General features: G+C 43.7%; 7 protein-coding genes across 8 annotated transcripts; 4 read left to right on the forward strand and 3 right to left on the reverse strand.

Annotated features, from left to right (window-relative positions):
- Nucleotides 1-22,359: 22,359 nt before the first annotated feature.
- wdr45 (WD repeat domain 45) lies at nt 22,360-27,504 on the forward strand. Its single transcript, XM_041850104.1, has 11 exons — nt 22,360-22,507; nt 22,764-22,906; nt 23,031-23,105; nt 23,184-23,288; nt 23,605-23,710; nt 23,901-23,995; nt 24,081-24,160; nt 24,439-24,647; nt 24,752-24,853; nt 26,766-26,911; nt 27,115-27,504. Exons 2-11 carry the CDS (start codon nt 22,858-22,860, stop codon nt 27,222-27,224), a joined length of 1,077 nt encoding a protein of 358 aa, XP_041706038.1. The 5' UTR covers nt 22,360-22,507; nt 22,764-22,857; the 3' UTR covers nt 27,225-27,504.
- Nucleotides 27,505-27,663: 159 nt separating this feature from the next.
- Nucleotides 27,664-38,714, forward strand: zgc:100918 (Ras-related protein rab7-like). Of its 2 annotated transcripts, none has more exons than XM_041850611.2 (6): nt 27,664-27,853; nt 34,076-34,143; nt 34,350-34,476; nt 34,903-35,121; nt 36,668-36,796; nt 37,086-38,714. In XM_041850611.2, exons 2-6 carry the CDS (start codon nt 34,091-34,093, stop codon nt 37,173-37,175), a joined length of 618 nt encoding a protein of 205 aa, XP_041706545.1. In that variant the 5' UTR covers nt 27,664-27,853; nt 34,076-34,090; the 3' UTR covers nt 37,176-38,714. The 2 variants fall into 2 exon arrangements, with proteins under 2 accessions (XP_041706545.1, XP_041706544.1); XM_041850610.2 differs by having other exon boundaries at nt 27,665-27,853; nt 34,071-34,143.
- Nucleotides 38,715-39,508: 794 nt separating this feature from the next.
- On the reverse strand, nt 39,509-42,584 carry LOC121541127 (EKC/KEOPS complex subunit LAGE3). Its single transcript, XM_041850105.2, has 3 exons — nt 42,523-42,584; nt 42,249-42,377; nt 39,509-39,924 (listed from the first exon to the last, which is right to left on the reverse strand). The coding sequence occupies exons 1-3, from the start codon at nt 42,570-42,572 to the stop codon at nt 39,810-39,812; spliced, it is 294 nt and encodes a 97-aa protein (XP_041706039.1). The 5' UTR covers nt 42,573-42,584; the 3' UTR covers nt 39,509-39,809.
- Nucleotides 42,585-42,988: 404 nt separating this feature from the next.
- Nucleotides 42,989-56,683, forward strand: LOC121541537 (cGMP-dependent protein kinase 1). Its single transcript, XM_041850612.2, has 21 exons — nt 42,989-43,240; nt 43,545-43,744; nt 44,019-44,151; nt 44,229-44,295; nt 44,509-44,608; nt 45,891-46,004; nt 47,975-48,080; nt 50,867-50,930; nt 51,472-51,549; nt 51,754-51,848; nt 52,094-52,159; nt 52,470-52,544; nt 52,716-52,812; nt 52,886-53,025; nt 53,110-53,199; nt 53,671-53,812; nt 53,983-54,146; nt 54,236-54,358; nt 56,072-56,134; nt 56,374-56,440; nt 56,521-56,683. The coding sequence occupies exons 2-21, from the start codon at nt 43,549-43,551 to the stop codon at nt 56,617-56,619; spliced, it is 2,079 nt and encodes a 692-aa protein (XP_041706546.1). The 5' UTR covers nt 42,989-43,240; nt 43,545-43,548; the 3' UTR covers nt 56,620-56,683.
- Nucleotides 56,684-59,661: 2,978 nt separating this feature from the next.
- Nucleotides 59,662-62,523, forward strand: stc1l (stanniocalcin 1, like). The gene is made up of 5 exons (XM_041850613.1): nt 59,662-59,872; nt 60,130-60,272; nt 60,404-60,511; nt 60,658-60,761; nt 62,104-62,523. The coding sequence occupies exons 1-5, from the start codon at nt 59,758-59,760 to the stop codon at nt 62,393-62,395; spliced, it is 762 nt and encodes a 253-aa protein (XP_041706547.1). The 5' UTR covers nt 59,662-59,757; the 3' UTR covers nt 62,396-62,523.
- A 3,925-nt stretch (nt 62,524-66,448) lies between these two features.
- Nucleotides 66,449-94,596, reverse strand: LOC121541540 (fibroblast growth factor receptor 1-A-like). Its single transcript, XM_041850615.1, has 17 exons — nt 94,045-94,596; nt 75,439-75,678; nt 73,329-73,418; nt 72,997-73,169; nt 72,574-72,697; nt 72,283-72,473; nt 72,041-72,185; nt 71,666-71,856; nt 71,364-71,509; nt 71,057-71,178; nt 70,807-70,917; nt 68,936-69,126; nt 68,656-68,778; nt 68,500-68,570; nt 68,198-68,335; nt 67,969-68,074; nt 66,449-67,688 (listed from the first exon to the last, which is right to left on the reverse strand). Exons 2-17 carry the CDS (start codon nt 75,554-75,556, stop codon nt 67,407-67,409), a joined length of 2,322 nt encoding a protein of 773 aa, XP_041706549.1. The 5' UTR covers nt 75,557-75,678; nt 94,045-94,596; the 3' UTR covers nt 66,449-67,406.
- A 36,076-nt stretch (nt 94,597-130,672) lies between these two features.
- LOC121541542 (E3 ubiquitin-protein ligase MARCHF5) lies at nt 130,673-138,687 on the reverse strand. The gene is made up of 7 exons (XM_041850617.2): nt 138,550-138,687; nt 138,028-138,114; nt 136,112-136,314; nt 135,831-135,961; nt 135,486-135,660; nt 132,120-132,286; nt 130,673-131,985 (listed from the first exon to the last, which is right to left on the reverse strand). Exons 2-7 carry the CDS (start codon nt 138,054-138,056, stop codon nt 131,809-131,811), a joined length of 882 nt encoding a protein of 293 aa, XP_041706551.1. The 5' UTR covers nt 138,057-138,114; nt 138,550-138,687; the 3' UTR covers nt 130,673-131,808.
- Nucleotides 138,688-143,472: the final 4,785 nt, after the last annotated feature.

Here is a 143,472-nt window from a genome sequence, read left to right on the forward strand (position 1 = left end):
GTAAACAACAGCTGGTGCACGATATCTAAGGAAGTCTCAAGGTTTTGCTCGCCTGAGGTAAAGTATCTCATGATAAGCTGTAGACCACACTATCTACCAAGAGAGTTTTCATCTATATTCTTCGTAGCTGTCTATTTACCACCACAAACCGATGCTGGCACTAAGACCGCACTCAATTAACTGTATACGGCCGTAAGCAAACAGGAAAAAGCTCATCCAGTGGCGGTGCTCCTAGTGGCCGGGGACTTTAATATAGGGAAACGTACATCCGTTTTATCTAATTTCTACCAGGATGTTAAATGTGCAACCAGAGGGAAAGAAACTCTAGACCACCTTTACTCCACACACAGACATGTGTAAAAAGCTCTCCCTCGCCCTCCATTGGGCAAATCTGACCATAATTATATCCTCCTGATTCCTGCTTAAAAGCAAAAACTATTATTTCGTATTACTTGATATTGTATTTTATATGTACTTTTTTTTGGTATTCTTTCTTAAAACTGCATTGTTGGTTAAGGGCTTGTAAATATTTCACTGTAAGGTCTACACCTGTTGTATTCGGCGCATGTGACAAACACAATTTGATTTGATTTGATCAGTCCCAGACACAGGAGGTTGGGGGTACCTTAATTGAGGAGGACGGGCTTGTGGTAATAGCTGGAGCGGAATTAGTGGAATGGTATCAAATACATCAAACACATGCCATGTGTTCATGCCATTCCATTTGCTCCGTTCTAGACATTATTATGAGCCGTCCTCCCCTCAGCAGCCTCCACTGGTCCCAGAGCACCATCAGCCTGTAGCCAAAAGCCGGCAGATGGCGATATTGAGTCCTTCAATCTTACCGTCCAAAGGGAATGCATGCAGCCGGCTATAAACTTGTATCCCCCGTGGACCGGTTTGTACATTCAGGCTGCAAAGAAGTCAATTTCCTCCTTAACTCGATTTAATGGTGAGAAGGCGGAAAAAAACAGAATGCTAGTCCCGGATGTTGCGTATCGCGTTCAGCGAATCAGGTTGCAGCAGTCTGTTGTTTACCCATGGCTTAACGTGGGGCGCAACATCACAAAGTAGCGTTAGCCACTCTAGCATGGTGATAGGAAATGGTGTTTCCTATGCATATTTTCCCTGTTTTTTCCCACGCCTTCTCACCATTAAATACAGTTAAGGAGGAAATTGATGACTTTGCAGCCTGAATGGACACTGTTTTATTTATGAACCGGTCCAGGGGGGATACGGGTGTATAGCCAGCTGCATACATTCCCTTTGGACGGTGAGATGAAAAGACTCAATGTGGCCATCTGCCGGCCTTTGGGCTACACCAGCCTGCTAGCGGCAGAGTGCTAATTAGCCGTTAGCGCTGGCTAATCACTAGATGACTAAAGATGACCACAACAGCTGTGTGTGTGTGTGTGCATGCATGCATGTGTGCGTGTGTGTGCGGCACGAAGTGAGTTAGTGTATCCCAGCTTATTGTCATGTATGAATTATTGTAGATAAAGTTTTATCATTACTATATTATCCTCTGAAGCTGTGAAGGAGTTTAGTAGGCGAAGCAGTTTAATGCAGTTTAATGCACACACACGCACGTCTGGAAACCAGGGGAGGAAGGAGAGATTGGGAAGAGGGGAGGCGGCATGATGGAAATAGATTTGATCATTTAAGTGTTGCAGAGACAGATTGCGCCTGTGTTTTTCTGTGTATAGAGAGATAGAGAGGCAGTGTTAGAGAGGGATAGTGACTCAGTGAGGGCTACCGAGTGGTTGTTATGTGGAAAGAGGAGCCGAGGTTTGGCCTTTTTTAGATGTGCTGGCTGAGGCAGGCTGGCGTTTCTCTCTCTCTCCTCTTGTGGACTGCCCTCTCGCTCCCTCTTTATAAATGGGTAATTTGATAGCATGATATAATCCAATTTATTATTATGATGTGATGTAATCTCCCAGTCTCCTACCTACCTGTCCCTCCAGGGCAGCTCACCACATGAGTCTACAGCGCCCTCTACAGAATGGCTATGGCAACACATACGCACGTGTCACGGCTCTATTTAGTCATTTTTCTTTATTCCCTCATGTGTGCTTTATTTTGAATGTATTCACTTAGAAGTGCATTAAATATTTATTTATTCCTATCGTGTGCTGTGTTTTGGTTTATTTCTTCTTTACTTATTTGAGTGACTTCCTTTACTTTGAATTGGTTAACTGCCTTTTGAGTGTTTGTCTCATTTAGTGAATGAGGGAACGAGTGTGTTAATCAGGGACCTGAGCCACGCCTCCCCTCTGCGACTACCGCATTGGAACGCTATGATGCCAACACCAAGGCGACGAACGTTCCATGCCAAACAATTATGGACTCTAGCGTGTATGTGGTGTGAGTTTGCCCGGGCCTGTCCTTGTTCTGTGTTGCTTTTATCTTATCTGCCTCCTGCCTGTTTGTGGTTCCGGGATTCTAAAGAACCTTGGATGTTGAGACCCCCACACACACAGTAGAGCAGTAGATGTGGCTCCATTAACTAGATATTGAGTCCCAGACAGCTCCAGAACAACAGTAATGACATCTCATTTTATATTGCCGATATAAAAACCTGTTTTCATTCTCATAATGAGCAACATGAACACCTGCTCTTCTCTTATTCTCTCCCGAGGGGGTAACACAGCCTCGGACCGGTAGGGGAGAATACAAGAGAACTTGCAAAAGGATACATTAAACTAGGTAAGATTCAAACTGGCCTGATCCCAGATATGTCTGTCTCGTATCTTCTAAATTCATTACCTACAGCTGTTGGAATTGCAAGTACATCTTTCCAAAGTTTCTCTCCTATAATGTGTGAGGAGGTACAGCAGATTAGCCAACAGTGTGGGATATTAGCAAAATGGTACAGTAGAGCTATTTGGCACAATGCACTGGAACTGAAGAACATTTATACTAGGCAGAGAGGAGGAAAGCAGTTAATTTACATACCGCCCACCTGATATTCCTTGTACTGTGGGCACAGCTGGGGAACAGAAGGGACTGCATATGACACACACTTGGCTGGGTGTAGTGTTCCTGAGGCTTTGCTTTGTCATCTAATTAGCTGTAATTACTAGACTGTACAGTATATTCTCCCAGATCTAGGAGCGCTGCCTGCCAATGTTATTTTCACCTTTTAATATGGTAACTGCTGCCTGTGGTGCTGTTTATGGGGCTTACTGTAAACACCTCACACACTGACACACACCGCAACAGTCAACTTTTCATTGCCGCATTGGTTGAGACTGTTTTAAAAAACAAGACAGAACAACAGCAATAAAACTATAATCTCATTTCGATTGGATTCCGTCAATGCCTTCAATGTCTTCTAGTGCTTTATGAATGTCACAAACGTTGACTGATGACTCCTGGAACCAAGGCGCAGCGTGATAAGCGTACATTTTATTTAGTACACAACACACAAACAAAACGAACGATACGTGAAGTCCTGAGGTTACAACAACACAAACCTTTACGGAACAAGATCCCACAAACTAACTGGTGCCAACAGGCTGCCTAAGTATGGTCCCCAATCAGAGACAACGAGCTACAGCTGCCTCCGATTGGGAACCACCCTGGCCAACATAGATCTAAACGATCTAGAACAAAAAACATTGAAAACTAAATATAGAAAAATCCACACCCTGGCTCAACATTTAAGAGTCCCCAGAGCCAGGGCGTGAAAATGAAAGCCTCATTTGATTTGATGCCAGCCACAAAGACAGAGGGTGAGTGATCTACAGGCTTTGTGAAACGAGGAGATAAGCAGCAGCTATTTGGCCATAACTCGTTTAGTGATTTGTTAATTTATTAATTCACCATGACAGACCATGTTGCACTGATGTGGATTTGGTGGAATGAGAAGCTATAACAGAGATTAATATCAACTTTGGGCCTATGGGTGATTCCTCGCAAAACTAGAACAGGAACATAATTTGGGGGAATTTCACAAAATGTAATCTAAAGATGGGTCCTTTGTTGGCATATTTGACAAGCATAATTGAAGTTGGAACATTTGTGACATTTCGACCTTACCCAGGCCTCCTTTAAGACCATCATGTTTCATCTGTATGTGCTCTGTAGTATTTTGATTTCAATAAACATTTTCTTACACTAATATATGAATATTGAAAATATATAAAAAAATATTTGGGTAATATTTCAATATATTGGCACAAATGTTCCAACTTCAATTAATTATTTCTGAATTATGCTTTAAGACAACAATCCTTCCTCCAAAGGACCCTTCTATGGATTCAATTTTGTGAAAATCGAAAACATTATAGCTTCTGAGGAAACAACCCTATCTAAGGCTATAGCTCCCTGCAGACACTTCCCTAATTCATAAGTGTGTGTGTGTGTGTGTGTGTGTGTGTGTGTGTGTGTGTGTGTGTGTGTGTACAGTTGTGGTCAAAGGTTTTGAGAATGACAAGTATTGGTCGTCACAAAGTTTGCTGCTTCAGTGTTTTTAGATATTTTTGTCAGATGTTACTATGGTATACTGAAGTATAATTACAAGCATTCCATAAGTGTCAAAGGCTTTCATTGACAATTACATTAAGTTTATGCAAAGAGTCAATATTTGCAGTGTTGACCCTTCTTTTTTAAGACCTCTGCAATCCGCCCTGGCATGCTGTCAATTAACTTCTGGGCCACATCCTGACTGATGGCAGCCCATTCTTGCATAATCAATGCTTGGAGTTTGTCAGAATTTGTGGGTTTTTGTTTGTCTACCCGCCTCTTGAGGATTGACCACAAGTTCTCAATGGGATTAAGGTCTGGGGAGTTTCCTGGCCATGGACCCAAAATGTCGATGTTTTGTTCCCCGAGCCACTTAGTTATCACTTTTGCCTTATGGCAAGGTGCTCCATCATGCTGGAAAAGGCATTGTTCGTCACCAAACTGTTCTTGGATGGTTGTTACCATTCTTTATTCATGGCTGTGTTCTTAGGCAAAATTGTGAGTGAGCCCACTCCCTTGGCTGAGAAGCAACACCACACATGAATGGTCTCAGGATGCTTTACTGTTGGCATGACACAGGACTGATGGTAGCGCTCACCTTGTCTTGTCCGGACAAGCTTTTTTCCGGATTCCCCAAACAATCGGAAAGGAGATTCATCAGAGAAAATGACTTTACCCCAGTCCTCAGCAGTCCAATCCCTGTACCTTTTGCAGAATATCAGTCTGTCAGTGATGTTTTTCCTGGAGAGAAGTGGCTTCCTCGCTGCCCTTCTTGACACCAGGCCATCCTCCAAAAGTCTTCGCCTCACTGTGCATGCAGATGCACTCACACCTGCCTGCTGCTATTCCTGAGCAAGCTCTGCACTGGTGGTGCTCCGATCCCGCAGCTGAATCAACTTTAGGAGACGGTCCTGGCGCTTGCTGGACTTTCTTGGGCGCCCTGAAGCCTTCTTCACAACAATTGAACCTCTCTCCTTGAAGTTCTTTATGATCCGATAAATGGTTGATTAAGGTGCAATCTTACTAGCAGCAATATCATTGCCTGTGAAGCCCTTTTTGTGCAAAGCAATGACGACGGCACGTGTTTCCTTGCAGGTAACCATGGTTAACAGAGGAAGAACAATGATTTCAGGCACCACCCTCCTTTTAAAGCTTCCAGTCTGTTATTCTAACTCAATCAGCATGACAGAGTGATCTCCAGCCTTGTCCTCGTCAACACACTCACCTGTGTAAACGAGAGAATCACTGACATGATGGCAGCTGGTCCTTTTGTGGCAGGGCTGAAATGCAGTGGAAATGTTTTTGGGGGATTAAGTTCATTTTCAAGGCAAAGAGGGACTTTGCAATGAATTGCAATTCATCTGATCACTCTTCATAACATTCTGGAGTATATGCAAATTGCCATCATAAAAACTGAGGCAGCAGACTTTGTGAAAATTAATATTTGTGTAATTCTCAAAACTTTTGACCTCGATTGTATGTGTGCAATATGATCTCACGGTTTGACCAATTTGACTTCAGATTCCGACGTTTGTCTACGTTTCTCCAAACTTCAAATTTAAGAAGTTGCTCCAAATGTTACATTTTGACGTGTTTTGGACACCCTGGGTTGCTCCTCCTGCTGCAGCTGCACCCTGGGTTGCACCGCTGGTTAAGTTTCGGTAATAATTCAGAATAGTTAAGGGTCAAGGTTTGGGAGAGGGTTAAAACAACAAAAACTAGTGCCTATCAATGGGATTGAATACAAGACCCTTGGAGCTGCCCCCGTCCACAACACACTAGCAAAACCCGAGCCTACTTGATGGTAATAGCGCTCACTTTTGCCCCTAGTGGCCAGGTTTGAAGGCACCTCCTGATGTCTTGTGTATCTGGACAGACAGCGGATTTCGAAGTGGATCTTGAGCTACCTGACTGGTGTGTGTGTGTGTCTTTGATCTGTGTGGTCTATTGCTGCCCTTTCTCAGTGGGTCATCATAACAGGAGAGAATGAGGGAGTGAAGGATGGGAAGGGAACTTCAAGGGATACGTGACTATTTCTTTCCTCCTCCTCTTCTCAGACACACTGATTGGTTTTGCTCTTCTCCTTTCCTCCGTCCTCTCCTTGCCTCTTTTTGAAAAAGGTCAAAGGTAAAATGCGCTTGAAATGAGACTCTCCTTCACTCACGCGTCATAAAACAAATTACGTTTACAGGGGTGGAATCCCAAAATAAATGTGTAAAATGATCAAAACAAATGTAGCTAGTTGTGCAATACATTGTATAGATAAAAGGATAAACAGCATTTGTTTTTAAATGTGTGCGTGCCTTTCTCCTTTGAGAAAACAACAGCTGATTGATTGAAAGGGGGTGTGGCGTATTTTAAAACATTTCCACGCTAACTGCCGCGAGAATAGTCTTGCGCATGCTCTGTTGAAGTAGGTAATCGAGGAGGGGATCAGACTCCTTCGCTCGCCTACTGACGAATTGACACTCTCCTCGACCACTTATCAGTTTCCGGGTGAAGGAGGAGAGAGGAGTCGAGGAGAGAACAGACTTTTGCCCAATTTTGCCCAAATCTCCACAGGATCAGGCAGGAACTACCTGCAGGCATATCTCATTTAACTCTTTAAAACACACATTTTAGTCATTTAGCACAAGGGTTCCCAAAGTTTTTAACTCGGGGCCCCCCTTCCAGCATTGGGGAACATCCCCCCCTTGCATGCACACGCCACGTCTATTTCTATGGGCACTAGCACTGTTCATGACACAAACTGTTCACACCCCTCTTGTTGGTGGAGAGAATTTTGCAGGTTTAAAACTTATTTCCTGCAATTCTACACATTTTGTCATGGGGTGCAAAGAAAATGGTGCTTTTGAAGCTAATTTTATTGCAATTCTATATGTTTTGCCATGTCTAATGTTTATTAATGTGATATTTGAGTGACAAAAAAATTACAACAATATCTATGGGCTAAAAAAAACATTTCAAAAACGTTAGCTGACATGGGCTAGCTGATCTGGACATTTCTGACATGTTATAAATAGCTATCTAAGGTAAGCAATAACTAAAATGACAAGAGGAACTGATGATGCACTTCCCAATCCGACGTCTGCATTGGCCATGCAGCCTTTACTGTGATACGGTCTCTGCAGAAGACAGGGCATTCATACTTCTTGCGCTTCGCAGAGCAGCACAGAGCTGTTGAGCAGAGCTGTTGTCAAGGAAGTGAGTTTGTGTTTATACAGGACCTCCTGCCCTATCATCACACAATCATGTCATTGCGGAGTTACATTTACATTTTAGTCATTTAGCAGACGCTCTTATCTAGAGCGACTTACAGTTAGTGAATGCATACATTTTTCATACCAAGTCTCTTCCTAGAGCTGGCCGCCCGGCCATACTGAGCAATCGGGGGAGAAAGGCCTTGGTCAGGGAGGAGACCAATAACCTAATGGACACTCTGACAGAGCTCCAGAGTTCCTCTGTGGAGATGGGAGAACCTTCCAGAAGGACAACCATCTCTGCAGCACTCCACCAATCAGGCCTGTATGGTAGAGTGGCCAGATGGAAGCCACTCCTCAGTAAAGGGCACATAACAGCCCGCTTGGAGTTTGCCAAAAGGAACCTAAAGATTCTCATACCGTGAGAAACAAGATTCTCTGGTCTGATGAAACCAAGATTGAACTCTTTGGCCTGAATGCCAAGCGTCGCGTCTGGAGAAAACCTGGTACCATCCCTATGGTAAAGTATGGTGGTGGCAGCAACATGCTGTGGGGATGGTTTTCAGCGGCAGGGATTGGGAGACTAGTCAGGATTGAGGGAAAGATGAATGGAGCAAAGTACAGAGAGATCCTTGATGAAAACCTGCTCCAGAGCGCTCAGGACCTCAGACTGGGTGCGAATGATCACCTTCCAACAGGACAACGACCCTAAGCACACAGCCAAGACAACGCAGTTGTTACTTCGGGACAAGTCTCTGAATGTCCTTGAGTGGCCCAGCCAGAGCCCGGACTTGAACCCGATCGAACATCACTGGAAAGACCTGAAAATAGCTGTGCAATGAAGCTCCCCATCCAACCTGATAGAGCTTGAGAGGATCTGCAGAGAAGGATGGGAGAAACTCCCCAAATACAGGTGTGCCAAGCTTGTAGCATCATACCCAAGACAACTCGAGGCTGTAATCACTGCCAATGGTGCTTCAACAAAGTACTGAGTAAAGGGTCTGAATACTTATGTAAATGACATATTTTCATTCTAATAACCTGTTTTGGCTTTGTCATTATGGGATATTGTGTGTAGATTGATGAGGGAAAAAAAACAATTTTAATAAATTTTAAAATAAGGCTGTAACATAACAAAATGTGGAAAAGTCAAGGGGTCTGAATACTTTCTGAATGAACTGTAAGCCAGTATTGAAATCTGACATGTATGATAGATGTGTCGCTATCTAAAAGTCATCATCCTATTAACTTCCAGTGTAGTGAGAGTGGCTTTATCATAATGCTACATCACCGGCTATATTTATGCCTGTGTGAATTGGAAGAGCTCAAATTCACATGAAAACATGAAATGACCCAAATCAGGGGCGGACTGGGACCAGAAATCAGCCCTGGCATTTCTAACACACCGGACCATTTTCTTCCTTGAGGCCCCCACACTTGCCCATTTTCCCCCTTGAGGCCCCCATTATTAGCCAGATAGTGATCATTTTGCGTGAAAAACCTAAGTTAGACAGGCCCACTGGGCAAAACATTTACCAGCCCATCTGGCATTTGCCCGAAATGCCAGATGGCTAGTCTGCCCCTGCTGGGAATTAAAAGAACATTGCTCAGAGATGCCCAAAAACAATATAACATCAAAAATGGGTGAATCTTTCCTTTTAACTTGTCGATAAGTTAATAGGCTATTTATTGTATTTCTAAAGTGATATTGAATTGTGTTTGGTTGTCAACTTATGTGACTTGTTAAGCAAATTTGTACTTCTGAATTTATTTAGGCTTGCCATAACTAAGGGGTTGAATACTTATTGGCTCAAGACATTTCAGCTTTTCATTTTTTATTAATTTATAAAACATTCTAAAAACATAATTCCACTTTGACATTATGGGGTATTGTGTGTAGGCCAATGACACAAAATCTCAATTTAAACCATTTTAAATTCAGGCTGCAACACAACAAAATATGGAAAAAGTCAAGGAGTGTGAATACTTTCTGAAGGCACTGCAGATTCCATGTCACAATACGTTGACAAATTACGTTGAAACAACGTTGATCAACCAGTTTGTGGCCAGTGGGTCCCTCCCGTCCAAATCCATCTCTAGTTTGATCATCAGGGCAAGGCTTGGAAGTCTCCGCCACACCTGTCGCCACAGGTACCTCATCCTGGTCAGGCTCAACTTCAGAGCAATCACTACTGCCAACCGACTCCATTTTGAAATTGTCAAGGTTCTCAAGAGAGCAAGTAGATTTATAATTAAGTTTACTTGGTTTGTACTCAGGAGACAATGGTTTGTAGTTAGTGCCATTGTTTCGCCAACCCCTGTCAAACAGAGCTTCTTCTTCTTCTATAGTATATTGGCGATTGACAATTTAATGTGCATCCCGCTACCTACTGTGCGGAATGGAAACAGGATTTCCCCCCAAAACAGAACAAACGAAATAAACTAAATCAAACAACTTTACTGTTAAAAAATTAACAGATCTGATCCCTATAAAGGCTCAAGGGGAGCATGGGACGGCGGGCCGTCTTCCGGCGCCAGTACCACTTTCAAGTCTTCAGATTTAAAATCCTTAAGTTTCAAAGACTTTTCTGCCGCAGCCACAATAATGTCCAGTTTCTTAGACTTCTTTGAGACTTGAGCCATACAGTTTATAACTGTGGCAATGAATGCCACAAAATCTACCTTTTTAACACACAGGGTATCTTTTGACTGGCAGCAAACATTTACTACAGGCTGTGGTGCATCCACTATCATATCTTCACTAGCATCACTTGTTTTCTCAATTATTTTAATCGCCTCCACACAGGAGATTTGATTGGTCGCTCTAACTTTTGCCACCTCAATCTCGTTCACCCTTACAGTGTCATGAGCCTCTCACTCCACCGGGTTACCACCTTAATTTTCTTCCACTCTGCTCACCACTCTCTCTACTCAGCCTAACTAGCTCCACCTGTCCCTGCTCTGCTCGGCTCTAATTACTCTGCCAGCTGCGCTGCATTACCCACTAACCTCTCCCAGTATTTATAGCCCTGTCTTTCAGCTCTCCTTTGTCAGATCGTCTGCAAAGCTCACACCCGGAACCTGTTTGCTCGCGCTTCTGGCTCACCCTGGTTTTGTGACCCCGGACCTGCCTGTTTTTTGGATACTCTTCTGCCTCAGGAGATCCAGACCTGCTTCTGCCATTACGACTCCTGACTACTCTTCAATCCCGGTAACTCTGACCAGCCTTCTGCCTTGCTACTACGTATTTTGGATTTCCCTTGAACTGTACTGCTGCCTGGTTTCATTCCGCCCCGTTGTGTCTGTGTTTCCTCCCCCCAGGACTTCTGGACCACCAACCACCGGCGTCATCGGACGCATCGCTGCCACTGGGGGAGGCACAGACCCAGCACATCGGACGGGATAACCCCTGGAGCCTTCACTCACTCCCTACATCCCTTTCCCCTTAAGTTTAAATAAACTTTCTGGTGTGACGCAATTGTGGTCCTCTTGTCGTCTGTCTGAACCGTGACAGTACGATCTGACCATCATGGACTCAGCGCACACTTCCCCCGACATGGAAACCGAAGAACCTGAGCAACCCACCGCCATGCTACGCCTGGAACACACTGAGAGAGAGCTAGGGCCGCATGAGCGGCGACATCACCTCTCTGCTTCAGGTCGGCCACCAACAGCATCAGCAGTTCCAGCAGCACCAGCAGCAGTCCCAGCAGCAGCAACAACAACTCGCCATGATCATTCAACTCCTCACCAACCTGACCCCAGCCAGTCTGCCCACCAGCCCTGCCCCCCGAGTTACCTGCCCCGGTCATTGCAGCCGCTGCTCCGAACCCAAGATTGGAAACCCCGAGCGGTTCAACGGCGATTCAACCCAGGTCCGGCCATTCCTGACTAGCTGCCGACTTCAGTTCTCCTTGCAGCCAAGGACCTTCGCCACGGAGGGGGCTAAAGTTGGGTATGCCATCACTCACCTGACGGGCCGAGCTCGACTCTGGGGAACAGCAGAGTTCGAACGTCAAACCCCCGCATGTGCAACCTTCGACCGGTTTGCCGAGGAGATGCTGAAGGTGTTTGACCTGGATTCACCAACCGCAGAGGCGTCTCCGTGAACTGTTCAGTATTCGACAAGGCAGACGTACAGTCGCAGACCATTCCATCGACTTCCGAACCCTGGCTAGACGAAGTTCTTGGAACACACCATCGTTGGTGGACGCGTTTCTTCCATAGTTTGGCTGACTATATCAAGGACGAAGTTGGTCTCCCATGAACTGCCTTCCACTCTTGATGAAGCCATCGCACTGACTGTCAGGATCGACAGAAGGATACAGACCCGTCGCCGTGAGAGGGGGCGCCAAGGTCCACCTACTACCGGCATTCGGAGAGATCCGACTGGGCTCCTGTCATCTACTGCCACTCACCCAGTTCAGCTTGATCAGTCTGAGCCTATGGAGATTGGGCGAGCCTCTCTCACTCCTGCAGAGCGCCAGCGACGCTTCACCTCAAACCTCTGCCTCTATTGTGGAGGTGATGGACATCGTGTGGTAACCTGCCCTTTAAAGGGCCGAAGCTCACCGGGCATAGGGGGAGTCCGGTTGAGTTCAATGACCATCCAGTCCTCCGACCGCAAACCCCTGCTGCAAGTTCACCTCCGCCTCCCTGACTCAACTCACACCCTGGCTGCTCTGGTGGATTCTGGCGCCGAAGCCAACATAATGGACATCAAGCTGGCACGCCAACTGGGACTGGAGAACCTCCGTTTGACACCTCCTATTCCTGCCCGGGCACTGGACGGACACTTACTCGGATCGGTCACTCATGTCACGGCCCCGGTCTCGATGGGTCTGTCCGAAACCATCAAGAAACTATCCAGTTTCACCTGCTCCCCTCTCCAGGCCAACCCCTCATCCTGGGTTACCCATGGCTCCGCCCGGCACAACCCTCAGCTCGACTGGGTGACCGGGGTGATCAGGGAGTGGGGAGAGGACTGCCACCGAACCTGCCTGCTTCCGCCGCACTACCCCCCTCGGCCAGTACCTACTAACTCCGCTCCTGACCCCTCCAAGGACCCTGTGTCGATTCTGCCAAGTCCCTGCATCGTTGCAGCTCTGACCTGGGCTGTTGAGGAACAGGTGCTGGAGGCTCTCCGTAACCAGCCAGGTCCCAGCACTTGCCCAGCTGACCGCCTTTTTGTCCCCAAGACCTGAGGTCCCAGGTCGTTCAGTGGGGACATGACTCCCGCCTAGCTTGTCACCCTGGCTCCACCCGCACTTACAACCTGCTCGCCCAGAGGTTCTGGTGGCCCTCTCTGAGGAAGGATGTACGGGAATTCGTCCAAGACTGCCCCATCTGCAACCAACACAAGTCGTCCTGCCAGCCCCCAGCCGGATTGCTGCAGCCCCTGCCTGTGCCCAGGAGTCCGCTGGTCCCTGCTGCGCCTTGTCCTCCTCCTCCACGGCTCGTCGATGGTGGTCTGGTTTACACCGTCCGCCGCCTGCTTCGGTCCAGACGGAGGGGTAGGGGTCTCCAGTACCTCATTGACTGGGAGGGCTATGGACCTGAGGAAAGGACCTGGGTGCCAGCTAGTCGGATTGTGGATAGGACTCTCATCACCGCTTTCCACCAACGGCATCCTGATCAACCTGCAATCCGTAGGGGCCGCCCCAGAGGGGGTCTCTAACCGTCCTGCCCGCTCGGCTTCCTGTCCTGTGCCTGATCCGGTCTCGGACCTGTCCCATCTCCCGACCACGGCCCTCCGGCTTCCTCCGAGGATGAGGACGTTCACTCGGACCGTTCGGAGGAGTTCTAGCCCTCCTCCGGCTCCCCTCCTCCCGCCCGGCGTGGTGTTGCTCTTTGGGACTTCTGGGGCCGTCCCTTGGGGGGTTCTGTCATGAGCCTCTCACTCCACCGGGTTACCACCTTAATTTTCTTCCACTCTGCTCACCACTCTCTCTACTCAGCCTAACTAGCTCCACCTGTCCCTGCTCTGCTCGGCTCTAATTACTCTGCCAGCTGCGCTGCATTACCCACTAACCTCTCCCAGTATTTATAGCCCTGTCTTTCAGCTCTCCTTTGTCAGATCGTCTGCAAAGCTCACACCCGAACCTGTTTGCTCGCGCTCTGGCTCACCCTGGTTTTGTGACCCCCGGACCTGCCTGTTTTTTGATACTCTTCTGCCTCAGGAGATCCAGACCTGCTTCTGCCATTACGACTCCTGACTACTCTTCAATCCCGGTAACTCTGACCAGCCTTCTGCCTTGCTACTACGTATTTCATGGATTTCCCTTGAACTGCTAGGCACTCCAGGAACTCGGGATCATGATCCCCACCACAATTGCAACACTGTCGTCCTTCTACACACCGTTCTTCAGTATACTCTGTCCGTCTGAACACACATGAAACATGGCCAAATCCTTTACAATTCTTACACTGCAGTGGTTTGGTAATGAAAGCTCTTACAGCATATCTTACATAACCAAGCTTCACATGCGTAGGTAGATGCTCCTTATCAAAAAACCACAGGACCGACAGACTTTCTTATTTTTCTCCATTCACCCAGCAGGTCAGATGCCGGTCACCAACCACACCAGGATTTCTCTTCAAGTATTCAACCTGAACATCTGTAGTCACCCCTGAGATGACTCCTTTGACGGGTGCTCTACTCCGATGTTCAAAGCACGAAACTTCTGTTGTCCGGATTCTTTTGAGGCCCACTACAATCTTCCTCTGTTCTACATAAATACAATGAATCAAAATACTCTGACAGATTCCACTTTTCCCAGCGCATACTTCATCATTTTCGACACCTTAAACGGGTTTCCCACATATGCATCCTTACTCAACAAACACATCCCAACAAGAAGCGGATCATTATCATTCATAGACGTATCCTCCACTCCAATTTTAGACAATTTCCTTTTTGTTCCAGTTTTCGACACTACTGTAGTCCATTCAGGACATTCATCTTCAACAACTTTGCTCGACACGCTGCTTGATTCGAACTCAGCATCCACTTACGCCATTTTACCAGGGCCGTCAACCAGAGCTGAGTTCGGGAGCGTTAATTATCCTGTGTGTTTGGGTAATGGAATGTTGCTAAATCCCAAGAGGGAGAGAAATCATGTGTTTATGTTCATTTCTTGTGATCATTTAATGCCATTGATATTTGATTGGTGCTAATAGTATATTCCAAGGTGAGGCCATGATGAAATGGTATTTAGGCTCAATCAGACAGGTGACAGGGTCATGTCTAGATGCGGGGGTCATCTTAGCTCAGGGTTTTCCTGGACTGAGTTTGGGTAACCCTGTTTAAGCTAACCCTAACCCTTTTCCTGACCTTAACCTAATTCTCCTAACCTGCCACATTAATTATCCTAACCTGCTGCGCAAGTTCTCCGATACCTGCTACGAAAAGTTCCATTGTGACAAAAGCTGGATCCCTAGCCATGATTAGGGGACATGTTGCTATTGAGGCCTGGGTTTTAGTCTTGGTATAACACTTTAGTTTAATATTATTAAATTTTTTGGCCAGTTTGAGTTCCTGTCTGTTCATCATCCTGTAAATTTTTTTGTAAATACTTTGTACATTTATACAGTACCAGTCAAAAGTTTGGACATACCTACTCATTCAAGGGTTTTTCTTTATTTTTACTATTTTCTACATTGTAGAATAATAGTGAAGACATCAAAACTATGAAATAACACATATGGAATCATGTAGTAACCAAAAAAGTGTTCAACAAATCAAAATATATTTTAGATTCTTCAAAGCAGCCACCCTTTGCCTTTATGACAGCTTCAAATCAAATCAAATCAAGTTTTATTTGCCAAATGCGTCAAATACAACAGGTGTAGACCTTACAATCAAATGCTTACTTACAAGCCCTTAACCACAATGCAGTTTTAAGAAAATAAAAATAAAAGTGTTAAGTAAAAAATAGATAAGTTAAAAATAAAAATAGCAAATAATTAAAGAACAGCAGTAAAATACAATAACAGTAGGGAGGCTATATACAGGGGGTACTGGTACAGAGTCAATGTGCGGGGGCACCGGTTAGTGGAGGTAATTGAGGTAATATGTACATGTGGGTAGAGTTAAAGTGACTATGCATAGATAATAAACAGAGTAGCAGCAGCGCCAAAGAGGGGGTGGGGGGGCAATGCAAATAGTCCGGGTAGCCATGATTAGCTGTTCAGGAGTCTTATGGCTTGGGGGTAGAAGCTGTTAAGAAGCCTTTTGGACCTAGACTTGGCGCTCCGGTACCGCTTGCTGTGCGGTAGCAGAGAGAACAGTCTATGACTAGGGTGGCTAGAGTCTTTGGCAATTTTTAGGGCCTTCCTCTGACACCGCCTGGTATAGAGGTCCTGGATGGCAGGAAGCTTGGCCCCAGTGATGTACTGGGCAGTAAGCACTACACTCTATAGTGCCTTGCGGTCTGAGGCCGAGCAGTTGCCATACCAGGCAGGGATTCAACCAGTCAGGATGCTCTCGATGCTGCAGCTGTATAACTTTTGAGGATCTGAGGACCCATGCCAAATCTTTTCAGTCTCCTGAAGGGGAATATGCTTTGTCGTGCCCTCTTCACGACTGTCTTGGTATGTTTATACCATGATAGTTTGTTGGTGATGTAGACACCAAGGAACTTGAAGCTCTCAACCTGTTCCACTACAGACCCGTCTATGAGAATGGGGGTGGCTCAGTCCTCTTTTTTCCCTGTAGTCCACAATCATCTCCTTTGTCTTGATCACATTGAGGGAGAGGTTGTTATCCTGGCACCACACGGCCAGGTCTCTGACCTCCTCCCTATAGGCTGTCTCGTCATTCTCGGTGATCAGGCCTACGTAGCACTGTTGTGTCGTCAGCAAACTTAATGATGGTGTTGGAGTCGTGCCTGGCCATGCAGTCATGGGTGAACAGGGAGTACAGGAGGGGACTGAGCAAGCACACCTGAGGGGCCCCCGTGTTGAGTATCAGCGTCAGGAAGTCCAGGATCCAGTTGCAGAGGGAGGTGTTTAGTCCCAGGGTCCTTAGATTAGTGATGAGCTTTGAAGGCAGTATGGTGTTGAACGCTGAGCAGTATGGTGCTGAACGTAGGTGTTCCTCTTGTCCAAGTGGGAAATGGCAGTGTGGAGAGCAGTAGAGATTGCATCATATGTGGAGCTGTTGGGGCGGTATGCAAATTGGAGTGGATTTCTGGGATAATGGTGTTGATGTGAGCCATGACCAGCCTTTCAAAGCACTTCATGGCTACAGACGTGAGTGCTACGGGTCGGTAATCATTTAGGCAGGTTATCTTAGTGTTCTTGGGCACAGGGACTATGGTGGTCTGCTTGAAACATGTTGGTATTACAGACTCAGTCAGAGACATGTTGAAAATGTCAGTGAAGACACTTGCCAGTTGGTCAGCGCATGCTCAGAGTACACGTCCTGGTAATCCGTCTGGCCCTGAGGCCTTGTGAATGTTGACCTGCTTAAAAGTCTTACTCACATCGGCTACGGAGAGCGTGATCACATAGTCATCTGGAACAGCTGATGCTCTCAGTGTTGCTTGACTTGAAGTGAGCATAGAAGTGATTTAGCTCGTCTGATAGGCTTGTGTCACTGGGCAGCTCATGGCTGTGCTTTGTAGTCTGTAATAATTTTCAAGCCCTGCCACATCCTACGAGCGTTGGAGCCGGTGTAGTACGATTCAATCTTAGTCCTGTATCGACTCTTTGCCTGTTTGATGGTTCGTCGGAGGGCATAGTGGGATTTCTTATAGGTGTCCGGGTTAGAGTCCCGCTCCTTGAATGCGGCAGCTCTACCCTTTAGCTCAGTGCATATGTTGCCTGTAATCCATGGCTTCTGGTTGGGGTTTGTACGTGCAGTCACTGATGAAGCCAGTGACTGATGTGGTGTACTCCTCAATGCTATTGGAACATATTTCAGTCTGTGCTAGCAAAACAGTCCTGTAGCTTAGCATCTGCATCATCTGACCACTTCCTTATTAACCGAGTCACTGGTGCTTCCTGCTTTAGTTTTTGCTTATAAGCAGGAATCAGGAGGATAGAGTTATGGTCAGATTTGCCAAATGGAGGACGAGGGAGAGCTTTTTACGCGTCTCTGTGTGTGGAGTAAAGGTGGTCTAGAGTTTTTTTTCCCTCTGGTTGCACATTTAACATGTTGGTAGAAATTAGGTAGAAAGGATTTAAGTTTTCCTGCATTAAAGTCCCGGGCCACTAGGAGCGCTGTCTCTGGATGAGCGTTTTCCTGTTTACTTATGGCCTTATACAGCTATTTGAGTGCAATCTTAGTGCCAGCATCGGTTTGTGGTGGTAAATAGACAGCTACGAAAAATATAGATGAAAACTCTCTTGGTAAATAGTGTGGTCTACAGCTTATCATAACATTTGCAACATTGTTTCAATATTCAAATTCAATATCCAGCTGTTGCATAGTAATGAACATGATGGAGTGTTTCACCGGCTTCTCTGGCATTATCAGTTAATTATCGACCCTCTGCAGAGCAACATTGATGGCATTTAAGTGATAATGCCCGAGAAGCCTGTGTTTGGAGGATATATTGGCATGGGTGTTGTTAGGCTAGAGGGTTGCTACCCAAACAGTCTGGTCGTTTGATATATAATTTCAGTTGCCAGAGACGCGACCCAGTCGTTAAGTCTTTTTGTTCTGTATCTATGGACAGTTGTTCGTTCTAAATGTTCTATTGCCATACTGGCTGGCAACGTTCTTATTCTTGCTTGCTAGCTAGCCAACTGTGGCTAACTTACAGTCACATCAAAAACAGTGCAGCCAGAATAACAACAAAGTAGCTGCATTTGCATTTGTTTAAACTGTTTTAAGCTTATCGTGAGATACTCTACCTCAGGCGAGCAAAACCTTGAGACTTCCTTAGTATTAGATTTTATGCACCAGCTGTTGTTTACAAATATACACAGACTGCCACCCCTTGTCTTACCGGAGTCAGCCGTTCTATCCTGCCAATGTAGCGTATATCCCGCCAGCTGTATGTTATCCATGTCGTTGTTCAGCCATGAATCGGTGAAACATAAGATATTACAGTTTTTAAAGTCCCATTGGTAGGATAACCTTAATTGTAGTTCGTCCAATTTATTTTCAAATGATTGAACATTGGCTAATAGGATTGATGGAAGAAGCAGTTTACTCGCTACGATATCTCTGTCTCTTCCTCATGTGAATGACGGGGGATTTGGGCCTTGTCGGGTGTCTGTAGAATATCCTTCACATCCGACTCGTTGAAGAAAACATCTTCGTCCAATACGAGGTGAGTAATCACTGTCCTGATATCCACGGTGGCAGAAACATTATGTACAGAATTAATTACACATTTTTACATTTACATTTCAGTCATTTAGCAGACGCTCTTATCCAGAGCGACTTACAGTTAGTGAGTGCATACATTATTTTTTTTAATTTTCATACTGGCCCCCTGTGGGAATCGAACCCACAACCCTGGCGTTGCAAACGCCATGCTCTACCAACTGGCAGGGAATCCCTGCCGGCCATTCCCTCCCCTACCCTGGACGACGCTGGGCCAATTGTACGCCGCCCCATGGGTCTCCCGGTCGTGGCCGGCTACGACAGAGCCTGGATTCGAACCAGGATCTCTAGTGGCACAGCTAGCACTGCAATGCAGAGCCTTAGACCACTGCGCCACTCGGGAGCTAACACAACTGATTGTCTCAAATGCATTAAGAAGGAAAGAATGTCCACAAATAACGTGAAAAAACACATAATAGTACAATGGGTTAGAGGGCTGTAAAACTGCAGCCATCTTCTCTAGCGCCATTGCACACTCTTGGCATTCTCTCAACCAGCTTCATGATGAATGCTTTTCCAACTGTTCTTGAAGGAGTTCCCACATATGCTGAGCACTTGTTTGGCTGCTTTTCCTTCACTCTGCGGTCCAACTCATCCCAAACCATCTCTATTGGGTTGAGGTCGGGTGATTGCGGAGGCCAGGTCATCTGATGCAGCACTCCATCACTCTCCTTGGTCAAATAGCCCTTACACAGCCTGGAGGTGTGTTTTGGGTCATTGTCCTGTTGAAAAACAAATGATAGGCCCACAAAGCGCAAACCAGATGGGATGGCGTATTGCTGCAGAATGCAGTGGTAGCCATGCTTTTTAAGTGTGCCTTGAATTCTAAATAATTCACAGACAGTGTCACCAGCAAAGCACCCCCACACCATCACACCTCCTCTTCCATGCTTCACGGTGGGAACCACACATACAGAGATCATCCGTTCACTTACTCTGCGTCTCACAAAGACACTTTGGATGGAACCAAAAATCTCAAATTTGGACTCATCAGACCAAAGGACAGATTTCCACCAGTCTATTGTCCATTGCTCATGTTTCTTGGCCCAAGCAAGTCTCTTCTTATTATTGGTGTCCTTAGTAGTGGTTTCTTTGCAGCAATTCGACCATGAAGGCCTGATTCACACAGTCTCCTCTGAACAGTTGATGTTGAGATGTGTTTGTTACTTGAACTCTGTGAAGCATTTATATGGGCTGCAATCTGAGGTGCAGTTAACTCTAATGAACTTATTCTCTGCAGCAGAGGTAACTCTGGGGTCTTCCTTTCCTGTGGCGGTGTCACGATCGTCGAAGGAGTGAGTAGACCAAGGCGCAGCGTGTGAAACAAACATGACTTTAATTAGTTCAAGTATACCAAACAAAACACGACTCGTGAAGTCCACGGTAAACAAATACCGACACGGAACAAAAACCCACAAACACAAAGTGAAACACAGACAGTTAAATATGGCTCCCAATCAGAGACAACCAGCCGACAGCTGACACTCGTTGCCTCTGATTGGGAGTCACACAGGCAAACATAGAAACAGACAACCTAGAACCCCCAACATAGACATATCACACATAGAATAAACACACCCTGGCTCAACAAATAGAGTCCCAGAGCCAGGGTGTGACAGTACCCCCTAAAGGCGCGGACTGCGACCGCGCCTAAATACGAGCAAAACAGGGGAGGGCTGGGTGGGCATTCCTCCTCGGCGGCGGCTCCGGCTCCGGTCTTTCCCACCACCCTCCAACAAACCCCCCATAGCGCCCCTGGTCCGGTCTGGCCCCGCTGGCTGGAGCTGGACTGGACGTAGCAGGAGCGGTAGGCTTCAGCTCCTTAGTGGAGCAGTTGAGCGGTACCTGAATTGGCACCGATGACCCAGGCACGGGTTGTGCCGGACTGACGACTCGCACCCCTGGCTTGGTGCGAGTGGCAGGAACGGGCCGGGCCGGGCTGGCGACGCGCACCGTAGACTTGGTGCGAGTGGCAGGAACAGGCCGGACCGGGCTGGCGACGCGCACCGTAGACTTGGTGCGTGGAGCAGGGACAGGCCGGGCCGGGCTGGCGACGCACCCGTAGGCTTGGTGCGTGGAGCAGGGACAGGCCGGGCTGGGCTGACGACGCACACCGTAGGCTTGGTGCGTGGAGCAGGGACAGGCCGGACAGGGCTGGCGACGCACACCGTAGGCTTGGTGCGTGGAGCAGGGACAGGCCGGACAGGGCTGGCGACGCACACCGTAGGCTTGGTGCGTGGAGCAGGGACAGGCCGGGCAGGGCTGGCGACGCACACCGTAGGCTTGGTGCGTGGAGCAGGAACAGGCCGGGCTGGGCTGGCGACGCACACCGTAGGTTTGGTGCGTGGAGCAGGGACAGGCCGGGCTGGGCTGTCGACGCACACCGTAGGCTTGGTGTGTGGAGCAGGAACAGGCCGGGCAGGGCTGGCGACGCACACCGTAGGCTTGGTGCGTAGAGCAGGAACAGGCCGGGCTGGGCTGGCGACGCACACCGTAGGCTCGGTGCGTGGAGCAGGAACAGGCCGGGCTGGGCTGGCGACGCACACCGTAGGCTTGGTGCGTGGAGCAGGAACAGGCCGGACCGTACTGGGAACACACACCACTGGCCTTAAACGGGGATCAGGAACGGGCCGGACCGGACTGGCAATACACCTCAGTACCTCTCGCCGTGCCTCTACAACTTCCTTCCCTCCTCTCGCCAATGGCTCCCGTAACCCGGTGGCCTTCTCTCCTCGTCTCCCATTTCGCCCTGTGGCAGCCTCCTGCTGCCCAGTCGCCCATGCCGTGTGCCCCCCCCTAAAAAATTATTGGGGTTGCCTCTCGCCTGTCCGACGTTGACCCGTTTGGCGCCGCTGCTCCTCTCCTGCCTGGGTCTCCCCCTTTATCGCCTTCCGGTACCGGACGGCCTCCTCCTCAGTAATCTGCCCCCAACCGAGGAGGACATCCACAAGAGTCACCTCCTGCGTGTGTTCCTGGACACGCTGCTTGGTCCTGGTATGGTGGGTTTTTCTGTCACGATCGTCGTAGGAGTGAGTAGACCAAGGCGCAGCGTGTGAAACAAACATGACTTTAATTAGTTAAAGTATACCAAACAAAACACGACTCGTGAAGTCCACGGTATTTGTTTACTTGTCAAGTCCACGGTATTTGTTTACAAAATTTCCCCACTTGTCCGAATTGTCCTTGTTTTATTATCGTTGTGAGGACTTCTGGTACCCACAAGGATAGTTAAACATTAGCAAAAACACACAGACACATACACAGATCAAATCTTTCGTGCTGCAACCATTTATCCACAGTTCGATTTTACTTCAGCACGCTAGATGGCGGTATAATTCGTTTGTGGCCTGGAGACACGAAGCCAGAAACCGGAAACACGCGCCATCGTCATCTGCAGGAGAAATAACAACAAAACATTATGTCACTGTGTAGCTTTGTTGTTGAGACATTTTAAGTGTCAATCGCTTTTAATCTTTAACTCGTGTTCTGTCCTCGCTTCATGGTAAGCTTTTAAACATCATATTCATGGTTCAAAATTAGCTAGCTACCGTTAGCTAGTTGACGCTAGTTTAAGTTTTTCACTACCTGGGTTTGTTTACCAGGCTAGCTAACTTATTTTCGCTTGGGGAAAAAACACTTTGACGTTGCCCCTTCGAAACCGTGGTCGTTTAGGTTTCCTTTCTCAAAACACTTTGACGTTGCCCCTTCCAAACCGTGGTCGTTGATGTTTCCTTTCTCTTTTATTTTGTGTCAATCAGGATGCCTCGCCCTGTCCATACGGCAGAAACAAGCCTGGGTTTTCTTCTGAGCTGTAACTAGCTGGTAACATCAGCCTAACGTCACTCCTTCAACATGGCCCAACCGAGAGGAGTCAACAGCCTGCAGTTCAACCAGGACCAGAGTAAGACAAGAGTAGCCTACTTTGTGAAGCCAGACAGAGATCTGTAGGAGAGTACGTTACTTTAGTCAGTCTTACTCTTGTTTCAGACAGTGTACATTTATCAGTGTACCTCCCCCCTCCCCAGGTTGTTTCTGTTGTGCCATGGAAACTGGTGTCAGGATCTACAATGTGGAGCCTCTTATGGAGAAGGGACACCTTGGTGAGTGGAATTCAGACCTGTGGTATCAGCTGTTTGTGTGTCTGTATACTGTGTGTGTGATCATACTGTGCTTGTCAGACCATGAGCAGGTGGGTAGTGTGGCCCAGTGTTCAATGCTGCATCGCTCCAACCTGCTGGCTGTAGTAGGAGGAGGAGTCAACCCCAAGTTCTCTGAGATCTCAGGTGAGTGGATGAGCGGACCACATTTTTTTTTAATTACTGATTACACTTGATTTTCCAAACAACTAAGGGTGTTGAAACGCGGGGATAAACTTTACACATGCGCAGATACTCTGTATGACTGTGAGAGCAAAATCTTGCATCGCGCTCATCTCAATGTCTGCGGTGCTGGTCATGGCAATGTCGTATTGCTGAGTCTCAGTTTAAATTGTGTCAGTGACTTGGACTGATTGCATTTTGATTTTAGAACATTTTTGATAATGATTCTCATGTATTGTTTTCATGTAATTCAAAACCTAATGCATTGTTTTAATCCTAGTGTTGATCTGGGATGATGCTCGGGAGGGGAGGGACCCCAAGGACAAGCTGGTGCTGGAGTTTACCTTCACCAAGCCTGTTCTGGCCGTACACATGAGACACGACAAGTGAGTGACTATCTGAATGTTTAGTAACATTCTCCTGAACAAGCCTCAACTCCCCATAGAGCACCCTGTAGTGTGCTGTTTGTAGTTGTTTTACTAACCCTTCTCTCCCTCTGCTTTCTTTCACTCCAACCTCTCCCCTCACTTACTCTATCTCTATCTCCTTTCTCTCTCTACCCCTTCTCTCTCTCAGGATCATCATTGTGTTAAAGAACAGGATCTATGTCTACAGTTTCCCTGACAACCCTATGAAACTGTTTGAGTTTGACACCAGAGACAACCCTAAAGGTACAATCACACAAATACACACACATGGATATGTTTATCTGATAGATGTATGGATTTCGCCCCCCTCTCACTCTCTCTCTGTCAGGACTGTGTGACCTGTGCCCCAGTCTGGAGAAACAGCTGCTGGTCTTCCCTGGACATAAGTGTGGAAGTCTACAGCTTGTGGTAATTCATCCATTTCATTTAAAAGTTCATTGCATGGTACTATACTAACTATGTTGGATTATAAACTGTTCATAAGCACACCTTCACATGTCATTTCATTGACTTATGGATTCCTAGTGTTGAAGACTATCTGCCCTCCCATATCAAATACATTAAATCACAACTTTAGAGACTCTTTCGAAACTGCGCTGTGTGTGTTGATAATTCTTCACATTACCAATGAGGTCCCAGTCAGTGTTGAACTCTCTCTCTCCTCTGTGTCCCTCTATCCACTCCAGGACCTGTCCAACACCAAGCCTGGCACATCGTCTGCCCCCTTCACCATCAACGCCCACCAGAGTGAGATCGCCTGCCTGGCGCTCAACCAGCCTGGCAGCGTGGCAGCCTCGGCCTCCCGCAAGGGCACCCTCATCAGACTGTTTGATACTACCACCAGAGACAAACTAGTGGAGCTACGCAGAGGAACGGACCCTGCTACACTCTACTGGTACTGGGGGAGAGAGAGAGGAAGGAAGTAGGGGGAGATGGAAGTGATGCTGAGTGTGTCAACGCTTCTCTTTCTCTCTCTGTCTGTCTCGCTCTCTCTTCCAGCATCAACTTCAGTCATGACTCTTCGTTCCTGTGTGCCTCCAGTGACAAAGGCACTGTTCACATCTTCGCTCTCAAAGATACTAAACTCAACAGACGCTCCGCGTAAGATGCACGCATGTGTGTGTTTGCGTGTGTTTGAGAGAGAGTTTCTCAGTGTATTAATTTGTGCATGTACAGTGGGGAGAACAAGTATTTGATACACTGCCGATTTTGCAGGTTTTCCTACTTACAAAGCATGTAGAGGTCTGTAATTTTTATCATAGGTACACTTCAACTGTGAGAGACAGAATCTAAAACAAAAATCCAGAAATCACATTGTATGATTTTTAAGTAATTCATTTGCATTTTATTGCATGACATACGTATTTGATACATCAGAAAAGAAGAACTTAATATTTGGTACAGAAACCTTTGTTTGCAATTACAGAGATCATACGTTTCCTGTAGGTCTTGACCAGGTTTGCACACACTGCAGCAGGGATTTTGGCCCACTCCTCTATACAGACCTTCTCCAGATCCTTCAGGTTTCGGGGCTGTCGCTGGGCAATACGGACTTTCAGCTCCCTCCAAAGATGTTCTATTGGTTTCAGGTCTGGAGACTGGCTAGGCCACTCCAGGACCTTGAGATGCTTCTTACGGAGCCACTCCTTAGTTGCCCTGGCTGTGTGTTTCGGGTCGTTGTCATGCTGGAAGACCCAGCCACGACCGATCTTCAATGCTCTTACTGAGGGAAGGAGGTTGTTGGCCAAGATCTCGGGATACATGTCCCCATCCATCCTCCCCTCAATACGGTGCAGTCGTCCTGTCCCCTTTGCAGAAAAGCATCCCCAAAGAATGATGTTTCCACCTCCATGCTTCATGGTTGGGATGGTGTTCTTGGGGTTGTACTCATCCTTCTTATTCCTCCAAACACGGCGAGTGGAGTTTAGTCCAAAAAGCTCTATTTTTGTCTCATCAGACCACATGACCTTCTCCCATTCCTCCTCTGGATCATCCAGATGGTCATTGGCAAACTTCAGACGGGCCTGGACATGCGCTGGCTTGAGCAGGGGGACCTTGCGTGCGCTGCAGGATTTTAATCCATGACGGCGTAGTGTGTTACTAATGGTTTTCTATGAGACTGTGGTCCCAGCTCTCTTCAGGTCATTGACCAGGTTCTGCCGTGTAGTTCTGGGCTGATCCCTCACCTTCCTCATGATCATTGATGCCCCACGAGGTGAGATCTTGCATGGAGCCCCAGACCGAGGGTGAGTGACCGTCATCTTGAACTTCTTCCATTTTCTAATAATTGCGCCAACAGTTGTTGCCTTCTCACCAAGCTGGTTGCCTATTGTCCTGTAGCCCATCACAGCCTTGTGCAGGTCTACAATTTTATCCCTGATGTGTTTACACAGCTCTCTGGTCTTGGCCATTGTGGAGAGGTTGGAGTCTGTTTGATTGAGTGTGTGGACAGGTGTCTTTTATACAGGTAACCTGTTCAAACAGGTGCAGTTAATACAGGTAATGAGTGGAGAACAGGAGGGCTTCTTAAAGAAAAACTAACAGGTCTGTGAGAGCCGGAATTCTTACTGGTTGGTAGGTGATCAAATACTTATGTCATGCAATAAAATGCAAATGAATTACTTAAAAATCATACAATGTGATTTTCTGGATTTTTGTTTTAGATTCCGTCTCTCACAGTTGAAGTGTACCTATAATAAAAATTACAGACCTCTACATGCTTTGTAAGTAGGAAAACCTGCAAAATCGGCAGTGTATCAAATACTTGTTCTCCCCACTGTATGTGTGTTTGTGTAGCCTGGTTGAAAGTCTTTTTAGCTAACGTTCCATTTTAGCTAATATTCCAATCCTTGTACTCCGTGTCATATGCCAATGACAGATGACACAGAATACAAGGAGTGGAATTTTAGCTAAAAAGACTGGCAGCCAGGCTAGTGTTTGTGCGTACCTCGAATCCAAATTGGACAATTTACTGTTCATAGCTTGTTCATGCCACTATTTCCCCTCTCTACAGATTGGCTCGTGTGGGGAAGGTGGGCCCAGTGATTGGTCAGTATGTGGACAGCCAGTGGTCATTGGCCAGTTTCACCGTTCCAGCAGAGTGTGCCTGTATCTGTGCGTTTGGGAAGAACACCTCCAAAAACGTCAACTCTGTCATCGGTCAGTCCTCTAAGCAACTAGACAGCAATGTCTCATATCTACCAATCAATATAGTTATCGTCCTACATGTAGCTAGAAAATTAATTGTACTGTGGGAATGAACGATATACAACATATTTAATTTATACAATAAAGCCGTGCAGTGTAAAATTGTAATAATAGTTTTAAACGTGTCCTTTTCTCTGCATTCCTCCCTTTTCTAGCTATCTGTGTTGACGGGACGTTCCATAAATACGTGTTCACCCCTGATGGCAACTGTAACCGAGAAGCCTTTGACGTTTACCTGGACATCTGTGATGATGACGACTTCTAAGAGGATGGAGAGAGGGAAGAAGGGAGGGAGGAGAGAGAGAGAGGGGGAGGGTAGGGGAGAAGAGACCTGGTGATAATGTAAATGAGGATGGTGATGATAATAGAGGGACATGGTAGGTTGGATCTAGAATCAGACAGAGGTGAAGCCAATGAAGCAGAGATGTTGTACAGAACAAAATACAGGTGGTCTGAAAAGGTCTGTTTTACATGATTGTCTCGTGTTTTTATTGTAACCAAGTGTATTTTAAAATGTATGAAGATTAAAAACATTTTTACTATGACTACTGGCTTGTCTGTGGTCCCTTTGAGTTAACTGTGAATAAATCCGACCTGTCAAATACAGAGTGCAATTCATATTATAGGAAAATAATAAACAAGTGATGCGAATATTGAAAGGGCGTTCATTGGTTTCGATCTGGGGACACGTCAACCCCTCGTGACTGCCATATTGAGCAACAGCGGATGTTCTTGGTTAGGACAAGATTGTATCAAGCTAGTTAACGTTAGCTGGTGAGGCTTTTCACTTTCACTTCTTGAAAAATAACAAGTGATCCCGGCAAACTGAAATCAAGGGACTAAATTGTTCAATTTGTCCTTGTGCCGTATTATCGCCGTTTGACTATTGAACAGGTAACGTTAACTGGTCCACACATTTTTTCTTACACTAGCTAGCTCGCTAACGTTAGAACAGTGTTTGTTGGTTCTCTGTGACAGTCCATATAGCTAGCTAGCTAGTATTTCGATGACGAATAAGTAAAGTTAGCAAAATATTAGTCGTATATCGGCGTACTTGGTTGACATCAATCAACATGAGCCGTTAGCCTAGCTGTTTGACAGTTCTTGATAGTCGGCAGTGCAGCGTGACCAGTCAGCAGATGGCTAGTTAGCATACGCTACACTGCCTGCTAGCCAGAATAGATTACGACCCTATGCTTGCTACACTCGCACTGGGGTCGGACAGGCTTCCTGTTTAGATTAAGACACCGCGGAGCCGGTGCGAGATATGGCTCAGAAAACGTACCTCAATCCAGGGCTGAGAATGCGTTATACTCCGAATTGTCTCATTATCCCAACTATTACACTGAGAAGATTGAACGACTAATAGTTTTCTCGGATAACTGTCCTTGTCATGCTAGGTAGCAGAAGCCATTTAGGGGAACATCCGTGTAAGCCAATCAGCTCCTTTGTTGTTCAACGCAACATGCCATTTCGTAATGGCTGCTGTGGCTACTGCTAGTTAGCATGAGGAAAAACTGCAGTTTACTTAAAAACTAGCAGTTGTTACGGTGTAAGTTGGGATAATGGGACAATTTGGAGTAAAACGCATTTCTCATCCCCGTACGTTTTCGGAGCCATATATTACGCGGGCTCCGCTGTGTCTTAATCTAAACTGGAAGTCTGTCTGACCCTAGCCCAATTGTGGACTAAAAGAGGATTATGTTACTCCTTACAGTCCAAAGACTTTACAATTTCTGTTTAGAGGTGAATTGGCATTGGCAGCCAAATACTCCAGCTAAATGTGAATCAGTTCTCAATTGCGGTATGGTTCTGGAAACATAAAGCCCTCTACTTTCATATCACAGCAAAATAATTTCACTAATGCAAAATATACACTTACTGTACACTGTTTTAAGCGGATTTAACACAGTTGCCGCCAACAGTATTTTTCAGTGACAACATGTCAGTCTTTCATTTAAACACAGGTGTTTGGAGACGCAGATGCCAAATTAGCACAGGTATGCCTCTGTCTAAAGGCTGTTTTCCGTAAACAAACGCTTTAACCTCTACGGGATCGGTGTCCCGTATACGGGACGGTTGAGCTAAAGTGTGCTAATGTGATTAGCATTACTGTTGTAAGTAACAGCAAACCTTCCAGGACATAGACATGTCTTATATGGGCAGAAAGCTTAAATTATTGTTAATCTAACTGCACTGTTCAATTTACAGTAGCTATTACAGTGATAAAATACCATGCTATTGTTTGAGGAGAGTGCACAACAACAAAAAACTTAACACCGCAACTGGTTTGATACATTCACCTCTGAAGGTAAATAATGTACTTACATTCAGTAATCTTGCTCTGATTTGTCATCCTGAGGGTCCCAGAGATAAAATGTAGCATCGTTTTGTTTGATAAAATCAATTTTATATTCAAATGTAGGAACTGGGTTCTACAGTTTGAACCCTTTCTGTCTCTGGCTCCACACCCACCCCGCCCGGCCATCTAGATGTGTGAAAGTTGGTGTATAAGCTAATGATCCATCATGTATGACATTCCTGGGAGTGTGTAAACTTACATTTTGTATTACCATATCAGTTTTGTATGTTCTCTACATAGTTATGTACTTGAAAATGTATAAATTGACCAATACGGCACATTTGAGCAAACTTAATAGTCCAGTATTGCAATGCTTCACTGGATCAATCTGAAACTTTCAACACACATTGCTGCCATCTAGTGTCCAAAATCTACATTGTGCCTAAACTGCAATATTATATTGTGGCCTTTCTCTTGCATTTCAAAGATGATGGAACAAAAAACTAATAGAAAACTTGTTTTTTTGTTTGTATTATCTTTTACCAGATCTAATGTGTTATATTATGAATTTCACATTTCCACAAACTTCAAAGTGTTTCCTTTCAAATGGTATCAATAATATGCATATCCTTGCTTCAGGTCCTGAGCTACAGGCAGTTAGATTTGGGTATGTCATTTTAGGCGAAAAAAAAAAAAAAGTTTCTTATCCTTAAGAGGTTAACATGGAAATATGGCTGTGTAGGAATCCTAACCCTATAGACGGGTTGGTTGTTTCGCAACAAAACCGACATGTGCACAACCATGGGGCAAAACAGACGGGCTTGGCTTAGATTGATGACAACATGTAAGCTATATTTCGTCTCCAATGTTTATTGAAAACATAAATACATTTGCAAAATGAGCACTTGTTGTCTCTCAAATACCTCGTTACAGTTGTTGGTTAGCTAACTAGCGAATTTGTGCCATATTAGCATGGACGTGACATCAGTCAAAACGCCTCAAAACAAGACCTGGTATCAAGAACAAGATAAAACTAGCTCAAACGAGCCACCTACGATTCCCCACATGGCAGCTTCTTGGCATTCTTTCTAGCTATCTTGCCGTCCAGAATCACATCACACCGCCTTCTGCCGCCGCATAAAAGCGTCAATCGTTTTTGTGACGTCAGCTAACCAGTCTATAAAGGTGTGTAGTAATGTAACTTTTTTTACAAATATTATTTCTCGCTGATATGAGACACGTTCCTTATGTTTTTAACGTTCAGAACGAGCCTGTCGTTTCCAATGGAAGCAAATTAATCATAGTGGGCAGAACAAGCAAGGAGGTAGTGTCGTGGAAATTCTAATCAATAATGAGGAGAGACAAGGTCAACCACCAATCAGGATATATTACAAAACCCATTAATAAGGTAGTAAGTGAGGCTGGTCGAGAGCTCTGACATACAGACAATACACATATCATTTATAGCAAATATACACTCTCTCAGTCTACATGACAAACAGCAGATGTGTGGAATGAGTCAAAAGGTTAGGATTTGAATGAAAGAAATGAATAATTCACAGCAGACAATATCTGCGGTGAAGACTGTTCTTATTGTATGAAACCCAGAGTTTGGCACTTAAGACAAGGTTCTTATCAACTATTCATAACAGATCTTGTCCCTGGTACCTTACAGACACCAATTCAGTCTATGAAAATGCAGGCTCAGTCAGACCGGAGATTCTCCCTTTCACACACCACTAATCATAGAATGAAATGTGGCTGTTGGTTTTATCACCTAGCCATCCCTAAATCAATTGTCAGCTCCAGATACCCATATCTCGAGTAAAACCCATGTCCTTGACAACACGCCTAGACTAGCTGCAGGGAGCTGGAGTAGAAACCATCCCTTTACAAAAACACAGCATTAGTAGAACAGTATATAATTGTTAACTATTAATATTAAACAAAGCAGGTAAACATGTTACATGTACATTTTTCTCTCACATTCCCCTCTCAAGGGACTACTTTCCTTCCAGGAAAAATATGAACAGTAACATGCCAAATCTTACTAACATTTGTTGCAGAATATGAGTTATTAAAAATAAGAAAACAGAGAATCAAAACCCTTCAATGTCAAGTACCTTATTTCCACTGTTTGTTCATTGAGCTTTCAACCTTAACATTATCCTTCATTGGGAATGATATAAATATTAAAATATTGTTTAAGAAATGATCTGCAATCTAAATCGGGATACATTTTTCATCAGTACTAAACAAAGTCATACCCTATTACATTAAATTCTTCACTCATATAGTTATTAACATACTATAAACTAACTCAAATCAATTACTCAGTTTCCAAATCATACTATAACCCAATTAAGAATGACAATGCTTCAGTGATTCACATTAGTTGGATCACTCAAAGTTAAAACCCTCAAATTAGCACACATCGACACTGGCAGAATGTACATTTATATTAACATACAGTATAATTATCCCTAATTCTAGTATTAACTTTCTCATCACGATTTATAATTACAGATCAGTATCTTAATGCATTCTAAATCTAAATTACTAAATTAAATTTAGCAGTGTATAGACCTCCACAATCAACCTGATACCCAAAAGAAACAATTTTAGACAAGTCTAAATCAATCATGGGAATAGTTGACCCACCCTTCAGGCACTCATTCTTCTGGCGTCTCTTCATTGTCTTCTTCAGATAGCTTCACAGTTCAAAGTGGATGGCCCATGATAATGTCCCAATTTTAATGTCTGATTTTCCCAAACCATCTCACCTGAGCCCCACCTCAACACCTATTATGTATTGTCCATTTGCCAACCAGTATACCAGCAACATGAGAGAATTTTGGAACTTCACGTGGAATAGGCCGTTGATAGCTTCGATTGGATGCTGTGCACAGGTTGCTGGCTCGGACTCAGGTTTCTCGGTAGAAGTGGTGCAGGACAGGGCCCTTTGAACGCCATTACTTCAACCGGTTATAGGGGGTTTTGAGGTTCACACCGCTCTCGGCCAAATTATCCCTTCCATGCATCTAGATACCATCTGTAATCACCTTCACCATAACCTCGAGAGAGGACAGATCAGAACAACAGTTCATTTCTGATTCAGGAAATCCAGACAAACATTTACTGTATGACCAATTATGACTTTTACCAATATTCTTAATACACATTTCTAAGACAAATGTCAAATAGAATAACAACACATTCTGTTGAAATTTTTTCTCCAAATTTGCTTATACACCCCTATAACACTGTCGACCTCACCGCAGTCACAGGATCAGGAAGTTAGACCACTAACTCGATCATCCAGCAGACCCATTCCGGTGAGATTTGTATCGAAACAAAACAGAACAAACACAACAATACACTTCTTCATATATCACTCGATACACTTCTATATATCACTCAAGGTGTGTAAAACTTAAATCCCAGAACCTTCAGAGGACTGGTAATTACCCCATTTTGACACAATACTCAAAATGTGATTAATGTGTAAAAACAACACTACTGGTGAAATAAAAACCAATTTAAAATAACACATCGAATTAGAATCACTACCCTTAATAACACCAGAAGAAACAATTGTACCCAAACGGTCATAGACTTAAGACAGCCTACCCTTATTGAAAGGCAACGCCCACTCCTTCTGCCGTGGACCGAATCACAAATAGGGCTATGAACTATAAACTTCTTCATAATTATCATTATTACAAATGGCCTTCAAACCAGTATCACATATGACCTTTAAATCATCACCCAATGTCTCTCGACTTACAGTTAGTGCATACATTTTCATACTGGCCCCCCGTGGGAAACGAACCCGCAACCCTGGCGTTGCAAGCGCCATGCTCTACCAACTGAGCTACAGGGGACAGTTAACTATTAATATTAAACAAATCAGGTAAACATTTTACATGTTAATTTTTCTCTCACAGTAGGCAGAGCCAACTACGAGCTAGCGAGATCCTCTTGGCGCGTTCTAGCATGTATTTGCATATTTCCGTTAGGGAACGTCAACTCTGAAGTGTGCGTGTGCAATAACTAAATTCGCCCTTTCACTCTTTCTAAACGATGCAATTTTTTAAAAACTTTGGCAAAGGGTAAAGTCTACAAAACTTAGTCCACTCTGTTCGTAACAGATTCTAGTTTTGGGAACAGAAAACTGTATTGAGATCAAATGTTTCATCTATGACAAAATTAGCAGAATGACGGCCAAAATCCACCTCTCTCCATTTTCTCCCACTGCCAGCAACTGGGCTTCCTCTCATCACTATATTTGGTGATTAGTGGAAATGCTAACCGGATGCTTCAGATTTATACATCTGGTGAAACATCTGGCTCATTGTTCTATCAGTGCTAAAGGTGGTTAGTGTCTATGAATGGGTTAATCTGACACCAGTGCAGCTGTAAGCAAGAGTAGGGTCAGAATCTATTCTGGCTACACTGCCTGCCTGGTAACATTAAGGTCACGTTTTTTGTTATGAGCAGTTAGTAAGATCACAATTTTAGTTGGGCCTACTTAATTCGATTTTAACTAGCTATGCCGTTTTAAAGGTTTCTAGATCGACAGTCTATCGCATTTCAACAAGTTAGCTAACGTTAGCTAGCTACATATTTAGCTAGCTGGTATGCTAATTTGCTAACGTGTCTTAGCTAGCTAGCTAACTAGCAAGTCTGTGTCACGTGTAAATAGGTGTGTTATCACAATTAACCCAAAAGCCAGCTGTTTCTTGATGACTGACTTCCAGTTACAAATCTATCCAGTTGACTGTTGTCCCTTCTGCCTTTTCTCAAAAGAATAACGTCAACAGGGAAGGATGGCCTCCCGTAAGAAGGTGCTGCTGAAGGTGATCATCCTCGGAGACTCTGGGTGAGTGACCAGAAGATCATCATGGTGTTTATACAACCAGATGTTACTAATTTTGGATATTGTGTATTAGTCAGGACCTTTCTGGCACATGTAGTTGTGCAGGGCGTCAGCGGTTAAAGCCCTTCTCTGGCTGTTACCCTCAATCGCTACAGTTCTTAATGTGTAGCTAAGTGTGTGTGTGTGTGTGTGTGTGTGTGTGTCCCCAGGGTTGGGAAGACTTCTCTGATGAACCAGTATGTAAATAAGAAGTTCAGCAACCAGTACAAGGCCACTATAGGAGCTGACTTCCTCACCAAGGAGGTGATGGTGGACGACAGGCTGGTCACCATGCAGGTGGGTCTTGTGTGTGTGTGCGTGCTGGTATGTTATTAGCCTAGTCATGAGTGCTGGCTTGTCATAGTGTGTTAAGTCAGAGATTGGGCAACTCATTCTGTGATGAGTCATATGTTTTCAGTCTCTCTTTCCCTCTCTTTATTACCTCTTACGCATCTCTCTTCACCTCTCCCACCCTTTCCCTCTCTCTCTTTCCCCCATGTCCTGTAAAGAGTTGTGTTGCAAAAACAGACAACTAAATGCTATCTTATCTTAATCTGTCTCCCCCCTTTCTCACCCTTTCTCTTTTTCCTCCTCACTCCAATCCCCTCTCTCTCTCTCATTTTGTCTCCCTCTCTGTGTAATCACATATAAAAAATGATACACAAAGCACTAAAATGCCAAAAACATAGTAATCAACATGTCTCTCCCCTTCTCTTCTGTCAGATCTGGGACACTGCAGGGCAGGAGCGGTTCCAGTCTCTGGGCGTGGCGTTCTACCGTGGCGCTGACTGCTGCGTGCTCGTCTATGATGTCACGGCGCCCAACACCTTCAAGACGCTGGACAGCTGGAGGGACGAGTTCCTGATCCAGGCCAGCCCCAGAGACCCAGACAACTTCCCCTTTGTGGTGCTAGGCAACAAGATTGACCTCGAGAACAGACAGGTTGGTGTGTGTCTGTTTGTATCTGTCCATTGGAGAGCCAAAACAGGCAGGTGGTAGGGAGTAGGCAGGACAGTCAGACCTTGGTCAAATGTTTGTTGTGATTGCTACATCCCTTAACATTCCAAATATCTCTTAACGGTCGCCCCAGCGTGAGTTATACTTTTTTTATGCGCGTGATGTCAGAATGCACTCACTGTTCCAAAATGTGATTGTTACGCAACAGGACAGTTAACCCACGTTGCCCTCAAACCAAGACACGCTGCCTGCTAATTATCTATAGTCTATGTTTCAACTTGTCAATTTAAAGTTATTTTCTAACAACACTTTGAATTGAGGTGTGTTCTGCCTGCTCATTAATTCACACAGAAGTAGCCCATTTCACTGTTGCGGACAATTTACGTTTGAGGCATTACTGAGCCGGACAAACTTCTCTCTTCGAGAGCCCAAGCACAAACATTTTCCTCCCTGGCACATTTTCTGTCTGGCACCCGCATTGCGCATTCCTATCAAAGTGAGTGCCTTATTACGTTATCATTGTAGTTTCTGATTCTACTGTAGCACACCGTATGTATGGAGGATAATGTATTTACTGTTTTATTCACGTTTTCAAGTACTGGTGACAAATCATGCATTCCAATTCTTGCATAGATTGTAATGGATACATATGATGTTTGTAAAATACTATTTTGAAGGTTATATCGATTATGATGAGGTAATGCTAAGCTAATTGCCAGCTATGTGTGGTGCCATGTTTGTTGACATGCAATGCATTCTGGTTATCACGTAAACGTTTGTCAGACCAAAGATGTTATAACAAAACGAGGTGAAGAGATGGTTCACTCGTCTTTTGAGTAAACTTCCAGAAGTGAATGAAGGTAAACGGACCCAACTCATCTTGTAACCTCTTATCTTTGGCTAACGCGAAAAACAAACATGGCGGCGCACACAAACTACCCATCGTCGGAATACTTTTGATTTTTTGAAAGTGTTTTACTCAATTATTTCTATCACTGGTGAGGTCACCCGTGATGTAATGAATTGTAAATAGTAATTGCTATTAGCGCATTCATATTATGGTTTCTGTCAGCCGAAAGTTAGCTAAATATGACCGCTTGTGTTCGGTCACTCTTTCCTCAGTTAGCGCTACGACCAAAATGTTCCCGTTTTGGATGAGAATTGCGTTATGCTGTCGCTACTTCTGTGAATGTCTGAACATTGCATCCAAAAATAAACTGCTCACATTGAGGACATAATGTTGTAAAGACTGTTTGTGCTAAATGTTTCTGTGAAAAAACTGTGGCCAGCTCAAACAGACTGTTGCGTCAATCGTAACTGGACGTTCTAAATAAGTGTTCTAATCACACCGGTTTGAGCGTACGCTGCAGGGACCACTGTAGAATGATCACACCCATGTGTTCGTACATGTCAAAGGGTTAAAAGGATGTGTATATGCCACAGGTAGTTCCATGTAAAATGAGGAAGTATGTATGACACAATGGTGTTAATAATCTTATGGCGTGTGTTACTGATATGGTGTGTTGTGTAGGTGACGACAAAGCGTGCCCAGGCCTGGTGTGCCAGTAAGAGCAGCATCCCCTACTTTGAGACCAGCGCTAAGGAGGCCATCAACGTAGACCAAGCATTCCAGACCATTGCCCGCAATGCCCTTAAACAGGTACACACACAAAATATAGCCTCAAGCAGCCACAGGTAAAACATGTCCAAACATGCCCTTACACACCGGTAAGCAGAGTGCCTCCACCTGTTCAGAAACCCCCTTTCTCTCCCTGGCTGGGAAACACCTGTTTGACTGGTTCACTGAGGTTGCTGTGGAACTCATGATGTCATAGTCAAACACTGTGTCATCAAAGAGGAATATTTTTGGGGGGTAAAATTATTGTACTTGCTGTTTGTGCACACTGTCTGTTTGTGGCTGTGTGTAATCGTGCTCTGTGTGTCTGTAGGAGTCTGAGGTGGAGACGTATGACTTCCCAGAACAGATCAAACTGAGAGACGACCGGCCCTCCTCCTCCAGCGACGGCTGCTCCTGCTGAGACCAACAACGGATGGATGGATGGATGGAGAGGAGAGAGGACCAGGAAGACATGGGGTGCATCTCAATAGTATTCCTTGTCCCCTTTACCTCCTTTGCACTGGTGTGAAAGACTGGGACAGGTGAAGCTAATTCGGAGGCCATCTCCCACATAGCCTTCCCCTGTCCTGTGTTCTCACATCAGTGCAGATGTAGAGGAGTCGAGGGGAGATTGAGATGCACCCCATGGAAAGAGACTGGGGACAACAACCCCAGTCGATGCCCCCCCCCATCCTCTCCCCTCAGTCAGCTACAGAAGATTCCAGATGACAAAAAGAAAACACTTATTTTTCTTAACTCCCTGTCTCCGGTGGCGACCTGTCCGAGAGGAAGGAGAGGAGAAAGCCCATCTTGCACAGCATCACTTTTTAATAAGATAGAAGAATCGTTGATACTATGGAAAATACAATCATGATGCTCGTATTATAATGATTTCTAATGATGTTGTCATGTCTTTTGTTCTGGTAGTTTTAAATTTTCCTTGCTATTATACTGAGGTACAGACTGCTCATCTGTCTGTCTGTCTGTGATCCAGGTAGACATTCTCCTTAACTATAGATCTAGGATCAATTACTATTTCCCACAGAACCTAACCTTAACAATTAGAGGGATTGAAAACGGATCCTGTGTAAGTGTTAAGGAGAAAGTTGTACCTACTCTACTCGCTCTGTGCCTTTCATCTCATGACAAGTATTACTGTGGCAGATATCTATATATACAGTATATATAATGTGTGTTCTTTGTTATTTTTCTGCCTTTCTGCAGTCCTTATGTTGCCAAACTGTGTCAACCCTAGACCTTTTCTTTGACATGTTTATCATTGAACCAGTTCTCTTCCATTTGTTTGTCTGTTTTAAACAGTTGTGTAGAGAGTGCTAAGCTAACCAGATACAGTGAAAGTAAATTTGCAATTAGAATACAGCAGAACAGCAACCCTCTGCAGTGTCAGTTCTGAGTTTAGGTTCTGTTCTCCTTTTATACTGTATTTAGTTATGTACATTTATTGTTTTGTTATCTTATACATGCTACACATTACTATATCCCTGTACATTGGCTGTAAATCCTCGAGTCCCAAGTCAAACCCGAACCCCCTCCTCAAGGCCCCTAATAAATCTAAACAGACCTGATTTGTGTAAGCAGTATAATACTACAATAGTTTCTGTCATATTATTTACACCACTTGTCAGGTCTAGGAGGCTATCTAGAAGTGTCTAGGGAAAGGAGTAGGGTCTCAAGTGTTGATTTGGGATGTCCTCTGCCCTAACAGTAGAGTCCCAGCCCAGACTTGCATTCCACTGTGTCTTAAATCTGCCCATCTACACCATCAACTAGTGTCGCTCTATATTCATGTAACAGAAATGAAAATGTTCTTAAACCAATTAACAAAAATCCTTAGTCCTATCTACGTGATCATTTAGCACAACTTCTACAATTGTCATCTTTTGTTGAATATACTCATTTTCTCCACCGTAAACACAAATAAATGTAGACTTTATGGAAATTCGTCAGTTGTCTTTCTGTAGTTGTATAATTGGACCTGCAGGCCCACTGCTCTAAATGACGTAATTCTAATCTAATGTGACCGCGTTTGCGATGAACTACACTGAGTGTACAAAACATTAGGAACACCTTCATAATATTGAGTTGCACCCCCTTTTGCCCTCAGAACAGCCTCAATTAGTTTGGGCATGGACTCTACATAGTGTCGACAGGGTTGCTGGCCCATGTTGACTCCAATGCATCCCACAGTTGTCAAGTTGGCTGGATGTCCTTTGGGTGGTGGACCATTCTTGATACATATACAGGAAACTGTTGAGCAACCCAGCAGTGTTGAAGTTCTTGACACACTCAAAACATTTATATTTTAGTCATTTAGCAGATGCTCTTATCCAGAGCGACTTACAGTTAGTGAGTGCATACATTTTTCATACTGGCCCCCCATAGGAATCAAACCCACAACCCTGGTGTTGCAAGCGCCATGCTCTACCAACTGAGCTACAGGAGGCCTACCAGTGCGCCTGGCACCTACTACCATACCCCGTTCAAAGGCACTTAAATAATTTGTCTCGCCAATTCACCCTCTGAATGGCACACACACAATCCATGTCTCAAGGCTTAGAAATCCTTCTTTAACCTGTCTCCTCCCCTTCATCTACTCTGATTTGAAGTGGATTTAACAAGTGACATCAATAAGGGATCATAACTTTCACCTGGATTCACCTGGTCAGTCTATGTCATGGAAAGAGCAGGTGTTCCTAATGTTTTGTACGTCACACTATCTGACGTAAGACAATGTAATTTTTGAAAAATGTTTATTCCACAATACAACCAAATTAATACATAGTCAAATGTAAACAAAGAAATAGTCTATCCATACACCACCGAAATAAGGCAATTCCCATGTGTCTAAATAAATAGCACGGGTACTATTGCAATCCCGGTGTTTCTGGTTCCAGTTCCCTTATTTGAATAGGATTATTGAAATTGGGACACATGTGTCCCTCTTTACTGGGGATCACAGCAGCTCCTCCTGGGTTTCTCTTATTTCCCTCTGGTCATCATGTCATTGTAGAGCAGAAGGTGTATGTTTGTGTGGTCACCGAGTGACAGGGGGTCCAAAGGCCTCCATGGTCTCCATCACAAGGGAGAGGTGGTCCATAAACGACCCCACAGAGACACGCAGAATACGGGCCTCATCGGCTCTCCACCTCCTGATGGAAAGAGGGATGGAGGAGATAAAGGAGAAAGAAGAGTTGAGGGAGAGAGATTCACATGACCGATCAGTATGATACAACTCAACAATCTTGTATACAGTAGGACCACCATACACACATACACCTTCTTCTGTGGATTTTATATGGCGGTTGGCAACCAACTTTAAGGTGCATTAGCGCCACCAACTGGACTGGAGTGTGCACCAGAGACAGTGAATGTCTAAATCCTACCCAATAATCTCTACTCCCTAAGGAAACTAAATACATAATTAAATACTACATCCCCTGAAGATTTCCCCAGCAGTTCACTTAATACTGGCTCTTCAACCCCATTACTCTTCAAATCTAATAACAATCGCTCCCTTTCTTTCACATATTTCTGGCACTGAAATAGAAGATGTTCCACTGTCTCCATCTCCTCCTGACAATGATCACACCTCCCAGTCAGATGTTTCCCCATCAATTTCAATGTACTATTGAGCCTTGTGACTACACTTTCCTCCCTTCTCTCTCAGCCTGAGGACCTCCCTGCCTCCACCTTTTCCTTGATCTTATACAGGTGTCTTCCCTTTCTCTCCCTGTTCCACAACTCTTGCCACTTATTTTTAACCACTGTTCTTATTAACCCCCTGGCTTCTGCTTTACTGATTTGACAATTCCATCTCAACATTAGGATGTTTAAGAGCCTGCTTGGCGATAACATCCACCTCCTCATTCCCCTCTACTCCCACATGAGCTGGTACCCAGAGGAACATCACAAATACCCCCATCTGTCTCACCCTATACAAGCACTGCAAAACCTCATACAATACATCATGTCTGCTCTGAGACACACATGAATTTAAGCTCATCAGTACTGCACAGGAGTCAGAGCAGATGACTACCGTCTGGCCTCACCTCCTCCACCCACTCTGCAGCCAATAGTATGGCCAACAACTCCATTGTGTAAACAGATAGATTATCCGTTGCTCTTTCATCACTGCCACCTTAAACTCAGGAACACTAAAAGTTGCTCCTGTCCTCCCTGTTTTAGGGTCCCTTAGATCCATCTGAATATATTCAAGAAAGCATAGTATTGTGTTCTTAAATGTTCACTTACAACTTCATCTACTCCTTCCTCAACATCTCTTACCCTCTCAAGCAACCCTAGATATATCACTGGCTGAGGGAGAAACCAAGGTTGGATAGCAGGAAGAGCAACAGAGGGGCTAAACTACCTCCTAAACAACCCCATCTCTCTCGCCATGCAATTGCCTATCCACCCAAAGCTTGTATTGAGATTCCATTCATGTTCCCAGCGCTCTAGGAGCACCTTTTTCTGTAGGATGTGTAACCTTATGTCCTTGTAGATTTACCCAATATGTCATGGCTAGCTGTTGTCTTCTTAACTTAAATGGCATCTCTACCTCCATCGCTGCCACCGGGGAGGTCCTGATTGCTCCACAACACATTCTTAGGGCTTGGGCCTGGATTAAATCTAGCCTTTTTAAAGATGTCTGAGCTGCTGATCCATATGCTATACTTCCATAATCCATTGATGACCTTAACAGTTCTATATATCATTTTCAATGCCATTCTATCTGCCCCCCACTCCATTCCTGACAAGCAACGCATCACATTCAGTATTTTATTTCCTTTGACAACTACTCTGTTAATATGCCCATGTCATTCGAGTGTCAAACCAAACCCCCAGGAACCTAAACCCTCCCCACCCTCCAGATTCCTTCCATACAACTTCAAGTATATTTCCTCCTCAATCTTCCTTCTAGAAAAAAACACAGTCTGTGTTTTCTCAACTGAAAACTTGAAGCCCCACCTAAGGCACCACTGCTCTACTTCTGGCTGTATGGGTAGTATCTATCCCGCTCTTCCACATCGCTCCATCATCCGCTAACAATGACCTCCCAATAAAGAGGTCCTTTATCCAGTTAAAAACCCTTCCTCCAACCCCCATGTTATCCAGCTTGATAAGTAGGCCTTCCTTCCACATCATAAGCCTTCTCTACATCAAAGAAAACGGCTACCACCACCTCCTTATTTGCCTGTGCCTTCCGTATGACTGACTCAAGACACAGTACAGGATCCATCGTTCCCCTGCCTTTCCTGAACCCACTTTGATCTTGTGAAATTAGTCCTCTACTCTCCAGAGAGTACGTCAGTCTTTCCGTTATCATCCTTTCCATATGATTACATACGTGACATGTCAACGCTATCGGCCTATAGCTTGAAGTACTAGTAGGGTATTTCCCAGGTTTCCGTACACACTTACATCATAAATTACACTATGTGGTAGTACACGCGCACACACAGCAGACACTCACACAGACAGCGTGCTGCCGGACACCGTGAGTTCCTTGCTGATGCCTCCTTTCCGGAGCTCGCGGTCTGGGGAGAGGGACTGGAGTGCGATGGACGCCTCGAGACTAGATGGGAACGGGACGTCTAGTGCACTGAGGGACTGTCAAGGACGTTTTCACTCTGTTTCATGCTAAATTATCAAAATATGCATACAACGTTGAAGAGGCAATATACGATCAAGCGTTGTTAATGTAAATAAACGTTATATTGACGTTTTATGTGGAGTACATAGGATACAATTCCAATTTGCCTTGCTTGTGATTGTTTTCCGTGCAGGGCGCCGCCATGATGGTTCTTCTTCTAAGTAAATCTAGTTGTGGAGACCACAGATTCGCCTGAATGCAACAAATATAGATTTACAATCTGATGTGGAGATTCGCCGCGGTTGATGAATAAAGTTGTTTTTACATATAAACAAGTAACATGGATTTGCCCACATAAAAAAAATCTAAAAGGTGTTAACAATCTTATTAGCAAAAGGCCTATTCAACATATTGAGCTTGACAGATCTCAGGCAAAACATGTGAATCCAATGTATTAAGATGTTGTTAAGGATACTATTTAATTGATGTAAATTAATCGTCCATACATTTATGTAAAACAATATATCAAAACTTGTATGCCAATGGCCGCGCGCGCCCTGCTCCGCGTATGGCGATATTGGCTACTCTAGAAATTGTCATTTGAGCGATCGGTTCTTCACTCGAGCGCAACCGGCAAAGGGCGAGAACGTGTCTGGTTGGTATCTGTCTCTCTTCATGATCTGAAGTGTCTTTTTACACCTTTAAAACTTCCGTTTTAATTCACATTCGTCGCAGTCTCCTTTCGAATAGCCTATCATGTTTGCTTTTCACACCAGCTATAAATCAATTGACACATGATGAGTTTGTGAATGCAGCATTAGCAGTCGGTACGAGCTTCTTCTTCACTTACACCCAGACAAGAGCTTGGACAGGTAGGACAAAATGTTTTACTTCATCAAATGTATTTTTACTGCATAAACTCGACATTCCCAAATTATCAGCAAGTGGTTTATGTGTGTTTCTATATTTCTGTTTTATTGTAACCTGTATATGCATATGGTTATTGTATTTCACTATGATTATGGGATTAAGCAGGCAATAATTAATTTTGCATTTGGTGGAGATGTCCCCAAAACTCACTAGTGAAACTCTTTATTCCCCATTCCTGTGTGTGTGCCTCTGTCTGCCTGCCTGTCCTCCTGCATGAAATGTGCATGCTGTATGTGTGTATATCAGGGCTATGGGTACTCTGAGGGACTTGCAGTTTGCACTGCAGCTGAAGATTGAGGAGCTCCGCCAGAGAGACGGTCTGATAGATGAGCTGGAGTTGGAGCTGGACACTAAAGATGACCTCATCAGACAGCTGCAGACAGAACTGGACCGCCATCGCAACGCTCCACAACACACAGGGACCACTGGGAGCACAGAGAACACAGGTAGGTACCTAACTAGTCATTACACCTTAAGTAGCATTACCATGCACCTCTAATACAACACAGACCTATGGGAAACGGAAAACAACACAGGGTACCAAACCAGTCATAACGCTCCTGGGGGTGTTCAGTGAATTCAAGGGTAGTTGGGCATGAACCTGTGAGCCATCACTCTCAAGGCTAATGTGACAGATTGGGGTTGAACGCAGTCTCCTGCCTGCCACAAGACTGTGTTAGCTCCCTGAGGTAAAGCCTAACCAAAATGGGTGTCTGTCAGGACCCGGGCTGTCCCCACCAGTGCCTGATGAGCCGCAGAGGACTAAGAGACAGGCAATATCAGCAGAACCCACAGCCCTGGACCCTGCCCAACTCACACACGTCACACTTACCAACTACAGCAAGAGTGAAGAGTGAGTACATACAGACACACACACACACCCACACACACACACAAAGACACTGACCCAGTCTCTTTACATGTGCACAGGTCTAGAGAGCTGATCCATAGAGCTCTGTTGGAGAATGAATTCATGAAACACCTGGAGCAGGAACAGGTACTAATATTGCTACGACTGTATAGTATTACTGTGGTACCACTGGTACTCTCACTGTCTGTTCCTGTTCATTTATTTCTCTCCTCTCTCTCTCTCTCTCTCTCTCTCTCTCTCTCTCTCTCTCTCTCTCTCTCTCTCTCTCTCTCTCTCTCTCTCTCTCTCTCTCTCTCTCTCTCTCTCTCTCTCTCTCCCTCTCTCTCTCTCTCTGTGTAGATTCAGACCATAGTTGACTGTATGCATCCCACTTGTCTGGCCCGGGGCTGCTGTGTCATACAGGAGGGAGACGACGGATCTCTGGTCTATGTACTGGAGGGTGAGAGGCATTGAGGGAGATGGAAGGATGGGGAGGGGGAGGTAGGGAGAGATGGAGCGTAAGAGAGGTGGGAAAATTGGCAAATGAAGAGGGATAGAGAGAAGAGGGAGGGCGGGCGGGTGAGAGAGAAGGGGAAGAGGTGGGGAGAGAGGGTGAAAGATGGAGGGAGGGTGAGAGATGGAGGGAGGGAGGGTGAGAGAGGGAGGGTGAGAGAGAGGAAGGGAATAGGGAAGTAGAGAGGTGAGAAGGTATGATAGTCTAGGCGAAAAGGGAGGCAAGGGAGGGACAGATAATACCACAGATAGAACAATGAGACAGATATTTCACCGGATGTATAAATGTGAAGCATCCGGTTGGCGTTTTCACTCACTACCAAAAGCCCAGTGGCTGGCAGTGGGAGATGATGGAACAAGATGGATTTTGGCCGACATTCTGCTAATTTACTTATCGATCAAACATTTGATCTCAATACAGTTTTTTGTTCCCAAAACTACAATTTGTTACAAACAGAGTGGACTACGTTTTGTAGACTTTACCCTTTGCCAAAGTTTCCAAAAATTGCATTGTTTTGAAGGTGTGCAAAGGCTAATTCAGTTACTGCACACACGCACTTCACAGAGTAGGCGTACCCCAACGGAAATATGCAAATGACTGCTAGAACGCACCAATAGGATCTCACTATCTCATGCTTGGCTCTGCCCACCTCCTTGCTTGTTCTGCCCACTATAGGTCATTTGTTCCCATTTGAAACGACAGGCTATGGTCTATCTTGGTTTAGTTATACAAACCTTTGATGATACTGTAGATCAGGTGATATCATACAGTGAGCTCACTGTAGCAGAGGCAGACAGGTCACACACACACACACTTCTTGCTCTCTCAGGCGCTCTGAGACATCTGTTCCTGTCACCTCGACTCCTCTCCTCTTAAAAATATCTGTTAATCTGTCCTTTGTCTCTCTCTGTTTCTCATTCACACACACACACACACACAGACACACACACACACACACACACACACACACACACACACACACACACACACAATTAGACCATGTTGATTATACAGTCCATTCACTTCGGTAAACATCCATCAAGAGAGTGTGGGTGTATTACCATGAAGAGATGATTCATATTAATGCATGCCTTTAAGTGTGAATGAGTGGGGAGTTGGGGAGTTCTGTTCAGTTCAGGCAGGTTTGATGATGTAATGTTGGTTATGTGCGTGCCTGAGTGTGTGTGTGTGTGTGCGGTTGTGCGTGTGTGTGCGTGCGGGTGTGTAGAGGGGAAGGTGGAGGTGACTAAAGGGGAACAGAAGCTGTGCACCATCGATCCTGGGAAGGTCTTTGGAGAACTGGCCATCCTCTACAACTGTACAAGGACTGCTACTGTTACAGGTAACACACTCACATCACTGCTATTTTAGGTAGGCCACTGTAGCTCAGTTGGTAGAGCATGGCACTTGCAACGCCAGGGTTGTGGGTTCGTTTCCCACGGGGGGCCAGTATGAAAAATGTATGCACTCACTAACTGTAAGTCGCTCTGGATAAGAGCGTCTGCTAAAATGACAAAAAATGTAAAAATGACACACATACACTTATTTGATTGAGTTCAGGATTAGGAATTGTTTTTGTAATCTGTTCATCCTCCTCTCTGCCACTAATGATTAGTCTGATGGATTGAGGTGAGATTTGGTGTCAGACTAATGTGTGTGTGTGTGTGTCTGTGTGTGTGTATGAATGTGTTGAGGCTAAGTGATTGGGGTGAGGCGTGGTGTCAGATTTACGCTGTGCTAAAAGTATTTATTTAATTTCAGCAGAGAGGTACCGTAATAATTGAAAATCCACCCACGGGTCATTTTCAGACACACACACACACACACACACTGTACGTGGTTACAGTCTGATTTGGGCTGTAATATGCCAGTCCTGTCAGTAGGCTGCCTGTCTTCTTGTGTTTATGCATTCTCATTGGTGTGTGTGTGTGCGTGAGTAGGTGACAGCCTCCACAGTTCACAAATCATTCCTTTTACAAAGAATAAAGAATACTTGGTGCTCTTCATCCTTCTACTCTTCTACTCTTCTTCTCTTCTTGTCTCTCTCTCTCTCTGAGTGGTGAAGTGTCTACTGTACAATGAAATTCAGGGTCAGGTAGTTATTGGTCTGCTGAGAGAGAGGGAGAGAGAGGGAGGTGAATAGGAAAAGAAACAACTCCTTTGGCTGCTTTCTCAGTCCCTCTCCTTTAGCATCTCTCCCTTGTCCTTTCCTCTCCTCTATCCTCTCTTCTTTCCACACCTGCAAGTCTTTTTATTTTACCACGTGTCGACAGCGTTCAGTTTGGCCCTTCATTCTTCCTTGTCTCTGTCTCTCTCCATCACCAGAGTTGATTGACAGGTAGTGAACATGTGTGATGTGGGCGGGGGGGAGGTGAGGACAGGGTCTGTGAGGGTTGGGAGGAGGAGGTGAGAAAAAAGGGGCATGTCTATATAATTACCCTCTTATTAGAATAGAGAGAAACAACGCGTGTGTGCAAGTGCCATTTTGTGTGTGTGTGTAATAGCAGATAATTAGAGTGGGATGTGAAGGATGTTTAATTATCACAAGGCTCTCATATCTAAAAGGAGAACTGTTGAGATAATGACATTTCCTATCAACTGCTATGTGTACTGTGCTGCTATATGTTGTTGCACATGTGACTGTGTGTGTACTTTTGTAAGTATGTTATTGTGTGTGTATGTTTTTGCATAAAGACAGTATGTGTGAGTGTATGTGTTGTTGTTGATCTTACAGTGTGGGCAGCAGAGAGAGAGAGAGAGAGAGAGAGAGAGAGAGAGAGAGAGAGAGAGAGAGAGAGAGAGAGAGAGAGAGAGAGAGAGAGAGAGAGAGAGAGAGAGAGAGAGAGAGAGAGAGAGAGAGAGAGAGAGAGAGAGAGAGAGAGAGAGAGAGAGAGAGAGAGAGAGAGAGAGAGAGAGAGAGAGAGAGAGAGAGAGAGAGAGAGAGAGAGAGAGAGAGAGAGAGAGAGAGAGAGAGAGAAACCTTGAAACTGTGCCATGCTCATTCCTTTAGCAACCACTCACACGCATGCACACACTCCAGGGCCTGCATCTCTGATTGTTTGTGTATGTAAGGCTTTCATTGACATTCCCTCTACTGGCTACATGCCACAGGATTGAATCATATTATCATCTTTTTTTGTGTGTTGAATGGGATGGGGAGTGTTCATGAGAGCAACAGGTGCGCGAATATGGAGGCTTTGAAATTCATTGAAATTGGCGTACTCTTCTGTCTCCCCTCTCCACTTCCTCATATCTCTCTCTGCCCCTCTTTCTTTCTTTCTTTCTTTCTCATCTCTCCATATCTCCCTTCAGCTCTGACTGAAATTAAGCTGTGGGCAATAGACAGACAGGGTTTCCAGACCATCATGATGAGGACTGGACTCATCAAACACTCCCAGTATATGGAGTTCCTCCGCAGGTAGCACACACAGCTAACACACACACACAAGCATGCACGCACGCACACACACACATGCACGGTTAGCTTCTGCTTCAAACACACAGTTTATTATGCAGCTTTGCAGACTTCTATGAGCCTAGTTGAATAGACAGATGATTAGGATTCAGTAGCCACAGAACACAGAATGTTTGCTAGCTTCTGTCACGTCTAGGGTTGCAAAGCTACAAGTAATTTACCAAAGTTACCGGAATCTTCTGTCATTTTGGTAATTAGCAGGTAATCTATGGCAATCTATGGTAACTTTGGTAATTTATACTCAAATAACTTTTAAAATGTTTAATTGTATATAGTATTAATTTTTGATATCTGTGTCCATATTGTCCATGAGTTTCTAGTGGATAGACCATGTGGTTCAAAAGAAAACAGCCTAATTAATAAGAAAAGCATCTAATCAACAATGGCATTATTTTCAATTAACTCTGCAACTCTTTCAACTATTGACTTTTTACAACTGCCACCAGTTTGGCGCAATTTTTTTTACAACAAAGACATATTTACATTGTAAAACAAGGCAACAGTAAACATGTCATCCCACACGAATGATGACTAACAAATTACTATAGCTCCCCCCTTGGGTCAATCAGTGTAATTTTGTATATGCCGGATCTCTATGGCAAGACGCATCATTCGCCCAAGTTTCGTCAAAATTGGCCCAGTGCTGTCTGAGATATCGCGTGTGACTAACGTATGAGCGGATGGACGGACGAAGACAGATCAACATTCCTCTCCACGATTTCATCTGAGGGACAATAAAGTGCTGAAACTCTCATTATAAATGGTATTCACTAAGTTAATGGTTTATATTTAGGATAATTTATTACAGCTTCGTCATTCTATTTTTTATTTTGAAATCATCTTATTTTATTATTTTATATATTTTTACATGTGATAAATCCACGCAGAGGGCCAGAGATAATTACAGACACCTATGCTAATCTGAAGTACCCAAAAGGGCCACTAGATGTATTGTGATAAATTACGTAAAATTCTTGAAAGTTACCAAAATTCTGGTAGTTTACTGGTAAACTTAGAACATTTCAAGTAATATACCCTCCCTTTGCAACCCTAGTCACATACAGTGAGGGAAAAAATTATTTGATCCCCTGCTGATTTTGTACGTTTGCCCACTGACAAAGAAATGATCAGTCTATAATTTTAATGGTAGGTTTATTTGAACAGTGATAGACAGAATAACAAAAAAATAAATCCTGAAAAACGCATGTCAAAAATGATATAAATTGATTTGCATTTTAATGAGGGAAATAAGTATTTGACCCATCTGCAAAACATGACTTAGTACTTGGTGGCAAAACCCTTGTTTAAAATCACAGAGGTCAGATGTTTCTTGTAGTTGGCCACCAGGTTTGCACACATCTCAGGAGGGATTCTGTCCCACTCCTCTTTGCAGATCTTCTCTAAGTCAATAAGGTTTCGAGGCTGACGTTTGGCAACTCGAACCTTCAGCTCCCTCCACAGATTTGCTATGGGATTAAGGTCTGGAGACAGGCCACTCCAGGACCTTAATGTGCTTCTTCTTGAGCCACTCCTTTGTTGCCTTGGCCGTGTGTTTTGGGTCATTGTCATGCTGGAATACTCATCCACGACCCATTTTCAATGCCCTGGCTGAGGGAAGGAGGTTCTCACCCAAGATTTGACGGTACATGGCCCCGTCCATCGTCCCTTTGATGCGGTGAAGTTGTCCTGTCCCCTTAGCAGAAAAACACCCCCAAAGCAGAATGGTTCCACCTCCATGTTTGACGGTGGGGAGGGTGTTCTTGGGGTCATAGGCAGCATCCCTCCTCCTCCAAACACGGCAAGTTGAGTTGATTCCAAAGAGCTCCATTTTGGTCTCATCTGACCAAAACAATTTCACCCAGTTCTCCTCTGAATCATTCAGATGTTCATTGGCAAACTTCAGACGGGCATGTATATGTGCTTTCTTGAGCAGGGGGACCATGCGGGCGCTGCAGGATTTCAGTCCTTCACAGCGTAGTGTGTTACCAATTGTTTTCTTGGTGACAATGGTCCCAGCTGCCTTGAGATCATTGACAAGATCCTCCCGGGTAGTTCTGGGCTGATTCCTCACCGTTCTCATGATCATTGCAACTCCACGAGGTGAGATCTTGCATGGAGCCCCAGGCCGAGGAAGATTGACAGTTATTTTGTGTTTCTTCCATTTGTAAATGATCGCACCAACTGTTGTCACCTTCTCACCAAGCTGCTTGGCGATGGTCTTGTAGCCCATTCCAGCCTTGTGTAGGTCTACAATCTTGTCCCTGACATCCTTGGAGAGCTCTTTGGTCTTGGCTATGGTGGAGAGTTTGGAATCTGAATGATTGATTGCTTCTGTGGACAGGTGTATTTTATACAGGTAACAAGCTGAGATTAGGAGCACTCCCTTTAATAGTATGCTCCTAATCTCAGCTCATTACCTGTATAAAAGACACCTGGGAGGCAGAAATCTTTCTGATTGAGAGGGGGTCAAATACGTATTTCCCTCATTAAAATGCAAATCAATTTATAACATTTTTGACATGCATTTTTCTGGATTGTTTTGTTGTTATTCTGTCTCTCACTGTTCAAATAAACCTACCATTAAAATTATAGACTGATCATGTCTTTGTCAGTGGGCAAACGTACAAAATCAGCAGGGGATCAAATACTTTTTTCCCTCACTGTATTTTCACATTCTTATTCACACAATTGATTTGAGATTGATCTTGTTCTCTTTCTCTCTTTGTCAGTGTTCCCTCCTTTCAGTCGTTGCCTGAGGACGTTCTTAGTAAGGTAGCTGATGTTCTGGAGGAGGTGAGGAGTACACACACACACACACACACACACACACACACTGGCATGGTCAGATGGAGAGCAGCTGGTGGTGACAGTCAGTGTGGATTTGTTTTAAGAGTGTGTGTGTTCGTGTGTGTGCGTGAGTGCACTTGCATGTGTGTATGTGTTAACTGCATACTGCCATAGACACAAGTCACATGCCTTCCAGCTTCTAGAGACACGCAGACTGTTTCTCCTTTCTGTGGTAAAGTGCTTCCCCCGTGTAGCTCAGTTGGTAGAGCATGGCGCTTGCAACGCCAGGGTTGTGGGTTCGATTTCCACGTGAGGCCAGTATGGGAAAAAATATATATATAATGTATGCACTCACTAACTGTAAGTCGCTCTGGATAAGAGCGTCGGCTAAATGACTAAAATGTAAAAATGTCTGAGAGCCACGTCCCTCTCTCTCTCTTCTCCCCTGCTGTTCTCTTTCCCTTGTCCTCTCCCACTCCCTTTCTTTATCTCTTTCTCTCTTTCTCCCTCTCTCCTCTATCTATCTCTCTCACTCTCTCTCTCTCAGACTCACTACAGTGAAGGTGATTACATCATCAGGCAGGGTGCCACGGGAGACACCTTCTTTATCATCAGCGAAGGACAGGTGAGGAAGAGGAGGTGGAGGAGAGAAGTGTATAAAATCACAATCATACTGCCATCATGTGGACATATGCAGTAATGCAATTAAAACATACCAGTAATAATCATAATTTAAATTCACAGACTTCCTCCCAATAACTTCCTCTCTCTTCCCCACGTCCCCTCTCCTCTCCCCCCTTTTTGTCTCGTCTCTCCTGGCTGCACTCAGGTAAAGGTCACGCAACAGAAGTCATCCAATGAGGAGCCAGAGTTTCTGACCACACTCTCTATCGGGGACTGGTTTGGAGAGCAGGCGCTAAAAGGGTGAGACAACAGCACCTCTAACAACCAAACAACAACAAGCAGCTTTAGAGAACAGCCAAAGACAAAACGTGGCATGTAATGTATTCATATTACATACTAACCAAACACACCAACCAATTGCCTAAGTAAACATATACTCTTATAGGTTTAGAGTAGAATTGTATTGGGCAAAGTAAGATAATAAAGATTACTTCTTATTTATGTTGATAATGAATTATTGTATTAATATTTCTCTCTCTCCCCAGGGAGGATGTTCGAACGGCCAGTGTCACAGCAGTAGGAGAAGTCACCTGCCTGGTCGTGGACAGAGAGTGAGAGACCCAGGGGGGTGGGAGAGAGAGAGAGAGAGCGAGAGAGAGTGAGAGAGAGAGTGTGTGTGTGTGCCACAGGAGGCTGCTGAGGGGAGGACAGCTCAAAATAATGTCTGAAATGGAGTAAATGGAAACAATGTGTTTGATGAGTTCAATTACCATTCCATTCATTCTATTCCAGCCATTACTATAAGCCCGTCCTCCCCAATTAAGGTGCCACCAACAAACTGTGGTGCGTGCGTGTGTGTAATTGAACTGTTCTTCATTGGTTGATGTGGGGTTGTGTAACTCTACCCCTCCCCTGTTCCAGGTCATTCATGCAGCTGATTGGAGGGCTTGATGATGTCAGCAGCAGACAGAACGAGAGTGATGAGCTCAAGGCCAAGTAAGTGTCACTACATCTCTGAATTCTCTTCTTTCATTCTCTTTCTAACTTTTTCTTGTTTCACCAAACTAAGTTTAGTCAATTTAGTTTGTGATACTGTATATCCAACCATACAGACTCACTAATTTCAGTGAAAAGATATTGGGCAATTGATTGACCCCTTGTCTCCAGGTTGGAGGCAGAGGCAGTGTTTTTTTCCAGCGTGTCTCTCAATGATTTCCACGTCATCTGTACACTCGGAGTCGGAGGCTTCAGTCGCGTCGAACTGGTAAGTGTGAGTGTGTGTACTAACACGACTGTGATGTGTGTGTGTTTAATATGTATAATGTGTGTGTGTTCAGGTGCAGTTGAAGAGTGATCCCAGCAGGTCGTTTGCTATGAAGGTTCTGAAGAAGCGTCACATTCTGGACACCAGTCAGCAGGGTCACATCCTCTCAGAGAGACGCATCATGATGGACGCACACGGCCCCTTCACCGTCCGGTACACAAACACACACACACACACCACACAGCCACTTCACCGACAGTTACGCACACACACACTGACGCTGTGTGTCCTGTCCAGGTTGTATCGGACGTTCAGGGACTCCAAGTATCTGTACATGCTGCAGGAGGCCTGTCTGGGAGGAGAACTGTGGACTCTACTGAGTGCCAGGTGTGTGTGTGTGTACATCTAGAACGACTGCAAATGAAACCTGTCTGTAAACAAACTGCTCAGCCAGCTATCCACTAACCCTAACCCTAGCTTCATGCCCACATCTCAGTTCAACTCTAACCTTAGCCTCAACCCTAACCCTAGCTTCATGCCCACATCTCAGTTCAACTCTAACCCTCAACCCTAACCCTATCTCCATGCCCACATCTCAGTTCAACTCTAACCCTAGCCTCAACCCTAACCCTAACTTCATGCCCACATCTCGGTTTAATTCTAACCCTAGCCTCAACCACAACCTAACCCTAGCTTCATGTCCACATCCCAGTTCAACCCTAACCCTAGCTCCAACCCTAACCATAACCCTAATCCTAGCAAGTTGTTACATATCAATAGAGTTGCAGTTGATAGTTTGAGCACCCATAGATCATCTATGGGACTATTCAAATAAACATTTTCATGTGACTTTTCCAGGGGTTCGTTTGATGACGGCACCACACGTTTCTATACAGGCTGTGTTGTAGAGGCTCTGGCCTTCCTCCATGTTAGAGGTATCATCTACAGAGACCTCAAACCTGAGAACATCATACTGGATCACAGAGGATACGCTAAACTGGTACACACACAAACACACATATTTTAATGCGGTTAACACCTCCAACACAGCATAGGTTTCTGAATAAACAGGCAGTGTGGTTTCCATCATCTTCAGTTGATTGTATCTCGGGCCACAGACACACAGAAACAAAATAGGAACCCTATTTAGTGTGCGTGTTTATCTATCAGGTGGACTTTGGCTTTGCTAAGAAGGTGGGTCTGGGTCAGAAGACGTGGACGTTCTGTGGGACTCCAGAATATGTGGCCCCAGAGATCATCCTGAACAAGGGACACGATATCTCTGCTGACTGCTGGTCCCTGGGGATACTCATCTATGAACTGCTCAGCGGCAGGTACAGCGTGTGTGTGTGTGTGCTCAGAGATGGGGTCTTCTTATTGGTCTCAATGTCGAGACTGTATTTTTCTCCCTCTCCTTCTCCAGTCCTCCGTTCTCTGGTTCTGACCCTATGAACACCTATAACATCATCCTGAGAGGAATCGACATGGTGGAGTTCCCCAAGAAGATCTCCAAGAGTGCAGCCAACCTCATCAAACGCCTCTGCAGGTACAGTGGGGGAAAAAAAGTATTTAGTCAGCCACCAATTGTGCATGTTCTCCCACTTAAAAAGATAAGAGAGGCCTGTAATTTTCATCATAGGTACACGTCAACTATGACAGACAAAATTAGAAAAAAAATCCAGAAAATCACATTGTAGGATTTTTAATGAATTTATTTGCAAATTATGGTGGAAAATAAGTATTTGGTCAACAACAAAAGTTTCTCAATAATTTGTTATATACCCTTTGTTGGCAATGACACAGGTCAAACGTTTTCTGTAAGTCTTCACAAGGTTTTCACACACTGTTGCTGGTATTTTGGCCCATTCCTCCATGCAGATCTCCTCTAGAGCAGTGATGTTTTGGGGCTGTCGCTGGGCAACACGGACTTTCAACTCCCTCCAAAGATTTTCTATGGGGTTGAGATCTGGAGACTGGCTAGGCCACTCCAGGACCTAGAAATGCTTCTTACGAAGCCACTCCTTCGTTGCCCGGGCGGTGTGTTTGGGATCATTGTCATGCTGAAAGACCGAGCCACGTTTCATCTTCAATGCCCTTGCTGATGGAAGGAAGTTTTCACTCAAAATCTCACGATACATGGCCCCATTCATTATTTCCTTTACACGGATCAGTCGTCCTGGTCCCTTTGCAGAAAAACAGCCCCAAAGCATGATGTTTCCACCCCCATGCTTCACAGTAGGTATGGTGTTCTTTGGATGCAACTCAGCATTTTTTGTCCTCCAAACACGAAGAGTTGAGTTTTTACCAAAAAGTTATATTTTGGTTTCATCTGACCATATGACATTCTCCCAATCCTCTTCTGGATCATCCAAATGCACTCTAGCAAACTTCAGACGGGCCTGGACATGTACTGGCTTAAGCAGGGTGACACGTCTTGCACTGCAGGATTTGAGTCCCTGGCGGCGTAGTGTGTTACTGATGGTAGGCTTTGTTACTTTGGTCCCAGCTCTCTGCAGGTCATTCACTAGGTCCCCCCGTGTGGTACTGGGATTTTTGCTCACCGTTCTTGTGATCATTTTGACCCCACGGGGTGAGATCTTGCGTGGAGCCCCAGATCGAGGGAGATTATCAGTGGCCATTTCCTAATAATTGCTCCCACAGTTGATTTCTTCAAACCAAGCTGCTTACCTATTGCAGATTCAGTCTTCCCAGCCTGGTGCAGGTCTACAATTTTTATTTCTGGTGTCCTTTGACAGCTCTTTGGTCTTGGCCATAATGGGGTTTGGAGTGTGACTGTTTGAGGTTGTGGACAGGTGTCTTTTATACTGATAACAAGTTCAAACAGGTGCCATTAATACAGGTAACGAGTGGAGGACAGAGGAGCCTCTTAAAGAAGAAGTTACAGGTCTGTGAGAGCCAGAAATCTTGCTTGTTTGTAGGTGACCAAATACTTATTTTCCACCATAATTTGCAAATAAATTCATTAAAAATCCTACAATGTGATTTTCTGGAGAAAAAAAATCTCAATTTGTCTGTCATAGTTGACGTGTACCTATGATGAAAATTACAGGCCTCTCTCATCTTTTTAAGTGGGAGAACTTGCACAATTGGTGGCTGACTAAATACTTTTTTTCCCCACTGTACATACAAACACACACACAGACACACACACACCACACACACACAGAGAGCATAGAGACCTCATCAAATGGTGCTTGCGCAGTGTGTTTATGTAACTGTATGTGTTTGTATTGCCCAGGGACAACCCATCTGAGAGGGTGGGGAACCAGAAGAACGGGGTGAAGGACATACAGAAACACAAGTAAGAGTTACCATGGTGATGAGGACTACTGTAGCTACCTACCGATAGGACTGCATGGAACAGAAATAGCTACATTTTCTGAAATAACATTTTATTCTTCAGCTCCCGTACAGCCATGTCTCACTAGAGCAACTGAAAGCAACAGAGATGATTTACCACAGTTAGTCACAGTTAGGACGACTAACCTGGGCTGTGTCCGAAATGGCACCCTATACCCTATTTTTGTTATTTCTCTTCAGGTGGTTTGAAGGTTTTAATTGGGAGGGACTCCGACAGACAACTCTAGCCCCTCCTTTCACTCCTACTGTGAGTAAATACGCATATACACACACACATATACACACAGACACACACACACACACTCAGCCGTGTCTCTTCTTTCCCAGGTGGAGGGTCCACTGGACACCAGAAACTTTGACTGTTTCCCTGATGACAACGAGGCCCCGCCCCCAGACGAGGAGTCCGGCTGGGATCTGGAGTTCTGATTGGACAACATACATTATGTAGAACAGACATGTCTTTCTGACATACATTACCAGTCAAAAGTTTGGACACACCTACTCCTTCAAGGGTTTTTCTTTATTTTTACTATTTTCTACATTGTAGAATAATAGTGAAGACATCAAAACTATGAAATAACACATATGGAATCATGTATTAACCAAAAAAGTGTTCAACAAATCAAAATATATTTTAGATTCTTCATAGTAGCCACCCTTTGCCTTGATGACAGATTTCCACACTCTTGGCATTCTCTTAACCAGCTTCACCTGGAATGCTCTTCCAACAGTCTTGAAGGAGTTCCCACATATGCTGAGCACTTGTTGGCTGCTTTTCCTTTACTCTGCGGTCCAACTAATTCCAAACCAACTCAATTGGGTTGAGGTTGGGTGATTGTGGAGGCCAGGTCATCTGATGCAGCACTCCATCACTCTCCTTCTTGGTCAAATAGCCCTTACACAGCCTGGAGGTGTGTTGGGTCATTGTCCTGTTGAAAAACAAATAATAGTCCCACTAAGCGCAAACCAGATGGGATGGCGTATTGCTGCAGAATGCTGTGGTAGCCATGCTGGTTAAGTGTGCCTTGAATTCTAAATAAATCACAGACAGTGTCACCAGCAAAGCACCCCCACACCATCACACCTCCTCCTCCATGCTTCATGGTGGGAACCACACATGCGGAGATCATCCGTTCACCTACTCTGCATCTCACAAAGACACGGCGGTTGGAACCAAACATTTCAAATTTGGACTCATCAGACCAAAGGACAGATTTCCACCGGTCTAATGTCCATTGCTTGTGTTTCTTGCCCCAAGCATGTCTCTTCTTCTTATTGGTGTCCTTTAGTAGTGGTTTCTTTGCAGCAATTCGACCATGACGGCCTGATTCACGCAGTCTCCTCTGAGCAGTTGATGTTGAGATGTGTCTGTTACTTGAACTCTGTGAAGCATTTATTTGGGCTGCAATTTCTGAGGCTGGTAACTCTAATGAACTTATCCTCTGCAGCAGAGGTAACTCTGGGTCTTCCTTTCCTGTGGCGGTCCTCATGAGAGCCAGTTTCATCATAGCGCCTGATGGTTTTTGCGACTACACGTCAAGAATCTTTCAAAGTTCTTGAAATGTTCCGTATTGACTGACCTTCATGTCTTAAAGTAATGATGGACTGTCGTTTCTCTTTGTTTATTTGAGCTGTTCTTGCCATTCAAATTTGTATTTTACCAAATAGGGCTATCTTCTGTGTACCACCCCTAACTTGTCACAACACAACTGATTGGCTCAAATGCATTAAGAAGGAAAGAAATTCCACAATTTAACTTTTAAGAAGGCACACCTGTTAATTGAAATGCATTCCAGGTGACTACCTCATGAAGCTGGTTGAGAGAATGCCAAGAGTGTGCAAAGCTGTCATTTACATTTTAGTCATTTAGCAGACGCTCTTATCCAGAGCGACTTACAGTTAGTGAGTGCATACATTTTTCATACTGGCCCCCCGTGGGAAACAAACCCACAACCCTGGCGTTGCAAGCGCCATGCTCTACCAACTGAGCTACAGGGGACCCAAGGCAAAGGGTGGCTACTTTGAAGAATCTCAAATACAAAATATATTTTGATTTGTATAACACTTTTTGGGTTACTACATGATTACATATGTGTTATTTCATAGTTTTGATGTCTTCACTATTATTCTACAATGTAGAAAATAGTAAAAATAAAGAAAAACCCTGGAATTAGTAGGTGTGTCCAAACTTATGACTGATACTGTATAGATTAAGGCATCATGTCAACTCTAATAATGGCATTTCTGTCTGCAACAGTCAGTGTGTTGCACCCTCCTGAATGCGAACCTGGTGGGCTAGGTTTAACTGGTTGGTTTACCATGTGAGTTAGGAGTATCTGGCGGGTTACCGGGTAAGCTAGGTATACCAGGTTTGTCTCTGCCAAGGTGAGCTTGGGGTTCATATAACAGCTTTCTACAATACAATAAGAATGTTTAGAGATTTGTTTGTGTTCCTCTGTTTTGACTTGGAAAATTGTGAGTTCCACAATATTTGGTCATAAAATATATAACCAAAATAAAAAAACATTAAACTCTGTATCAAATGTCTGAATAACTAAACAGAGCAGTGTCGTGCAGAAGCACCCAGAGGGAGAGAGATGTGACTGCATGTAAAAGGAAGAATAAGGGGAAGAGTGTGAGAATGAATGAGGGGAAAGTTAATGAAAGTTTGAACAGGATCATTTCCTTTCTCAGATGGTCACAGCGCTGAGATCCTTATCAGATCATTTAACCCCTTATAGGCTGATGATATGTGTTTGAGAGCTGTGAGATGTTATCAGATCCAAAGAGGTCGTCCTGTGTCACCAGGGATTGTTACATCTCCATGGTAACAGAGGTCATCATGGAAACCCTGCCACCTCCACTAACAACCTTTCCCCCCCTCATAACACACACACAAACACTCTCTCACACAAACACACACGCCTTTCACAATGATTGATCTGCCTTTCTACATGACTGAACCACTACACATGAAACGTGACTGGGATATTTAAAACAACTAATTTCTATTCCCGTTTCCTATGTCTAATTGAACTAGGGATTCTATTTTTAGAATCTTAAATTGAAGTAGCCTATTCTAAATCAAACTTGAGCTAATCGTATTCATATTACAATACTGAAGGTTTCTGGTTTTGCAGACAAGTAATTTTCCCCACGAACGCACCTGAACATCTGCTTCTCACCTTAGAAGACCATTGTAACCTTGCCCTATGCATTTGGGAATAATATAATCCCTTTAGTTTCAATTTCCACAATGAACGTTCTTTCATGAATAAATATGGGCACAAGCACGGAAAGTTCCAAATCGCTCAGTGGAAACATTCTATAAATTAGCCTAACGCACGCGCGCACCGCGACCCCCACTGGTGATGCCGGTCGCTGATTGGACAAACCCGCTGGGGGTCCAGTGAGTTATATAACAAACGGCTTATAAAAACGGCTCGTAAATGTAACACTAACCAGGGAACTAACAGAGAGCTACATCCCAACTGTTCTCCAGCAAAAATCAAGCCGACCTCTCCTACCTGTCCCACCCGAAGAATATCACCCTATTTGGACAAGATGCTAGCTAAATTCGGCCTGTTCGCTATCTTCCTAGTCCTGGGGACTTCTGCCTTCGACACCGAACCAGAGGAATCCTCTCCTCGCCGTGCACGCTTCTCCTCCAACAGCCCCTGTGAGTACCGTTGGTTAGCCTAATGTGCAAAAAACAATGCCAACTGCAGTTCTCATCCAAAAAGGCTGTAGATATAGAGTGCATTGTGTTCAAGCACAAGAGTTGGGTATGAAAGTTGCCTCTTCTGATCAAACCTTCCTAAAATAGTTGCATTCCCATGAATAGAGAAATAGGCACATTCTTAAATGTGCGTGAGTGTAGCCCACTACAGCCTATGTCAATTGCTGAAGTTTGATGTGTTTCCCCCCCCTTTCCAGCGGAAGTGGCTGGGTGTTTGAGTGGTGCTGTAGCCGTGGGATGTGGACCATTTGCCTGCCTGGAGAATTCTACCTGTGACACGGATGGCATGCACGATATCTGCCAACTATTCCTCCACACCGCAGCTACCTTCAACACACAGGTAATCTATACACACACACACACACTTTTTTGACAACCCACTGCAGTGTCTCTAACCCTGTGTGTGTGTGTGTGTGTGTGTGTGTGTGTGTGTGTGTGTGTGTGTGTGTGTGTGTGTGTGTGTGTGTGCAGGGTAAGACATTTGTAAAGGACAGTCTGAGGTGTATTGCCAATGGCGTCACGTCTAAAGTGTTCCAGACCATCAGGCGCTGTGGAATCTTCCAGAGGATGATCTCTGAGGTCAGTCACTGGCTTTATTATTAGAGATTTACAACATATCAGCCGTCATACCTTCCTATTGGCGCCAAAACTATCCCAAATAACCTCTACTGTGTGGTAGGATGAAGTGCTAGTTTCTGAGATTTAAAATGATTGTGTGTGCATAGGTCCAGGAGGAGTGTTACAGTAGGCTGGACATCTGTGGTGTGGCTCGCTCCAACCCTGAGGCCATTGGAGAGGTGGTACAGGTACCTGCACACTTCCCCAACAGGTGAGTCAGTCAAATCAAATCAAATTTTATTGGCCACATGCGCCGAATACAACAGGTGTAGACATTACAGTGAAATGCTTACTTACAGCCCTTAACCAACAGTGCATTTATTTTAAATAAAAAAGTAAAATAAAACAACAACAAAAAAGTGTTGAGAAAAAAAGAGCAGAAGTAAAATAAAATAACAGTAAGGAGGCTATATATACAGGGGGGTACCGGTGCAGAGTCAATGTGCGGGGGCACCGGCTAGTTGAGGTAGTTTAAGTAATATGTGACAAATAATAAAGTAATAAAGTGACTATGCATAAATAATGAACAGAGTAGCAGCAGCGTAAAAAGATGGGGTGGGGGGTCGGGTGGGGGGCAGTGCAAATAGTCTGGGTAGCCATGATTAGCTGTTCAGGAGTCTTATGGCTTGGGGGTAGAAGCTGTTGAGAAGTATTTTGGACCTAGACTTGGCACTCCGGTACCGCTTGCCGTGCGGTAGCAGAGAGAACAGTCTATGACTAGGGTGGCTGGAGTCTTTGACAATTTTGAGGGCCTTCCTCTGACACCGCCTGGTATAGAGGTCCTGGATGGCAGGAAGCTTGGCCCCAGTGATGTACTGGGCCGTACGCACTACCCTCTGTAGTGCCTTGCGGTCGAAGGCCAACCAGTTGCCATACCAGGCGGTGATGCAACCAGTCAGGATGCTCTCGATGGTGCAGCTGTATAATTTTTTGAGGATCTGAGGACCCATGCTAAATCTTTTCAGTCTCCTGAGGGGGAATAGGCTTTGTCGTGCCCTCTTCACGACTGTCTTGGTGTGTTTGGACCATGATAGTTCGTTGGTGATGTGGACACCAAGGAACTTGAAGCTCTCAACCTGTTCCACTACAGCCCCGTCGATGAGAATGGGGGCGTGCTCAGTCCTCTTTTTTTTCCTGTAGTCCACAATCATCTCCTTTGTCTTGGTCATGTTGAGGGAGAGGTTGTTATCCTGGCACCACACGGCCAGGTCTCTGACCTCCTCCCTATAGGCTGTCTCATCGTTGTCGGTGATCAGGCCTACCACTGTTGTGTCGTCGGCAAACTTAATGATGGTGTTGGAGTCGTGCCTGGCCATGCAGTCATGGGTGAACAGGGAGTACAGGAGGGGACTGAGCACGCACCCCTGAGGGGTCCCCGTGTTGAGGATCAGTGTGGCAGATGTGTTGTTACCTACCCTTACCACCTGGGGGCGGCCCGTCAGGTGTTAAGTGTGTGTGTGTGTGCGTGCGTGCCTGTGTGCGTGTGTGTGTGTGTGAGTGAGTGAGAGTGACTAATGCGATGTGTGTGTGATAACGGTGAGTCTGTATTCCAGGTACTACAGCACTCTGCTTCAGTCCCTGCTGGCCTGTGATCAGGAGACAGTGGCGGTTGTCAGGGCAGGGCTTGTTTCAAGGCTGGGGCCAGACATGGAGACCCTCTTCCAGCTGCTGCAGAACAAGCCCTGCCCCCAGGATTCTAACCAGGGTGTTAACTCCTCCCCTCCCGGCTGGCGCATGGGGTCTCCCCCCTCCTTCAAGATCCAGCCCAGCATGAGAGGAAGAGACCCCACCCACCTGTTTGCTAGGAAACGCTCTCTGGAGGAGTCGGATAGAGAGATGGAGTAGAGAGGACACACACACTCACACCACAGCTACCTTAAACACATAAACACTCTCATTTTAAAAAAAACATTTGAGTCATTTAGCAGACACTCTTATCCAGAGTGACTTACAGTTAGTGAGTGCATACATTTTCATACTGGCCCCCCGTGGGAAACGAACCCACAACCCTGGCGTTGCAAGCGCCATGCTCTACCAACTGAGCTACAGGGGGCACTCACACTCATGAATGCTTCAACTGTCTATGTATGCTGACACACACATATTTTCACATGCAAAGTGATTAAGGGTAAATGATTAAGGGAAGTTTGGGGCTGTTGTAATGTAGTAGTTGATTTGGGGAAGCGTCTATCTAACTGCTGTTGAAAGTATTTCTGTGTTGGCTGATACTTGATGAGAGGGAGATGAAACTTGTTACCTGGACTTTGAATGTGGAGGATTATATCTGCTCAGAATAGCCTCAACTAAACCTAGAGAGCTGATAATTTAATGTTAACAATTTAAACATTTCAAAGGCCATCTAGAAAACGAACCGTCACTGTAGTTCCATCTGATTTCAACATGGCACTACAGCCATAACATCCCAGTTTTGACCAGTGATTAACAAGACAATCCTATTTAAAAAGAGCTATGGGCATATTATTATAGATATTTATTTTCTGACAGAATGTTTATTTATGATGTTGATGTTGTATTATGTCTTTAGTTGTAACTTGTGTGATTGGTTTAAGTTGTCGGCAGTGGGCGGGGTTTGACATCTTGATGTGACGTCACTTTCTGATGCCGTACTGTATGCCGCTCTATGAGGATGTCACCACCCCCTCAGAGGGACATGTCAACGCAACGCGCTGGTCGTGGGGCTCACCGCATCCTTCTCTGTCTCTGTCTGTGTTAATGTTAGAGTCTTATACTGTGTAAGATGTGGTTAGATCATATATGATTTGCGATCCTGTGTGTAAGAGAATGTGTGTGTGCTAGGCTAGTTGAGTCTGGTACTCTACACTATGTGGGCTTGGGGTAATTCTCTCTGCTACAAATAAATGTTGTAACCTTCATAATTTTGTCTATGGTGATTTGTGTCGAGACTAGTGATTAAACGATCACAGTTTCACACATCGATGATCTTAAATCACTTGCATTGGTGTTAGAGTGTGAGGTTAAAGTATTTTGGAAGTTTATACTGTCATTTCCATCCACTGGGTGGCAGTATACTCCTATGGATGATCCCTGGCCAGGGGCTGTGCTTCCTCAGTACAGTCTTACTCTACAACAAGATGATCTCTGGTACAAATCTCCAGTCCCAGCCAAACTCCCCAGGCCTATGACTTTACCAGACCTCTGTACATACAGCCAGAACCAGCATTCTAAATCACAGGCCTGTAAGCCCTCCTACGTTCTTCTTACCACTTTCTCACAGTTAGTTTCTATGCTTTACAAACTCATCTGTTAGAAGTCTATCTGACAGACCAGCCCTAAGTGGTTCAAAACATCCCGAATTGAGGTAATGATAATAACTCTCCCTAATCAATCAATATGATCAGTTATGAGGTTGTTGGCCCAGACAGTTTGAAAGGGAAGGGAGGAGAGGTGTACAAGAGGAAATGATCTATACTGCTAATGGCTCCCTAAGTGTTCAGTAATGACATAGAATACATTATTTATCTCTCTGTCTCTCAGGAGTACATTTGGTAACATTTACCAGTTTCAACTGCTTCAGAAAGAAACGATGCTATACTAAAAAGTTATGTTTCTAAAATGGCGGTTTGGGTCACAGCTGATCTATTCCTTCTAGGTCGTTATTAGGGTCAGAAACAGAAACAGTGGTGGTTGTGGTTATTGGGTGGGTCGCAGCAGGGAATTTTGGAAGGCTTTAGATGGGTCACAGTACAAAATAGTCTGGGAACCAGTGGTAATGAGGTACTCAGTGCTGACTCTGTCTGTCTCTCACACACACACACACAATAGCTAGTGTTGGCTATTCAGCATGATAAATCCATTGGGGTGGGGGCAGGGTAAAATGTCAGTTGAGGTGACAAAACAAATAATACATGTCCAAAGGGGGAGCAGATGGGGGTAGGAAGTCTGGGGGGGGACAGGGGGAGTAGGTAGCTGACTAGTGGTGGCTATTCAGCAGCCTGATGATGTGGGGGTAGAAACTATTGACCAGTCTTTCATTTACATTTTAGTCATTTAGCAGACGCTCTTATCCAGAGCGACTTACAGTTAAGTGAATACATATATTTTTTTATACTGGCCCCCCGTGGGAATTGAACCCACAACCCTGGCGTTGCAAACGCCATGCTCTATCAACTGAGCTACATCCCTGCCGGCCATTCCCTCCCCTACCCTGGACGACGCTGGGCCAATTGTGCACCGCCCCATGGGTCTCCCGGTCGCGGCCGGCTACAACAGAGCCTGGATTCGAACCAGGATCTCTAGTGGCACAGTTAGCACTGCAATGCAGTGCCTTAGACCACTGCGCCACTCAGGAGTCTGCAGTTTTTGCCATGATGCTCTTATACTGCTCCTATACTTAGTGATGGAAGCGGGGAGAACAGGGCATGGCTCGGTGGCTGGGCTCCCTGATGATCTTCTTGGCCTTCCTACGACACAGGCAGTGTGCACCCAATGATGCGTTCTGCTGAGCGTACCACCCTCTGTAGCACCTTGCGGTCAGCGGCGGTGGAGTTGCCGTACCAGGCTGTGATGCAGCCCGACAGTATGCTCTCGATGGTGCTCCTGTAGAACACCGTGAGGGCCCTCGGGGACAGGCCGGACTTCTTCAGCATCCTGAGGTTGAAGAGTCGCTGTCGTGCTTTATTCACCACGGTGTCCGTGTGGTTTGACCATTTCAGCTCCTCTGAGATGTGTACGCTGAGGAACTTGACACCGTTGCTAGCCACCCTGTGAATAAATCTTCAGCATTTTTACAAAAGGCTGAGAACCCTGATAGCCCCTGTGTTTCTCCAGGCTGATCCTCTGCTAGCTCCTACAGGTGTTGAAAACAGCACCACACTGGATGCCAGTGACTCTGACACCCCTCTGAACAATCTGTCCCTGGTGGAAACTGCAGCCCCATTATGGCTCCTCACACCCTGTAACGGCAGCTCATGGCCCATTAACCCCAATAGTGTCCACATACAGCCAGGAGAGCACTTAATGGAGAGGGGTGGCAGGGGTGGGGTGTTTGCATTAACACCTTGGTGGGGGACATTCATTGCCGTCATTGTGTGCATTTGTTTGTGGTGGTCAACATATAGGGCAGATGGCTGTGCTAACAGCCCTCATTTCCAGGAATACAAGCAGCCCCGAGAAAACACACTCCTCAACGCGTTTAGACAAGCCAAGATTTACACAGTGACTCAGGGAGAGCTCAGGGAAGTTAACACTATTCAGGGTAATCAGGTTAGAATAGGCTACTTCAAATATAGAGAGAGAATGGGTGGGGTGCTTTATCCTTAAGCCTTGGGAGAAGTTTATTGAAAATTCCTGAAACTGAAATAATAAGGATAGGATCCATATGAAATGGTTTTATTCAACACAGTTACCGGTAGGTATGAGCTGTGAATAGAACACAGGACATAGAACACAGAAACAGCCGAAATCTCACCAGAGAGAGCTAATGCAGCCAGAAGTTTAACAGAACGTTTCCTCTCCAAGGGACAGACATGCTCTCCAGACCCTGGACCTCAGCCAAACAGGCTGTCAACTGTGAGTGCGTGTGTGTGTCTGGCAGGAAGCTTCTGTCTGCTGTAAGGTCCAGATCTCAGGGTGATTGATAGAGCGAAGGTACTGGCCAATACTCTCTTCCCACCATTAATCACACACACATACACACGCACACTTACCATTTTCTGGAAAGAATGCTTCCTCTGCATTCAGCAGCAGAACCGCTCCTCCCTCTCTCTCATCACACAGTATTTCACCTGTCCTTTATTCAGCCTCTGAAGTCCTGGAGCACTACTACGCAACATTTGGCTGACTGATCACTCCAGCATGTGCTCTCTCTCTCTCTATTTTCTTTCTCATTCAAAAAGACTTCAATTAAGTTTTGTAATACTGTTTTCTTTATTAACAGTCCTTTAATAAAGGCATTCACTGTAAAGGAAGGTAGACTTCCATTGTCGATAAGTGCATTTGCCACGGTTTTAAAACCATTTACATTATCAATAACATCATCATTACCCTCAACATAACACTGGTGTCCATAGAGTCCAGAGGAGAGAGTGATGCTGTTACTGTAGGCAAGCCCTGACTAACACTGCTGGAATGATATTAGCTTATTAAAACACATAGCATCTTACCCACTTCTTTCCTCTGATTCTAACATGATATCCACTCCTCTCTTAGGTGTAATTTCATTGACAGGGATAAAAACAAGCAACCATGTAAAAAAGTAATACAGGAAATATATTTTCATATTACACAATTCATAATATATTTACAAAAGAAGTGAATTATTTATTTTCCCATGGTAAGATTTCCTTTTTATATCCTGTATGGTTTACTCAGTGAAGCAGCAGCTTGTTGCATAATATGGCAATGAAAATAATGTTTAGCAGCCTCCTCCTCTGCCTCTTGCTCCTGTGTGAGTCTCCTTGTATTAATAGTTCAGTATACTCCTAGGGAGAAGAAGAGAAGAGCCCAGTCTTTGTAAAAAAAAGTATATTTCATGTCTTATGACTCTGTTATAACCCTCTGTGTGTCTATCTTTGCCATAGTCTTAATCTTTGTGAATGAGCCTCTCGCCAGAAATGCAGAGCAGGTCAAATGAAACCACTAAGCTCCGGGGCAGACTGGAGAACGAGGGGTTAAAGCACTCAGCTAGTGTCCTGCCCTCTGGTAGGTCTCCCAGTCACCAAGGAGAGGCTGGGGGTAGAAGCCTGGGGGTGGGGGGTAGGAGGGGCTGGGGGTAGGAAAGGCTGGCTGTAGGAGGGGGGCAGTAGTAGCTGAGATGAAAGCAGAGATCATGGTAGGGACTGACTAAAAGGGAGGTGGATAGGTTAAGGTGTGTAGATCAACGTTGGCTGTGTCCCCAGGTGGTGGTGTGCTGGGTAGGTATGGTGTAGGTCAGGATGGACATCCGGGAGGGAATATGGTGGTCGTAGGCCAGGGTAGAGGTTCGAGAAGGGGTCCTAGGGGGGGTGTGCTGGGTGTAGAGCAGGGTGGAAGTCTGGGACGGGCTCCGGGAAGAGTACTCTGCTCTGTGGGTCGTCTCCCTGGAGGAGTCAGAGGAGCTGCTGGTGTCTGGACCCGCTAGAGAATACTGGACCACAGGGATGGACAGATCCAAATACTCCTAGAGAGAGAGCAGAGACAGCAGGAGGGAGAGAGAGAGGACACGTTCAGGGAAACATTTTACATTTGTTTACATTTTAGTCATTTAGCAGATGCTCTTATCCAGAGCGACTTACAGTTAAGTGAGTGCATACATTTTTCATACTGGCCCCCCGTGGGAATCGAACCCACAACCCTGGCGTTGCAAGCGCCATGCTCTACCAACTGAGCTACAGGAGGTATTTCAATGATACGAAAAATTAAAATTATACGAAAATGACACTGTGTGTGTGTGTGTTTACCTGGTTGGCCATGAGCGAGAGTGTGCGGTCCAGATCCTCTACCAGCTGTTGGAAGGTTGGTCTGTGAGACTGAACAGCATGCCAGCAGTCTCTCATCATCATGTACCTGAGAACAAACACCACCGGGTAAGAACAGACTGTGTATTTGCATTACTATACGTGCAAGGACATTATTATACTTGTATTACTATACTTGTGAGGACATTATACTGTGTGTGTGTGTTCTCACAGCTCCTCTGTGCAGGCGGCTGGTCTGTCCATACGATGTCCCTCCTTCAGCAGTTTGAACAGCTCCTCTACAGGGACACCAGGGTAGGGAGAGCCTCCTAGAGTAAAGATCTCCCACAGCAACACACCAAACGACCACCTACAACACACACATACACACAGAATTCAATACAATTAACTATCACTTTATCAGAGACATTTATTGGTGGGCTTGAAAATAAACCTGGACACATAACATGATGGATCAACGCAACGCCATGGCACAACACAACATGATGTCTATTAAAAGAGTGTGAGACTTACACGTCACTCTGGTGAGTGTAGATGCGGTCAAACAGAGCCTCTGGTGCCATCCATTTCACTGGCAGACGACCCTGTGAAGAAAACAAGGGGTTAAACCATCTATATGTCTGTCTGTCTGTTTAAGTCAACCCACTCCATTTAGACCAAGTTACTCACGTTGGTTGTCTTCTTGTAGTAGTCTATGTGGTGGATGTCTCTGGCCAGCCCAAAGTCTGCGATTTTCATCACATTGTCCTCTGTCACCAACACATTCCTGGCTGCCAGGTCTCTGTGGATACACTACAAAACAAACAACTTATTGATTAATTCATTGATTGACACAAATGTCCACACTTCTAGGAGAAAGGGAGAAGCAGAGTAAGAGAAAATAATAGATGCAAACGAAGAGAGAGAGACAGACAGAAAGAGAGACAATAACACTGGTCTCTTCTCTGACCTTCTGTGAGGCAAGGTAGGCCATGCCCCTTGCCACCTGGTAGGCAGCAGACACCAGCTCCCTGACCTCCAGGCTGTCCAAGGGGGCCTGGGTAGACCCAGACCAGTACTCCAGACCCACGGGCCTCCGACACCGCAGGTACTCTCTCAGGTTGCCCTGAGATGCATACTCTACCACCACGTAGAGAGGGCCTGGAGAGAGAAGAGGGTTATAATTAGGCTTGGACGGTATACCGTATATAGCGTATACAGGGGTATTTGGAAAAAGCCACGGGATGGTTTTTCAACACCGTTAAAACTATTTATTTATTGATTTTTGTTGATTTTTGTAATACCTTGTTTTGTTTTTTCTAAATATTTTTTTTAGGGGGTAGATCAGCATAAATATTGCAGATAGATTGTAACTTCCATCAATGTAATTGTCTGCATCACTTCCAATCCCCCATATGTTTTTTTTTCTTTTTTCTCTCGCATATATACATATATATATACATACATACACACATACGTACACATATATATATATATATATATATATATACACACATACATACATATATACATACATATCCTTTAAAAATATATATATTTCCCTTTATTAATTTCCAACCTCACCATCCCCTCCCTAATTGGAGTAAACTAGTGAACAACAATGCTTAGGCCTCTACTTCATGCTTATACATACTATATACATTTTATGGACACAGTCACTAATTATATTTTGTTTTTACTCCTGAACTTCCTCCGATCATTTTCATGATGTCCATCTAGTATGCTTCTATATGCCATATCTTTCTAACTGCGCTCTTTCACAAAAACTCACAATATATAACCTATATAAAAACTATTTATTTGAAGTTTTTCGTTCAATTTGAATATTTGTAGCAACTTTTTAAGTTAATACCTGCAGTCAACTTGTGCAATACTTTAGGTGATGAAGCAGATTGCGTTCTTCATTTCACCTGTCACATTATTTTACATTATGAAGCTTACTGTAGTTCCCCAGAACAGTTGAGCCAGTCACTTGTTTGTAAATAGCACAATGGGAGAAAACGGGAGCTGGTGAGTCCAGCTGTCTATTTGGTTTAACTTTCTAGTTAGCTAAGTAAGTGGCTGAATTAATAAAGAGACGTTTTCTGCCGTGTTTGAGAAGTCAAAGTGCTTTGGATGAGTTATCTGTAAAGCTGACACTGCTGCGATCTTGATTTCGTCGTGTTTATTTTTCCTCCTCTCCGTTCTCGGCCGAGCAGAGCAGGCAGGCCCATTGCCCTAGCAACTACAGACTCCACACAGACACAGCGTGTACACATACTGCTCCAGAGCCAGTACTGTTCTTCCTTCAGACAAGCATGTGTCAAAACTTTGTTCATTTGCACAATGTCTCTCGTTCACATTCGCTTGAAAATGTCCAAACGTGTTCAAAAATGACATTCAGTAGCTACTACCTATACTTGTATAGCTGTATGAGCTGGATTGCATGTCTTTGCAGTTAGTTTATTTTGTTTGCGCTCGTTTAGCATATTTAGCTAGCAGCCTCTATTGAAATTCACTATTAGTTTGTGCAATTTTTGTTAGCATTCTGGTAATGGATGACCAATGGGCTTTTTTTGCTTTTTTAGCACCCCCTTGTGTACTAAGACGGTAATACCATAAATCCCGAGATGAGAGAAGGACGGTATGACGATATGAAAATCTGGATACTGCCAAACCCCAGTTATAATGTAACATTTGGTGTTCCCCAAGGTTCTGTGCTTGGACCCCTGCTGTTATCTTTATCCCTTCGTACTGTGCCTCTTTGTACTTATGCTTTGCTATTCTGCTCATACGCACGCACACACACGTGCACAAGCACACACACAGCGCCAGTCTTACCGTCCTGTGTGCAGGCTCCCAGCAGGTTGATGATATTCTTGTGTTTCCCGATCATCTTCATCATCTCCATCTCAGAGATCAGATCACTCAGGTCCTTCTCTGTGGCGTCCGCTACACAGGAAATAGGACGTGACATCACATCAATATCAACCAATACAAACACTCTTTTCAGGGTTAGAAATTATGATACCAAAATCTAAGTTTATTCTCATTTATATTTCAAGAAGTAGTCAGCAGTAGTTTCACAAACCTTTAAGCATCTTCACGGCGACCTTGGTGAGACGGGAGGGTTTTTCTCTGTCCAGACCTGCAGCCTCTGCTAGCATCACCTGACCAAAACAACCTTCACCCAGTGGCTTCCCCAGAGACAGCCTAGAACACAGACACGCACGGCTATGAATGTCCTGTTCATGGAGGTTATCAATCCCCTTGGTTAAGTTATAAGCACCTTATGCAGATTATGTATGCCATATGCAGGGTTATGTATGCCTTATGTTATGTATTGCCTAAATTATAGGTTGTGTATTCTCTATGCAGGGATATAAGCCCTCTAGTACCTGTCTCGTGACAGCTCCCAGAGCGGGTCCGCAGGCAGCTCATACTCTGACACGCCGGCCAGGTTGGGCGTGGCTCCACTGGAGAGGCGGTAGGGTCTGACCAGACACACCCCCGACTGCAGAGAGGAGGAGGAGTCTACTGACACCTAGAGAAAGAGAGGGAGAGGCAGTGAGAGAGGATATGGTAAGCGTTAGCCTGCTGAACTAAAGACTAGGGATTAGCTCAGGAAAAAAAGTATTCACGTCTCAGGCAAGGGTTACGCGTCACACGATCGTGGGTCATGGGTATGTGTGTGTGCTACCTGTCTGCGTAGGGGAATGCTCTTGGCCAGTTTGTGAACAGCCAGTTGGCTGCTGAAGTCGCTCTTCTTCGGGGAGCAGCGTAGTCGGCAGGCGGTCGCCATGGCGACCAGGAGCATGATAATGAAGAAGCCGACACAGTAGATGAAGATCTCCAGGTAGGCCTGAGACGGTACGGGGGAGGGGGGCGTGTCTGCAGAAGAGGGAGTGAAGGGGGATGAATTCATGCTTTTCTTTTTTTCTTCATTTAAAAAAAACATTTGATTGTTTGTTCTCTTCCATTTTAAGTGCACATTTGTAAAGCACAATGGGCTGCAAAGGTTTGTACACAAAGTGCATAAAGTTAAGAATAATCACGTTTATTTATGTGTGTGTACCTTTGATCACGCTGAGCCAGGCAGAGTGGTGAGACATTCCTATAGAGTTTCCTGCCAGACAGGTGTACTCTCCTTCATCCTCCACAGACACGTTCCTCAGCGTAAACACCTCCATCTCCCTGTCTGTGGTGTTAAACCCTGCAGTCTGAGAGTGATAGAGATGTTTATGTGGGGTAGCCCTCGTGAATACAGTGTGTGTTAACCTTCAGAATTCGTACGTAGATATATGTGTGTGTGTGTACCTTCAGTACGCGTACGTAGGGCAGTCCGTCTGGTCCCACTCTGCTGCCATTAATGGTGATGCGTTTGAGCCACTGGATGTGGGGCTGAGGGTCGCTGAACACTCTACAAACAAACTCCACGTCGCTACCCACCACTGCCGTACGATTAGCTGGCAGGCCTGCCTGGAGGATGGGCCTGTGAGGGGAACGTTCTAGAACACACAAACACACATGAAACGTGAGTGATGCAAACATACACATATACATCTCTCTATGTACGCATCTCAGAAGTAAACACAAACACATACTGACCTACTACGTCTAGCTGGTAGGTGTGTGTGAGGCTGCCGTGCTTGTTCTCCACAAGACATGTGTAGTTGCCTTTATCAGACGGGACCACAGACTCCATTATTATAGTCCACATGTGGTCTCTGAGCTGAAAGAGGGAGGGGGTGAGAGAGAGAGTCAAGGGAGTGAAAACGTTAAGAGTAACCAAGAAAAATACACATTTGGTGTGGTGTTTGTGATTGAAATGTAGTAAAGTAGAAATAAGTCAAATGTAGTGTTCCCCAAGGTTCAGTGCTTGGACCGTTGCTGTTATCTTTATACATGCTACCCCTTGGCACTGTAATCTAATCTTTACTTTTAAGGTATGCTATTTATCTGCTGACTTTACTGATGATACACTATACAGACAACACAGTATGTAGCAGAGGGCTGTACAAACATACATACCTTGAAGCCTCCAATCCGCTGGTCTCTCCTGAACTCTTTTCCATTCCTGTACCACCGCAAAGTTGGAGTGGGATTACCAGTCGCCTGGCAACGGAATTTAACAGTCTTACTGGCAGGAACGGCATGGAGTCTCTTCTCCATCTTGTCTGGAGTCACCCACCGAGGAGCCATCGCTAGAGCGAAAGAGGTATTTATATTTCTAACTTTGTATTCAATCTCAATCTTTTTGTAAGTTGGTTTGGCTCCTACTTTTTCATACTAATAAAGTTAGAGGGAGCGAAGGGGAGTGACAGGTAAGGTGTGGGGGAAAGAGCTCAGAGGAAGGGGCTTACGTTGGAGCTTCTGGTTGTTGTACAGTTTTTTTTCCTCTGAGGAAGACTCTTCATCATCATCTTCATCCTCAGACGATGTAAGCATGTCAGCTATGGAGAGAGAGGAACACTTTCAGTATTGCTGTAGTTCTTAAACGATTACGTATGCCAGTTAGAAACCAATATGTGTGTGTGTGTGTGTGTGTGTGTGTGTGTGTGCAAACAGGAAGGGCTGAGACAAGGTTACTCTGTGGGGGTCTGGGATGCTCCTGCTGAGTGGGAAGGGAAACGGCATAAAGATGAACCTTTCACCTTTTAAGGTGCCCTGACTGTGGCCACAGCGCACACACACACACCACCACTCCTTCAGAGTTCCCCTGTAGCTCCCTAACCCCCAGTTCAGAGATAAACAAACACAATAATCATCAGCACCTTCATTCTGACAAATGGTTGCAAACAAAGGGTAAGGATGGGTGTGAGGGTGAGTTGGGGAAGGAGGGGTGAGTTTGGGGAGAGGAGCGCTCCAGAGCTTTAATAATGGGTCCTGTTTGAATACGTTGAATGAGAAAAAGCCTTCTTCCTTCTACCATTAGAGACAGTCGGATAGGGTTCCATTCCACATCATTCACAGATCCAGCCACGTCAGATATGGGATTATTATAAGCAGGGACATTTTCTACCACACATCCCTTTCCATCTCTCAGCAGGACGTATATATTGATTACTATACAATATATAACTACTACTAATAATAATATGCCATTTAGCAGACGCTTTTATCCAAAGCGACTTACAGTCGTGCGTGCATACATTTTTTTTGTGTATGGGTGGTCCCGGGGATCAAACCCACTACCTTGGCGTTACAAGCGCCGTGCTCTACCAGCTGAGCTACAGAGGACCACTATATTACTAACTAAGGACATTTTCTGCCGCATCCCTTCCCTCCCCACATCTCAGCAGGACTGCGACCAGAGAAAGCACGACTCATCATCATATCTTCTGTAATCTAGAGAGATTAGGTCCATAATCATCACCACCACAGAGTGACATAGACCATCCCGGAATCCCAGCTCCCAACCTCACTACAGCAGGTCTGTAATCTACAGGGAGAGGTTTACAGAAACTGCATTATGGGAAGTCCTGAATACTGTCTGCTCATAGCAGGGGGAATATTACTAATGAAAGGTTGTCAAAGATAGACAGAGAGAGAGAGAGAGAGAGAGAGAGAGAGAGAGAGAGAGAGAGAGAGAGAGAGAGATAAAAAGAATGGGAAAAATTGTTTGCAGCAGAAGTTACATTTTGGTGTTTTTGACTGAGAAAAAAACAAGAATTTATGGGTTCCAAAACAACTGTATCAAACACACATTCTCTCCACTGGAAGCCAGATGGTTGTATCCAAAATACACACACACACACACACACAAGCACGCACACACCACATGGTGTTAGGGCTGGTCAGGATGGTCGTGGTTACAGGACTCGCCAATAGAAATAAAACCAGCTCCTTTCAGACAGCATTCATCCTTTCCTACCAAACACAGCCTTTCTGTTCCACATCCATCCAACTGTGTGTGTGTGTGTGTGTGTGTGTCTGTGTGTGTGTGTGTGTGTGTGTGTGTGTGTGTGTATGTGTGTGTGTGCGTGTGTGGGGACAGGATATGTAAACCATAGCCAGCGGTGAAGAAGCTAAACCGTGGTTGCACCATGAAAAATCACTGTAAACATCCTCAGTTTTTAAACTAAATGGACAAACCTTGAAGATTGAGGTCCTTTCTAGACCAATATAGAACCTCCCCAACCCCAAACACACGCACACGCATAAATTGAAGAGTATGTTCTGTTCTATGGCTCAGAATAGAGACCCACTGCTAACTGAACAGTTCCAGACAGCAGAACAGAGTCAGTGGGATTGAACCATGATGGAAGCAGCCTAAACCCAGAACCCTCAGCCTGACATGAAAAAGAGCAGATAAGAAAGAGGAAGAGAAGGTTCACGTTAAACACACACAAGCGAGCAAACGCAAGCACGCGCACACACAGAAGGCTAATGAGACGCAGCCCTGCCGAGAGAGAGCAAGCTAGCAAGAGGAGAGAGAGAATATAAGATATTTATGTGGCCCATGTCTCTTACCTGTGTCACTGTCTGTGTCAGTGAGGGAAGCAGCTGGTCTGGACTGGGTCAGGGGGGAGTGGACCAGCAGAACCAGCAGAGACCAGAGTAGCAGCAGAGACCAGCGAGACAACAACATAATGGCACTGGTACAGCCTTAACTGGTACAGTACTGGAATGGCAAGGGCTACTGGTACAGTGCTGGCTGTAGAGGGCGCTCCAATGGATCAACCCACAACCATCAACTCTTCAGGTGGTGAACTGTAAGAGGAAAAAAGAGAGGGAGAGAAGGACAATAGTGGTTATGTTTTTAAAAAAACATGACATTTTATGAAAAGAAAAGGTGAGAAAAGGTCGTGACACCACTACCCTGTCAGCCCATGCTGCCAGGAGGACATTGGTGGAGTCTGTGACATATGCTCTAGTGTCTCTTTTCACAGGTCTGAGATGGGAATTCCGCTTCCCACACTCCTCAGCCCTCACACTTTAGCATGTGTCCCTGAGGGGAGGTGAGAGGGGCACACCTACCACACACACAGACACACATATTTGACGCTTGTCCCCTGTCAGATCAACTGTCACACCTTAAATGCCCATCGAACATTACAAAACATAACGGTGTTATATCACAGGTACATCGTACGTCATCTTCACAGAGTCTTGCTCCACTACTGAATGCACAAGTGTAGTGTCTCTCGTCATAGATCACATTTATTTTGGGAGATTGCTAAATATGACCTTTTTATTCAAAAGAGAATAAATGTATAATAATAATAATAAAGCATGCTTTGTTTAGTTACTTTTTCCTCAACTTGTTTCTCTAACTTTATAGCAAGTCAAGCTTGACATGAAATGTTTAGAAAAAATAATTCAAAAAATAATTATCTCTGGTCTCTCATCCCAATTAGATCCAAACCAATTCACCTACCGTGCTTCCAGGGGTGTTGATGATGCGTTACTGGTCATGCTGAACAATATCTACGAAAATTTAGAAAAGGCAAATAGCCTAGTGAAAATTGTATTAATTGACTTCAGTAGCGCGTTTAAAACCATCGAACCCCACCTACTGGTGGACAAGCTGGTGAATTTGGGTGTCAACGCTCTACTGATCAAGTGGATGAATAGTTTCCTTGTGAACCGTACTCAACAAGTGAAGTTTAACTCTGCCATCTCTACATCTAGAACGGTGAATACGGGAGCCCCTCAATGTTGCGTACTTTCACCGATACTGTACACACTGTACACAAATGATTGTCAAGCCTCTGACTCAGCCCACAAATTCTTTAAATATGCAGATGACACCGCTGTTCTGGGTTTCCTTCACCCAGACCAAGCCTCTCTTCAAGGTTTTGACAGAGAAACATCCAAATTCGTCCAGTGGTGCGCAGATAACTTTCTTGAAATAAACGTTAAGAAAACAAAAGAGATGGAAATTGATTTCAGAAGGAACAAAACTCCACTACCCCCTACGATGATCAACGGGGAATCAGTGGATAGAGTGACCACATATAAATACCTGGGAATCGAAATAGACAATAAACTGAAATTCAATGACTGTGCCTTTGCAAAGATAAAGAAATTGCAACAGAGAATGTTTTTTTACGCAAACTGAACCATTTTAATGTTGACCGCCATATCTTACAAATGTTCTAGAAATCTGTCCTGCAGAATGTGCTGTCCTTTGGTCTGATATGGGGGTTTGGAAACATGCGAGGTCAAGCTTCAGCGCTTGATTAAGACGGCGGGAAGGATAATTGGTATAGATCAAGAATCAGCCACCAAACTGTACACAAAACTCATCCTCCTAAAACTTGAAAGCATTTTACATTTCCCCTTCACTCAAAATTCAGTCACAGCAGCAGCCGGACAAAGGGAAAGAGACTTCTTCAAAAGAAAATCAAAACAGATATTTATGGGGACTCTTTTATTCCAACAGACATTAGGCTGTATAATAGATAGTCTGTTGGTCCCTCGAGTGTACAGCTTATTGCACTTTCACTTTAATTCTATTGTGTATTTGATGTGTTTTCATGTTTTATGTACCGCCTTTTTAAGCACATGAATTTCCAAAAAATGAATTTCCCCCTGGTGGGATAATAAAGTTGATCTGAATCTGAAGCTAGCTTATCATCCAAAACAAATGTCATTACCATCACAAAACTTAAACGAGAGGGAACAGTCATATAATATAATTGGCTCAGCAGCCAATATGAATTATTTAACATTACTATTAAAATAGTACTCACTTATCGGAATGAGTAATTGTTTACAAGTTGCTAGCTATCCCATAAAACCATCAATATTTTCATTGTCTGTGGTTTGGTAACTTCCCGTTCTTCGACGGACTCTGGCAGGACCGAAGACGACGCAAAGTTTGAAACATTTCAAAGTTTGCAGCATCTGTCTAGCAATGGAGCCTTCAACCGCAAGGGGGCATTGCGTTTCCACTCTGTTTTGGACATCCCCATTGAAATGCATGACATCCGTCGCAACGTAACGGAGTGCTTATGGGTAATGTGAACGAGGCTTGAGTTATACCTCCCTCTAAAGGCCGCTACACTGTTTTACGTGCGTAGATCTACGCACGTGCATGTTCATAGGTGGAGTCGGTTTTTGGGGGCAACAGACACTTTTCCTTGCCATTCCACCCAGAGAGGAAGTCCGCCTTGTGTAGTGTATATCCACTAGGGGGCTTGGGGTGCCAGAGTAGCTTACCAAGCAAGAGGGGCCGAGGCACTCTTTTTGACTCTAGATAGCGACGACATTTGAACTTCAGGATCCAGTGTTATATGCCTGTTTACAAATACTAGCTATCTAGCTACATGTCTGGTGTTCTATGCTTTCAACTCTACTTTAAGGATTTAATTAGCTACAGAAGCACACGTCTGCCTCCAAATTGGAAGAGCTTGAAGTGCTAACAAACAAGGGAGAAAGTGGCATATTTGTCCACTGAACACTACTAGACGGGATGATGAAGAATACGTCTCTTGTCCGACCTATGCGAAGCATTGACGAGGAAAGACAATTTCAATACTTTTGGATGTGGGCTGGCAGATTTCACGACTTGACGACCATGGTAGACGTGGGCGCATTTGGTCGGGAAGGAGATGCAGGAATTTTCTTGCGAAGCAAGTTTGGCTCCCAACTCATTGCAGGCCAGCTGCCGCTACCAAGGCTGGAGTGCTTTCCGGGGACCCAAACACCGAGCCCATATGGCTTCATGGGAGACGAGGCATTCCCTCTGAAGGTCAACATGATGCGATCATATCCAGGTAAGATACTGTAAATGGATGTGACTTGTAATATTATTATGTGAAAATTACACCAATGTGAATAGTAGTTGTAATGATATGCCTCACATAAAAGTGCTTTGGCATCCCAGTAGGAGGATGGGGGCCTATGTCCAAAGTATAGACTACACAGTTGTTACAGAAAACCTGGCATCCTTGCTGCGAGATGGAGGATCCTGAGAGGAGCCCTTGAGGTTGCCCCAGAGAAAGCTGAGACCATTGTGAAGACCTGTGTGGCCCTCCACAACTACCTTTGCACCGCAGACACTGACAACACAGATTCATCAACACAGTACATCCACCCAATGTTTGTTGACTACTCCACACCCACTGCGGACCTGCTTTCAGGAGAGTGGAGACTGGTGGTACAAGAGGACACCGGCTTCTTGGACGCAAGAAACATGTCGGCGGACAGGGCAACTAGAGTTGATATAGACGTGCGCAACAACCTCAAGGACTACTTCCTCACACCAGCTGGTCGGGTGTCTTTCCAGGATGCTGCTATCACTTGTGGCACCCTACGGTAAATGTTGGAGTGTGGTTTGGAAAACATATACACATATGTTATTTTCCTCGGGGTGATGACTGTGTCATAGTAGGATCCCCACTCAAAATAAATTGTGTTGTGACCCTCACACTTTTTTGTGAATATGGTGGTTTTCTTATTCACACTTTACAAATCACAATAAAGACTACATTTCATTTTTGTCACTTTAGCAGACATTCTTATCCAGAGCGACTTACAGTAGTGAGCTCATACATTTTCGCATTTGTTCATACTGGAATCAAACCCTCAAACCTGGCGTTGCAAGTGCCATGCTCTACCAGCTGAGCCACACGGGACCACAAAGACAGACACCTTCATCCTTGTGCTAATTTTTGTCATATACACTGCTCAAAAAAATAAAGGGAACACTAAAATAACACATCCTAGATCTGAATGAATGAAATAATCTTATGAAATACTTTTTTCTTTACATAGTTGAATGTGCTGACAACAAAATCACACAAAAATTATCAATGGAAATCAAATGTATCAACCCATGGAGGTCTGGATTTGGAGTCACCCTCAAAATTAAAGTGGAAAACCACACTACAGGCTGATCCAACTTTGATGTCATGTCCTTAAAACAAGTCAAAATGAGGCTCAGTAGTGTGTGTGGCCTCTACGTGCCTGTATGACCTCCTTACAACGCCTGGGCATGCTCCTGATGAGGTGGCGGATGGTCTCCTGAGGGATCTCCTCCCAGACCTGGACTAAAGCATCCGCCAACTCCTGGACAGTCTGTGGTGCAACGTGGCGTTGGTGGATGAAGCGAGACATGATGTCCCAGATGTGCTCAGTTGGATTCAGGTCTGGGGAACGGGCGGGCCAGTCCATAGCACCAATGCCTTCCTCTTGCAGGAACTGCTGACACACTCCAGCCACATGAGGTCTAGCATTGTCTTGTATTAGGAGGAACCCAGGGCCAACCGCACCAGCATATGGTCTCACAAGGGGTCTGAGGATCTCATCTCGGTACCTAATGGCAGTCAGGCTACCTCTGGCGAGCACATGGAGGGCTGTGAGGCCCCCCAAAGAAATGCCACTCCACACCATGACTGACCCACCGCCAAACCGGTCATGCTGGAGGATGTTGCAGGCAGCAGAACGTTCTCCACGGCATCCCCAGACTCTGTCACGTCTGTCACATGTGCTCAGTGTGAACCTGCTTTCATCTGTGAAGAGCACAGGGCGCCAGTGGCGAATTTGCCAATCTTGGTGTTCTCTGGCAAATGCCAAACGTCCTGCATGGTGTTGGGCTGTAAGCACAACCCCCACCTGTGGACGTCGGGCCCTCATACCACCCTCATGGAGTCTGTTTCTGACCGTTTGAGCAGACACATGCACATTTGTGGCCTGCTGGAGGTCATTTTGCAGGGCTTTGGCAGTGCTCCTCCTGCTCCTCCTTGCACAAAGACGGAGGTAGCAGTCCTGCTGCTGGGTTGTTGCCCTCCTACGGCCTCCTCCATGTCTCCTGATGTACTGGCCTGTCTCCTGGTAGCACCTCCATGCTCTGGACACTACGCTGACAGACACAGCAAACCTTCTTGCCACAGCTCGCATTGATGTGCCATCCTGGATGAGCTGCACTACCTGAGCGTGGCCTGTGGGTTGTAGACTCCGTCTCATGCTACCACTAGAGTGAAAGCACCGCCAGCATTCAAAAGTGACCAAAACATCAGCCAGGAAGCATAGGAACTGAGAAGTGGTCTGTGGTCACCACCTGCAAAACCAGTCCTTTATTTGGGGTGTCTTGCTAATTGCCTATAATTTCCACCTGTTGTCTATTCCATTTGCACAACAGCATGTGAAATTTATTGTCAATCAGTGTTGCTTCCTAAGTGGACAGTTTTATTTCACAGAAGTGTGATTGACTTGGAGTTACATTGTGTTGTTTAAGTGTTCCCTTTATTTTTTTGAGCAGTGTATTTTGGATGTGGCAGCCAAAAACCTATTGAGTTTTTCCAATGGCTCTAGTCTGAGAGATGGGCCTACGGTTGTAGTATTCGTACACTAATTATGAGAGAAACTTTGTTACCTATCAATTTACAAATCACAATACAAGACTACCATAAAGACAGACACTTCATTTTTCATGTTGTTTTTGTCATATATTTTTCTAAGGCTAGTACAGACTACATGGTTCTGTAACATGTACTGTCTGACATTAAGGACAGACTCCCTCAAGACATTAACCTCATCTACATGGCCATGTACAACCTTGTGTTATGTAAACCTTTGAATGGGACCTTCCTGCTATGGTATATTGGTGAGAATGTATGTCCAGATGTAAACAATAGCCTAATCTACATGGTCATGTACAACCTTCTGTTATGTGTAGTAGCATTTCAACCATTTCAATTAGGATGTTCCTGCTATGGGTGAGAATGGCTGTCTAGCTGTAGACAATAAGAACACACCCCATCTGCCGTCCCATCTACAGTGCCTTCAGAAAGTATCCACACCACTTGAATTTTTCCACATTTTGTTGTGTTGCAGCCTGAACTTAAAATTGATTAAATTTAGTTTTTTTCGTCACTGGCCTACACACAAAGTAATGTCAAAGTAGAATTATGTTTTTAGAAATATTGACAAATTAATTTAAAATGAAAAGCTGAAATGTATTGAGTCAATATTCAACCCCTTTGTTATGGCAAGCCTAAATAAGTAAATATGTGCTTATCAAGTCTCAAAATAAGATGCATGAACTGCAATTATAGTGTTTAACATGATTTTTGAATGACTACCACGTCTCTTTTCCTCACACATACAATTCTGTGTAAGGTCCATCAGTCGAGCAGTGAATGTCAAACACAGATTCAACCACAAAGAGGAGGTTTTCCAATGCCTAGCAAAGAAGGGCACCTATTGATAGATGGGTAAGAAAAGCAGACATTGAATATCCATTTGAGCATGGTGAAGTTATTATTTACACTTTGGATGGTGTATCAGTAAACCCAGTCACTACAAAGATACAGGCGTCCTTCCTAACTCAGTTGCCGGAGAGGAAGGAAACCAATGGTGAATTTAAAACTGAGGACGGATCAACAACATTGTAGTTACTCCACAATACTAACCTAATGGACAGAGTGAAAAGAAGGAAGCCTGTACAGAATACAAATATTCCAAAACATGCATCCTGTTTGCAACAACGCACTTAAGTAATACTGCAAAAAAAAAAGTCTAACCAATTAACTTTTTGTCCTGAATACAAAGTGTTATGTTTGGGGCAAATACAATACACCACATTACTAAGTCCCACTCTCCATATTTTCAAGCCTAGTGGTGGTTGCATCATGTTATTGGTATGCTTGTAATCATTAACTGGGGGGGTCAGGATAAAAAATTAACGGAAAGGAGCTAAGCACAGACAAAATCCTAGAGGAAAACCAGGTTCAGTCTGGTTCCCACCAGACATTAGGAGATGAAATCATCTTTCGGCAGGACAATTTCTTAAAACACAAGGACAAATCTACACTGGAGTTGCTTACCAAGAAGACAGTGATTGTTCCTGAGTGGCCGAGTTACAGTTTTGACTTAAATCTGCTTGAAAATCTATGGCAAGACTTTAAAATGGTTGTCTAGCAATGATCAACAACCAATTTGACAGAGCTTGATGAATTTTGAAAAGAATAATGGAAAAAAATGTTGCACAATCCAGGTGTGGACAGCTCTTAGAGACTTACGCACAAAGACTCACAGCTGTAATCGCTGCCAAAGGTGATTCTAACAGGGGATTGAATACTTATGTAAATGAGATAATTTATTTCATTTGAAAACATTTCTAAAAACATGTTTTCACTTTGTCATTATGTATGTGTGTAGATGGGTGAGAGAATGTTTTTTTTTTTTTATCCATTTTGAATTCAGGCTGTAAAACAACAAAATGTGGACTAAGTAAAGGGGTATGAATACTTTCTGGAGGCACTGTGCATAGACCATGTACAAAGCACTACAAACTTACTGAGTGAGTGCTTCAGAGTATAGCAATATTTTCTGCCACAAGTATAAATAACCAGACAAAGACATTTGCAGACCTTCTGCTAGAAATTGATTTATTTAAATTAACAAAATATAACAAGAGGAAAATAGTGCAATGTAAAACACAAGTTACAAAGAAGACGACCATTGTGCCAAATAAAAGGTGCATTAAGAATATGTGCGAAGGTGAAATAGGGGGAAATAAGGCAAAATCCACAAAGGCAAACCACCAGTAAATTAACCTACACCTTAACATGTTAATGATAAAATAAAACATGCAACATACCCCCAGTAAATGACCTACCATGTTGCGAACATACCGGTCCCGAATCTGTCTCCATGTCTTTGTGCTATCTCCCCCCAGCTGTTGACTTTGCGTTATGGTCCATATACAACTGCCCTGAAGGATTTTAAAGAGGTGCTCGTATCGTCTCACCTCCTCGGACAGACGCTCCTCAAAACTGGACAGAGATATACATTTGCATAGGGAATGTCGAAATAAAAGCAAACATGCAAGGAGAATAGCAGTAGCAGCATGTCCATTGCTTCCGTGTTTATAAATACCAGAAAGCATGTGATGTAGACACAGGGGTGGGACTTCCGTTGCAAAACTTTCTCAATACTGCCCCTCAAGTCTACGCAAGGAAGTATTCGTTATCTTCCAAATTTCATGGGGCGCACTTGTACGTAGTACGTTTGTGCGCCAACAAGGAGCTTCCCATTTTGTGACGTAAAATGAGACTGCAACACTCTGTCGGCTCCGACTGCGTACAGTGTCCTGCGCTTTGAACACACCGACTGTGTTTTTGCGTTTTGGTACACCAGAAGTACATTCATTTCCAATGGAACCCAATGGAACGCTGCGTTTGCCTTGCAGCATTGCGTTGCAGAGGCAGTTGCAGTGCGTTCTGTGTGGTGCATACATTGGATTTATCAAACTGTATGTGTAAACGGGTTGACAGAAATGGTAGCAGAAGGTGAATGTTGAACTTTTGTTGCACACATATCTAGATGATGCTGCATACTATTTTGCGCAAAGACACAGTCGGTGTGTTCAAAGCGTTAACCCTTTTGCCGCATACATTTGCTAGTCGGAACTAGGAAACTCTTATATGTCCGACTTGCTAAGTGATTGTGGTTGTAGTTATACTCAAGGAGTGGAGTAGCGGTCTAAGGCACTGAATCTCAGTGCTAGAGGTGTCACTACAGACCCTGGTTCGATTCCCACCTGTATCACAATCCGGCTGTGGAGTCCCATAGGGCGGCGCACAATTGGCCCAGTGTCGTCTGGGTTTGGTCGGGGTAGGCCGACATTGTAAATAAGAATTTGTTCGTAACTGACTTGTCAAGTTAAATAAAAATTAAAAAAATACTTGTGCTGCGTTCAACGAATCAGCAACTCAGAAATGTCTGTTTGCTAGTACCGACAAAACACCATTTGCTCCCAGTCAGTGTCACAGTGTTAAAGTCTCATTGAGAAGATGGATCTTGTGTTAAGGTGTGATGAGACCATTCCAACCCACAAACACACACTGACGTAGAGAGACTAACAAAAAGTAGATCTGTAAAAAAAATACTCTATAATACATCATCTCTGTGCTTATGGCAGACTGATAAACATGAAGAACAACCTGACGGTACATTAGACCTGGACATTACTGTAGCTGGCAGTGAGGAAAGGTGTGTGTGTGTGTCAGGATGGTGACCCAGAGAGGGAGGTGTGAAACGGTGAAGAGTAAAGTGGGAGGTTTATGAAGACATCATTAATGCCCTTCATTTACCACCCCCACACACAATTTACCCCCACGGACACCGCCCCTAACTCAACCCCACACGAACGTTCAAGACTTTCTTAAATTAATGAGTCTGTTTGCAGATTTATGAGTTTTATGGTGGAGAGTCTCCATCATACTGCTGGCTAGCTGACAGCAGAGCCCAGCACAGAGACACGTCTTCTTATTACATAGTTGAGAGAGAGGGTGAGGGAGTAAGAGAGAGACATAGAACATTCTGAGAATGCAGGCTTTTGCTCCAGCAGTACTACAACCCCCCCGCCCCCATCAGGACCTTGGTTAGCTGAATCAGGTGTGTTAGAGCATGGTAGGAGCAAAAACCTGCAAATCCCTGCCATAGCTCTTCAGCAGGAGGGTTGATCAGCCCTGCCATAGAAGCTAAAAGCTAGTTAACAGCTAACACACCCAGCTCTGTAAACCTCACTGTGGTAGTTACCACACCACCACCACAGAATCACCACATACACAATTAGAACAGAAATAAGAGTGTTTTCTCCGTGCTCTAGCCATGCTGTGTGGCTTCTTTAAATTCTAAAGGAACATTTCAGCAATTTAACAGACACCCTTATACGGCGGGACTTGCTTTCAACTAGAGTAGGGAAGACAACTACCATCAATTATGACCTTCCCAAGTAAAACCTTCAAAAATAACTTTAAGACCAGTGATAATTATTCTCTGTGCTGTTGTTCTGCGGATGCTGTTGAACTAAAAGCCATTGGCTCAGCATGTTGGTACTGTATATAGCTTAGAGATGGACTGTTACAATGACTCCGGAGGGTTGATATGATTCTAAATTGATGGTCTGAGAGTAGATACACACACACACACCTAGGGTGGTTTATAGTCGCTAGGGCAGGAATAGAGCATCACACCAGATCTCTATCGAGGAGAGGGCCTCTACCTACTGGAAACATCTCCCCACTCCATCTATCTCCCATGCCTTCCCCACACACCCTTTCTCTAATATCTTCCTTCCCGCTTCCTCCCCCACACACCCTCTCTCTAATATCTTCCTTCCCGCTTCCTCCCCCACACACCCTCTCTCTAATATCTTCCTTCCCGCTTCCTCCCCCACACACCCTCTCTCTAATATCTTCCTTCCGCTTCCTCCCCCATACACCCCCTCTTTCCCTCATCTGTTCTTCATCTCCTCCTCACCCCTAACCCACCCCCACTCTCTTTCCCCTCCCATCCCTTCAGTTAGATACATTCTAGTTCTCATAAGAAACTTTTTTATTCTCCCTCTCTTTCTAGCAGATGTGACCTCTCCAGATTTTCCATTCCTGAAGTCCTCACCTACACATCACATTCTGCCTCAGACCCGGCCTGTTCCACCCGTCAAAGAAACGCTGTCATACTAACTATGGCATAGTAACACACCATTTCCCGGTAGAGGCCCACGCCACCGGCAAACTAAGCTGGAAAACAGCTGACGGTGCGTATGTGTAAAGGGGAGCCATGGCTAAGGATATGCTACTATTAGGGCCCTATAAAATCTGTTTTGTTTTCCCAAATTACATTTTCTCCGTTTAGTTTTTCTAGGTTTCGTTTCCATGTTTTTTCTTCTTCATGTTTTCGCTCTCAAAATCACACTTTTTAAATACAAAAACAACTAAATTTGATGTTTTAAGTCCACAACAACGCTTAAACCACATCAGGAGACCACTTTTGAGGTCTGGGATTATTATTTCTTTATGTATCTTCTTTTGGTTATTACATTATTTTGCCCAAAATTATATTGCTCCTGTCTGAACAGACATAAATACAATTATTCAAAATACTACACCAGAGAGCATAATTTATCTACAGAGGATTAATAGCTTCTAAAAAATAGCTGTAGGTTAAGTTTTATCACAAGCACTTACAGTTGGGAAGGCCGCAATTTGGGCAGCACGTGAGCCAAATATAGAACAGCTTGTTGCGTTATAGCCATAGATATAATCCATAAAAGGATTTTGGAACCTCTAACCCTGGCACTTTAACTGTTAAACTCATCGGTACACTAGCAATGGCTGCCAGACCTGACTTGAATGGGGACTTCCCATTTATGGATCATATTTCTATGGTTGTTTGCAGCTGTCAGTTTGCCTTTCACAAATGTATAAATACAATTGTGAGAAAAACTTAGGCCTACCTTTTGGAAAGCAAATGCCTACTGCTGAAAAGAGAGGACTAATCTGTCTGTAGAAGATAAATATTTTTTATCAACAACTTTTGAGCAATTCTGAGCAAACAGCACTTGAGATATTGGCATGAGCAATCGGCCATCACTGGTGAGTAGCCTATTAATCATTGGGTGAGTCAGTGTCACTGGAAAGTTTATTTTGTAGCTTACTGTGCATTTGGAAAGTATTCAGACCCCTTGACTTTTTCCACATTTTGTTACGTTATAGCCTTATTCTAAAATTGATTCAATTATCCCCCCCCCCCATCAATCTACACACGATACCCCCATAATGACAAAGCAAAAACAGGTTTTCTGAAATGTTTGCAAATGTATACTATATAACCCTTTACTCAGTACTTTGTTGAAGCACCTTTGGCAGTGATTACAGCCTCGAGTCTTCTTGGGTATGACACTACAAGCTTGGCACACCTGTATTTGGGGGGTTTCTCCCATTCTTCTCTGCAGATCCTCTCAAGCTCTGTCAGGTTGGATGGGGAGCATCGCTGCACATCTATTTTCAGGTCTCTTCAGAGATGTTAGATCGGGTTCAAGTCCGGGCTCTGGCTGGGCCACTCAAGGACATTTAGAGACTTGTCCCGAAGCCATTCCTGCGTTGTCTTGGTGTGTGCTTAGGGTCGTTGTCCTGTTGGAAGGTAAAGAAGATGCACATTCGCACCAGTCTGAGGTCCAATCTTGGTTTCATCAGACCAGAGAATCTTGTTTCTCATGATCTGAGAGTCCTTTAGGCACCTTTTGGCAAACTCCAAGCAGGCTGTCATGTGCCTTTTACTGAGGAGTGGCTTCCGTTTGGCCACTCTACCATAAAGGCCTGATTGGTGGAGTGCTGCAGAGAAGGTTGTCCTTCTGGAAGGTTTTCCCATCTCCACAGAGGAACTCTGGAGCTCTGTCAGATTGACCATTGGTTTCTTGGTCACCTCCCTGACCAAGGCCCTTCTCTCCCGATTGCTCAGTTTGGCCGGGCGGCCAGCTCTAGGAAGAGTCTTGGTGGTTCTAAACTATTTCCATTTAAGAATGATGGAGGTCACTGTGTTTTTGGGGATTTTCATTGGAGCAGAAATGTTTTGGTACTCTTCCTCAGATCTGTGCCTCGACACAATCCTGTCTCGGAGCTCTACGGACAATTCCTTCGACCTCATGGCTTGGTTTCTGCTCTGACATGCACTGTCAACTGTGGGACCTTATATAGACAGATGTGTGCCGTTCCAAATCATGTGCACTCAATTGAATTTACCACAGGTGGACTCCATAAAGTTGTAGAAACATCTCAAGGATGATCAATGGAAACAGGATGCACCTGAGCTCAATTTCGAGTCTCATAGCAAAAGGTCTGAATACTTATACAGTATTTCTATTTCTATTATTATAATTTTTAATCTGCTAAAATTTCTAAAAACCTGTTTTCATTTTGTCATCATAGGGTATTGTGTGTAGATTGATGAGGAAAAAAATTGAATTTAATCAATTGTAGAATAAGGCTGTAACATAACAAAATGTTGAAAAAGTCAAGGGGTCTGAATACTTTCCGAAGGCAGGGGGATTCTCCTTGCCCCTTCAGAAATTTGCAATAAATATGAATCACTCATGCATTCTGTTAATGTCTTATGATAAACTTGGTCAAATTAATACATTTTCAATACATTTAGTTGATTCCCAGCTAAGTTAGTCCCGTGTAGCTCAGTTGGTAGAGCATGGCACTTGCAGAGCGTCTGCTAAAATGTTCAATATTTTTTTTTACATTGTTGAACTCCATTATAATGTCTGGATTCCCGAGTGGCGCAGTGGTCTAAGGCACTGCATCGCAGTGCTAGCTGTGCCACTAGAGATCCTGGTTTGAATCCAGGCTCTGTCGTAGCCGGCCGTGACCGGGAGACCCATGGGGCGGCGCACAAGTCGTCATGGGTATGGGAGGGAATGGCCGGCAGAGATGTAGCTCAGTTGGTAGAGCATGGCGTTTGCAACGACAGGGTTGTGGGTTCGATTCCCACGGGGGGCTAGTATGAAATAAAAATATAAAAAATGTATGCACTAACTGTAAGTTGCTCTGGATAAGAGCGTCTGCTAAATTACTAAAATGTAAATGGATTCGGTGTTTCCGTCCACGTTCTCCACATCACGTTATTTTATAGGGCCCTATACCATGAAAAACCCATGGTCCCAAAGTGGGTTACATGAATCCTTTGATTGTGCAATTATACAACCCAGCTGAAGTACCATTACATACAGAGGCTGAATGTCTGGAGAAAGATGTTACTCACCAGGGTAACAGTGAGATTGCTGTTGAGAAAGAGAAGAGGACATGTTGAGAGTAGCGCTGGATAACAACTCACTACCTTACCATACACCTCTATCTACCTCTCCACTCATCACTCTCTCTCTATATATATATGTTTTATTATATCTCTCTCTCTACTCTTCACCCTCTTCACTCATCTGTTTCTCTTTCTCTCGCTCCTCCCTGAATGAGGCATCTGATACAGAACAACAGCAATCACACATTCACTCCATTCACAAATGAGTCAGGAGTTCTCACACGCACATTCAGCATCTCTCACTGTTACCCTGGTGAGTAACATTTCCAATGTATTCATCAGTGGAGGCTCCTCAGAGGAGGAAGTGGAGGACCATCCTCCTCAGTGAAATTTCATAAAAATAAAAATAGTTAAACATTAAAAAAGTTATCAGTTTTAGATGAAACTATACTAAAGATATTCATATGTCACCAAGTAATTGATTAAAATACACTGTTTTGCAATGAAGGTCTACAGTAACTTCAACAGCACTGTCTGGGGTAGCACCATGGTGTAGCCGGAGGACAGCTAGCTTCCGTCCTCCTCTGGCAACATTGACTTCAATACAAAACCTAGGAGGCTAGTAGGCCTCACCCCCTTCCATAGACATACATGGTAATTATGACCACTTCCGGAGGACGTCCTCCAACCAATCAAAGCTTTTGTAGTATGAACTGACATGTTGTCCATCCAATCATAGAATTAGGATCAGAGAATGAACCTAGTGTGTTGTATTGGGATTGTGCCACAGAGCATTATGGGGGTTATATGTGTTGAGAAGCTTGGTGACATTGTTGGATAGAGATTAAGAGTGAAGAGTGATAGCTGAGCATTTTTTCCATATTTTTCAATTCAAATTAGTTTTTTCAAATTACAGGAGACGGAGGAGATATATTATAAATTGTTTTCTTGGTTTTAGAACTTTATTTTTGTGTCCAGTTAGTGCAATTTATTTAAATTTGCCTTGCGGACTTCAGTAGCTAGCTAGCTAACAGCTCGTATGTGCAGTTTTCTCCACCAAAATGGTAGAATGGCCAACACTGCCGAAAATGTTGTGGACTTTTTGTTGGATAACCCCTTTCATTCTCTAGGGTACACGGAAAAGGTGCGAATTAAAAGCGAGGGTCGACCTCTGTCTGAGATCAGTTTCATGAAGAAGGATGAAAAGGTGAGGGAGTTCAATACCAACTGGTATCAAAAGTATAGCTGGTTAACAGGGAGCCTTTCATCAAGCCACCTGTATTGCTGGCCCTGCCTGCTTTTTGGAAAGCCTTGGTCGAATCGATCGTTCAGCTAAATGGCAAAACAAAAGCAGGGAGCATATAAATGTCCACATCAGATTAAAGATTCTGGGGAAAAGCTGCATCGATTATGTCGAATGTCTGCGTATTCAAACTACGCAACACAACGAGGAAGTAAGAAGAAACAGGGATGTTCTCAAGTGGCTTATCAACACCACTGCGTTTTTGGGCATGCAAGAATTTGCTTTTAGAGGACACGACGAGAAGGAGAGTTCCGCCAACAAAGGCAACTACAAGGAGCTTGCAGGGATAATTGCACATTACGATGCTTTACTTGCTAAACATATCGAACTTTCGACTGTCTTTTCAGGGATGTCGAAAACAATTCCGAATGATTTGATAGCTTCCATCGCATCATCCTTTAAAAGTTAGATTTGCAGGGCATTTTTTGCATGCGCGCAAGTAGGCTTTCCACTTTCCTCCAATATTTATTTAGCAAAGATGATAACACATAATCACTCCGGACAGACACAAGCAAAAACTCATGACATAAATGTTGCAGCAGCCTAGACTACACCTAAACATTAGAAATCTGACATGCTGTATGGGATGAAAACGATACGATTTCTCAGTCAGATCAACAGTAGGCTACTAATAAGAGCAGCTGCATGCTGCATACAGCCTATGTGCCCTGTCCATCTGGTCAGGGTAAACTAATTGGTAATGTATTTATAGTCCATGTGTGTGTCAGGAGAAAATGTGAATGGGATCAAATGTTGTTTATATTCAAAATTGGGCTGGCTAGGCTGCCTATACGTTTTTAATCCAAAATTACGACAGATGTGAGTAAATTTTTTATAAGGCCTACAGTTGCATAGGCCTGCATGATGCAAACATGCATAAAGCACGCTCAGCCCTGTGAGTTCTATTGTCTATCAGTTGTTGTCTATGTGTCTGGGTAGAGTAAATACCCCTCCTAATCTAGTCTAAATATAATTTATATGAACAAATATAAGGTACCATGTGACCTGATTAGGAAAAACTGGTCCCATCATAGCCCATATAAAACCTTTTTACAACTGATTAATCACTGTCATACCTTATAGGGTCCAGAGTTTTCCTAGTTAGGTTAACATATAAGGAAAAACTCCAGGCCTCAGGGGGTCAAAATTGCCCCACCGCTCTGGGACCTATGGGGCCACCAGTCTGCTTGCAGAGAAACTAATTGTCCAAACCTACGATGGCGCAGCTGTAATGGAATATATCTGCTATTTGTATTTACAGCTAAGTCCCCTCCTGTTCCCTGACTAAGAGGTGATGACTACTCCACTACCATTGTCAACTTTCTCCTGACATGAACTGAAGCCACGTCTCATGTGGTGGCTCATCCACTGGCACATATAATGTTTCCCCTCCAAGCACTGTGAGTACCCCTATCAATTTTCTCTCATTACTGTATGTACAGTCAATCACATACACAAACACAATCACATTTTTACACATAAATGATTTTACTCCTTGCTTGGATTAACTCATTTGTCTACTGTGTAGTGTGTTGTGTTATTGTTTTTTGTCTTCCCAGTCAAATCCTGTTCTGCACTGGTCAAGCCTCTGAACACCTCAACTCGTGCCTCATACAATCACTGCTGTGATCCCTTTCCAACACTGTAAGTAGCCCTCTCATTCCCATTCCCCATAATATTGTATAATACATGTCTTTATTAAATGCTTTAGATTTTTGGGTCTCCCATCCTCCTCAATATTTCAAGTCACCAGCCTCCAATGGTATTCATTATGCAAATACACTTGAAACTGAACTCTCACACCAGGACATGATTATCATTATTGTGTGTGTGTGGCTATATTACCCTATATTTTCAGATATGAACATCCAAAGTTGTCATCTGAACATAATGGTCCAGTTTCCCGGACAGAGATTAAGCCTAGTCCTGGACTAACAATGCTCAAAGGAGAATCTCGATTGAAAGTGCTTTTTAGTCGAGGACTAGCTTTCATCTCTGTCCAGTAAACCGGTCCAATAACTATTTCAATGCCACGGATAATGTGGCAATAGAACTAATTCAATTCCATTACATTCTATTCATCAGCCGGTGCCAGTCGGTTCCGCGCGTGAGTCACCGGTCAAGCGCGGTGAGTCAACAAACAGCGCATGCTGTTGAATGAACAAACAGCTGGGTCTCATCAGACGTGACACAATCGTCATTTAAATAAAATAAAATTGTATTTGTCACATGCGCCGAATACAACAGGCGTAGACCTTACAGTGAAATGCTTACTTACAAGCCCTTAACCAACAATGCAGTTTTAAGAAAGAATACCCAAAAAAAATCACACAAAAAATACAATATAAAATAATACGAAATAAAAGTAACAAATAATTAAAGAGCAGCCGTAAAATAACAACAGCAAAGCTATATACAGGGGGTACCGGTACCGAGTCAATGTGCGGGGGCACCGGTTAGTCGAGGTAATTGAGGTAATATGTACATGTAGGTAGAGTTATTAAAGTGACTATGCATTGATAATAAACAGAGAGTAGCAGCAGCGTAAAAAAAAAAAAAAGGGGGGCGCAATGCAAATAGTCTGGGTAGCCAATTGATTAGATGTTCAGGAGTCTTATAGCTTGGGGGTAGAAGCTGTTTAGAAGCCTCTCTGACTGATAGATTTACACCCACTTGGGTCGGACACAATGTGCCCACATTTGCAGTGACCTGTGACTGACTGCTTGTGCTGTGTTCCTCAGAGAGAAACATGGGTAAACTCTTACCAGCTGGACTCTACCCTGTGGTTTGTAAATGTGGTCACCTTTGTGTATATCTTATCAATTATTAATGAAGCCTTCATAAGACATTATAAGGCTATAAAGGGTGCATGGCATAGGGGATATGGATTAATGGCTATAAGTAATTTGAAGCATTGTAGTTCATGAAGGGTGCATTCATTTAACTGATAAATCAAGAGGAAACCCTCTGATCTCTAACTCATTCCAAACAAACCCGTTGTTATTGCAGTTACATAGTTATTCAATAGGCTACCACATGCAGAGGCTCCTAAATTGCATAGGCTATTCTTCTTATATAGGCTATGCATTTAACATATATTTGAACAAGCTTGACTAGATAGCCTACACCTACTTAATTTAAACGTAGCACTGTTTTTCTCAAAAGAGCAATGATTCTGAAAAATAATGAACCAATGTTTACAAACCAGAGAATGCAAGCTGCATGCAACATTGTGTGACTACAGTATTGATGTGTTTTGCATTGCATTGGTGTCTCACCTGCGTTTCTGATCCTTGTGCAACTAGCCTCGAGGAAGCAGGATAGGAGTCTACAAGAAAGGAATTAAATGTCCGATTCCTTTGATGCCTTCAAGTCACAACCCTATTTTTCCGAGTTCAAATGGAGTGGCGCGGCAAAGCCACGCGTAATGGACGTTGACTGCGGCGTATTGAGCGGTCTCTTTCTCTACCTTCCGATAAGTTTTAAAACTAAGACTTTCAGTTCGAATACAACAGCATTTAGTTGTCGATCCGTTTCATTAAACTAGCAAATCTCGAGACATTTTACTTTACTCCAAATGTGCCTATTCTTGCCTGAAGAAAACGTTGAAACTCCGACCGTCTTCTGTATTGTCTTGGAACGGTCCAATAAAGTTGCGAAAAACGTTTGCACAATACTGCAACATAATATTTTGCTGAAAGTAGATATCTTTTAAAGTCAACAACGCAGAGATCTACTGTATTTTGTGAATAGCATGTGAGGTGAAGTGGCTGGCAACTTCAATTAATATATTTCAGAGCTGCGAATTCCAGCTCTCTGCATGCAGCGTCTGTGACCTCCCCAAAAAACTTCTCAACGCGCGTTGTGTGCGTGTGTTTGGGTGAAGGAGACCTCCCCCTTCCCTGATCCCCTCTGTCGCCCCACCCCCGTCTCCCCTCTCCTTCTCAATTGCAGGAACTTAAAATGATTTAGCCTACACTGTAGGTCTGTAGGTCTGTCCCAAATAAAACTAAAAGTTCTCTACTGACTTGACTGATCTAAACACTGCATAATTTGGAAATAGACAGTAGCCTATGTTTGTTTGTGTTTTGGCAACATTCTCATAGGCATTGATTACTCAAAATTGCTGTCTACTGCGTTTTTAACTATGACCTAACAGAGGGAAATTGCTTTTTTGTGGGGGTCTAAATAGCCTATACAGTTGATTAAAATAAGAGGAAGGCTATGCCGAGAGCGAAACACACACACACTTGTATGTTCTGTCTGCCTCCATTTACTGATGTTGTGTGAAATCTGGCTACTCCTCCAGGAAACCTTGGGATGGGATACTGTATGTCGGCTGGCTACAGTAGAAATGGCTGTTTTATAAGAAGTAGTACATGCTATTGGGCTGTGATTAATGAACTGTAAGGAGTGATAGAGATGTGATACAGACAGTGAACGTGGTCCTTACATTCAGTACATTCTGTTGGTGTGTGTGTGTGTGTACGCGTGTGTTTGTGTGTGTGTGTGCATGCGTGATGGAGACCTGTGAAGGGTGTTACAAGCTGTACTTCCTGGTGTTGTCAACAATGTCTAAACATCAACTACTTTCCTAGCATGCATTAGTGATCCCAAAGTGGAAAATAACCCAATAAAATGTATTTATGGGGTACCTCATACAGTATACTCTATCTATCTGACTGTCTATCAGTCTGTCCGATAATGTGCAAACTCCACTGAAGACAGGTTAGTGTAGTGCTATATTACAGCCTCAAAAGGAATACCCGCTGTATAAAAATGCTTAATAAAAGGCAAACAAACAAATGAAAGGCCCCTAAATTCAATAAATAAGCCTACAGTTAGATTTGCATACATAGGCTATATCTCAGTTAGATGGATTGAATGGGAGCCACATAATGTGAGCTGGTGTTTTCATAATGAAGACACCATACAGTTACAGATCGCTAACCTATATCACATCGCTAAATACCACACATGTTGCACTACAAAGCAGCACTCCTCACATTGTTCTGGTTATTCTGCTGTTAATGCAGACACAGAGTCTGCTCCCTGAGTGTGTGACACACACACACACACACACAGGGCCTGGTCCGCCCTATAGTTTTTCTAAAAACACCTCACAAAACGAGAGCTTCTCTTCTCCTCTGGTGGCTGTGTGTGCACAGAAGCAAGTGCGTATGCATGTGTGTGCCTGTGTGAGTTTGTGTGTGTGCCTGTGTAGGGTGGGGCATAGGCAGGGTAGGCGGGCAGCATGGCGCCCAGACCACATCACATGTGTAGAGGGTGTGTGTGTGTGTGTGAGGGGGGGGGGGGCACATCTGGAGCTGGTTGCCGATGACACCACATTGGAGGTGTAGGGGGGACAGGACGGGGGGGGAGGAGGTCCTAAACCAGTGGTTTATTTTTTTAAGAACAACTGTTTCTAGTTCCGCCCCAGCCAGCACTGTCTCTAGCCCCAGAGACAATCAGCTTCACATAACATAAAGGAAACACTAACCCTAACACTAACACTGTGTGTTTATCCTCTGGATTAGAGAATAAACAGCTCTGATTGCCTCATAATTGCAGAGCCCCAAACAACCCCCTACTATCTTTAAAAGGTGACCAGAGATCTGCCCAATACACAACGATACACAACGATACACAACGACACACAACGACACACACAACAACACTCAACGACACACAATGACACTCAACGACACACAACGATACACAACGACACACAATGACACTCAACGACACACAACGATACACAACGATACACAATGACACACAACGACACACAACGACACTCAACGACACACAACGACACACAACGACACACAATGATACACAACGATACACACACGCACACCAGTAGCGTAGCCAGAAATTCATTGGTGGGTGGGCCTGCAGAAATCTTGGTGGGGGGACAGCTAACTTCTTGCAATTCTACACATTTTGCAATGGGGTAACGAGAAAAATGTGCAGTTTCATAGATCATCTCATGCTATTCTACACATTTTACCATTGAGGCTGAGAGAACATTTGGAATTTTTAAAGATAATTCAAGCAAAAATATAGGTGTGTTGACTTTGATAAAGGCACTGGATTATGACCTGTCTTGTTTGCTAAATGAACAAATGAAGAAGGCAGTGGCATGGTGGATATACAGCCAGGTCATCTGTGATATAAATCAGCATATGATGTCCACCCATGTCTGAGGACGTCGGGAGACGACATGGAAACCAGCCACTAGGGGCAACAGTGAGTGCTGTTACCTTCAAGTAGGTGTCGATTTTGCTAGGTCATTGTAGGTGGGGATGGCATGTGGTTGTAAGTCTATGGTTGTAAGCATCTGCCACTGGTCCAAAGGTTGCATGTTCAAATCCAACAATAGAAAGTTGTTTCTGAGATTTTATTTTTAAGCCTATCCCAAACCTTATCCCTTACCTTAACCATCGGAGTTAATACCTAACCTTAAGATTTTGGAGTTAATGCCGAAACGTAACTTTAAACACTTCGAAATGTGACGTTTGGAAGAAATTAGAAATTAGACGTTTGAGAAACTTGGATGAGTGTCTAATTCTGACGTGAGACTGTGAGAGCTAGTTCTGCACATAGCCTTAGAAGCACAATGACATATGCCTCAATGCGGTCATATTTGTGCAGTGGAGGCTCCTCAGAGGAGGAAGGGGAGGACCATCCTCCTAAGTGAATTTCAAAAAAATAGTGAAACATTTAAAAAGTTATAATTTTTAGATAAAACTATACTAAATATTTTCACGTCACCAAATAATTTAAACACACTGTTTTGCAATGAAGGTTTACAGTAGCCTCAACTGCACTCTGTAGGGTAGCACCATGGTGTAGCCAGAGGACAGCTATCATCCGTCCTCCTCTGGGTACATTGACCTAGGAGGCTCATGGTTCTCTCCCCCTTCCATAGACTTACACAGTAATTATGACAACTTCCGGAGGATATCCTCCAACATATCAGAGCTCTTGCAGCATGAACTGACATGTTGTCCACCCAATCAAAGGATCAGAGAATGAATCTAGTACTGAAAGCATAAGCCACAGCTAGCTAGCACTGCAGTGCATAACATGTGGTGAGTAGTTGACTCAAAGAGAGAGAAAGACAACAGTTGAACAGTTTTGAATAAATTACTTTCTTTCATAAATGAAGGAGAAGCAAGAGAGAGAGAGATATTTCGTATTTTAGAAAATGCAGCTAGCTAGTTTAGACTACTCAAACACTCAGCTATGACTATCCAACACAACACTGGAACTCTTCCAAGTCAAGGTAAGCTTTTGATTTTACTAATTTATTGCCAATGGGGCCAGCTGGTGTAACTGCTAAACTGCTTACTGACTGTACACTGTACTGCATGATTGTAGCGGGTTTACTAACACGTTAGTTTTATTGGCTATGTTGACTATGATGTTACTTTAGCTAATATGGTGACAACGATGTAGGCTGTGTGTAACGGTTATGATATGGCTTGGAAAGGTTTTTTCGCCTGGTCACATACAGCTGATGTGTTGTGCATTGAAGTCCACAAGCGAAGGGAAAAGGTGAGAGGAGGAGAGCGCGTAGATGCGAGAAGGAATACAACATGTCTGCTATGAAAGTGAACTGTGTTTACATGTGATCAGGGGTGTAAATGTAAATGTAAATGTATTCATTCCGTTGATTCTGTTGAAAAACATATCTTAAACTGAAGCAAACGGAACGAAACGGGGATAAAAATACCTGAATCTAAACCTATCGATGCTGGGTGAATGGAATATGAATGACAGTCATCCAATATGCTGTAATAGAAATAAGGCCATGCTCATGAAAACAAATAATCGTCCTCCCTCATGTTAAACTGCACATTGGGGATATGGCTTTCAGTTAGTTATATTTGGCCACCCATCCCATGAGAGTGAATGTCATTCCAATGCACTGCTTGCTATGAATTCAATCTGATGGTGTTTGCATGCTTAGGTAAAAATAATAATGTCCCGTTTGGAACACTGACAAGTAGAAAACATAAAAAAGTATTAAAATAAAAGACTTTTTTTGTTGTTGCTCAATCTGATTGGGTGGACCTTGCTCCCCAGCCTACGCGGCTGACACACACACACACCAGGATATATAAGGATGTTACCAACTGTAGCAGGCTCAGTCCAGCCCCAACCCCCTAACCCTCCCCCCATAACCTAGCCATAGCCCTCTCCCCAGCCCCTAACCCAGCCTTGTCAAGTCACAACAGCCCTCTCACTCTCACATCTCAGTAAAGACAGTGAGACCCTTGACTCCAGCCTCTGTGTTCCCTGACCATGCCACTGATCTCAGCCCTGTCTATGTCACTGCATCCTCAACACACACATACTGTACATACGCACAAGCACAAGCAGGAGCACACAAGGGCATCTAGTCATGACCACTACTGCTTAATAAGCACGTTTTTCAGGCCTGCCAAGCCGTGTGTGTGTGTTCTGTCTTCTGTCCCAGCCCTGTAGGGTCAGGCTGACCTCAGAAGAGCAGTGAAATGTGTGTTTGTATATGTATGTGTGTGTGTTTGTATGTAGCTTTATATGAGGCAGTTTTATTAGGCGTTACCCGGGACAACCTCAGACCACAGAGGGTAACATGGCATGAGGAACCAAAATGGTTGCTGAGAGAGAGAGAAGGGCAGAGGTAGAACGGGGGATGGAGAAGGAGGAGAGGGAAGCAAAGAGAGGAGGGTGGAGAAGGAGAGGAATGAGGATGAGGGAGAGACCCTCTAAACCACAGTTCTAATATTAGGAACATAACATCCTAGAACAGGATTTAAAACATTAAACATTCCTGCAAACCAATAGGAAAATCCTGGAACAAGCCTTCTTAAAGACATTAATGGTCTGTAGAAACAGGTGATTACATCTGTTTGTCGACTTGGTGCATATAACCACCTCCTCCAGTAGTCCTAGATTCGCTCCCCAGGCAGGGTGAGCCAAGATGGGCATGAGTGATGACCATGCCTGCCTCTCTGTATCTGGTCAGGTCCCCACCTCTTCACTCTCACTTAAATACACACAGAATCAGCTAACATTAACTAAACCATACACACAGCTCAATAAGTGAAATAAACACACAACCCTCAAGCTGTCAAACCCTAACCTCTCATTATACACACCCACTCGATCACCTCATCGTATCTTTATCAACTATCTCCTTTCCTCTCCACCTCTCTGCCTTCTCTCTCTCCTTCCCTCTCTTCTCTCTGTCTCCAGTGACAGCATGCCAGCTCATCTAAGGGCCTGGTCCTTAGATGAGCTCATCTAAGGACCAGCTGCTGGAGGGGAAATGGTCATTGTTGCTGAGTCACCAACTGCCCACTGGAAACACACTGGTTGAATCAATGTTGTTTCAACATAATTTGTCAATGTATTGTGATGTGGAATCAACATGGAAAATACATTGGATTTGAAAAAAGTCATCAACCAGTACTGTTTTCATCTCATTTTAACAAGCGTTGTAAACATTGCAATTAGGGTAAAACTTAAACTTAAATACATTGACTTAACCTGACTAACAGGTTGTTACATCATTCTCATTTCAACATAATCATCAGATCTATGTATAGTTGAAATTGCGTTGAAAATGCCACATAGAAACTTGATTTTTTTTGTTCTTCATATTGGGTGGTTGAAATGATGTTGAATTTTAGATATGATTACACATATTTTAGTTGACCTTGTTTCACTGTTGATAGTAAAATGGTATGTTTGAATCAACGTTATTGTTTCACCTTCATGATGTAAACCTTAAATAAAGAGGAACATTGAAATAAAATGTGAAGCCACAGTCCAAGGATTTTTGCCTGAACAGTGACTCCTACTGGTATATGAGGGGTAATGCACTTCAGTGAGAATGAGTCTATCATCCAGATGCTTACCTCTATGTACCCGGTTGTGCGTTGGAAACAAGCTGTGCTCGTTTCACATTAATCAGAATCCATACTCATTTGCATAGACTACCTAAATAACATTGAATAGTTGAAAGTAACTCCTCAAACCTTTCTTACCCAAGCTGTATGTGAAAGTAAATTCGGAGTGAGGTTGGGTTTATGTAGGCTACATTGACATCTGATTTGTCCAACAAAGGACACCATAATGTCAACGTGTAGCTAGGTATACTATCATTCATCCATGGTTGATTGGATCTTTGGAAGTTTAGAAGTACACTACCTGATCTAAAGTATGTGGACACCTGCTCATCAAACATCTCATTCCAAAATCATGGGCATTAATATGGAGTTGGTCCCCCCTTTGCTGCTATAACAGTCTCCACTCTTCTGGGAAGGCTTTCCACTAGATGTTGGAACATTGCTGCGGGGACTTGCACTCATTCAGACACAAGAGCATTTTTTAATTTTTTTTTTATTTCACCTTTATTTAACCAGGTAAACCAGTTGAGAACAAGTTCTCATTTACAACTGCGACCTGGCAGCATTAGTGAGGTCAGGCACTGATGTTGGGCGGTTAGGCCTGGCTCGCAGTCAGTGTTCCAATTCATCCCAAAGGTGTTCGATGGGGTTGAAGTCAGGGCTCTGTGCAGGCCAGTCAAGTTCTTCCACACCGATCTCGACAAACCATTTCTGTATGGACCTAGCTTTGTACACAGAGGCATTGTCATGCTGAAACAGGAAAGGCCTTTCTCAAACTGTTGCCACAAAGATGGAAGCACAGAATCATCTAGAATGTCATTGTATGCTGTAGCATTAAGATTTCCCTTCACTGGAAGTAAGGAGCCCGAACCATTGAAAAACAGCCCCAGAACATTATTCCTCTTCCACCAAACTTTACAGTTAGCACTATGCATTGGGGCAGGTAGCGTTCTGCCAGATGCCAGATGGTGAAGCGTGAGTTAATCACTCCAGAGAATGCATTTCCACTGCTCCAGAGTCCAATGACAGCAAGCTTTACACCACTCCAGCTGACGCTTGGCATTGCACTTGGTGATCTTAGGCTTGTGTGTGGCTGCTTGGCCATGGAAACCCATTTCATGAAGCTCCTGACGAACAGTTCTTGTGCTAACTTTGCTTCCTAGGACAGACGATTTTTAAGCGCTATGTGCTTCCGCACTAAGGGGTCCCGCTCAAGGCCTACCACTTCGCAGGCTGAGCCGTTGTTACACCTAGGCATTTCCACTTCACAATAACAGCACTTACAGTTGACCGGGGCAGCTCTAGCATGGCAGAAATTTTACGAATTGACTTGTTGGAAAGGTGGCATCCTATGACGGTGCCACGTTGAAAGTCACTGAGCTCTTCAGTAAGGCTATTCTACTGCCAATGTTTGTCTATGGAGATTGCATGGCTGTGTGCTCAATTTTATACACCTGTCAGCAACGGGTGTGGCTGAAATAGCTGAATACACTAATTTGAAGGGGTGTCCACATACTATGGTATATACTGTATAATGTAGTTACCATTAGCCCTATAGATAGGAAGCCAAATTCATGATATTAATAATAAACTTTTACCTTTGGATACCTTTCAACCTCAATGTATTAAGTTTAAGTTTTACCCTAATTTTAATGTTTACAATGCTGGTTGAAATTAGATGAAAACAGTACTTGTTGATGACTTTTTTCAAATCCAATGTATTTTCCACGTTGATTCCACTTCACAATACGTTGACAAATTATGTTAAAACAATTCAACCAGTGTGTGCCCAGTGGGTGTGTTCTGACTCGCACGCTGACCTGTGAGTGTGTGTATATGTGTACATGTGAGTGTGTGCAAGCGGATGTGTGTATGTGTTTGCGTGAGTATGCACGGGTGTGTGTGTGTTGATGTGTCTGCACGCGTGTGTGTGAATGAGTGTGAACTCGTTTGTCTTCTCTGAGCTTTACAGCTATATCTGAGCTTAGCAGAGAGAGGAGAGTGTCTTTACAAAGGATGTGGGTTCTGGGCTGACTGAAGGGACATTCTCTGTTCTCCAAATAAAACTGCCTGGTTGTGTAAACTCCACATCCCAGACTGGTGGTCTCTCAGTCTCTCTCAAAGGGAAGGACTGGGGCAAGACTACATTCATGCTCTTCAACCTGTTGAATAAGTATGCTTTCGAAATAAAAAAGAATTGCTTCCAAAGAGTGATCTTGCTCATGCCTGCCTGCACCATAAGTGTGTGTGTGTGTTGTCCTCCCATGAGCTTATGCTGTAAGAGAGTGTTCAAGCAGATGAGGCCTTGAGAAAGGAGGGGAAGAGGCCTGAGGAGTTTAGGAATGGAAACCGCTTAGATGTTAAGTCCCCTAGGGGGACTTTGAGCGGTTCTGGATCGGTTCTGACTGACATTTTGGAGTACAAAGTGCTCTGTGAACGTCGTAGGGTCCTGTGCCTTATAGTTACAGAAAGCCCCATCTGTCTGCTCTGCACTACCGCTCTCTCAACAGAGCTGACTTGAAGTGTCAGGTTTCAGACCCCACATTTAAATAGGGAGTGATATGACATAGGGAGTGAATTGACATTTCTGACATATCCAGACAAATAATTGATTTGCACTTCCGCTGAGCGACAGAGCCCAACGTGGGAGATGGCATATGAAAGGTGACAGTCTAGCGAATCCCACGGTTGTGGTTTTATCTCGCTGTGATATTCTCAGCCGGACTTAGAGCTCTCAACATGAAGAAACACTAAATAATTTCATAGAATTGAAACAAGACCACTCTCTCTTGGTCACAGAGACTAAATCACTTCGTGCTTAAAGCTGAAGTTTAAGTCTGCACACATTCGATCGGTGTCTCTGTGCCACTTAGTGGATGTTTAGTAGAAAATTCTTTGTCTTCAGTTATTTGAAATTGTACCAATATTGCACTGTCACTAAGTATGATTTTAGTTATTTTACAGTTATAAGAAAGGTGAAATCTTATAGTAAGTCATTTATAATTTGATTGTTACTATATTTAGAAAGCATTTCAGTCATTTCAAGCCCTATTGACCCACTTTCATTGAATAGGGAAAAAACATATACTGTATGATATTTGTACTATGTACTTGAGCTTGTGTCCTCAGTGAGTACACCTCAGAAATGTATAACTATTTTTTTTCCAGAAAGGTGAGTTCCAGACCTTTCTAAAACTATGCAACATTACTAGCTATTTTTTATGGCCATCTCATGAAAACGAATTACGCTTGGTATGTCTATTTAGGCGGAAATAAAAATGTTGCCCTATCATTCAAGAGGATTTATAATGAGGACTCCAGCCCACACCACAACAGGCACACCCTCTCTCTCTCTCTCTCTCTCTCTCTCTCTCTCTCTCTCTCTCTCTCTCTCTCTCTCTCTCTCTCTCTCTCTCTCTCTCTCTCTCTCTCTCTCTCTCTCTCTCTCTCTCTCTCTCTCTCTCTCTCTCTCTCTCTCTCTCTCTCACATGCACATGCACATGCACATGCACACACACACACACACACACACACACACCCACACACACCACGCCATTACCCACAATGCATACCAGGGGTTACCCAGCTATCCCTCCGTGAATGGCCTTGCTGACCCTCAGTTCTACTTTGTTGGGAGAGAGGGCACATATGAATACGCATGCAAAATAAGGCTACAAATAGAGCAGGATCATCTGTGAGGTCATATGAATTAAAGCTTCTCCACCATACTCAAGGCTGTGCTATAAATACAATGCATTACCATGCATATTATACACACACACTTGCACACACATGCGCAGTGAGCACACACACACACACAAGTGCACACACACGCATCCAAGTCCACACACACAATCTAACCCAGTATTAAGGCTCTGTCATTATTTTAGAGTTCACTGGGTCTGACGATTTGAAATTCACCAAAATAACAGTTTCACAGCCCACATTCATGATCCAACGAGAGAGAGAGAGAGAGAGAGAGAGAGAGAGAGAGAGAGAGAGAGAGAGAGAGAGAGAGAGAGAGAGAAACTTTGTGTCTCTGCCCCAAAAATAGATATTAGGTTGTTTTGGTATGTCTGGCTTTGTGTAAAAGGGTGGGAGCCATTTTCACTTGTACAGAAAGATAGGTAGAAAACAAATAGTAAGAATTGATGCTCAGTAATAACATGAGAGTTCTTGCTGAAGTAGACACTCATGAACAGTCATTCTACCTATGATGTGTTTGTTTATGTTCACTGATTAGCATATCCGTGCCATCACTCTCTCTGATTGGACCACAGGCCGTGGTCCCGCCCCCACAGTCTCAAACCTTCAAACAAGGGCCCCTACCCACAACCCAATTTAACCATCCTCTTTGACACATGCATGCATGCACACACACTTCCCCATCAGTCACAGGTAGTTGGTGAAAGCCACATCCATCCAATCAGCCATGTGGTTTGTCTAAAGAAACAAGGACAAGGAGATTGAGAGTTGACTGTTTATCAACTTCATTTTGGCTGCAGGGATTTTTCAAGCCACTCTCATCCACACATGCACAAATACTCTGAGATTTTTAAAGAGAGATGGAGTTCTTCTCTTTCCTGGGACCCCAATATCTTAAATACCCTCCCCCCGCACTTGTTGCTGATACAGTGAGGGAAAAAAGTATTTGATCCCCTGCTGATTTTGTATGTTTGGCCACTGACAAAGACATGATCAGTCTATCATTTTAATGGTAGGTTTATTTGAACAGTGAGAGACAGAATAACAACAAAAAAATCCAGAAAAACGCATGTCAAAAATGTTATAAATTGATTTGCATTTTAATGAGGGAAACAAGTATTTGACCCCTCTGCAAAACATGACTTAGTACTTGGTGGCAAAACCCTTGTTGGCAATCACAGAGGTCAGACATTTCTTGTAGTTGGCAGTGTGTTTTGGGTCATTGTCATGCTGGAATACCCATCCACGACCCATTTTCAATGCCCTGGCTGAGGGAAGGAGGTTCTCACCCAAGATTTGACGGTACATGGCCCCGTCCATCGTCCCTTTGATGCAGTGAAGTTGTCCTGTCCCCTTAGTAGAAAAACACCGCCAAAGCATAATGTTTCCACCTCCATGTTTGACGGTGGGGATGGTGTTCATGGGGTCATAGGCAGCATTCCTCCTCCTCCAAACACAGCGAGTTGAGTTGATGCCAAAGAGCTCGATTTTGGTCTCATCTGACCACAACACTTTCACCCAGTTATCCTCTGAATCATTCAGATGTTCATTGGCAAACTTCAGACGGGACTGTATATGTGCTTTCTTGAGCAGGGGGACCTTGCGGGTGCTGCAGGATTTCAGTCCTTCACAGCGTAGTGTGTTACCAATTGTTTTCTTGGTGACTATGGTCCCAGCTGCCTTGAGATCATTGACAAGATCCTCCCGTGTAGTTCTGGGCTGATTCCTCACCGTTCTCATGATCATTGCAACTCCACGAGGTGAGAACTTGCATGGAGCCCCAGGTCAAGGGAGATTGACAGTTATTTTTTGTTTCTTCCATTTGCGAACAATCGCGCCAACTGTTGTCACCTTCTCACCAAGCTGCTTGGCGATGGTCTTGTAGCCCATTCCATTCTTGTGTAGGTCTACAATCTTGTTCCTGACATCCTTGGAGAGCTCTTTGGTCTTGGCCATGGTGGAGAGTTTGGAATCTGATTGATTGATTGCTTCTGTGGACAGGTGTCTTTTATACAGGTAACAAGCTGAGATTAGGAGCACTCCCTTTAAGAGTTTGCTCCTAATCTCAGCAAGTTACCTGTATAAAAGACACCTGGGAGCCAGAAATCTTTCTGATTGAGAGGGGGTCAAATACTTATTCCCTCATTAAAATGCAAATCAATTTATAACATTTTTGACATGCCTTTTTCTGGATTTTGTTGTTGTTATTCTGTCTCTCACTGTTCAAATAAACCTACCATTAAAATTATAGACTGATCATGTCTTTGTCAGTGGCCAAATGTATAAAATCAGCAGGGGATCAAATACTTTTTTCCCTCACTGTAACTGGTTTGTTGGTTATCTCACCTAGCCATCTTAAGATGAATGCACTAATTGTAAGTCGCTCTGGATAAGAGTGTCTGCTAAATGACTAAAATGTTGAATGTAAATGTAATGGATAGTCTTTCATTCATTCCAATATATTTATACCTGGAAAACAGGGTGTGTAGAGCAAGCTAATTAATTACATTGATTGATCGATTATACCCTTACAAAAAAGTAACAGTAATCGCCCAGGGAAAATCTCTGCAATCTTTTCAACAATTTCTGAAGGAATCCTGTATGACTTTATTTTTGTAAGGACAGGCATTTGACATCTGCTTAGCGCTTAGCGCAAGATACCAGCCCTGGCCACTGATACTGAGACATCACTGCCCTCTTCTGGATACAGAGTGAATTACAGCCAGCACCACAGTAGTACGAAACTGTTTTTCAAATAAAATCTTATTTGTCACATGCTTTGTAAACAACAGGTGTAGACTAACAGTGAAAATATGGATGGTGTTAAGAGATAGATGGGTGGTGTTGAATGGAGTTGAAGGATGGGACTAATAACAACAACAAGATAACTTATAATTACATTTAAGTCATTTAGCAGACGCTCTTATCCAGAGCGACTTACAGTTAGTGAGTGCATATATTTTTCATACTGCCCCCCCGTGGGAATCGAACCCACAACCCTGGCGTTGCAAGCGCCATGCTCTACCAACTGAGCTACACGGGAGCTAATGTACACATACTGTGTCCATAATAAGCATAATAAGTATATAGGTTATAGGTTGAGAGCTTTTGTGAAAGAGCACAGTTAGAAAGATATGGTATGGCACATGGAAGCAAACCGGATGGACATCATGAAAATGATCGGAGAAGTTGAGGGTAGAGGAAGTTCAGGAGTAAAAACAAACAAAATAGAATTATTGTAAAATTGACTGTGTCCATAAGATGTATATACATTTACATTTTTTTTTACATTTTAGTCATTTAGCAGACGCTCTTATCCAGAGCAACTTACAGTTAGTGAGTGCATACATTATTTTTTAAATTTTTCATACTGGCCCCCCGTGGGAATCGAACCCACAACCCTGGTTGGAAGGTATTAAAGGGAAATATATATTTTTTAAAGGATGTGTATGTATGTATGTGTGTATGTATGTATGTGTATGTGTGTATTTATGTGTGTATATGTATGTGGCGCAGTGGTGGCGCAGTGGTCTAAGGCACTGCATCGCAGTGCTAGCTGTGCTACTAGAGATCCTGGCCTTAGACCACTGCGCTCTGTCGTAGCTGGCGGTGACCAGGAGAACCATGGGGCGGTGCACAATTGGCCCAGCGTCGTCCAGGGTAGGGGAGGGAATGGCCGGCAGGGATGTAGCTCAGTTGGTAGACCATGGCGTATGCAATGCCAGGGTTGTGGGTTCGATTCCCACGGGGGGCCAGTATGAAAAAATAACGTATGCACTCACTAACTGTAAGTTGCTCTGGATAAGAGTGTCTGCTAAATGATTACAATGTAAAATATGTCTGTATATATATATATATATATTTGCGAGGGAAAAAAACATATGGGGGATTGAAAGCGATGCAGACAATTACATTGATGGAAGTGACAATCTATCTGCAATATTAAAGCTGATCTACCCCCTAAAAAAATATATATATATACAGTGGGGAGAACAAGTATTTGATACACTGCTGATTTTGCAGGTTTTCCTACTTACAAAGCATGTAGAGGTCTGTAATTTTTTATCATAGGTACACTTCAACTGTGAGAGACGGAATCTAAAACAAAAATCCAGAAAATCTATTGTATGATTTTTAAGTAATTCATTTGCATTTTATTGCATGACATAAGTATTTGATACATCAGAAAAGTAGAACTTAATATTTGGTACAGAAACCTTTGTTTGCAATTACAGAGATCATACGTTTCCTGTAGGTCTTGACCAGGTTTGCACACACTGCAGCAGGGATTTTGGCCCACTCCTCCATACAGACCTTCTCCAGATCCTTCAGGTTTCGGGGCTGTCGCTGGGCAATACGGACTTTCAGCTCCCTCCAAAGAGTTTCTTTTGGGTTCAGGTCTGGAGACTGGCTAGGCCACTCCAGGAGCTTGAGATGCTTCTTACGGAGCCACTCCTTAGTTGCCCTGGCTGTGTGTTTAGGGTCGTTGTCATGCTGGAAGACCCAGCCACGACCCATCTTCAATGCTCTTACTGAGGGAAGGAGGTTGTTGGCCAAGATCTCGCGATACATGGCCCCATTCATCCTCCCCTCAATACGGTGCAGTCGTCCTGTCCCCTTTGCAGAAAAGCATCCCCAAAGAATGATGTTTCCACCTCCATGCTTCACGGTTGGGATGTTGTTCTTGGGGTTGTACTCATCCTTCTTCTTCCTCCAAACACGGCGAGTGGAGTTTAGACCAAAAAGCTCTATTTTTGTCTCATCAGACCACATGACCTTCTCCCATTCCTCCTCTGGATCATCCAGATGGTCATTGGCAAACTTCAGACGGGCCTGGACATGCGCTGGCTTGAGCAGGGGGACCTTGCGTGCGCTGCAGGATTTTAATCCATGACGGCGTAGTGTGTTACTAATGGTTTTCTTTGAGACTGTGGTCCTGCCAGGTACTTTCGTAGCTGGCGGTGACCAGGAGAACCATGGGGCGGTGCACAATTGGCCCAGCGTCGTCCAGGGTAGGGTAGGTCATTGACCAGGTCCTGCCGTGTAGTTCTGGGCTGATCCCTCACCTTCCTCATGATCATTGAAGGTGAGATCTTGCATGGAGCCCCAGACCGAGGGTGATTGACCGTCATCTTGAACTTCTTCAATTTTCTAATAATTGCGGCAACAGTTGTTGCCTTCTCACCAAGCTGCTTGCCTATTGTCCTGTAGCCCATCCCAGCCTTGTGCAGGTCTACAATTTTATCGCTGATGTCCTTACACAGCTCTCTGGTCTTGGCCATTGTGGAGAGGTTGGAGTCTGTTTGATTGAGTGTGTGGACAGGTGTCTTTTATACAGGTAACAAGTTCAAACAGGTGCAGTTAATACAGGTAATGAGTGGAGAACAGGAGGGCTTCTTAAAGAAAAACTAACAGGTCTGTGAGAGCCGGAATTCTTACTGGTTGGTAGGTGATCAAATATTTATGTCATGCAATAAAATGCAAATTAATTACTTAAAAATCATACAATGTGATTTTTATGGATTTTTGTTTTAGATTCCGTCTCTCACAGTTGAAGTGTACCTATGATAAAAATTACAGACCTCTACATGCTCTGTAAGTAGGAAAACCTGCAAAATCGGCAGTGTATCAAATACTTGTTCTCCCCACTATATATTAAAAACAGTGAAATCCTTACTTACAGACCCTTCCCAACAATGCAGAGAGAAAAATAACAAATAATTATAACACAAGGAATAAATACACAAATACACTATGGGTAACGATAATTTGGCTATATACACGGGTACCAGTACCGAGTCGATGTGGGGTACGAGGTAATTGAAGTAGATATGTACATATAGGTAGAGGTAAAGTGACTAGAAAACAGGATAGATAATAAAGAGTTGCAGCAGCGTATGTGACGAGTCAAAACAGTTGGTGCAAAAAGGGTCAATGTAGATAGTCTTGGTAGTTATTTGGTTAACTATTTAGTAGTCTTATGGCTTGGGGGTAGAAGCTGTTCAGGTCCTGTTGGTTCCAGACTTGGTGCATCGGTACTGCTTGCCATGCGGTAGCAGAGAAAACAGTCTATGACTTGGGTGGCTGGAGTCTTTGACAATTTTTAGGGCCTTCGTCTGCCGCTGCATGGTTTAAAGGTAATGGATGACAGGGAGCACTGCTCTCTGTAGCACCTTGCGGTCGGATGCCAAGCAACTGCCATACCAAGCAATGATGCAGCCAGTCAAGATGCTCTCAACGGTGCAGCTATAGAGTGCCCATGCCAAATCTTTTCAGCCTCCGGAGGAGGAAGAGGCGTTGTCATGCCTTCTTCGCGACTGTGTTGGTGTGTGTGGACCATGTTAATTCCTTAGTGATGTGCCAGGTTTCAAACCAAAACCCTTACAATGTGGTACATTCCTGTTTGCGGATCACTAAGAGAGGGGCCTTTGACATAATAACACAACCACACTGAACAAAAATATAAACGCAACATGTAAAGTGTTGGTCCCATGTTTCATGAGCTGAAATAAAAGATCCCCAAAATGTTGCATACACACAAAAATATTATTTCTCGCAAATGTTGTGCCCAAATTTGTTTACATCCCTCTTAGTGAGCATTTCTCCTTTGCCAAGATAATCCATCCACCTGACAGGTGTGGCATATCAAGAAGCACATTAAACAGCATGATCATTACACAGGTGCACCTTGTGCTGGGGACAATAAAAGGACACTCTAAAATGTGCAGTTTTTTCACAAGTTTTGAGGGAGTGTGCAATTTGTATGCTGACTGCAGGAATGTCCACCAGAGCTGTTGCCAGATAATTGAATGTTAATTTCTCTACCATAAGCCACTTCCAACACCCTTTTAGAGAATTTGGCAGTATGTCTAACCGTCCTCACAACCGCAGACCACGTGTATGGTGTCGTGTGGGAAAGCGGTTTGATGATGTCAACGTTGTGAACAGAGTGCCCCATGGTGGCGGTGGGGTTGTGATATTTTATCGATGTCAATTTGAATGCACAGAGATAACGTGACGAGATCCTGAGGACCATTGTACACAATACCTGGAAGCTGAAAATGTCCCAGTTCTTCCGTGGCCTGCATACTCACCAGACATGTCACCCATTGAGCATGTTTGGGATGCTCTGGATTGACAGCGTGTTCCAGTTCCCGCCAACATCCAGCAACTTCATACAGCCATTGAAGAGGAGTGGAACAACATTCAACATTCCACACGCCACAATCAACAACCTGATCAACTCTATGCGAAGGAGATGTGTCGTGCTGCATTATATTTTTTTAAAAGGTATCTATGACCAACAGATGCATATCTGTATTCCCAGTCATGTGAAATCCATAGATTAGGGCCTAATGAATTCATTTCAATGGACTGATTTCCTTATATGAACTGTAACTCAGTAAAATCTTTCAAATCGTTGCATGTTGTGTTTAGATTTGTATTCAGTATAGATAATAAAAACAGGCTACAGCCTTACTGTAAAATAATACATGATAAAACCGTAATTATCCAGTGATGACACATTTTCTAAACGAGATACAGTGTAGCACCATGTGATTGGAATCCAACACCAGCCATGCATGACATGGAGAACATGGCCCATGTAGACCAGTGTACATGTGGACCCATTAAAATGATACTCAGCGATGAAACTTTGCCACGAGCAGCAGAATTAACCAGAGATAATGCAGATAAGAACAAGGCAAGACGGTGCACTGACAGAGTATCTGCGCATGTGCACGGGTGCATTTCACATTGCTGCAACGTTAGAGCTGCGGGACCAAAACAGCGGAGAAGTTTAGACTCATGCCTCATATTCTTAGTTGTAGCGGAAGTCGGCCCAACTCTGTGGCTTACTTCGTGCACCTCTAAATCTACCTTTAAAAATACATATATTATTTTAAATACTTGTAGGACCTTTTACAACATTACAAACAAACATGTGTCTAGATCATAGATCTGAAACATTCCTGTGTGTCTGAGACCAACCTGGGTCTCATTTCACATTCTCTGCTCATCAACCGCTGCTCTCAGACCAGGCCAGGGCAACCAACATACTGTCTAGGAGGGCTAACTAAGGGAATAAGGGCTAATATGGCATTGGACAACTAGTCTCTTCTGAGACATCACGATCAGTGGACAACCAAACAGGGGGTTGGGAGGAATGATTTAGGGACCAGGTGTGTGTGTGGTTCAGTGCAGTAGGGTTATCGTGCGCTCTGAGACGTGCAGTGGGGTAAGCATCTCGTCAAAGATGGCTCCCTTGACTTTGGACCCCCGAAGGTTAGCTTACTGTAGATCACTTCCAGACAGGTCACATTTATGAGAAGGAGAGAGAGAGGGAAAATAGATAGAGTTAAGAGAGATCTGTCACGATCGTTTACGAACGAGAAGGACCAAGGCACAGCGTGATAAGCATACATGTTTATTAAACGAATAAACACACGACAAAAACAACAAACGAAACGTGAAGTCCAAGGTAGCACACTAACATACCAAAACACGGAACAAGATCCCACAACTAACAGGTGCCAAAAGGCTGCCTAAGTATGGTCCCCAATCAGAGACAACGAGCAACAGCTGCCTCTGATTGGGAACCACACAGGCCAACATAGATCTACACATTCTAGATCTTAAACATAGAACATCGACATAGCAAACACAACATAGAAAATACACACCCTGACTCAACAAATACAAGTCCTCAGAGTCAGGGCGTGACAGTACCCCCCCCCAAAGGTGCGGACTCCGACCGCGCCACATAAACATAACAGGGTAGGGGCCGGGTGGGCATTCCGCCTCGGACGCGGATCCGGGCGTGACCACCACTTACTCTCCACCTCCCTGTTGCGCCCCTGGTCAGAGTCAGGGCGTGACAAGATCAGACAAGACTCCTCTTTGAATCTGCGTATTCCTCCAGGGCTTAGCTGTCCTGGATCTGCACAGCTCTGCGAGGGCCTGGGATCGGGAGAGACACTTAAGTGTTTTAGTACTATATCTCTTGACACAATGATGAAAATAATCATGGCCTCTAAACCTTCAAGCTGCATACTGGATCCTATTCCTACTAAACTGCTGAAGGAGCTGCTTCCTGTGCTTGGCCCTCCTATGTTGAACATAATAAACAGCTCTCTATCCACCGGATGTGTACCAAACTCACTAAAAGTGGCAGTGATAAAGCCTCTCTTGAAAAAGCCAAACCTTGACCCGGAAAATATAAAAAACTATCGGCCTATATCGAATCTTCCATTCCTCTCAAAAATTTTAGAAAAAGCTGTTGCGCAGCAACTCACTGCCTTTCTGAAGACAAACAATGTATACGAAAATGCTTCAGTCTGGTTTTAGACCCCATCATAGCACTGAGACTGCACTTGTGAAGGTGGTAAATGACCTTTTAATGGCGTCAGACCGAGGCTCTGCATCTGTCCTCGTGCTACTAGACCTTAGTGCTGCCTTTGACACCATCGATCACCACATTCTTTTGGAGAGACTGGAAACCCAAATTGGTCTACACGGACAAGTTCTGGCCTGGTTTAGATCCTACCTGTCGGAAAGATATCAGTTTGTCTCTGTGAATGGTCTGTCCTCCGACAAATCAACTGTACATTTCGGTGTTCCTCAAGGTTCCGTTTTAGGACCACTATTGTTTTCACTATATATTTTACCTCTTGGGGATGTTATTCGAAAACATAATGTTAACTTTCACTGCTATGCGGATGACACACAGCTGTACATTTCAATGAAACATGGTGAAGCCCCAAAATTGCCCTCGCTAGAAGCCTGTGTTTCAGACATAAGGAAGTGGATGGCTGAAAACTTTTTACTTTTAAACTCGGACAAAACAGAGATGCTTGTTCTAGGTCCCAAGAAACAAAGAGATCTTCTGTTAAATCTGACAATTCATCTTGATGGTTGTAAAGTCGTCTCAAATAAAACTGTGAAGGACCTAGGCGTTACTCTTGACCCTGATCTCTCTTTTGACGAACATATCAAGACTGTTTCAAGGACAGCTTTTTTCCATCTACGTAACATTGCAAAAATCAGAAATTTCTGTCCAAAAATGATGCAGAAAAATTAATCCATGCATTTGTTACTTCTAGGTTAGACTACTGCAATGCTCTATTTTCCGGCTACCCGGATAAAGCACTAAATAAACTTCAGTTAGTGCTAAATACGGCTGCTAGAATCCTGACTAGAACCAAGAAATTTGATCATATTACTCCAGTGCTAGCTTCCCTACACTGGCTTCCTGTTAAGGCAAGGGCTGATTTCAAGGTTTTACTGTTAACCTATAAAGCGTTACATGGGCTTGCTCCTACCTATCTTTCCGAGTTGGTCCTGCCGTACATACCAATACGTACGCTACGGTCACAAGACGCAGGCCTCCTAATTGTCCCTAGAATTTCTAAGCAAACAGCGGGAGGCAGGGCTTTCTCCTATAGATCTCCATTTTTATGGAACAGTCTGCCTACCCATGTGAGAGACGCAGACTCGGTCTCAACCTTTAAGTCTTTACTGAAGACCTATCTCTTCAGTAGGTCATATGATTGAGTGTAGTCTGGCCCAGGAGTGTGAAGGTGAACGGAAAGGCTGGAGCAACGAACAGCCCTTGCTGTCTCTGCCGGGCCGGTTCCCCTCTCCACTGGGGTTCTCTGCCTCTAACCCTGTTGCAGGGGCTGAGTCACTGGCTTGCTGGTGCTCTTTCATGCCGTCCCTGGGAGGGGTGCGTCACTTGAGTGGGTTGAGTTACTGACGTGATCTTCCTGTCTGGGTTGGCGCCCCCCCTTGGTTTGTGCTGTGGTGGAGACCTCTGTGGGCTATACTCGGCCTTGTCTCAGGATTGTAAGTTGGTGGTTGGGGATATCCCTCTAGTGGTGCGGGGGCTGTGCTTTGGCGGAGTGGGTGGGGTTATATCCTTCCTGTTTGGCCCTGTCCGGGGTTTCTTCGGATGGGGCCACAGTGTCTCCGGACCGCTCCTGTCTCAGCCTCCAGTATTTATGCTGCAGTAGTTTATGTGTCGGGGGGCTGGGGTTAGTTGGTTATACTTGGAGTACTTCTCCTGTCTTATCCAGTGTCCTGTGTGAATTTAAGTATGCTCTCTCTAATTCTCTCGTTCTCTCTTTCTCTCTGAAAACCTGAGCCCTAGGACCATACGTCAGGACTACCGGGCATGATGACACCTTGCTGTCCCCAGTCCGCCTGGCCTTGCTGCTATTCCAGTTTCAACTGTTCTGCCTGCGGCTACGAAACCCCTACCTGTCCCAGACCTGCTGTTTTCAACTCTTTAATGATCGGCTATGAAAAGCCAACTGAGAGACCTGAGCCCTAGGACCATACGTCGGGACTACCGGCCGTGGTGACTCCTTGCTGTCCCCAGTCCGCCTGGCCTTGCTGCTATTCCAGTTTCAACTGTTCTGCCTGCGGTTATGGAACCCCTACCTGTCCCAGACCTGCTGTTTTCAACTCTTAATGATCGGCTATGAAAAGCCAACTGAGATTTATTCCTGATTATTATTTGACCATGCTTGTCACTTATGAACATTTTTGAACATCTTGGCATGGTTCTGTTATAATCTCCACCCGGCACAGCCAGAAGAGGACTGGCCACCCCTCATAGCCTGGTTCCTCTCTAGGTTTCTTCCTAGGTTTTCGCCTTTCTAGGGAGTTTTTCCTAGCCACCGTGCTTCTACACCTGCATTACTAGCTGTTTGGGGTTTTAGGCTGGGTTTCTGTACAGCACTTCGAGATATTAGCTGATGTAAGAAGGGCTATATAAAATAAAATTGATTGATTGATTGAAGACAGATTAGAGCCACCGGAAATGTCAGTGTGTCTGCGTGTTACCGGACAGCGAGTTCTGACTTGGTGGGTGTGGCCAACAGGAAACGCACACACTCCTTCCTGGTTAGAGGGGAATGAGGTGACCAATATGATTGCAATAGAGATCAGCTGTGCGGGTGAATTTAGCTCATATTGATGGTTTAACGAGACATCAGCTGGCGATAATCTAGTGCCATCGATGGTTGCAATAGGCCTCTTGTTATTTGATTATATTCTAATACATTGTTTATGCTACCCGTTAGCCTATCCATTGTTACATACTGTAATGAAAGGTGTGAAAACTGATAATAGGCTACTGTTTCTGTTTCCCTGGCTGAGTTGATGATCTGATTTGAGCCATCAGTTGATTAACAGATGTAGGCCTACTGTGTGGATGCTCACCCATGTTTTACAGTTAGGCTAATTACAGTGCCTTCAGAAAATATTCATACCCCTTGACTTATTCCACATTTTGTTGTGTTACAGTCTGAATTAAAAATGGATTAACCTCTACGGGATCGGTGTTCCGTACACAGGATGTTTGAGCTAACGTGCGCTAATTTAATTAGCATGACTGTTGTAAGTAACAGCAAACTTTCCAGGACATAGACATGTCTTATTTGGGCAGAAAGCTTACATTCTTGTTAATCTAACTGCACTGTCCAATTTACAGTAGCTATTACAGTGAAAAAACAACATGCTATTGTTTGAGGAGAGTGCACAACAACAAAAAATGCATTACGGCAACTGGTTTGATACATTCACCTCTGAAGGTAAATAATGTACTTACATTCAGTAATCTTGCTCTGATTTGTCATCCTAAGGTTCCCAGAGATCAAATCTAGCATAGTTTTGTTTGATAAAATCCATTTTTATATTCAAATGTAGGAACTGGGCTCTACAGTTTGAACCCCTGCTGTCTCTGGCTCCACACCCACCCCGCCCGGCCATCTAGATGTGTGAAAGTTAGTGTATAAGCTAATGATCCATCATGTATGACATTCCTGGGAGTGTGTAAACTTACATTTTGTATTACCATATCATTTTTGTATGTTCTCTATAGTTATGTACTTGAAAATGTATCAATTGACCAATTCGGCACATTTGGGCAGACTTGATACAAAATAATAAATTGCGCCCAAACAGCAATATTATATTGTGGCCTTTCTCTTGCATTTCAAAGACGATGGAACCAAATGCGATCTAATGTGTTATATTCTCCTACATTTATTTCAAATTTCCACAAACTTCAGTGTTTCCTTTCAAATGGTATCAAGAATATGCATATCCTTGCTTCAGGTCCTGAGCTAAAGGCAGTTATATTTGGGGATGTCATTTTAGGTGAAAATGGAAAAAAAGGGTCCGATCCTTAAGAGGTTAACATTATTTATTTTATGACTACCTCATCTCTGTACCCCAGACATACAATTATCTGTAAGGTCCCTCAGTCGAGCAGTGAATTTCAAACAGATTCAACCACAAACACCAGGAAGGTTTTCCAATGCCTCGCAAAGAAGGATTGGTAGATGGGTAAAAATAAAAAGAAGCAGACATTGAATATCCCTTTGAGCATGGTGAAGTTATTAATTACACTTTGGATGGTGTATCAATACACCCAGTCACTACAAAGATACAGGCGTCCTTCCTAACTCAGTTGCAGGAGAGGAACGAAACCGCTCAGGGATTTCACTATGAGGCCAATGGTGAAAACAGTTAAAGAGTTTAATGGCTGTGATAGGAGAAAACTGAGGATGGATCAACAACATTGTGGTTAGTCCACAATATTAATCTAAATGACAGAGTGAAAGAAGGAAGCCTGTACAGAATATTCCAAAAATATTCCAAAACATGCATCCTGTTTGCAATAAGGCACTAAAGTAAAACTGCAAAAAAAAGTCCTGAATACAAATCGTTATGTTTGGGGCAAATCCAAATCAACACTTGAGTACCAGTCTTCATATTTTCAAGCATGGTGGTGGCTGCATCATGTTATGGGTATGCTTGTCATCGGCAAGGACTAGGGAGTTTTTAGGATAAAAAGCAACAGAATAGAGCTAGGCACAAGCAATATCCTAGAGGAAACCCTGGTTTAGTCTGCTTTCTAACAGACACCGGGAGACAAATTCACCTTTCAGCAAGAAAAATAACATAAAACACAAGGCCAAATATACACTGGAGTTGCTTACCAAGACATTGAATGTTCCTGAGTGGCCTAGTTATAGTTTTGACTTAAATTGGCTTGAAAGTCTATGGCAAGACTTGAAAATGGCTGTCTAGCAATGATCAACAACCAACTTGACAGAACTTGAAGAATTTTTAAAATAATAACGTGCCAATATTGTACAATCCAGGTGTGCAAAGCTCTTAGAAACTTACCCAGGAAGTCTCACAGCTATAATCGCTGTCACCAGTGATTCTAAAATGTATTGACTCAGGGAGTTGAATACTTATGTAATCAAGAAATTAGTTATTTTTATTATATACTGTATATATATATACTTACAGTGAGGAGAACAAGTATTTGATACACTGCCGATTTTACAAAGCATGTAGAGGTCTGTAATTTGTATCATAGGTACACTTCAACTGTGAGAGACGGAATCTAAAACAAAAATCCAGAAAATCACATTGTATGATTTTTAAGTAATGAATTTGCATTTTATTGCATGACATAAGTATTTGATCACCTACCAACCAGTAAGAATTCTGGCTCTCACAGACCTGTTAGTTTTTCTTTAAGAAGCCCTCCTGTTCTCCCCTCATTACCTGTACTAACTGAACCTGTTTGAACTCGTTACCTGTATAAAATACACATGTCCACACACTCAATCAAACAGACTCCAACCTCTCCACAATGGCCAAGACCAGAGAGCTGTGTAAGGACATCAGGGATAAAATTGTAGACCTGCACAAGGCTGGGATGGGCTACAGGACAATAGGCAAGCAGCTTGGTGAGAAGGCAACAACTGTTGGTGCAATTATTAGAGAATGGAAGAAGTTCAAGATGACGGTCAATCACCCTTGGTCTGGGGCTCCATGCAAGATCTCACCTTGTGGGGCATCAATGATCATGAGGAAGGTGAGGGATCAGCCTAGAACTACACGGCAGGACCTGGTCAATGACCTGAAGAGAGCTGAGCGACTTACAAATTGGTGCATTCACCTTATGATAGCCAGTGGGACAACCACTTTACAATTTTTTATTTTATTTAATAATAAATATTTTTTATTATTTCTAGAGTATATTTTTAATTTTCATTTGTTATATATATATATATATATATATACATAAAAAAATACATTTTTTGGGGGGGGGGTAGAAGGATTACTTTGATACTATCCCAGGTATTCCTTAAAAGGTAGGGTTTCAAGTGTCTCCGGAAGGTGGTCAGTGACTCCGCTGTCCTGGCGTCGTGAAGCTTCATCCATACTACAACCAATGATGTGTATAAATCCTGGATGACTGACATGGGGCTCTGTTTTGCAGCCATCACGCAGCCATTTTGTTACGCCATTGTTAAAAAATATTTTGGTAGCTATAAAAATGCATTTATTAATGTCTACATTCGTTTTTTGTATATTATATAACAGACACCTTAATGCATACCTTTTTATTATATAATGTGAACTAAACATGCAATGAAAAAATAAGAAATATATATAAAAAGATATTCCTTAAAAAAAATAATTTGAGAGTACTAATGTTACTGTCTCCACTACAACAAATAAATACATGGAATCTTGTCCTTTAAACGTTTTATTTAAATAATGTAGAATTCCATTCATTCCTATGGAGGAATGCTTCTTCTGGAAGGTACCAATATGGCACCTGGCGGCTTCAAAGACTCTCATTGGCCATTAAATAGCCTCAGCAATCCAGGGTTTATTGCCACATTCACTTGTGTTGTAACGAGAGCCCACAAAGGGATCACGCACCCTTGGTTGTCCCACATTCCAGGCCTAGATTTACAGTTCTGTTACTAACAGCGCCCCCCTTTACAAGCCATCACGAGAACAAACTGCTCTTAATTTCGACTCTGAGTGGCCCTGAGGGAGGTCAGCAGACAGAAAACAGACGCCTTTGGCAAGTCAGCAGACCATCTTGTGATCTGCATGTGTTACTGTGTAAACGACCAGCCAGGCTTTTGAGTACTGGTGATGTGTGTCCCAAGTGGAGAGAAGTCAGGAACTTTTTTCTATCTACTCTTTGTAACAAAGAGAAAATGCTAACAGATGAGGAGATAAAGTTTCTGCGGGGTGCGGCCATGGCCGTCGAATGAATGGTCCCGTCTCCCTAGAAACAAAACACCTACCAACGAGAACCTACCCTACTCGGACAGAAGCAGTCATCCCAGAGGACCCTGTGGAACGCAATGTTGCTAATTCAAAACCAACGGAGTTCACAATACATCCCGGCGGGGATCAGAGGAATAATTCACTGCACGGAAGAGCTCTCATGGACTTTACTTTCTTGGACTGAGAACTGAGAGGGAGAGAGAGAAACATGGACTACATATACACTACCGTACAAACGTTTGGGGTCACTTAGAAATGTCCTTGTTTTCGAAAGAAAAGCTATTTTTTGTCCATTAAAATAACATCAGATTGATCAGAAAGAAAAAGCTGTTTCTCAGACTGGCCACTAAAAATAAAAGATTAAGATGGGCAGTCTGAGATACGGCTTTTTCTTTGCAACTCTGCCTAGAAGGTCAGCATCCCGGAGTCGCCTCTTCACTGCTGACGTTGAGACTGGTGTTTTGCGGGTACTATTTAATGAAGCTGCCAGTTGAGGACCTGTGAGGCGTCTGTTTCTCAAACTAGACACATATATTTGTCATCTTGATCAGTTGTGCACCGGGGCCTCCCACTCCTCTTTCTATTCTGGTTAGAGCCAGTTTGCCCTGCTCTGTGAAGGGAGTAGTACACAGCATTGTACGAGATCTTCAGTTTCTTGGCAATTTCTTGCATGGAATAGCCTTCATTTCTCAGAACAAGAATAGACTGAAGAGTTTCAGAAGAAAGTTATTTGTTTCTGGCCATTTTGAGCCTGTAATCGAACCCACAATTGCTGATGCTCCAGATACTCAACTAGTCTCAAGAAGGCCAGTTGCTTCTTTAATCAGCACAACAGTTTTCAGCTGTGCTAACATAATTGCAAAAGGGTTTTCTAATGATCAATTAGCCTTTTAAAATGGTTGGTGAAGCTCTCTATAATTTCATGTTTGTGAAAGCCAATGTCGATGATGTAGCCCTCTCACATTTTCTCTTTCAATTAATAATATCATATCATTGTCAAAAGTCTTGTGAATGTACTATTGTATTTGCCTGAGTTGCGTACAGAAGTTCATTTATATTGACCTGTGGAGATTCTCACCTCAATAACTGTGTTGTATCCCGTTTTACCCTGCCTTTATAGTGTATCTGTTAACTACCTAATTTTCCAATTTATTTAGTCTAGTAAATAAAACCTTGAATGAATTGTTTGTGGCATTGAGTTCATTTGCGAGCGATTGGGTTCTTGAGGTTCCAGAGCTTGACTGTAAGGTTCTGTCTTTATTTTTGTTAGTTCACCTTGTGTTCTTGAACGTAGCCCTGTTTCTTTGTATTCTTGAACTAGCCCTATCTTTCATTTTTGTTCATTGATTTCACCTGTGTTAGTTACTCACCTGGTCTCATCAGCTCCTTATTTAGTTCAGTTCATTCTGTTTGTGCCTTGTGAGGTATTGTTCGTTTTGATTCTACTCAGCCTTTTCCTAGCTCGTTTGTGAGAACCAGTTATAGCCTTCAGTCCTAGTTTTGATTCACCTGCCTGTTTGCCTACCTGTGTATGACCATTGCCTGCCTGTGACCACGATTCCTGCCTTCTGCGAAGGCGAAATAAACACCTGCCGCGCTCTGTGCGTGAATGTACACCCTTTTCTCCCTGAGTATTCATTACATTGACGACTGGTCAGAATGAGAATATAGTCAAATTTACTGTGATTATACTTTTGACAGTATTAACACTATAACAATTAATGATAACTACTGATGGAGTTAATTCAAGGCTCTCTCTGTATCCAACCCTTAATGGTGCCCCTCTTAGATTAATTTGGTCTCTCATTGATAGAGACAGGTGGGTCTCCACCCCAAAGTGCTGCATGTCATGATGACACTCGCCTGTCTCGATCAATGAGAGAAGTTTTGAAATAGCCAAGATGGCGGCGTACACATTGTTGGATTAATTAATGGAGCAAAACATTTATTTAATAACAGAGCATTTTCAAAATTCTAACGAACGCCCTGCAACTACCAGTGGTGGAAAAAGTACCCAGTTGTCATACTTGAGTAAAAGTAAAGATACCTTAATAGAAAATGACTCAAGTAAAAGTGAAAGTCACCCGGTAAAATACTACTTGAGTAAAAGTCTAAAAGTATTTGGTTTTACATATACTTAAGTATGAAAAGTCAATGTAATTGCTCAAATATATTTAAATATCAAAAGTAAAAGTATAAATAATTTCAACATCTTTTTTTCATTTACTGATAGCCAGGGTGACACTCCAACACTCAGACATATTTTTTCAAATGAAGCATGTGTGTTTATTGAGTCCACCAGATCATATGCAGTAGGATGACCAGGGATGTTCTTTTGTGAATGTGTGTGAATTGGACATTTGAAATGTAACGAGTACTTTTTGCGTGTCAGGGAAAATGTATGGAGTAAAAAGTACATAATTTTCTTTAGGAATGTAGTGAAGTAAAAGTAAAAGTTGTAAAAAATAGAAATAGTGAAGTAAAGCACAGATACCCCAAAAAACTACTTAAGTAGTACCTTAAAGTATTTTTACTTGAGTACTTTACACCACTGGCAGCTACACATGGACGTTTAAAATACATTGGTTGTCTTCATAGTCAGGAATTGAGGATGTATCGTCAAGTTAAGTTACATTTATTGTAGTCAGATAATTAGCTAACCAAGTACATCAACTCCACCAAGGAGTTGAGCACAGTTTTTTTAATGAACCTCTGACTCTTTCGAGACACTGTGTTGATACTGCAACAATATAAATTCTTAAACCCTTACCGTGTACCTATGTTTGTCCTCTAAAACATTAATCAAATACAATCACAGACTGTTTCCTTGTTTAGTTTCAATTGGCACATACGCATTCACGCTGAGTTGCCATCACAGATCAACAGCAATGAGGAAGCAGTCGGTTGTATTTGATTACGTTTTATTAAAAGGTATGGATTTCAGCAAACACAGAAAGGCACGCAATAACAGAGGACAAACATAGGTACACGGTAAGGGTTTAAGAATTTACATTTTAGAAGTATCTACGCCTAGTTGGAGGTTAATTTAAAAAACGGTAGTCTGCACCTACCCCATTCATAGAGGCTAACTACCTTTAGCACTTATTGATGAAGGTACAGTGCCTTCAGAAAGTATTCACACCCCTTTACTTTTCCCACATTTTATTGTGTTACAGCCTGAATTTTAAATGGATTAATTTGAGATGTTGTGTCACATGATCTACACACAATACCCCATAATATCAAAGTGGAATTTAGTTTTTAGAACATTTTCTAAATTAAGAAAAAATGAAAAAATGAAATAAGCCTAAATAAGTTCAGGAGTAAAAATTTGCATAGCAAATCACAGATAAGTTATATGGACTCATTCTGTGTTCAATAATAGTGGTTAACGTGATTTTTGAATGACTACCTCATCTCTGTACCCCACACATACAATTATCTGTAAGGTCCCTCAATCGAGTAGTGAATTTCAAGCACAGATTCAACCACAAAGACCAGGGAGGTTTTTCCAATGCCTGGCAAAGAAGGGCACCGATTGGTAGATGGGTGAAGTTATTAATTAGGCTATGAATGGTGGATCAGTACATCAAGTCACTACAAAGATACAGGTGTCCTTCCTAACTCAGTTGGAGTGGAAGGAAACTGCTTAGGGATTTCACCATGAGGCCAATGTTGATTTTAAAACCATTACAGTTTAATGGTTGTGATATGAGAAAACTGAGGATGGATCAACAATGATCAACAACATTGTAGTCACTCTAAAATACTAACCTAAATTACAGAGTGTAAAGAAGGAAGCCTTTACAGAATAAAAATATTCCAAAACATGCATCCTGTTTGCAACAAGGCACTTAAGTAATACTGCAAAAACAAAACACATCACCGAGTACCACTCTTCATATTTTCAAGCATAGTGGTGGCTGCATCATATTATGGGTATGTTTGTCATCGGCAAGGACTAGGGAGTTTTTTAGGATAAAAAGCAATGGAATACAGCTAAGCACAGGCAAAATCATAGAGGAAAACCTGCTTCAGTCTTCATTCCAAAAGATACTGGGAGACGAATTCACCTTTCAACTTGACAATAACCTAAAACACAAGGTCAAATCTACACTGGAGTTGCTTATCAAGACGACATTGAATGTTCCTGAGGGGCATAGCTCCAGTTGACTTAAATTGGCTTGAAAATCTATTGCAAGACTTGAAAATGGCTTTCTAGCAATGATCAACAACCAACATGACAGAGCTTGAAGAATTTTTTTAAGAATAATGGGAAAATATTGTACAATTCAGGTGTGCAAAGCTCTCAGAGACTTACCCCAAAAGACTCACCGCTGTAATCACTGCTAAAGGTGTTTGTAATGTATTGTCTAAGGGGGGTGAATACTCGTCTAATCAATATACAGTGCTATGAAAAAGTATTTGCCCCCTTAATAATTTTCTCTACTTTTGCATATTTGTGATACTGAATGTTATCAGATCTTCAACCAAAACCTAATATTAGATAAAGGGAACATAAGTGAACAAATAACACAACAATTACATATTTATTTCATTTATTTCATAAACAAAGTTATGCAACACCCAATTCCCCTGTGTGAAAAAGTAATTGCCCCCTTACACTCAATAACTGGTTGTGCCACCTTTAGCTGCAATAACTCCAACCAAATGCTTCCTGTAGTTGTCGATCAGTCTCTCACGGCGCTGTGGAGGAATTTTGGCCCACTCTTCAATGCAGAGCTGCTTTAACTCAGTGGCGTGTGGGTTTTCAAGCATGAACTGCTCATTTCAAGTCCTGCCACAACATCTCAATTGGGATTAGGTCTAGACTTTGACTAGGCCATTCCAAAACTTCCAATTTGTTGCTTTTTAGCAATTTTCATGTAGACTTGATTGTGTGTTTTGGATCATTGTCTTGCTGCATGAACCAGCTGCGCTTCAGCTTCAGCTCACAGACGGATGGTCTGACATTCTCCTGTAGAATTATCTGATACAGAGCAGAATTCATGGTTCCTTCTATTAAGGCAAGTCGTCCAGGTCCTGAGGCAGCAAAGCATTCCCAAACCATAACACCACCACCACCATGCTTGACCTCTGGTATGATGTTCTTACTGTGGAATGCAGAGTTTGGTTTTCGCCAGGCATTACTGGAACCATGTCGTCCAAAAAGTTATACTTTTGAATCATCTGTCCATAGAACATTCTTCCAAGAGTCTTGATGATCATCCAGGTTGCTTTTTGGCAAACTTGAGTCAACTTTTAGGACGAGATGGGTCCCATTATGCCTGGCGAAAACCAAACACTGCATTCCACAGTAAGAACATCAAACCAAAGGTCAAGCATGGTGGTGGTGGTGTTATGGTTTGGGGATGCTTTGCTGCCTCAGGACCTGGACGACCTGCCTTAATAGAAGGAACCATGAATTCTGCTCTGTATCAGAGAATTCTACAGGAGAATGTCAGATCATCCGTCTATGAGCTGAAGCTGAAGCACAGCTGGGTCATGCAGCAAGACAATTATCCAAAACACACAATCAAGTCTACATGAAAATTGCTAAAAAGCAACAAATTGGACGTTTTGGAATGGCCTAGTCAAAGTCCAGACCTAATCCCAATTGAGATGTTGTGGCAGGACTTGAAACGAGCAGTTCATGCTTGAAAACCCACACGTCACTGAGTTAAAGCAGTTCTGAATGGAAGAGTGGGCCAAAATTCCTCCACAGCGACGTGAGAGACTGATAAAAAACTACAGGAAGCATTTGGTTGGAGTCATTGCAGCTAAAGGTGGCACAACCAGTTACTGAGTGTAAGGGGGCAATTACTTTTTCACACAGGGGAATTGGGTGTTGCATAACTTTGTTTATGAAATAAATATGTAATTGTTGTTTGTAAGTGTTATTTGTTCACTTATGTTCCCTTTATCTAATATTAGGTTTTGGTTGAAGATCTGATAACATTCAGTATCACAAATATGCAAAAGTAGAGAAAATTAGAAAGGGGCCAAATACTTTTTCATAGCACTGTATATGATTGTAATTTTTCAGAACTTTTTAATAAATGTTAGAATTAAAATTTTAATCCCACTTTGTAACACAACAAAATGTGGAAAAAGTCAAGGGGTGTGAATACTTTCCGAAGGCACTGTATCTTCTTCCCAGGGGCCTTTGGTTAATAGCCCGATGCTCTGTCTTTACTTGAACACGCATCGCTTGAGGTACCGTTTTGGAAACATAAGGAACGTATCTTTCATATCAGCAAGAAAATAAATAAATACAATTAAATTACTACACACCTTTATAGGGTTAGGGTTAGTATTCCCACATGGCCATATCTGAATGTTACAGCGCATGTTTAAGGAAGACCGACGTACAGTGAGGGAAAAAAGTATTTGATCCCCCGCTGATTTTGTACATTTGCCCACTGACAAAGACATGATCAGTCTATCATTTTAATGGTAGGTTTATTTGAACAGTAAGAGACAGAATAACAACAAAAAAATCCAGAAAAACGCATGTCAAAAATGTTATGAATTGATTTGCATTTTAATGAGGGAAATAAGTATTTGACCCCTCTGCAAAACATTACTTAGTACTTGGTGGCAAAACCTTTGTTGGCAATCACAGAGGTCAGATGTTTCTTGTAGTTGGCCAACAGGTTTGCACACATCTCAGGAGGGATTTTGTCCCACTCCTCTTTGCAGATCTTCTCCAAGTCATTAAAGTTTTGAGGCTGACGTTTGGCAACTCGAACCTTCAGCTCCCTCCACAGATTTTCTATGGGATTAAGGTCTGGAGACTGGCTAGGCCACTCTTCTTTGCCTCTTCTTGAGCCACTCCTTTGTTGCCTTGGCCGTGTGTTTTGGGTCATTGTCATGCTGGAATACCCATCCACGACCCTTTTTCAATGCCCTGGCTGAGAGAAGGAGGTTCTCACCCAAGATTTGACGGTACATGGCCCCGTCCATCGTCCCTTTGATGCGGTGAAGTTGTCCTGTCCCCTTAGCAGAAAAACACACCCCAAAGCATAATGTTTCCACCTCCATGTTTGACGGTGGGGATGGTGTTCTTGGGGTCATAGGCAGCATTCCTCCTCCTCCAAACACTGGCGAGTTGAGTTGATGCCAAAGAGCTCCATTTTGGTCTCATTAGACCACAACACTTTCACCCAGTTCTCCTCTGAATCATTCAGATGTTCATTGGCAAACTTCAGACGGGCCTGTATATGTGCTTGCTTGAGCAGGGGGACCTTGCGGGCGCTGCAGGATTTCAGTCCTTCATGGCGTAGTGTGTTACCAATTGTTTTCTTGGTGACTATGGTCCCAGCTGCCTTGAGATCATTGACAAGATCCTACCGTGTAGTTCTGGGCTGATTCCTCACCGTTCTCATGATCATTGCAACTCCACGAGGTGAGATCTTGCATGGAGCCCCAGGCCGAGGGAGATTGACAGTTATTTTGTGTTTCTTCCATTTGCGAATAATCGCACCAACTGTTGTCACCTTCTCACCAAGCTGCTTAGCGATGGTCTTGTAGCCCATTCCAGCATTGTGTAGGTCTACAATCTTGTCCCTGACATCCTTGGAGAGCTCTTTGGTCTTGGCCATGGTGGAGAGTTTGGAATCTGATTGATTGATTGCTTCTGTGGACAGGTGTCTTTTATACAGGTAACAAGCTGAGATTAGGAGCACTCCCTTTAAGAGTGTGCTCCTAATCTCAGCTCGTTACCTGTATAAAAGACACCTGGGAGCCAGAAATCTTTCTGATTGAGAGGGGGTCAAATACTTATTTTCCTCATTAAAATGCAAATCAATTTATAACATTTTTGACATGCATTTTTCTGGATTTTTTAGTTGTTACTCTGTCTCTCACTGTTCAAATAAACCTACCATTAAAATTATAGACTTATAATTTCTTTGTCAGTGGGCAAACGTACAAAATCAGCAGGGGATCAAATACGTTTTTCCCTCACTGTATGACGGAGGGGAACACCTGTGCTAATTAGCTATCTAGCATGCTCCGAACAACTGTGTGTAACGGAAGAAGGCTGCCAGAAACGTGTTGTAACTGAAAAATACTGTTGTCTGCAACTGTGATAAAGCTGGGTAAAACAGTAAGTGTATATTCTGCATTTGTAAAATATTTTTTATGTGATATGAAAGTAAAGGGCTTTATGTTTCTAGAACAATATCGCAATTTAGAATCGATTCATGTTTATGAGCAGTATTTGGCAGTTTTGGCTGCCAGAGTCAGTCTACCTCTGAAAATAACATACACTACATGACCAAAAGTATGTGGACACCTGCTCGTCGAACATCTCATTCCAAAATCATGGGCATTAATATGGAGGGTGTCCCCGCTTTGCTGCTATAACAGCCTCCACTCTTCTGGGAAGGCTTTCCACTAGATGAAGAGAGCATTGCTGCGAGGACTTGCTTCCCTTCAGCCACAAAAGCATTAGTGAAGTCGGGCACGGATGTTGGGCGATTAGGCCTGGCTCGCAATCGACATTCCAATTCATTCCAAAGGTGTTCGATGAGGTTGAGGTCACGGCTCTGTGCAGGACAGTAAAGTTCTTCCACGCCGATCACAACAAACAATTTCTGTATGAACCTCGCTAGAATGTCATTGTATGCTGTAGCGTTAAGATGGCCCTTCACTGGAACTAAGGGGCCTAGCCCGAACCATGAAGAACAGCCACAGACCATTATTCCTCCTCCAGCAAACTTTACAGTTGGCACTATGCATTCGGGCAGGTAGCGTTCTGCTGGCATCCGCCAAACCCAGATTTGTCAGTCGATCTGCCAGATGGTGAAGCGTGATTCATCACTACAGAAAACACATTTCCACTGCTCCAGAGTCCAAAGGCGGCAAGCTTTACACCACTCCAGCCTATGCTTAGCATTGAGCATGGTGATCTTAGGCTTGTGTGCAGCTGCCATGGAAACCCATTTCATGAAGCTCCCGACGAACAGTTCTTGTGCTGACGTTGCTTCCAAAGGCAGTTTGGAACTCAGTAGTGAGCGTTGCAACCGATGACAGACGATTTTTACGGGCTACGCGCTTCAGCACTTGGCGGTCCCGTTCTGTGAGCTTGTGTGGCCTACAACTTCTTTCCACTTCACAATAACAGCACTTACTGTTGACCGGGGCAGCTCTAGCAGGGCAGAAATTTGACAAACTGACTTGTTGGAAAGGTAGCGTCCTATGACTGTGCCACATTGAAAGTCACTGAGCTCTTCAGTAACAAGTTCATCTGACTCTGGGGAAGTAGATACATTTTGTTGCCAAAATCCCAAAGTATCCCTTAAAGGAGTAATGGTAGGCTCCTTAAGAGTATATTATTGGGCTAATGCTAGTCTGTGCTCAACGTGGAGGAGTTGAGGTACTTGGCTGACAGCTGTTACGCTTGTTAACACTGAGCTGCACTGGTTACATTAAGACACCGTGGAGCCACTGTGAGATATGAGTCGGAAAACGTACCTCAATGCAGGGATAGGATATGCCACTGTACTCCACATTTTTCCTTTTTCGGAAAACTGCCCATTTAGTTGTCATGCTAGCTAGCAGTAACCACAGCAGCCATTATGGAATGGCACATCGCGTTGAACAACAAAGGAGCTGTTTGGCTGACACTGCCATTCCAAAATGGCTGTGGTGGCTACTGCTAGCATGAGGTCGAAAAGGGCAGTTTTTCTGAAAAAAATAGCAGTATTTCAATCTTCTCGATGTATCAGTGCGGATAAAGGGAAAATTGAGTACAGTGGCCTATCCCATCACTGCATTGAGGTACTTTTTCCGACCCATAACTCGCGCCGGCTCCACTGCGTCTTAAATGTAACCATGATTGCGTTGACACCAGTACAGCTCAGTGTAAACAAGGGTAACGGTAGGGTCAGTATCTTCTGGCAAGGCTGATAGCTAGCTAGCTAGCGATGCAGTAATGTTCTATGTGTGGGCGTTGATAGAGAAAGGGGTCTGACAGATTTTCAGCAACAAGCAACCTTGCCATTGGAAGATGTTCTGTTGACAAGCAGAGTGACTCTCTTCATGATAGATTTGGTTATTTAGTCGCTACTAGTTACACCGTTTTCCTGATTTTTCGACTGGAACCAAAACATCCACAACAAAAAATGCTTGAAAAAGCTGTCGTTGAAATTACCACCAGGGACACATGAAGTCAAACTTAAATGAATCATTATTTATTGTCAGTTAACTGGAGAGGCTCAAACAAACTTAATGCACCATAGTACACGTCGTGCTCCCCCAGGGCAGTCTGGTTAGTTCTCTTATACAGTGCCTTCAGGAAAGTATTCAGACACCTTGAATTTTCCACATCTTGTTACGTTACAGCCTTATTCTAAAATTGATTTAAAAAATAATAATTATCATTAATCTACACACAATACAAAGCAAAAACAGGTAATAATTTGTTTCCTTCTTCCCCTCATTTCCTCACTTCCTTTCCTTGGAAATAAAGTAAGTTCTACACCACCCCTCCTTTCTAACTTACCTACCTCTGACTGATGAGGCACTGTGTAAAATATGACTAAGTGAAAGTAGAAGTAATTCCACTTCTTCAATAATAACAGAGAGAATGTAGTATTTAACAATCAAATCACTTTATTAGCTAATCCATTCTTACAGGCAAATAAAATAGCATGAGTTCTACAACGTAGACCAGGGGTGTCGAACTCCTTTTACCCCGGGGGGCGCATTTGGTCTTCAACGAAGTCAGCACTGAAAATGTGATATATTTCCTTGTAGTCAAAACTCGCAAAAAATTGTCCTTATATATATATATATATATATATATTTTTTTATACTCAAACCACCCGCGGGCCAGATTCAACCCCCACGCGGGCCAGATCCGGTCCGTGGGCCGTATGTGTGATACCCCTGGTGTAGACACACGTACGCTCACACACACATAAAAATGCTCACGCGCACACACATACAGTCATGATTGGGTGGATATCTTACAATAAAAATAGCAGAGCATGGTTGCATTCAGGAGACACAAATGGGAGAAAACACTTTCAAACAAAAAACTAACAATTGCATTTCTATTCGACAAGTTCTCTGTTTGGAAACGTAACAAACCTCTTAAACACACCCCTTGTCTGAGTAAAATAAAACTACATTGTGATTGGTTGCAGGTTTCTCTTTGTGTGAGGTCAGGGAACAGAGAGGATTCTGGGAGGTTGTCAATCGTTTCTGCTGTCCTCGTGTGCTTAACTCCAACGTATTATTTCTCCCCTCTACCTCCCTCCTTCCCTCTCTAGGGTTAGCGTTATGGTAGGGGGAGTGTTGTGTTCACTCGTTTCCACTGTCATCCGTGTCGTCCTCTCCTTCCTCGCTCCGTCCCTCTCTCTCTCTGTCCCTCTCTCTCTCTGGGTAGTTGAGGATGTGGCGGTTGGCCTGGGTGAGGTACTGCTGCTGTTTGAAATACACCTTCAACACTCCCTTCATCACCACAAATGCTATACCACCCTATAACACAGAGGGAGAGAGAGAGGGAGAAAGAGAGACCAACAAAAAACACATGCCACCCCAGACATACTGTACAAATACACACACACACACACACACACACACACACACACACACACACACACTCCCCTCACCAGAACGGTGCGTTGCAGAGATGAAGGTACCCTTCTGAAGATCAGCCGTCCCACCAGGCTGGCCACGGAGGGGAAGATGAGAGCTCCACACAGAGTACGAGACACTGACAGGTGGTCCCCTCCATAACCCCCATCAGCTGGCACACGGGGCAATGGACGCCCTATACCTGGGACGGAAGGGGGTGAGGGGAGGAGAGGAAGGGGGGGGGAGAGAGAGAGAGAGTTTTTTAAAATGGTATCGTTCATTTCATTTGCAGAATGTACTACATGCTGTAATGTTTACTAAACCAAAAAATCTTCTCTCTCTAAAGAACCTGTTTTCTCTCTTTTGTGTGTACAGTGCATTCGGAAAGTATTCAGACCCCTTCCCCACATTTTGTTAAGTTACATCCTTATTCTAAAATTGATTAAATAAATAAAAATCCTCATCAATCTACACACTATACCCCATAATGACGAAGCAAAAACAGGTTTTTTGAAATTTTTGCAAATGCATTAAATGTAAAAAACTGAAATACCTTTTTACATACAGTACCAGTCAAAAGTTTGGACACACCTACTCATTCAAGGGTTTTCCTTAATTTTTACTATTTTCTACATTGTAGAATAATAGTGAAGACATCAAAACTATGAAATAACACATATGGAATCATGTAGTGACCAAAAAAGTGATAAACATATCAAAATAGATTCTTCAAAGTAGCCACCCTTTGCCTTGATGACAGCTTTGCACACTCTTGACATTCTCTCAATCAGCTTCACCTGGAATGCTTTTCCAACAGTCGTGAAGGAGTTCCCACATATGCTGAGCACTTGTTGGCTGATTTTCCTTCACTCCGCTGTCCAACTCATTCCAAACCATCTCAATTGGGTTGAGGTCGGGGGATTGTGGAGGCCAGGTCATCTGATGCAGCACTCCATCACTCTCCTTCTTGGTCAAATAGCCCTTACACAGCCTGGAGGTGTGTTGTGTAATTGTCCTGTTGAAAAACAAATGATAGTCCCACTATGCCCAAACCAGTTGGGATGGCGTATCGCTGCAGAATGCTGTGGTAGCCATGATGGTTAAGTGTGCCTTGAATTCTAAATAAATCACAGACAGTGTCACCAGCAAAGCACCCCCACACCATCACACCTCCTCCTCCATGCTTCACAGTGGGAACCACATATTCAGAGATCATCCGTTCACCTACTCTCTCTCTCACAAAGACACGGCGGTTGGAACCAAACATCTCAAATTTGGACTCATCAGACCAAAGGACAAATTTCCACCGGTCTAATGTCCAATGCTCGTATTTCTTGGCCCAAGCAAGTCTCTTCTTCTCATTGGTGTCCTTTAGTAGTCTTTGCAGCAATTCGACCATGAATGCCTGATTCACACAGTCTCCTCTGAACAGTTGATGTTGAGATGTGTCTGTGACTTCAACTCTGTGAAGCATTTATTTGGGCTGCAATTTCTGAGGCTGGTAACTAATGAACTTATCCTCTGCAGCAGATGTAACTCTGGGTCTTCCATTCCTGTGGCGGTCCTCATGAAAGCTAGTTTCATCGTGGCGCTTGATGGTTTTTGCGACTGCACTTGAAGAAACTCTCAAAGTTCTTGAAATATTCCGGATTGACTGACCTTCATGTCTTAAAGTAATGATGGACTGTAATTTCTCTTTGCTTATTTGAGCTGTTCTTACCATAATATGTCCCCTGTAGCTCAGTTGGTAGAGCATGGCGCTTGCACCGCCATGGTTGTAGGTTCTTTTCCCACGGGGGGCCAGTATGAAAATGTATGCTCTCACTAACTGTAAGTCGCTCTGGATAAGAGCGTCTGCTAAATGACTAAAAATTTAAAAATAATATGGACCAATAATATGGACTTTTACCAAATAGGGCTATCTTCTGTATACCCCCCGTACATTGTCACAACACAACTTATTGGCTCAAACCATTAAGAAGGAAAGAAATTCCACTAATTAACTTTTAACAAGGCACACCTGTTAATTGAAATGCATTCCAGGTGACTACCTCATGAAGCTGGTTGAGATAATGCCAAGAGTGTGTCATCAAGGTAAAGGGTGGCTACTTTGAAGAATCTCAAATATAAAATATATTTTGATTTGTTTAACACTTTTTTGGTTACTACGTGATTCCATGTGTGTTATTTCATAGTTTTGATGTCTTCACTATTATTCTACAATGTAGAAAATAGTAAAAATGAAGAAAAACCCTGGAATGAGTAGGTGTGTCCAAACTTTTGACTGGTTCTGTAAGTATTCAGACCCTTTGCTATGAGACTCGAAATTGAACACAGGTGCATCCTGTTTCCATTCATCATCCTTGAGATGTTTCTACAACTTGATTGATAAATTGAATTGATTGGACATGATTTGTAAAGGCACACACCTGTCTATATAAGGTCCCACAGTTGACAGTGCATGTCAGAGTAAAAACCAAGCCATGAGGTCGAAGGAATTGTCCGTAGAGCTCAGAGACAGGATTGTGTCGAGGCACAGATCTGGGGATGGGTCCCAAAAACTTCCTGCAGCATTGAAGGTCCCACAGTGGCCTCCATCATTCTTAAAATGGAAAAAGTTTGGACTCTTCCTAGAGCTGGCCGCCCGGCCTAACTAAGCAATCGGTAGAGAAGGGCTTTGGTCAGGGAGATGACCAAGAACCCGATGGTCACTCTGACAGAGCTCCAGAGTTCCTCTGTGGAGATGGGAGAACCTTCCAGAAGGACAACCATCTCTGCAGCACTCCACAAATCAGGCCTTTATGGTAGAGTGGCCAGACGGAAGCCACTTCTCAGTTAAAGACACATGACAGCCCTCTTGGGAGTTTGCCAAAAGGCACCTAAAGAGTCTCAGACCATGAGAAAAAAGATTCTCTGGTGTGATGAAACCAAGATTGAACTCTTTGGCCTGAATGCAAATCGTCACGTCTGTAGGAAACCTGGCACCATCCCTACGGTGAAGCATGGTGGTGGCAGCATCATGTTGTGGGGATGTTTTTCAGCGGCAGGGACTGGGAGACTAGTCAGGATCGAGGGAAAGATGAACGGAGCAAAGAACAGAGAGACCCTTGATGAAAACCTGCTCCAGAGCGCTCAGGATCTCAGACTGAGGCGAAGGTTCACCTTCCAACAGGACAACAACCCTAAGCACAGCCAAGATTTCTGTTTTTAATTTTTTATAAATTTGCAAACATTTCTAAAAACCTGTTTTTTATTTGCCGTTATGGGGTATTGTGTGTAGATTGATGAGGGACATTTGAACATTTAATCCATTTTAGAATAAGGCTGTAACGTAACAAAATGTCAAAAAAAGCCAAGGGGTCTGAATACTTTCCGAATGCACTGTATGTGTGTGTGTGTACCTGGCACTAGCAGCTGTAGTTTAGAGGAGTGTCTCTGCCACAGCCTCAGTATGTAGTCCTCCCAGCGGATCATCTTGCCCAGGACCAGCATCACAGGGATGGTAGGTAGACCCATCAGGAGGAACAGAGGATCAGCTCTCTCCATCACATCCAAGCCCTTCTTATGGCCTACCACCTGTAGAAAGAGAATTGTGAATCTTGTGTTTTGGGTTGCATTGGTGTTCGTAATGGCTTCACTGAACTAGTTACTGAACTAGTTAGTAGTTAGTGTTAGTTATGGTCAAAGGTTAGGGGTCTAGGGTAAGGGTATAATGGTTTGAGGGTCAGGAGTAGAGGGTCATGTACCTGCATGACAGTCACAGCCCCATAGGTTACAGCTGACCAATAGACTGTCCCCACCACCACCCCAGCAGCAGCGAACGGACTGGCCCGCGACAGAGCCCTGTCCACCTGCTGGAGGAAGTACACCAACGGCCCTGGAGGGGGAGACAGACAGACATATACACAGTCAGTACAATACACACACCTGGAGAAGGAGACACTACAGAGTAGAACTATCTTGTGTGTGCATGTGTGCTGCAAGTTGCCCATATCGGGAAAGACTATGCTCTGTGTGTGTCAGTTACCCATCTTGGGGAAGACGATGCTGTACTCTGTGCCACACTGAGGGCAGCTGACGGCTCCTCCACTGTTTCCTTTCTGCTTCTCATCGAGCCAGCGCTGCAGGCAGGCCTGGTGGATCCACTTGGTGCAGCCTTTACACCTGCAGGGGCTCACCCACTCTGCCACGCGGTCCTCTCTCTCTGTCGCAAAACAAACCCAGCAGTGTCTGGACACACACAGGGGGAGACATAGGTAAATACACACAGTCAAAGGTGAACACACACACACTACCAGTCAAAAGTTTGGACACACCTACTCATTCAAGGATTTTTCTTTATTTTTACATTGTAGAATAATAGTGAAGACATCAAAACTATGAAATAACACATATGGAATCATGTAGTAACAAAAAAAGTTAAACAAATCAAAATATATTTTATATTTGAGATTCTTCAAATAGCCACCCTTTGCCTTGATGACAGCTTTGCACACTCTTGGCATTCTCTCAACCAGCTTCATGAGGTAGTCACCTGGAATGCATTTCAATTAACAGGTGTGCCTTGTTAAAAGTTAATTTGTGGAATTTCTTAATGCGTTTGAGCCAATCAGTGTTGTGAAAAGGTAGGGGGGGGGGGGTATACAGAAGATAGCCCTATTTGGTAAAAGACCAAGTCCATATTATGGCAAGAACAGCTCAAATAAGCAAAGAGAAACGACAGTCCATCATTACTGTAAGTCAATACGGAAAATGTCAATGAACGTTTCTTCAAGTGCAGTCGCAAAAAGCATCAAGCGCTATGATGAAACTGGCTCTCATGAGGACCACCACAGGAATGGAAGACCCAGAGTTACCTCTGCTGCAGAGGATAAGTTCATTAGAGTTACCAGCCTCAGAAACTGCAGCCCAAATAAATGCTTCACAGAGTTCAAGTCACAGACACATCTCAACAGCAACTGTTCAGAGGGGACTGTGTGAATCAGGCCTTCATGGTCGAATTGCTGCAAAGAAACCACTACTAAAGGACACCAATAAGAAGAAGAGACCTGCTTGGGCCAAGAAACACGAGCAATGGACATTAGACCGGTGGAAATGTGTCCTTTGGTCTGGAGTCCAAATTTGAGATTTTTGGTTCCAACCGCAGTGTCTTTGTGAGACGCGGTGTGGGTAAACGGATTATCTCTGCATGTGTAGTTCCCACCGTAAAGCATGGAGGAGGTGGTGTGATTTTTATTTATTTATTTAACCTTTATTTAACCAGGTAAGCCAGTTGAGAACAAGTTCTCATTTACAACTGCGACCTGATGATGGTGTGATGGTGTGGGGGTGCTTTGCTGGTGACACTGTCTGTGATTTATTTAGAATTTAAGGCACACTTAACCAGCATGGCTACCACAGCATTCTGCAGCAATACGCCATCCCATCTGGTTTGGGCTTAGTGGGACTATCATTTGTTTTTCAACAGGACAATGACACAACACACCTCCAGGCTGTGTAAGGGCTATTTGACCAAGAAGGAGAGTGATGGAGTGCTGCATCAGATGACCTGGCCTCCACAATCCCCCGACCTCAACCCAATTGAGATGGTTTGGAATGAGTTGGACAGCAGAGTGAAGGAAAAGCAGCCAACAAGTGCTAAGCATATGTGGGAACTCCTTCAAGACTGTTGGAAAATCATTCCAGGTGAAGCTGGTTGAGAGAATGCCAAGAGTGTGCAAAGCTGTCATCAAGGCAAAGGGAGGCTACTTTGAAGAACCTCAAATATAGCATATATTTTGATTTGTTTAACACTTTTTGGTTACTACATGATTCCATATGTGTTATTTCATAGTTTTGATATCTCCACTATTATTCTACAATGTTGAAAATAGTAAAAAATAAAGAAAAACAATTTACTGAGTAGGTGTGTCTAAACTTTTGACTGTTACTGTACATACATACTTCTCAGGGGGCTCCTCTACACAGGCCATGTTGAGTCCGTTCAGTTCCTCTAGGTCCCTGTCTCACCATGGGCCAGCCAGGCAGGACCTACACGCACGCATGCACACACACTGTCATTTTCCCTTTCTCTACATCCTGCATCTGGTTAAATTACAGACAGCATCTACTAACTGCCTGTATTAGCTTGCTTCTTCTACATTCAACTAACTCACTTTTGTTTCGGCCAAACTTGTAACTTAACTGTCTCGGCCTTGCCTAACTGACATGCCCCAGTAAACAACTACAAGCAAATCTAAGATAACGCTAGCTAGCTAATGCTGGTTTTCTGTGTTTTAGTTAGATCATAAAATGACATGTCGTCCATACAATTTGCCATTAAAACGTTTTAATCGCTTTGTAATTTTTGCTAACGGCCATAATTGCGTCAAGTGTATAACGTTAGTAGACTAGCAAACAAGCTAGCTAGCTATAGAGGAGTTTATAACGACTAGTTGTTGTTGAACAATAACAGTGGTTTCTTACCTCAATGATGACTCTATATAAATACCCCGAAGTAACTCACGGTCAGTTTTAAACTAGTTTAATGACAAGAGAAGAGTTTTGATCGGTAAATAATCTTCGCCAACTATCACCAAGCAGGCAAGAATAACAAAGTACTTCCGGGTCACGTTTTTTTGGAACGCTTCAGAATAAGAGTAACGTCCTGTATACTTCGTAGCTGAATTAATAATTATAGCGAAAATGTGCAGAATTATCGATATATTTTATACTAGTTATCATACAAAGAATAGTTTTTCTATGACATATTATGTGAATTATTTGTATTTAATTTTCTTTGCCTAAATGTATGAAAATGTATGCACTCACTAACTGTAAATCGCTCTGGATAAGAGCGTCTGCTAAATGACTAAAATGTAAAATGTAAATGGTCAACAATGTTTTTTTGTGCATGCACAGTGCTGGTGCACTCCTATAATTCAGAGAACCATACACCATTTTCTGTAGGTTGTGTTGCAGTAAATGCATGGTCCATTTTACTCAGGAGCACTTCTAGTTTCCAAATCCACAGAGGTAATCCCAGAGGTGCTTCACTGCTTGTTTTGCGGCCCTTAAAGAGAGGCCAATCAGCTGAAATCCAGTTGTTTTTTCACATTGGACATAAATATTGCACAGTACATAATCGATTGTGTGTCCATAAAACCAGAGGCCTACTTACTAGAGTCCTTAATATACAAAACAGATGAGTTTGAACAAAACGTTTGTGTGGGGCCCATACACTATATGGTACAAATGTAACACTGCAAAGGAAAAACTAATGTTTGTGTCCATAAAACCAGGGTCCAGTCTACACTTTAGTACTGTCACTTTAACTCTGCTGATTTACTAATTCCGGATTATATCTTAATTACAAAGGAATAGATCAACTATTTTGCTTCCAGTGTGAAATAAAACGCAATTCCATACCAGACTTGCACTCTTGACTTGCACTATAATGGTGGTGCCAAATTCCGACTATTAGCAGGTGATTAGGTGAGAAGCTAACTGCTTAAGCGAAATAATGGCAACAATGTGATCAGTAGATGGGGTGTTAACTGACTGGCATCACTGTAAATAACCTACTTTTCCTACTGATGATGAGCAGGCTGCAGACTTAAAACATTTAAATCAGCGCAAGGCTAGCCTTATGTGCCAAAACATGCCTCAGGTCAAGCGTTTTGGCTAGACAAATAAAATATATTTTTTGAGGCAGTATCCTAGTAAGACCATGTAAATAGGTTAGTATCACACCAATCATAAAATGGTTTGGAAACAATGTTGATTCAACCAGTTTGTGCCCAATGGGCTGACTCTACCGAGTGTTACTGTTGATGAAAAGCATTTGATTTTTTAAAGAAATGTATTTGCATCTCTCTTGACTTTTTGAATGTAGTCATTTATTATTATTTTTTTGTATATTTTCCTTAGTGTCCACCAGAAGGATTTGGCTTTTACATTGTAAGCTATTTTGGAATGCAATGCGTCCTGTGACGCAAGTTTTTATTCAAACTCACCTGTTTTGTACTTTAGGGACTCTAGTGAGTATACTGGACCCTGGTTTTATGGACACACAATCAAATTTTTTTTTCCTGTACAGTGCTATATTTGTACCATATACATGTCCAGGGCCCCATTTTAAGCTGTCTGACCACAGTAAAAGTCCAGTAAGACTTCCTGACCTAGGTTTTTGTTCAAACTGCCCGGTTTTGTATTCTAGTGACTCTAGAATACACTTTAAGCTGTTTGACCACAGTAAGGGCTCTATTCAATCTGTATCGCAGAAGTTCAGCGTTACAACACTATTTACATTTAAAGGCAATATTCCTGCGTTAGCAGAGACTGCATTGACAGTAAATTATGCATATGTCGGCTCAATCGGAAATTAGCTTTACATTTCTATTGCACAATCTGTAACGCTTCAGCCCTAAAGGTCCAAAAACACTTCCTATGACCTAGCTTTTTGTTCAAACTGATCTGTTTGGTACAGATAATTGTCTATGATGCAATATGTATGTCCAATATGAAAAACAAACTGCATTTAAGCTGATTGGCCACACTTTAAGGGCCGCAAAATGAGCAGCGAAGATCCTCTGGGTGTAAACTTTGGAAAATAGAAATGCTCCTTAGTAGAATGACCCCCCTTTTACTGCGACACAACATACAGGCAATTATGTACGGTGCAATATGCATGTCTAATATGGAAAACATACTGAACATCGTGAATGGGCTGAATAACAATGGGATTTTAATGCATTTTCTAAAGTTTATTTCACATATATATATATATATATATATATATATATATATATATATATATATATATATATATCAGTGGGGAGAACAAGTATTTGATACACTGCCGATTTTGCAGGTTTTCCTACTTACAAAGCATGTAGAGGTCTGTAATTTTTATCATAGATACACTTCAACTGTGAGAGATGGAATCTAAAACAAAAATCCAGAAAATCACATTGTATGATTTTTAAGTAATTAATTTGCATTTTATTGCATGACATAAGTATTTGATCACCTACCAACCAGTAATAATTCTGGCTCTCACAGACCTGTTAGCTTTTCTTTAAGAAGCCCTCCTGTTCTCCACTCATTACCTGTATTAACTGCACCTGTTTGAACTCGTTACCTGTATAAAAGACACCTGTCCACACACTCAATCAAACAGACTCCAACCTCTCCACAATGGCCAAGACCAGAGAGCTGTGTAAGGACATCAGGGATAAAATTGTAGACCTGCACAAGGCTGGGATGGGCTACAGGACAATAGGCAAGCAGCTTGGTGAGAAGGCAACAACTGTTGGCGCTATTATTAGAAAATGGAAGAAGTTCAAGATGACGGTCAATCACCCTCGGTCTGGGGCTCCATGCAAGATGTCACCTCGTGGGGCATCAGTGATCATGAGGAAGGTGAGGGATCAGCCCAGAACTACACGGCAGGACCTGGTCAATGACCTGAAGAGAGCTGGGACCACAGTCTCAAAGAAAACCATTAGTAACACACTACGCAGTCATGGATTAAAATCCTGCAGCGCACGCAAGGTCCCCCTGCTCAAGCTAGCGCATGTCCAGGCCTGTCTGAAGTTTGCCAATGACCATCTGGATGATCCAGAGGAGGAATGGGAGAAGGTCATGTGGTCTGATGAGACAAATATAGAGCTTTTTGGTCTAAACTCCACTCGCCGTGTTTGGAGGAAGAAGAAGGATGAGTACAACCCCAAGAACACCATCCCAACCGTGAAGCATAGAGGTGGAATCATCATTCTTTGGGGATGCTTTTCTGCAAAGGGGACAGGACGACTGCACCGTATTGAGGGGAGGATGGATGGGGCCATGTATCGCGAGATCTTGGCCAACAACCTCCTTCCCTCAATAAGAGCATTGAAGATGGGTCGTAGCTGGGTCTTCCAGCATGACAACGACCCGAAACACACAGCCAGGGCAACTAAGGAGTGGCTCCGTAAGAAGCATTTCAAGGTCCTGGAGTGGCCTAGCCAGTCTCCAGACCTGAACCTAATAGAAAATCTTTGGAGGGAGCTGAAAGTCCGTATTGCCCAGCGACAGCCCCGAGAACTGAAGGATCTGGAGAAGGTCTGTATGGAGGAGTGGGCCAATATCCCTGCTGCAGTGTGTGCAAACCTGGTCAAGACCTACAGGAAACCTATGATCTCTGTAATTGCAAACAAAGGTTTCTGTACCAAATATTAAGTTCTGCTTTTCTGATGTATCAAATACTTATGTCATGCAATAAAATGCAACTTAATTACTTAAAAATCATACAATGTGATTTTCGGGATATTTGTTTTAGATTCCGTCTCTCACAGTTGAAGTGTACCTATGATAAAAATTACAGACCTCTACATGCTTTGTAAGTAGGAAAACCTGCAAAATCGGCAGTGTATCAAATACTTGTTCTCCCCACTGTATATATATATATGTTATGTGGATACCTGCTCGTTTAATATCTCATTCTAAAATCATGGGCATTAATATGGAGTTGGTCCCCCCTTTGCTGCTATATCAGCCTCCACAGTTCTGGGAAGGCTTTCCACTAAAATTGCTGCGGGGACTTGGTTCCATTGAGCCACAACAGCATTAGTGAGGTCGGGCACTGATGTTTGGTGATTAGGCCTGGCTCGCAGTCGGCATTCCAAATCATCACAAAGGTTTTCGATGGGGTTGAGGTCAGGGCTCTGTACAGGCCAGTAAAGTTTTTCCACTCCATTCTCGACAAACCATTTCTGTATGGAACCGCTTTGTGCACGGGGGCATTGTCATGCTGAAACAGGAAAGGGCCTTCCCCAAACTGTTGCCACAAAGTTGGAAGCACAGAATCGGCTAGAATGTCATTGTATGCTGTAGCGTTAAGATTTCCTTTCACTGGAACTAAGGGCCTAGCCCGAACCATGAAAAACATCCCCAGACCATTATTCCTCCTCTACCAAACTTTACAGTTGGCACTATGCATTGGGGCAGGTAGCGTTCTCCTGGCATCCGCCAAACCCAGATTTGTCCGTTGGACTGCCACATTTTAGCATGTCAATCTTGGTGGGGCAAACAAAACAAAAAATGTGGGATGCATGCCAGCAAAGCCACTACACTACACAACACAACACTAAACAATACATTAATTGCACTATAACAAACGGTGCCCACAAACTGTTAGGGCCTACATAAAGCTGTCCCAACAGCAGAGTCCCAACAGCAGTCCCAACGCCTTACCACTGCTACACCTGTCTAATAGCAGAGCCTTGTCTGGCAGCTAACGGTTCATTCAGCCTCATTTACTTAAAAAAAAACATAGCTGATATGGCTGACTTGCTTAAACAAATGTGGTTTCTACTGACAATTGAGATGTACAAACTATGGCATAAGGGGACGATAAGTGGATAAGAG

This window comes from Coregonus clupeaformis, chromosome 27, assembly GCF_020615455.1.
Source record: "Coregonus clupeaformis isolate EN_2021a chromosome 27, ASM2061545v1, whole genome shotgun sequence".
NCBI lineage: Eukaryota > Metazoa > Chordata > Actinopteri > Salmoniformes > Salmonidae > Coregonus > Coregonus clupeaformis.

What these genes read in the sequence shown, in the direction of transcription:
- wdr45 (XM_041850104.1), top strand. Translation starts at nt 22,858, where the DNA reads ATGGCCCAACCGAGAGGAGTCAACAGCCTGCAGTTCAACCAGGACCAG. An exon ending in GTACACATGAGACACGACAA is followed by an intron (nt 23,711 to 23,900) that starts GTGAGTGACTAT and finishes TCTCTCTCTCAG; the next exon opens with GATCATCATTGTGTTAAAGA. An exon ending in GTGGAAGTCTACAGCTTGTG is followed by an intron (nt 24,161 to 24,438) that starts GTAATTCATCCA and finishes TATCCACTCCAG; the next exon opens with GACCTGTCCAACACCAAGCC.
- zgc:100918 (XM_041850611.2), top strand. Translation starts at nt 34,091, where the DNA reads ATGGCCTCCCGTAAGAAGGTGCTGCTGAAGGTGATCATCCTCGGAGAC. An exon ending in ACAGGCTGGTCACCATGCAG is followed by an intron (nt 34,477 to 34,902) that starts GTGGGTCTTGTG and finishes CTCTTCTGTCAG; the next exon opens with ATCTGGGACACTGCAGGGCA. An exon ending in CCCGCAATGCCCTTAAACAG is followed by an intron (nt 36,797 to 37,085) that starts GTACACACACAA and finishes GTGTGTCTGTAG; the next exon opens with GAGTCTGAGGTGGAGACGTA.
- LOC121541127 (XM_041850105.2), bottom strand. Translation starts at nt 42,572, where the DNA reads ATGGCGGCGCCCTGCACGGAAAACAATCACAAGCAAGGCAAATTGGAA. An exon ending in AAGCAAGGCAAATTGGAATT is followed by an intron (nt 42,378 to 42,522) that starts GTATCCTATGTA and finishes ACAGTCCCTCAG; the next exon opens with TGCACTAGACGTCCCGTTCC. An exon ending in TCCGGCAGCACGCTGTCTGT is followed by an intron (nt 39,925 to 42,248) that starts GTGAGTGTCTGC and finishes TCTTTCCATCAG; the next exon opens with GAGGTGGAGAGCCGATGAGG.
- LOC121541537 (XM_041850612.2), top strand. Translation starts at nt 43,549, where the DNA reads ATGGGTACTCTGAGGGACTTGCAGTTTGCACTGCAGCTGAAGATTGAG. An exon ending in AACACCTGGAGCAGGAACAG is followed by an intron (nt 44,296 to 44,508) that starts GTACTAATATTG and finishes CTCTCTGTGTAG; the next exon opens with ATTCAGACCATAGTTGACTG. An exon ending in GCTTCAGTCGCGTCGAACTG is followed by an intron (nt 52,813 to 52,885) that starts GTAAGTGTGAGT and finishes GTGTGTGTTCAG; the next exon opens with GTGCAGTTGAAGAGTGATCC.
- stc1l (XM_041850613.1), top strand. Translation starts at nt 59,758, where the DNA reads ATGCTAGCTAAATTCGGCCTGTTCGCTATCTTCCTAGTCCTGGGGACT. An exon ending in CTTCTCCTCCAACAGCCCCT is followed by an intron (nt 59,873 to 60,129) that starts GTGAGTACCGTT and finishes CCCCCTTTCCAG; the next exon opens with CGGAAGTGGCTGGGTGTTTG. An exon ending in CAGCTACCTTCAACACACAG is followed by an intron (nt 60,273 to 60,403) that starts GTAATCTATACA and finishes GTGTGTGTGCAG; the next exon opens with GGTAAGACATTTGTAAAGGA.
- LOC121541540 (XM_041850615.1), bottom strand. Translation starts at nt 75,556, where the DNA reads ATGTTGTTGTCTCGCTGGTCTCTGCTGCTACTCTGGTCTCTGCTGGTT. An exon ending in CGCCGTGAAGATGCTTAAAG is followed by an intron (nt 70,918 to 71,056) that starts GTTTGTGAAACT and finishes TTTCCTGTGTAG; the next exon opens with CGGACGCCACAGAGAAGGAC. An exon ending in GCCGCCTGCACAGAGGAGCT is followed by an intron (nt 68,075 to 68,197) that starts GTGAGAACACAC and finishes GTTTGTTCTCAG; the next exon opens with GTACATGATGATGAGAGACT.
- LOC121541542 (XM_041850617.2), bottom strand. Translation starts at nt 138,056, where the DNA reads ATGGCCTGTGTAGAGGAGCCCCCTGAGAA. An exon ending in GGGCTGTGACTGTCATGCAG is followed by an intron (nt 135,661 to 135,830) that starts GTACATGACCCT and finishes CTCTTTCTACAG; the next exon opens with GTGGTAGGCCATAAGAAGGG. An exon ending in CTCTGCAACGCACCGTTCTG is followed by an intron (nt 131,986 to 132,119) that starts GTGAGGGGAGTG and finishes TCTGTGTTATAG; the next exon opens with GGTGGTATAGCATTTGTGGT.